A 144,179-nucleotide genomic window follows, 5' to 3' on the forward strand; every position below is an offset into this window, starting at 1 on the left:
CTTAAGAAGGCTATATTCCCTTGCTTTGCATACTTCGATCCATGTTTCTTCCACCAAAACAATTTTCGCGAGTTCGAAAAGCTGATTAAAAACCTTCTTTTCTATGCTGATAGGTAGGTGAAATGCCTGCGACCCTGGTCGTCCAAGTAGCTATTTAAAGCCGTTTTGATGACATGTAACTCGTCTAAAAACCTACGGAATGCTACGGTCAATGTATTACAACCAGCCAGAGTTGTTGATAAAATTAAGAATATTCGAGATTGCTATCACAGATAACCCTCTGAGGTCTTCTAGAAACGGGGTTCCAAGGAACCTTAGCCGGGCTCTAGCTAGAATTTCTATGCTGATATTTCGTATTAAAATATTTCCAAGGCATGGGGCTATTTTTTTCTTCTTTATTTAAAATAACTATGAAAGTAATTTTGTCGTATTCTTTAATATGAAATCCATCAAAATTCCAAAAATTCGTAACATTTTTCAACCTGGTAGCTTGTTTTTGGTGAAATTATCCCCACTCAGCATTTAGGTGATTCAATTTTGAATTTCCCTACATATCAATACAATTTGATTACTCTTTCTGACTAAATAATGAATTATCATACAATTGAACAAAAGAAATAATCAAATATGAATACTTTTGATGATGAAAAACTAAAAAGCATTTTTCGATCACTTTTTGGAATCATTTTTGAAGTCCTTTAATGACTAAATTTTAATATTTCATAAAAACCAACAAAAAGAATAATCAAATATGCTTACCTTTGATGATCAAAAACTGAATATAGTTTTTCAATCAAATTTTGGAATCATATTTGAATCAAATGTGTTTACTTTAGGTGATCAAAAATTTATAATCATTTTTCATTCAGCTTTCTGAATCTTTTATGAATATATTTGTTGACTGAATAATGAATTTTATACTTGTTGAAATTTTACTTTTCATTAAACATTTTATTTTTTTCACGTACACATATATTTTCAATCATGAAGCTAAGAAAAAATACATATATAAAAATTTTATTATTTATGCAAAAGATATTCTTCAAGACAAAAATAATGTAATGCTGCTCGTGAACGAAGATTTCCCCAACCATTTCTACCGCTCAGTTTCCCAGAAAATATATAATGATTGGACAATACATAGGTTATGAGCTATTTGAACCCCAGGTAAGTGAAACTATCTTGACATACCTGGATACGGCTTCAACATCCCGTATCGTATCCGTATTTTAAGATGCAGACGATAATGCTGATGTTAGAGGTTGTAGTCGCAGGTGTATATCGGTCAAGTTTGTTTGGGAGTTAGCTGTGGTTCGAATAGCTCACTTTCGCATGCTTTCTTCCCCTGGTGAAATAAAATTATTATGTAGTATCTTATTTTGAATGAGATATGAAGAATAAATGCATCATAATCGCATTCAAAAATGATTCAAAAATCACAACCAAAATGATTGAAATATGTTCACTAATATGATCAGAAAATGACTTTGAAAACCCGTCAAATATTACTCTAAAACACCTAAAGTTCAATTTTACAATGATATCAATGAATAACAAGCGTTTCGAAATAGGAATCATAAATGATTATTCAAGAATAATCACTTTGTGGTACATTTTTCTCCCGACGAAACGTTAATTTTCGAACAGAAAATGCTTTTAAATTTGAACGTTTTTAATCATCTTGGGGTATGATATTTAAATATTTTTTGATCAAAATTTGCAAAAAATGCTGGCTGGGTCATTGTCCCCGCAAAAGTCAAGTGGATAACGTCACAGTAAATGGAACTACATACCTCCATTTTTTGTATCATGCTACTAATGATGAACTATAATTATAATAAAAAAAACGAGCCAATCAAAAAAAAAAAAAACTGAGTGATGAAATGCCTACGTGGAAATAAATCAAACGCTCTTTCAATACTAGTTTTATTTTGAGGAATCGTTAGTATATGAAAAAGTGATAAGTATTTAAATGGATTCGAAGAGAAGAGTATTCAACTCACAATTGATGAAAGAGAAATAAAATTTTTATGAGTTCTATGGTGCAAGCATATTAAACTTTTGCATCGATTTCTTGTGTTTCCCTGCCACAATGAAGGCAAAGGAAAAAGTAAATTTTGATTTTTTCGCAAGCACTAGTCTAAAAGCCCCGACACATAAACAGTTTTTTATATAGATCAGTTTAACACAAGCTTATGCATTATGAGTAGATTGCACGCATTTTTATGGAGAACGGTGGAATGAGCGACACTGGCGCTATCTGATATTGAAAAGTAGCCATCTCCAAAATTTTGTTCCAAGCAAATCATAAGAAGAAGAATTTGACATTTGCTTTGGCTACAATATTCATTTTTAATGTAGCGCAACATATGAAAGATGTGTTTTAATTGTATAAAAAAGGCACTAATTTTATAAAAAAACACTATTTACTTTCCACAGTGCTGGTAATTTACAGTATAAGTCGAAAAACTCGCACCAGAAGCGTTTATTTTCCATTGTATTAATAATATATATTTTTTAGTTGCAAGACCAGCTCAACTCATTGCAGCACTGCGCAATATTCATTTTTCAACTAGCGTAACAAATGAAACGTGTTCTAATTGTATAAAAAATTATTATGTATTATTGAATTTATGTGTTACAAGCTAGAGATGGTCCTTACGCCTTCGATATTAACATTTTTAAGCAACAATTACTGATGTTATATTATCAGAAAACATTCACCACACACGAAGAAAAAAGCATTTGCAGACATGCGTAAATATCAAAATCGTTTTGATTTTAGCGCAGTTCTCTACGCAAAAAGCGCAACCAGTGCAAATTGGTAATTGGCACAAGGATACTTGAGCCGTGTAATTGGCGTATAATATGAAAAATGTCATTGTGTCACCGCCTTAAGGAGTTTTTCTGAACACTGATATGAATGTGCTGACTGTATATAACAAGTTAATCCTGAAAAGAACACACTGTAGTTCCCCTTCACAAGCTCACCTTAAAAGCGTTGACGTCATGCTACTTCGACTCCTCCCACTGTGGTAAATAATTAATAACTAAATAAATTTAGTTATATAAGACTTCTCCTCAACAGCATTTCCCCTTTACATTACTGAAAAATAATCTCAATTCAATCACGCTACAAAGTGGTGAGTTGAGCCAAATTTCTTGGTACACTATTTTTCAGCAGTCAGAGAAAAATGGCTATTGGTTGGTACATAATCGTTGAAAGATTGTCTGCGAAATAAAACTTATTGCAATTTTGTATGGAGAGCACTTTTAAAGAAGAAATATTGTTATAAAAAATTGTGAATGTTCCTTGGGTAATATTTTTATATACAAAATTTAATTATAAAACGGTAGAAAACCTTATCCCTAGGTTTATGTAATTTGTAAAGTAAAAAGTAAAACGAGAAAATGTGTTTCGCTACAGTAACTTCTCTATCACTACGCCTGGGAGTTAGCTAGTTTTTGTTGTCGCTGCTCCCCGTCTTGGGTCCCTTGTTCGTTCACAAAAGAAACGGGCCTTGAGATTGCTCCCCCACGAGTGTGGATCAGATGTCATGTGATATAATACCATCGTACATATAGATTTTTCATATCGAATTTCTATCGGTTTTGAGTTATTAAATAATTAGCGTAAAAACTGCTGCACCAATTTTTTTTTATAATTTGAAAAATTTATACAAGTATATACTTTTTCTTTGGATACGTGCGTAATTCATGCATATATACATAGGTGTATTCGTTTGCATTTGTATGTATGTATGACTACATTTTTACCTTGGTGCACAAAAGCAGCGTTAAGTGCGAGTAAAATGGCGATTTCGTCAGTGTTGTTAATGCACTAAAATCTGTCGCGGGTAAAAAGCATAAAGGGTAGTTAACAGCTGGCGAATCTGAAATAAAATGCGGCTCGTTATGAATGACGCATGCGATTACTTGTGGAATAGTTATGATGCTGCACTTTTCCATGTAAATATGAATGTATGTATGACAATATGCCTTTGGAGTATTCAACAGTGATGAATTGGCATTTTTTCACCATACCTTGCAATCCCGGCTGGTAAGACGTTGATTCTTTTCATTTTGTTAAACTTGAGTAATTTTATTAAGGGTGAATTGTGTTTTTTTATTTTTGTTTTCATAATTATTTTTTTTCGCTTCCAATTTTCTTTTAACCCGATGTAAATATCGAGAACCAAAATGAATAATATTAAATCAGTTCACCTTAAAACAAATAATTTTATTATCAAGCGCCCAGTTTACGAAAAATAATCGATATTTTAGGATTCGATTATTAAATTTTATTATACTCAAATACACACAGAGTATTTCTATTTTATTCCCGCAGGGCGCGGATCGAGTTTTTTACGTTCAGACATCAATTGCAGTATTGCCAGAAAAAAATTTCTTTGGGGCTAGAATCTAGAAAAAAAAGGGCTAGAAACAGCTAAATTTCTTCAAGAAAATCCAAAACCCGTTGCAAAAAGAGCTTAAAGTATATGTATATTTTTCAATATAAGTTTTCAAATTTATTTCAAATACCACTTAAACAAAGTTATAAAAAAGGTACAGCAAACTAACAAAAAAAAAAGGTACTAGAGAGATACATAAATAATACTGTTTTTATAGTTCATTTTATATTTTTTTTTTACTTTTGTTTTGCCATTTGGCGGTAAGGTATCGTGAAAATGTAAAAGTTAAAAAGTAAGAAGTATTTTTCACACTACTACAATGACGGCACGGCTATACGTTCGCCAAAAATACGACTTGCCAAAATATTGGCCGATGAAAATTAATTAAAATGTTTTCCAATTTTTTTTATTAAATTTTTAACGTCCTACGGGTGTACGAATCACCGTTAAAATACACGTGTGCGATATTCAAGTTTATGTTGGGACGAGATATGTTTGAAGGGCCTTAGATTTCAAAATATATGATTTCGTCCTCAGAAGATGGATTATTATTTTTGCTACACTCATAAATATTTTTTGTGTTCATCAATTTTAAGAAATCGGTGTTTATTTCAGTCATGACATCATTTATTCAGCCGTTTTAGGCCACTTCTCGTCAGAGCGAATTCAACATAACTAAACTCATTTTGTTTCTGTGTTTACTTTTAATCAAACTCATGTTTGAAAACGTTCTTGCAACTTGAGCATTACTTAAAGGGAACACAAAATGGACAAGCTTTTGGAATTATACTGTTTAACATCAAACCAAAAACTTATTGATGAAGTCACATTTTTTCAATTTTGGAGATAGATATTTTTCCACTGCATTTGTAATCTCATTATTTCATCAGTGCTTTACTTGTTTTTTTTTTTTTTCATTTGTGAAATATGAAAACCTGTGTTTTCAACCGAAAAGAAATCTATTTTGCTAAGCGTTTCTATATTGTGCGGCAAGCGTTGCCTTAATTGCTCTATTAATTTAATTATGAAGTCGCGACATATATTACGTATCTTTCTTTCTTTCAATGAATTCGTCTATAAATTTATCTTATTTTTTAAATAAGGTACGGGAGACAAAAATTTATTATAATCTGAAGGGTCGAAACTCTTAGAAGGTGACACTATGCTGTTGCACAAGCTGGAAAGCAAATAAACAACCTCATTACACAGTTTATTGATTAAAGTTTTTGTTATCAGTTGAGTACCGAGTTGCTACATCATACATAATGAAGCAAATAAAACAAAACTTCGACACACATAAAGTTACAAATTTCGCAATACGTATTGCCGAAATAGATTTGGAACCAAAAAAAGGCAAGCATTTTAAAGAGGGTCCGAAAAGAGCTAGGGGCTAAACCGGAATTTTTGGAGCTAAACGCAAAAAATAAGGCTAGATCTAGCTCCAAAACCACAAAAATGGCAACACTGATTAATTGTCTTGTGATTTTGGTTGAACGCCAATATATCGACCAGGAAAACGACTTGTTTAAAGCGCGGTCTCCACATCATAAGAAAACGCTCAAGAAAAATGTCGTATACATTTCTGGTGTTAGGAATAGGCAGTCATTATTAAGCGTCGTCACTTCCCTACAAGATACGAAAGTCAGATTCAGCAATGCATTAGAGAACAGTTGTTAAAATTAACATATTCGAATTGAAAATGTACCTAATTTAAAGAGAATGCACTTAATAAGAGAAAAAGCACACTTGTGCGCTAATAGAATTGCAAATTCCATTTAAAGGAGTTATAAATATAGTCACTGTTACCTCAGGTATTTAACCGACTCTGTTCTTACGGGGTTCTTACTCAAGAAATAATGAGACGCACATATATTAGTGCCCAGTTTTACTGACATTTTGTCTGTTTTCAATTAATTTTATGCAATTTGTAAAAATATTTTCTTTTTCGAACTCAACGACAAAAGATCAAAATTTTAGTGTGTTGCGTTCATTGTGGCAGGAAAACATTCAACGTGCTTTCGTACAAAAAGATGTCTGCACCAAAACGACACAGAAGTAAAATGTGTGCGAACCTTTTTCTGAACTAAGCCTTGTTTCTTTCTTGATATGATGAAATTCTTTAACCGAAATTTCAGATTAGAAACCGGCAGATCGATATAAAAATAAAGAAGGTTATAAAATAGGAGATAAAATACGGCAGAAAGGCTGAAAACGTAATAGCTTCATGTATTTTCAGGCAAACAAATATTTAGCATCTCCACAGCACCTTAATTTTCAGGAACTTGAGAAATCGCGGTAAAATTGTGTAAAGAAAACGACACAACATTAAAACTTTAAACAATTGTTATTGAACCATTATGGAAATTTGGGTACACATCAGTATTATAACTACCAATAAGAAAACTTATAATGCCATAAGTGTGTTTTTAATATAAAACAAACATTTTTTTTTTAATGGCATAAGTACATTTTTTTAAGATTCTCCAGCTCAGAATATTTTTAAAACGCCTTATCTCAAGATTTGATTAAAAAAATGAAATGAATGAATGATTGAAAAAACAATTCACTTCAAAATGTATTGAATTTATGCTAATGTTTTTTTTCCAAAATACTACATAGGTGAAAGGATTTTTTTCGAAACGGCAACCAAAAAGAATGATATTCCACTCAGCAGTCGATATATTGGAACCTGGGGCCGAATCGTAACATACGATCTGTGATCGAATGCCGATTTCAAAATCACAATAGCTCCGAAATGGTGTATCGGATTAATGAAATATGTGAACTAGGGACAACGCGTACTCACTACATCTGTAATATATTATTATTTTTTTTTAATATTTGGATAGCCTAATTTTGGTCGCTTGAGTAAAAATAGTCTTCGATCCGTCATCGTATGCTACGATTCCATAGCTGTTTTCCCTACGCAGCAAAAGGGGCACAGATTCTTGCCTCATCGTACAACAAATGGCAACATTGTCAGTTGTGTATTCGCTAGTACAGTGCTGCACATCGAATTGCCATTCCTCGTTTCATTCAAGTTGAAATTGTTGAATTGTTCATGTCAAAGTTTAAGCGCATCATATACATATATACATACATATATAAATTAAATCAAAATGTCTTATCTGAGTACAAGACACTAATGTCTAGCTAGAAAATCTACTACTACCTGATTACATAATTTTAAAAACAGTAAAAAGTAAACCACGTACACTTGAAAATCGTAAATCCTAAAAAGTAATGAATCATTAGATTATATAATCTTCAAATTTCCTCCCATCTAAAAGCAGTACAAATGTATATATTTCCCAATCTACAAATATGTATGTATATACGTACAAAGTACATGTACATGTATGGCCAACTTTTTTGTTCACCACTTTACCTAAAGGTTGCTAGCGGAAGGGAAGGGAGCTGAATCGCTGTAGAATGAGTGCAGGAGAAATCGTGGTGTACTCAAAAGAGTTGACGTGTACTGCGTTTTCTCATTCTCCCGCAATGCAAAGTTAAAAATGTGTTTTTTACTTGAAAAGTTGACTTACGAAATTACCCCACGTAAAATGTATTGACATTTTAGAAATATCTCGGTATGTATGCATGTAAGCCATGAAATGAAAATCGCACCCTGCGCGCAGGTAATTGGTTATAATAAATGGCCTTTTGTTTGGGCATAAGATCTTTGTTATGCATACATTTGTATTGATGTATGTATGCATGTGTAAATATGTGCTGCACCACAAAAAGCAAACTTTTAAACGAGACAAAATTGGTCCTTTTTTTATGGATGAAGCTGTATTTTGGATTTGCATGCATGGAATTTGCCATAGACTTCGGATGTGTGAGAAAATTATACAAAAAAAAAAAAAAGACAATCTCGATTTTAGTGTTGCCAAGTCGCTTTTATAAAGAGCGTTTGTATTTTGGTTCGTTTCTAGTATTCCAGTTTTTTTTGCGTTTGGAGACAGTGCTTAGCCTTATATAAGAATTCCTGTTTGGAATACTGTACATTACACCGTCTCGGATTTCTTTGCTTTTCGCACTACGGTTCGTTTCTAGTATTTCAGTTTTTTTTTTGTATTTGTACAGTGCTTAGCCTTATATACGAATTCCTGTTTGGAATACTGCACATTAGACCGTCTCGGATTTCTTTGCTTTTCGCACTACGGGCTTACGCTGCCGATTTTATAATTTTCGGTGAGTTTTTTCACTTCTCCCTTTCCTCCTATTCTGAACAATGTTCGAAAAAGCGGAAACCGGTTATGGGAGAAAAGTAGGTATTATGAATGTGAGGGAGAGGGAGATTTCTCTGCCATTTCATAGGAGTTTTTTCACTAGTTAAATTAAAGGGAATGCATCAAAATAGTTAAAGGAAATTGGTAATTTTAAGAAAGAACACTTATTTGTACAAATTTGTGCTAAAATATGTATTTACATTCTACCGCAATATTCTCACTGTTAATACAACAACAACAACAACCACAATATTCTTTATTTTAAGTCGAAAAATATATCATAAGCAACGGAAGAGATCTTCGCATATTTGATGCAGCCATCCAGAAATTGGGCAAGGATTTTTTAAGAAGGCTTAAATAGATTTTGGCATATGGCGAAAGGGGAACTCAACTCGATTTGGCGACCAGAAAATTGCTTTGCAGAATGAATGCAGGCAACTCCGGCGGATTTGTGTTATCCCGTCGTCTTCTTCTTATGCTCCTCTGTTGATGTTGCTGTGGCACCAATTCATTACTCATTTCAGTGAATACCACATGAAATGCAATAATGTGCATTGTTTATACCTTATTTCTTAATTTCAAACAAATTGGCAACAATAATTAAACTTTAAAATTTTTTAAACAAAATAAGAAATGCGCAACGAAATTTCAATTGACAAAACAGCAGACTTCGAAAATTCGAAATTCCTATTCCCCAATTATTCTTCTCCCTAGGAGAAAAGAATTGGAGGAATTTTTCCGCGGGAATAAAAAATTCCGCGAGAATATTTAGAATTGGTCTGAACGTTAAATGGAATGATCTTAACATCCCTGCAAAAACGCTCCAAGTCATCTCATCTGACTAGTAATTTACGGTAATTATGCCCGGTCATTGTAGTAGTCATATTCATAGTCACATTTGCATGGGCGAAAGTAGATTTTTGACCAAATTTTCTGTTTCGTTCCTATTAATGTGATCGTGCCGTGTGTTGTGTGCGTTTTTGGTCACACGATTTTTGCAGGGATATATATGTGGGATTTAATAGCTAGAATAAATGATAAGCTATTTTATATTTTTTTCCATTTAATTTAAAAAGATTTATTTAAAACATTCTTTTAAACATTTCATTATTTTAAAACATTAAAATTCAATTTGAAATTTTCAACATTTTAATTTTATAAATTATTTTTTCATGTCACCTCCAATGTGCCTCGCTTTTAAAATTTCCTTTCCAAACTGAAAAAAAATGATTTGTGTTTCAAAAGCTAACTCGATTGTTTGTCGATGAAATAGATTTAAAATTATCAAGTGTTTCATACAGCAAGTAGTTTAAATAAAATAAGTTTGTGAGATAACGCTCATAACACATCGAATGTAGGATTAAATCATTCGGTAGGATATTTCTGTTTTAATTAAATTAGTATAATATGCAAAAAGAAGGCAATTGGGAAAAACTTTACAACAACTAAGGCATAACGTAGCTGAATGCGTTTCTAACCATTTCAACTATCGTAGGAGTGCGGGTTCGACTCCCACTCCCGGGAGAAAAGGCTTTGAAGAGATTTACAAGGTATTATCGAAACAGCTGCCGCCTTGTTCGTCCTGATGTCACGTTGTTTAAATTTTTCCCTAACTATTAAATAAATTATTAAATTATTTTGTCTAAGCTACTTGTAGTACGAAATACTTTATAATTTCAAATATATTTCATTGAAAATTATCAAGTGTGCTTTTGAAATGCAAACAATATTTTTTCAGTTTGTAACGAGGAATGCAAGCGAGGCATATGCGGTTACGCATGCAAAAAGAATTAAAAATAATTTTTGGTGAATTAATTCATTTTTGTAAAAAATATTATTTTAAAATATTATCTGTAAAATATAAATTTGTTACCTTTTTGCTTGCTGGCTCGTGGTCATATAAATAAAAACACGGTGTTTATATTTTGTGCCAATATATTTCGATTACACATCGGTAATCGTCTTCAAGGGCGAACTAACAACAAACATAAAAACATTTAATGTAACAAACAATAATTTTATATTTTAATCAAAACACTTGATACCTACATTATTTCACATTCGTGCTGTATAACGAGGAGTATTAAACTGTTTCTTTTTTGTTAACAAGTGTCTGTATGCTTGCGCTGTGTTATCAATATCTGTTTTGTAGTTCTTACGTATGTCCGTCGGTGTATTCACTATATGTAACATTTCCAATGTATATCTCTTTTTCCATTGTTTCTCTTTTTGGATAACTGCAGCGTCGTCGAAGTTCGGAATATGCGCCTCCCTTGCACAGTGCGCCATGATTGCTGTTTTGTGGTTATTTGTATGATTACAACTTTTAAAATCAGTTTTGTGTTGTGCGAGACGTGTTTTCAATTTTGATTTCGTAGTACCCACATATATATTGTTACATAATTCCTTATCATTACCTCTGCAAGGTATTTTGTATATAACGTCACTTTTTTCTGTTTCTGGTATTAGCGACTTCGTACGATTGAAAATGCATTTTAATGTGTTGATTGGCTTGTGGGCTATTTTTATTTCCTCGCTATTATAGCAATCAGATTTTGCAAGGCGCTCTGATAGTTTAGGTACATAAACTACAGATTTAAATATTTTCGCTTTCTCTGATCTAGTTTTCACATTTTTTGAAAGAGCTCTTCTTATTAAAGTTTTAATATTGTTATCCGGAAAATCATTATCTTTTAATAATACTGTTATTTCTTTCTTAACCTCATTGTGGTAAGTGTCGTCCGATATATTCAACATTCGTTTTATACAGCCCATTGCTGTATTAATTATCATTGTCTTAGGATGTTTCGAATGAAAATTAATTATGCGTCCTGATAATGTTGATTTCTTATACCACACTAACTTGATTTGATTGCCTTGTCTTATTATAATTGAGTCATTTTGAAAAACTTGACAACGAATTCGAATTATAACATAAAAAATACGCTTGACTTCAAAGATAAAATTAATAATTCGTATATTTATGACGATGAAAGAATGATTTCTTTCGATGTTGTATCACTGTTTCCTAGTGTCCCAACACAACTTGCACTTGACATTATACGAGAAAAATGGACCATAATAGAAAAATTCACTAAAATACCTAAGAAAATCTTCATGGAAAATTTTAAAGTTCTGCATTGAAGAGAACAGATATTTTAAATTCAACGACATTATTTATACACAACTGAGAGGATTACCAATGGGATCACCAACGTCACTAGTTATTGCAGACATTTTAATGGAAAAGTTGCTGGATAACAGCGTGGGAAAATTAACAATTAAACCGAGGCTACTCACAAAATACGTTGACGACATATTCGCAATAGTCAATGAAAATGAGGTACAAAACACACTGGACGTATTAAATTCTTTTGATAGACATATTAAATTCACTACGGAACTCGAAGACGACGGAAAGTTACCCTATCTCGACTCAATTATAATAAGACAAGGCAATCAAATCAAGTTAGTGTGGTATAAGAAATCAACATTATCAGAACGCATCATTAATTTTCATTCGAAACATCCTAAGACAATGATAATTAATACAGCAATGGGCTCTATAAAACGAATGTTGAAAATATCGGACGACACTTACCACAATGATGTTAACAGTATTATTAAAAGATAATGATTTTCCGGATAACAATATTAAAACCTGAATAAGAAGAGCTCTTTCAAAAAATGTGAAAACTAGATCAGAGAAAGCGAAAATATTTAAATCTGTAGTTTATGTACCTAAACTATCAGAGCGCCTTGCAAAATCTGATTGCTATAATAGCGAGGAAATAAAAATAGCCCACAAGCCAATCAACACATTAAAATGCATTTTCAATCGTACGAAGTCGCTAATACCAGAAACAGAAAAAAGTGACGTTATATACAAAATACCTTGCAGAGGTAATGATAAGGAATTATGTAACAATATATATGTGGGTACTACGAAATCAAAATTGAAAACACGTCTCGCACAACACAAAACTGATTTTAAAAGTTGTAATCATACAAATAACCACAAAACAGCAATCATGGCGCACTGTGCAAGGGAGGCGCATACTCCGAACTTCGACGACGCTGCAGTTATCCAAAAAGAGAAACAATGGAAAAAGAGATATACATTGGAAATGTTACATATAGTGAATACACCGACGGACATACGTAAGAACTACAAAACAGATATTGATAACACAGCGCAAGCATACAGACACTTGTTAACAAAAAAGAAACAGTTTAATACTCCTCGTTATACAGCACGAATGTGAAATAATGTAGGTATCAAGTGTTTTGATTAAAATATAAAATTATTGTTTGTTACATTAAATGTTTTTATGTTTGTTGTTAGTTCGCCCTTGAAGACGATTACCGATGTGTAATCGAAATATATTGGCACAAAATATAAACACCGTGATTTTATTTATATGACCTCGAGCCAGCAAGCAAAAAGGTAAAATTTAATTGGTCGCTAAACAATCATAATATAAATTTGTTAATTAATTCACTTTAAAAAAAATGAATGTAAAATAAAGAAGAGAAAAAATAAAACCTTAAACTACATTCTATTTTAATTAACAAATCCTACATAAACCCAATGGTTAACATCATCGTCTCCAGAGAACGAAGTTACACTATCCTGAATATCTCGCAATGTAAAATTAACTTTTCTCGAATTTCTACACAATTGCCCATCTGCAATTGCTTCAACATATTGAGAGTTTAATGACTCAGCATCAGTCTCACTCACCAAAATGATCCACTAAACGGCTACAAAGAGTTTGCTTCCACGTTACCGTATCTAAATTTAACTCTCTCAATTCCGCAACAGTCATGGAACGTACAGATTGTACATCCATATTCAATTACTAATAAACATTCAATTTAAACAAACCCACAAAATAAAAATATTGTTTATAGTACGCACAAATTAAAGTTTCAAACCTATTTCAAGCAAAAGTATTTCATACAAAATTACGTTACTGAGGCATTTCTCCAAATAAAACCGTGACATGAAAAAAAAATTATATTCAAATAAAAATAATCATAAATATCTGGAATCATCTGCTTTCAAACTCCAGCCAGCTTCTTGATTGATGTTTACATCCAATATTGTATTACTTGTTGATATTTACTTATTTGATGATTGCTTTTATTTTCATTAATGTTTGGTTTCTCTCTTGTCCTTTTATCAAACAATTTTTGTTTCTCTCTATTTACTTTCAAACTTTTTGTTATATTTCATCATTTAAGCATGTATGTCTTCTTTTCACAAAAGTCTTAACTGATTCAATTCTTTTATTTTTTTTAATATTTCCTTTACAATTCTTTTATTGTTTACTATTTCCGTTCCATTCACTTATTTCAAAATTTTTGTTTCAAAACAACAAAACAAAATTATTTGATTTCTTGTTCGCTCTTTCACATGCTTTCGCTTTTCCACTCTACTCTTTATTTTAGTGTGTTTATGATGCACGAAATAACTTTTCCTCTTTTCAGAGAAAATCCTTTTATAGCATGCTGTTTTATTTGACAATTGGTTTAGTACTTTTCTTCAAATCGAATATTCACCTTATTCTCTTCAACATTCAATTGCCTCCATACACACACACAAATATGTCGCATGCTACAATCCAGATTTTCATTCTATAAGCGATAATATAAATTAGTTATAACGAACTATTTCGCTTTATACACACACATGTGCTGACTTTTTCAATTTGTAGTACCCTTTTTTCTAAGGTTATGTCTCCCAATTTTAAACAACTTTTCCTGTGATTTTGTCTCAGTCATTATATTAAAATTATGTTCAACCGGAATTTTTCTTGGACGCACCACATTTTCCGAATCGAGTTCATTTAATATATAATTAAAACATTCCGACTTTGGCACAATTAGACGAGCCCCCAATTATGTGGGATTTAATTAATAGCTAGAATAAATGATAAGCTATTTTATATTTTTTTCCATTTAATTTAAAACGATTTATTTAAAACATTCTTTCAAACATTTCATTACTTTAAAACATTAAAATTCAATTTGAAATTTTAAAAATTTAAATTTTATAAGTTATTTTTTTCAAGTCACCGCCAATGTGCCTCGCTTTTAAAATTTTCTTTCCAAACTGAAAAAAAAACAATGATTTCTGTTTAAAAAGCTAACCCGATTGTTTGTCGATGACATAGATTTAAAATTATCAAGTGTTTCATACAACAAGTAGTTTAAATAAAATAAGTTAGTTAAATTTGAGATAGCGCTCATATTAACTATATCCTACATATATATTAACTATTATTAACTTGATTTCTATTTTTTATTGACAAAAGAAAAAGAACGCCGGCGCCATAGCACTTCTCAAAAAAAGAATTAGGTTGTATCTGGCGATAGCGGCATTCGCGATGATTGACGTGCTACTCTGTCGCGCCGAAAATAAATATCTTCATAAGAAATTGTGTAAATATAATTTGACAGATGACGCTTTGTAGCCCTCTTCGTGCTTGTAGTCAGACTTGATGCCATAAATATCGGCGCTATCCATGATGAAATTAATATTCAAGTGTTCTCATCCCGTTGACGTTTTCCCTTTTTCTGACAAGCTCGGCATGCATATTTCAATGGTTTTGCATAACAGATTTCGTTTAAGTTTAACAATAAAAATTTAATACCAATTTCACACAGAAACTTAATGGAAGCAGCCCCATTTTTTGACAACAAATATTTAAAACCGGTAGCTGCCTTCTTTAATTTTAGAGACAATCAAAATAAGATGCTGCGGATCTCCTTGTAGATTTTGCACTTAACCAAATTTATGATTTTTTTTCAAATCAAATAATTTTGCTGCAAATGATGCAAAAATAAAATTTTTTACCGATCGAAACGATTGTGAAATTGATAAAAGATTTTAATCCATTTATAGGTTGACTTGCCATAGAAATCCCCATATCCCCATTCCGACTTTTCAAAAAAAAAAAAAAAAATATGCCTAAAAAACAACATAAATACAAGCTGCCATACACCTCTGGAGAGATTTAGGCCGAGGTTCTAGTCTGTTTAAATTAAATTGCCGACGTTGTGCATCTCTATGGTATAGGTGCAATTACTTTATGATTATTTCCAAATAATCCCTTTTGGGCAGAAATGAAGATTAGCCAATGTTATTTTTTGGCAAATCCATATACATACATACATAATATATTGTTAATAGAAAATGCTCGCAATGTTTAAATTTGTTTGAAAACAAGACAGCCTACAAAGTTGTGCGTGTGACAAGAAAAAATTTAAATTTAGGTACACGTTTATTGAATACAAAAACAAAAACATTTAAACAGCAATATATCGGCACTCTCATGTAGCAGCAATATAGGAGTGTAAGATATGTGGGCAAATCATATGATTAAAACATAAAAAAAAAAATAAATAAATATAAGGCGCGATAACCTCCGAAGAGATTTTAGGCCGAGCTTCTCTTCCAATTTGCATCGTGCTCCTTTTAAATTTTTCCTAAAAATTGGCGGGACGGAACCTACTTGTTTTATACCGACTCCGAACGGCATCTGCGAGGCAGATGAGTTTTCACTGAGAGCTTTTCATGGCAGAAACACACTCGGAGTGCTTGCCAAACACTGCCGAGGGGCGATCCCGCTTAGAAAAATTTTCTTCTAATTGAAAAACCTTATTTCTAAAATTTTGATGTTGCTTTGCCCGGGGTGTGAACCCCGGTTGCTCCCCGAAGGCTTTGGGGAGTGTTATCGATGTGATGGTCCTTTTCCGGATACAGATCCGGTACGCTCCGGTACCATAGCACCATTAAGGTGCTAGCCCGACCATCTCGGGAACGATTTATGTGGCCACATTAAACCTTCATGCCATTCCCTCCCTCCCCACCCCCAAGTTCCATGAGGAGCTTGGGGTCGCCAGAGCCTCGTCTGTTAGTGAAACAGGATTCGCCGCGGATAGGTGAGGTTGACAATTGGGTTTGGAGAAGCTATATATTGCGCTGGCAACCTGAAGGGTTGCGCTACACAGCCCCTTCAATCTGGTATTTTAGTCGCCTCTTACGACAGGCATACCTACCGCGGGTATATTCTGATCCCCTAACCCGCTGGGAGTTGGGGACCACAAGTACCTTCAAGGGATAAAATCAAAATTTTTTCAAGACAGTTGATTGATTAGCGATAGAAACACTCCAAATTTTTCGGGAGGGTTATCTATCTTGATGGTATTTTTCCGGATAAAGGCTATACCTAAACTTTAAACATTCAAGTTAAGTCAGTTATTTACACAATGAAGTACTACGTCAACCTTTTAAAATACAAATCAAGGCAAGCATACTATGACCACTCCAAAGCAGCGTTACTTAAGACAAATTTTACCTTGTAAACAAATTTTTTCGCCTAGCAAGAACTATATCGTTGAATGCTATGGAAAAAGTCACCCGTGCATATCTTTTTGAGTATTCTTATTTTTGAAGGGATTCGAAACAATTTGAGCTTCGATGTTGAGGTATTATACATAAACAGTGCACATATTTTCCTGAGTAGTTACGTATGTAATAACTTTGGCACATAATAATAGTCAAAATAAAATAGATTTTAAATCTTGTAAGATAGCTCATAAGAAATTATCTCAAAAAGCTATAACTAAATGTAGAACCATTGGAAGGAATCAAGGTTTTCCTATTAAAATAACGGTACAAACCTGTAAGTCATTTGTCATACAATTTGATATGGTTTATGCGCTTTGCCGTGGTGTGATGGTAGATCGCACCGCCTAACACACCGAAGGTCCCTGGAAAAGCAACATCATAAATTTACAACAAAGTTTCAATTGTCATACACATAGAGTGTATTTCAGCCTTGAAAAGCTTCTCAGTGAAAATTCATCCGCCTTGTAGATGCCTTTGGAATCGGCATAAAACATGTAGGTCCCGTCCCGAAGTTCGGTCTAAATCTTTCCGGAGGTAAATCGCGCCAAGTATTATACTATTTCCTTTTTACCAAACTTTCGAGTTTGAATGAAAAAATATTTTATCTGAAACGGTCTACTCTCATACATTGATGTATGCATAAGTGCCTTTGAGGCTGTCAACTAAGGCATCGTTGTACAAATGCGGTTTTGATGTAGATATGTATATATTTCCCCTACTCCAAATGCTCAATTGCGCGAAAGAGCGGAGAATGAATATTTCCCCTCTGGCATTTGTTCTTTTTTTTCGTTCACGAAATTTACACCATACAACGTATTATTTTTTTTTGCCATCACATGACGTCACATTTTTTGTATTCAATTTGTATTTTTAATTTTAAAGGTTATACCTATCCTTTTTGGGTTTTATTCATTGATCTTATGAGTTTTGGCTTGATTAATAAAAAAAGCATAAACAGTGGGTTAGTTATAAGCAAAATGCGTATTTTACAGTTTCTTCGAGGAGCGTTTATAACTTTCTACTCAACTTCATATACATACAAGTCAATTAAGGACCAGTTTTTCAGTGCATGTTATAGCTCCGTCACATAAGCACGTTTTAAAGATTAAATCCATTAATTAGAGCGTGGCTACCAAATATTTTAGTACATATGTACGTGTTACTGTGCCTTTTTGTTTGACAGTCACTATATGCGAAATATGTAATAATATATGTAAGCACAAAGGCTTCGAAAGTCACCAACGATGTATACATACTTACATATGTAGATATCTAAGTTTATATGAATGTATATATGCAACAGCTTGGCATTCCACCCCTTTTCTGTAAACAGATTTTTATTTCGAAAAAACAAAAAAACAGTACGACAGATTTATTTAAAAGTTATGGAATTCCCTGCAAAAATCGTTGGATCATGTGGTCCACTGGAGTACTTACCATTATACTCCACTGTAATGCAGCAATGGACCAACTCATGTTTATACGAACATATTGTAAGCCGAGCATTGTTCGTTTTTAACGATTGTAATCACTACACGATGTTTATTGGGCTGTGGGTACTCCATGGATTACTCTGATGTAATGCCGAGCTGGAGTATATGGTCCAGTCCTAGGACATCGCAATGTTAATTGGACCATATTTTTTGTATGAATTGTGGTTAATTTTGGAGCACTCGGTTGTCCATAGCGAGTACTCCATACATGCATGCATGGAGTACTCGCGATTTTTGCAGGGGTGTATGAAGATGAGTGTGGGAATTGTAAGGACTTGAAGATGGTACTCAGTAAATTTGGATTGTTTTATCAATACATTATTCCTGCTTTCTTCAGTGTGTATGTCTGTATGTGTATGTATATAGTGCAGTATTAGGGTGATAACAAATCATCATCTGTTTTTCTTACAGTTCTGCATGGGGTATAAATTATATACAACTTAATCATGGTCTCTCCATCCCAAGAAACTGAAAATTCCATAAAAACATGAAATGCTCAAGAAAAATTCCGTTTGTCAAGTAGTTTCTACCTCTAAAGAAAACTCATGCATTGTAAAGGCTTACAAGTAGGATATGTTTCTTTTCTTCTCTTTCCAACACACTGCCGTTTGAAACTGACCGAAGTGTCAAACCAGCGTGGAACGGAAGTTTGACACTGAACAAAATGTTAAAGCTGTCGAGCATTGTGAATCAAACAAAGTGTGATATCTTATCTGTCAACTGCCTGACAGGATGTTCAATATGGCTACTTTTTAGCGTTTTGACAGCGTGTTCAATATGGCGGCGCATAGGGCCGGCTATCTTCAGCGGGTGATAGAAAGAGATACAGAATGAGACAGCGATAGTCAATTACAAATCAGGTGATCCAATCACTTTGGAATTTTGACGTCTATGCAGAAGATAACACACTTAGTTTGATTCACAATGCTGTCGAGGTTTCTACCACCGGGATAGACGCAGGGATGAAAAAATTAAGGAAAAAGGGAGCGGAATTTCAGACATGGGTTGCTGTGATGGTAGTTTTTTTTTGGATAACTTTAGTATGAAAATGTAAGGTCATAGAATAGGGTATCGAAAGATACGTACCTATTTACATTAATAGCATGAAAGATAATACTGTTTCACACAGACGGCTTATTGAATAATAAAGGCAGTTTTCTACATTAGGACGCTTATTGAGCTCAATCTTCCCTACAAAATTCGAATCTATAATTATTTCATTAGTAGCTAATCGAATGCCTAATGAAGTCAAAAGCACAATGCAACTCTGTTGGCAGCGTTCCGCTTCTTAGTTTTTGGTGTGTTCAGTGCTTAAAAATGTCATTTGTCAAAGTAAATGTCATTGTCTGCATGGCGGAACGATACAAGGTGGCCGCATCGAACAGCTGATTATAACCTATTTTATTTGATTTGATGCATCAACTACCGGCGCAGTACGATTTTGACATTTGTCCATCGAATTTACAAGTACGTGGAATTTTTTTTATGTTTGTAGGTATGTCACCATGCTTCCACCTTGTATCGTTCCGCCATGATTGTCATATAGCATTGTCATTTTATTCGCTTGACATTTCATCCTTCATACTAATCGAGCAGTTACTTCTGTGTGAAAGCAAAAAATTTACGATTTCATTAGAAGGTGAAATGAGATCATTAAGTTTCTGTGTGAAAACAGTATAAGTTTTTCCAACCGTTCAAAAGTTATCTGCGAAAAACAGTACATAGCTACCACACTATTTTGCACCTAAAAAGTACAACGCTGCTGAATATCCTCCAGCGGGAGCGGAATTTCAGACATGGGTTGCTGTGATGGTAGTTTTTTTGGATAACTTTAGTATGAAAATGTAAGGTCGTAGAATAGGGTATCTAAAGATACGTACATATTTACATTAATAGCATAATAAATAATAATAATAAAAAGTACAACGCTGCTGAATAGCCTCCAGCGGGAGCGGAATTTCAGACATGGGTTGCTGTGATGGTAGTTTTTTTTTTTGATAACTTTAGTATGAAAATGTAAGGTCGTAGAATAGGGTATCTAAAGATACGTACATATTTACATTAATAAAGAAAGATAAGTTTTTCCAACCGTTCAAAAGTTATCTGCGAAAAACAGTCATAGCTACCACACTATTTTGCACCTACAACAACGCTGCTGAATAGCCACCATAAAGCACGAAAAAGAACAAATATTTTGGTAGGTGAACGAACAGCTGATACATATCTTACTTGTAAGCCTTAAAAATGAGCTCATGCTTTCTGCTAACTTTTTTTTTTTATGATTTTTTAGCAATCATGAACAAAGGTGCATTAGTTTTGCCAAGAAATATATGTTCGTCTTATTAGCGTTCCATTGAGTTATGTAGCTCTGAATCACGATCAAATCTCATTGGAACATTCTGGATTCGTTGTATGAGAGTTGGCGGTACCTCACTCATGTGTACACATAATAGGGTTCCTGTTACTTATAGACTCTTTCCTAAATCGCCCCAAAAATTTTGGTTTACAGTTCAAAACAAATTATCAAACCAATAACTAGTACAAATGATTTTGCTTCAAAAAATAAAAATAATTAATTGTTTGTGAGAGGGAGGGACGCAACAAATTAAATGGGGTTACATTGAAATGACAGTCCTTTGTCAGGAAAAATCCCGAGTCGCTCCGGTACATAGAACCGACTGCCTTGGGAAGCGTAATTGTTAATTGGTTGTCACCCTAATGTGTATCATGTTTAAAATTTGGTTCATGGTAGATTTGTATACTGTAGCTATCGATCGTTTTTGGTTGCTTGAAAACCTTTATATTGCTGGCTGATACTGCTTAGACATAACTGAGTAATGTACATATAGATATGTATGTACATATATGCATATAGTACATATATAGTACATGTGTATATATGTATATACATACATACATGTATCCATACCTATTTTTACCTGCATTGTTTATATCTCTCTCTGCAGTTTTACCTGAATGCTTTTGATTGATAGTTTTTCTTTGTTGTTTATTTTCGTATTTGTGTTCTCTGAAATATCTGCTATGCTACAACAACGCCATTTCAGTTAAAATCGTATATTCGAATTTTTAGTTTAATGTTTCAGCTTACTGTAAATGTACGGACGCTGCTAGTGATTTTTTGTTAAATGATTAATTTATTTAAATAATAATGTAGGTAATTCTATAATACCTTACATATGTACATATCTACATTTACTTAAGTTTAAAAAGCTATTTTTTAGACTTGTTAATTTTTCGCATTTTCGCGAGTGTTTTTTTTTTTTGTTTAATTAGCTCTGAAAGTACATATACATATATGTATCGTCGGCTTAGAGTGCAAACCTGCTTAGTACCAATCCTATGCTTTCAATTAAAAATTCAAGTAGTTTTTTGTCTGTATTTAAATTTTTTTATGTCGGTTAGCAGGTTCGCACTTTAAGCCGACGTTATGTACATTAGGGTGGCCCTTCGTTGTATGAAGGGAAAAAATGTGTTTGGATTATCGATCTCACCGCCTAGGAAAATGCGAATAGCGCAAAAACGAATATGTAAAAAGTCTTATGTCAATTATATTAAGATTTAGAGGTTGCGCAAGGAACTTGAAGTCCTGAAGAAGGTAGAATTTTAAACATTTCAAGCGTTTATATTCCTTTATTCTAGAATAGTTTACTCCTTTTCAAAGGGATTGTTATGTCTTTAATTTCTTGCTTTTTGAAAATGACTACAATCTTTGAAATCGGTCGGAAATTACCAACACCCATCACGAAAAAAAATCTCAAACTTAAATCAAAGTCGATAGCGTACGCGAAAAATTAAAAAAAATCATAATGAAAAGTTGAAAATTCAATTGAAATCTTGGCGCCTCTTCTATTTTATAATTTTTTTATTATTTGATTTAATTTTAAATGCGTTTGAAAGAAAAATTTGTAGAGGTTTTTGATAACAGTAAAAGACAAGGCGGCCAAGGTGATCGGTCGCACCTATTAGGTGGGGCGAAGCACTGCTACAACAACAACAACAAGGCGGCCGCACACAATAAATGAACCAGGGTGGACCAAAGAAATGTAGAAATTTGCCGTTTTTACGAGTTCCAAGCTGCTTGCGCAACATCTAAATCTTTTTTGCACATACAAATTTTAAGGCTAATTCAATACTTCTGGGGGGTTAGATCGATAATCGACATACTTCGGGAAACTGGGGCCACCCTAATGTATACATTAATCGATCGTACATACCAACATATTTACATACAATGTGCATTCAAATGAATATCATGTATTATTCATCGAAATAGCTCGACTTTCGTTTAAAAAAATGCCGAGCTTCAAAAGCCCCACATCACACTTTCATCCAAGAACGTCATATCTCTGCTTTTTTTCAAACACGGTCTATCTCGGAATTTTTATTTATTTTTTTTTTGAATATAGCCCCTGAGATAGGATGTTAACAAACGATTTTTTTATATAGGGCGCTCTTGCGCGGTATTCTGAGAGAGAACGTCCTGATGGGATCTAATGACGGGTTTTCAAGTTGAGAAAGAGGTTGGATTCAATATGTAGTTTTTTTAATGATGGCATTTTTAATGACGTTTTTGAAAGAAATAAAATGTGAGATGGTGGGGAAAAGACCCAGTTCCGTAAATATGTTTCTGAATTACATTGGCAAGTAGAAAATTTAATCTCAAGCAAATGGTCGACAGGCGCACCTCTTTGTTCGATTCATAGTTGTGACGCCTATCCTTTCTCACTATCAATCTCTTGCTTTCTTTCAAGTTAGGGCCTGGCAAAGTTGCCATATCCGTATCCATACAAAACAGCTGATTAAACCAAACTTACGAATAACAATGTATTTGATGGCCAACCAATTGGTTTTTGATATTTCGCCATACCTATCCATAACCTATGATATTTGAGTTGGTGACATATGTGACCCGGTCTATGAAAAGAAATTGAGAGAAACAGCTGTTTTTTTTGCAAGACAGCTGTTAACAACTGTTTTTTTAGTCATAAGCCACGTTTTCATAGACCGGGCCACATATATTGTTTTAATTTCGAATTTATAAAATTTTTGAAAACTGATGGATGTGCAAGAGATGAAACCATGATAGTATCTTAAAAATCAGGTGATAGCGACTATTTGTTATTGTGACGTCTATGCTTAATATATCACACATGTCTTATCCACAATTGTTGGTACAGAAATCCGTGATCTGGATTTCATTAGTCAATTACGTGAAATATTTGAACGTGGCGTAAGCTAGAGCAGATCACTAAACGAAACTATCAATTAGAGCGTTTGAGTTGATGTTTTCGGCTTTGTTGCAAAGCTCACAGCCTCAAAAGCTGACTCACTAAACTTGTGCAATCTTTAGCACTGACAATAATTTTTCACACCGTAATTCGATAAAAACACGGAAATTCACGAAATATACGAAAATTGGAGGAATACGCGCTGGTTTTTCTGTTGCCAAAAAATATTTCGGATTTAAAAAATGTCTTAAGACCTAGTTTACATATAACGGATGCCGATTTTTTTTTCATAGACAAAGAACCACGTCTAGGGTGTCATCTCGACACGAAAGCAAGAAACGAAACAGGAAAGTGAAAATTTGACATTTAAATTAATAGTTCTTAGGGATGTTGCATGTATATTAATTATAGCGGGCCCGTATTACGTGTTACGATCCGTGATCGAAACTCATTTTTTAAATCACAATAGCTCTGAAATGGTGGATCGGATTAATGGCATATTTGAACTAGCCACAAATAGTACTCGTTAGATCCATAACGTATTATAATTTTTAGAAAAAGTTTGACAGTTGCATATTTATAGCTTGAGTCAAAATGGTTTTCAGCCGCTGATCGTAACACGTAATACGGGCCCGGATTTAATGTAGATTAGAGCATTTGTAAAAGTGGTCTCAGCTCAGAAAAGTTAACCATGAGTTATCGAGAGTTAACTTTTGCGCGAATCTCCTGTTATTGTGAATAAATACGTGTAAAAATGAAAATGAGAGCTATTTAGGTGACAATAACCGCAGGTAAAAGCATAAACATTTTTGCAAAGACATGTTAATACATGCATACATAAATATGTAAATACCTACATGTGTAAGTACATATGTACCACAGCTAAAATCATATTTATTTGCTCCTTATGCATTCCATTGACCTATGCTTGGAAACTCAGCGTGTGAACGCCCTTCGATTTTTCTTCTCAGATACAAAGAAAATACCAATTCGTAATTCCTTTCATTACACATGGCTTGCGCCTTCGTTTCAAAAAATTTTTATGGTAGCTCACCATATTGATGATGTTTATGTACAACTTTTCGTTTTTCCGAAATGCCATACTACGTACTCAGGTGTGTATTTAGTAGAGAACTGCGCGAGTACTTCACTGCAGTGAAACGTCGTACCACATTGTAAGAAGCAAGTATAGAGAAAAACCCCTTATAGCCGTCTCAAATATAGTCATAACCATAATTTTATTCAACCTGGCATAGGTTATTGGTCCCATAACCTAAAAATTGTGATAAGTATATAAATGAGAAGAAAATGCAAGAAAAAAAAAAAAAAACGTATCCAAAACATTAAATAAAATATACAAAAAGTTAACAAATTCACCAACTCGAAATATTTATAGGTTATGGGTAAGGCGAAATACAAATAACCAATTGGTTGGCTATGGTAGGGTTATGGCTAGCGCGTTATAGTATGTCACCATTACCAATTATATTCATTTCCATAAGATTGGTTGAATCAGCTGTTTTACATGGAAATGGATATCGCAAGTTTGGCAGGCCCTTAAAATGTAAACCCTTTTAAGCAAGTAAAGTTGCGAACTGCTCCAGTGTGCAGCGAATGTGTTGAATTACTTATTCTTCATATTTACGTTGCGAGGTGAATAAGTTAGAATGTATAATGAAAGCTTCAACATTATTATGGAAATTTCAAAGCATCAAGTGTTAATTAGCAAAATCAATTAATTGTTTTAATTTTACTATTTTTGATCAATTATTTAGTTATCCATTTGATTTTGTTTTAAAAACTTTTGCTGTTCCAGTTTGGATGCGAACAGCTTTTATTTAATAATATTTGCTACAAGAACTTCGTATTAAAAAAAGAAAGAAAAAAACACGAAACTGTGGCGTAGTAAAAGAATTATTCGGGTGGCTAGAGCGGGGGGCGGGGTGGGGGGAGGTCACAAAATTTAAAATTCAAATTTTGTTAAGTGATGATAAGTACTTATTGTATGGAATAATGTTATTGGAGAAAATAGTATTGTATTTATTCAGTGATCTATTTACTGAAAATGTTGTTGTAATAATTAATAGTAAAAAGCAAAATTACAAATTGATTGTCCCCTGTTTTTGAGCGAATCGGTCAATGACTTCTTCCATTGTGATATCAATATTTCTATTGATACTTGATAGAGCAAGTTCATCCAGCCAATCTACTCCCGTTAAATTTCTTATCCAATTTTTCAAACGCCTCGAAGTTGAAAAACTTCGTTCACTGCTGGCAATGGTTACAGATAACGTGGCTCCAATCTTCAGAAACTTGAAAACGTGTGAAAAAAGTTCTTCATTACAAAGATTCAATGCGTAGATGAATGTATTTGGGCGATCTTCTGCTCCAACCCAACGTTGTCTCCATAGTAGGACTTCATTTTTCACCATAGATACCGCTGTTCCAGTAATCGCTGGCCACTGATCCATTATTATTTCGACAGTTTCAGAAACGCTTTCACCTACTTTTCTGACCAATTTGTCGGGAATGACATTTTCAATAATGGACAATGTGTTTTTATGCTTGATGAATCTATAAGGGTGCGTCCACACCAGTAACAAAACGTGTTACAAACAGTTATATAACCAATGTTATGAAATTCAACTGAAAAATGTTGTATAACACGATGTTGTGTAACTTTTTTTCTGTTTTTATAGCAGGTTACATGTTACCCAGAGGTTGTCGGTAAAGATCAAAAGAATTAGATATCTTGGTTGTATAACAAGTTGCAATTGTTCTAAAACAATTGTTATACAACTTTGCTATTTCGTTACCGATGTGGACTTACCTTTAGACACTGAAGATATGAAGTGATCGATGAAAGGGATGAAATTTTGATTTGCGAAAATATTCTTCTGCTGAGGTGTTTTCGTAGTTTTCTCGATTTTTTTGACGACTCACAATCCTAGGAACTCCAATCTTTTCTCCGATAGACTCAGCTATTTATTTAACATCAAGAAACATTTCTTTGAACTTTGACTTAGCCTTTTCCCTCATTTCTTTCAACAAAACATCCAGATCATTAGACGCTGAAACTGCGTTAATAACAACCATTGCCACAATGAATCCTCCAGTCCTCAAAGTGTGTAGATAACTGAAAGCATTTCTAGAACTTTCAGCGTTTCCACAGTCATGCATTTTTTCTAAAAACTGAAATAAATTGGAGCAAACATTTCTTTGAAGCAGATCACAGCATCTAGTCTATCCGTCCATGTTGTTTCACACAATCGCTTCAAACGTTCTTTCTTTGTTGGACAATTCAAAGTTTCGACGGCATCCTTGAGAATATTTTTGCTGTGTAGTTTTGAATTTTACTGCATTGCATTGTTGTATCATATTTCAGTGTAAAAACATTTTTGTTGGTTGGTTGGTCCCCAAAATCCCCCCGTTACTACGCCACTGACACAAAAATCCATTACTCTTTCCTAGCTTATGAAAATAAATTGTTTATCTATTTTCCGGTTTGGAGAGTAATCATAGTCATGAGTACATACTTACATATGTACATATATAAAAGCTTGTCAGCGCTTGTAGATAATAATAAAAATATGTATATTTTTACTTCCTCAAGCATTGCTCAAGTCTGGGTATTGGCGCATTTTTTGTGTTGTTAATACCATGACTGAAACGCAATTTAGTGGGATAGTGCAATGACACCAAGCTGCAGCAGTGCTACTCGCCTAACCGCCACGTATTCAACTCAATAACCAAACACCGTACAGAGTTACACAGTCTTATGCGGCAGTTATGCGGCAGTTACCCACCGACGTGTGCCGTACGTACGGACGTTTGTCGTACGAAGCACGTTTGACCGAACTCTCAAGCCCGTAGGAATCAATGTGTGCGTCCGTGTACATGTACATACATAACATATTTGTGTGTGTATTTTTTACAGACAAGCACTGTTGCCATTGACCATTTTGCATGCATGCTTATGGAAACATCAACTTTTTCCAATTTAATTTTTGATGTTGTAAAAGGCTGGAATTAATATTAAATATAAATATTAAATAAATATAAATCTGAACTTTTACATAATTATTTCGAATTATTTTCACAATTTTTCAAACTTTAATTAGGTGTTTTTGCATAAAACTGCAAACGGTCAAAAATTAGCACACAAAAGTTTACTAGGCAGCTCTGTCTAGTTAGAGAGCGATCAGCTGACACGTTCCTACGGAAAAAATCAAAATTGTTTTGATTTCTACGTTCCGGGCTACGTACGTACGTGCGTTGCACGTCGGTGAGTTTTCGTTTACATTGCACACTCATAAGATAGGTCGTGTCAGCTGACACGTTTTTGGTAAGTACGTTCGTGAGTAACTGCCGCATTACGTAGCCCGGAACGTAGAAATCAAAACAATTTTGATTTTTTCCGTAGGAACGTGTCAGCTGATCGCTCTCTAACTAGACAGAGCTGCCTAGTAAACTTTTGTGCGCTAATTTTTGATCGTTTGCACTGTTGTGCAGATTACAAATATGTAATCTATTTATACTTATTTAATATTTATTCCGGCCTTTTACAATATCAAAAATTAAATTGGGAAAAGTTGATGTTTCCATAAGCATGCATGCAAAATGGTCAATGGCAACAGTGCTTATCTGTAAACAAAACACACACAAATATGTTATGTACATGTACACAGCTGCATACATTGATTCCTACGGGCTTGAGAGTTCGGTCAAACGTGCTTCGTACGACAAACGTCCGTACGTACGGCACACGTCGGCGGGTAACTGCCGCATTATTAAGCAAGCTATATCTACAATAAGCGCCATTAAGACCAGGTTGACTTTGTGGCTGAGATTCAAGGCATTTAGTTTGCAATGTGGGAAAAGTTGTGAAAAAGTGTAGCAAGATGTCTGCATTGTGTGGCAGGACACCCTTGCTGTGCGAGCAAGTATGTAGTATTTCTCAAGATCTTTAGTTTGCTACGTATAACAGGACGCCACTTTCAATGACGTGCTAACGCTAAAACGGCATATAATGAGTGGGCAACCGTTAAGTCCCTTTTAAACCCGACTAAGCACAATCACAAAATATTCAACGCCTTCAGCGTTACCATCACCGCCACAGAGACTAAAAAAGTAATCGGACTTGCTAAACCATCTAAAGCAGCTATGAGGGATTAAAGTACATGGAGCCCGTCTTTAACCTGTCCCTGTCCACTTTCGAGGGTGGTACCCATACCACAGCCTGGGAAAGCAGGTAATATATGATACTTATATCGTCCGATAGCTCTGCTATCGCCAGTAGCCAAGACACTTGAAGGCGTCCTGTACCACCGGCGAAACGCCATCAATGCACAAATAAATTGCGGACTAAACCAAGAACCCCATCATATAACAGTACTCGTAGCGCAAAATTTATCAAAAGCCTTTGACACAGTCAATCACAGCACCTTACTGCAATACTTAGAAAGGTCTTCCCTTCCTCCCAGTCTCAAAAGGTGGACTGCAAATTATTTGTGCTGGCAAGCATCGGCGCAGTTCAGAATTGTAACATCAAAACCCAGAAGAATTAAATACGGGGTGCCGATAGGACACAACCCTTGCCCTATCTGCACTTTTGTTTGACTTTTACAAATCGAAGCGTCCAAAAATATCGGGGGAAGTGTCAAAAGACGCGTTTTGAACCCATAACAATAATCCAAAGGCGGAAAAGAAAAATTTTGTCTAAGTCTCCCGATATTTTTGGATGCGTATTAGCAGTCGACCGCTGTTCTAGACTTTTAACCAATTTTATTAAACTCTTGATTTTCAAATATAATTTTTTTTAAATTTAGTATCATCTCCTAAATACTTTGCGCTTCAAAAGAAAGAGTAGCCTCATAATTTACTTTTTCTTAACTGACAAATGTCAAAAAAAGTTTGAAATTTATATAAAAAAACAAAAAATGTAAAACTGTGTCGAAGAAAACGGTCTTCAATGAACCCTTTTGCTATTCTCATTTTTGTATTTGCAGATTTCAACAAAAATCTAAAGTTTTATGAAATTGAACAAAAAACTGCTAAGCGTTAGATGTTTCAAAAATACACATTTTAACGGTCCTCACAAAGAGAAAATTCATTGATAGCTAAATAAAAGTTCCACAACAAACCAACACATGAATCCTATGCAAAAATGCCCGAGGAAAGTAATACTATAGTAAGTTGTAGTGACATAATTAACAACCCAGTCGACGACAGCACCACCGATCAATCGGTTGAGGCTGTCAATGTGGCGGTAATGCCTACAAATGATGCCAACAAAATTGAGACTGTCGCCGAAGAAGATTTGGAGGATGGCGAAATCGATGATGATGAAGATGACGATGTTGTTATAACAAATGCCACACCAGGCAATGCTGTAAATAATGTCAGCCCTAAAACCGCGGTGACAGTAAAAACGGCTAATGACAATATTACTAAGGTGATGACTGGTCACACACAACATGGTGGCGCCACCGCCGCTGTTATGCCTACAAAAATACCCATAATTGATTTGTCCGACGATCATGCACCGTCACCTGTAGGTGCTGGTAGTGACTCCGTTGGCCACAAATCCGATGCGTCAGCCAAAACACGTCGATCCAAAAAGGGTCAACCACCAGCAGGTACATAATGAAAAATTAGCAAACATTTTTGTTATTTAATAATTTTTTCCCCTTTTTCCTTTAAAGATGATTACATGGACGAAGTGGAGAAATTGTTAGCAAATGTTTTGAAAAAGTCTGGTGTGCAACCGCAAATGCCAAAATGTTTGGAATCACGTCAAGAGGCTAAAGAATCAGAAATACCTGCTGCAACAGTGAGCGGCGGTCGAAGTAGCAGACGTCGCAAGCGTAAAAGGTTACGCGAGGAAAAAGAGAAGGAAAAGGAGCGCAAAGAGAAGGTATTTAATTGACTTCGCCGTATGATGGGCATATTTTCTTAAACCCAGCCTTTCAGTGCAAGTTAAGGGCCAATTAATGGTGACATAACCATAAAACCATAACCAGATAAAACAGCTGATCGAACCTGCCTTATGGTAATCAATGTAATCGATTAATGGTGCCATACCATAACGCTAACGCCATAACCATACCATAGCCAACCAATTGGTTTTTGGTTTCTCGCCATATCCATAACCTAAAAATATTTCGAGTTGGAGAATTTAATAACTTTTTGTAGATTTTATTCTTGTTTTGGATACGTTACGACTAAGAGGTTAATTTTTTGTGGTATATGTTTGTAATGTTTTGCGTTTTCTTCATTGTTATGAGATTTTTACGATTTTTAGGCTAAGTCACCATTAATCGATCACATAGGAGATGGTTCTGGATATGGGTATGGTTACGACTATGGCGTTGGGGTTAAGGAAGTTTAATTGGCCCTTTAAAAGTACAGTTAAATTTTGAGCTAGTTTAATTTTTCGACTTTGGCCATTTAAGCTAAATTGAGCAGAAGTGGCAAGGTCGAATTCAACTTTAACGGCAACATAAACTTGCGCCAAAAATATGGACTTTGCTGTTTAAAAGTTTATTTTACTTACAGGAATGAATGAAACTCAAGCTTGTCTTCAATCTTTCCTAAATCTAATGATGAAATCTCAATCTCTTATTTTCACTGTTTCGTGTTTAGCCTAACAATCGAATTTTCTCTTCTCGGATAATTATTTATGATTTATTCGTCCCGATTTCTCTGTTTTGCTCTTTGTAAGCTGTTTCTGTTTACACCTGGTTTTTGGTTTTTATTTTTGCTTTTGTTATTCTTACCCTCTCGTGTAAACAAAATAAACAGAGAAGTCTAATCTTTCGACATATCAGCCTCTTACAGTACATATCAGCCTTACAGTATTCAAGTACCTCTTTAGGCCTTTTACTCCATATCTCAAAGAGATTAATAGTTACGCTACCTAGATGGGAGACTCTCTGCCTTGGCGGAGCGAAACATTGGCAGAGAATGTGAACCGGCGTTTCATCCATCCTTCAAACAAAAGCGACAGATTTACCTTACTTGGGTGATATCGTAGACTACAGTGTCTCGTACCCAGCGACAGTTCTTAGGTGCTGTATGCTTAGATTAATGAATTCGCATGATACTATGTTGTTGTTGTAGCGATAAGGACACTCTCCGAAGGCCTTGAGGAGTGTTATCGAGTTGATGGTCCTTTGCCGGATGCAGATCCGATACGTTCCGGTACCAAGCCCGACCATCTTGGGAACGATTTGTTATGACCACATGCGACCTTCTAGGCCATCCCGCCCTCCCACACCCTACATCCATGAGGAGTTCGGAGTCGCCAAAGCCTCGGCTGTTCATGAAACAGAATTCGCCACGGATAGGTGAGTTTGACAATTGGGTTTGGAGAAGCTATGTATTGCGCTGACAACCTGAAAGGGCTGCGCTACACAAATCCCTTCAATCCGGCATTTTAATCGCCTCTTACGACAGGCATACCTACCGCGGGTATATTCTAACCCCCTAACACGTTACTGGGAGTATAAACAATTGCCTGCCTTGGCCTGGGCATTCATACAAGTGTTGTCTGGACTGTTTTGTTTTCCAGTTACTTATGGTTTCCCTAGCGTGTGCCTTTGTGAGTCCACAGAAAATCTCTGGACCAAAGAATGTGGCTAAAACACCCTGCTTGGTTACGTAGTCTGTCTGTTCACAACCTTCATGTACCTGATGCCCGGGAACCTATTCTAACAAATCCTTGTTTTTGGCTCCCAAACCATTTAAAACTCCAATGTATTCATCCCCTAGCTCAGAAGTAGAGGTGTAAGAGCGCAAGGCACTTAAGGCTGCCCGGCTGTAGTCTCACATTATGAGGTTACTCGTAGAGGATAAGCCCTTTCTATTACATTCTATACCGCAAACTTTCATTGCATGGATTTCTGCCAGAAAAATATTTAGGTAGCATCCTTTAGGTATCGATTTCTTGAAGTTCCGTTATCAAATTTTGATCCATCCGTGAACTTGACCTCTGAGTCGGGTCAGTATAAGTATTTCCTGTTTCCTAAAGAGTTCTGTCCACAATGGACACCTCGAAATGCCGTGATATTCTGAGCGAAGTGGTCGGGCCATTGCCTCACTTAGTTGTAATACGGGATTTCCTTTGAATTTTTTATTACTTTCATATGCCCTATTATCTTTCCGCTCTTTGTGCAGCAAGTATTGCCTCTTTCTCTATTAAGGAGGTATTGCCTCTAAGTCTCTAAGAGCATCAGCAGGGGACGTGCTCATCGCACCCGTTATGCCAATACAAACTAGGCGATACAGTTTGCTAAATTTTGTTAGTGCTGTTCTTTGCGTGGTCTTCGGCCACCAAACTGAGGAAGCATACGTGACTATTATCTACACAACAGTATTAAATGTCCAGTATAGCATTTTTGGAGATAGCCCCCATGTTTTGCCATAGAGTCGAGTGCAGGCGAAAAAAGCTCTTGTTGCTTAGCATCTATTTGAGCATTCCACGTGATGGTTCTGTACAGTGTAAGCCCAAAGTATTTTGCTTACATTGAAAATTGGATTTTGGTGCCACCCAAGGATGCTTCTTGCATGGATAGGTTTCTTCTTAAGAGTAATTTATATCCCACAAATCACGGCCTCTGACATGCGAAAGTAAATTTAAAATTGTATTTACGAAAAGAAATGACAAAACAAAGTTTGGAATTAAAAATTCTGTTTCAAAATAGTGAAAATGGCCAAATTCGTAGCATGGCGGAACGATACAAGGTGGCAGCATGGGACAGCTGGTTATAAACTTTTTTATTTGATTTGATACATCAACTTCCGGCGCAGTACGATTTTGACATTTGTCCATCGAATTTACAAAAACAAAGTACATGGAATTTTATTTATGTTTGTAGGTATGTCACCATGCTGCCACCTTGTATCGTTCCGCCATGATTTGTAGCTACATTAAATACCTGCCTTTTAACTGAAAAACTTTCAAAATGATACATTTAGCAAAACTTTCCCTTCTCTCCCTACAGGAAAAACCACGCTACCAATCACCGGAACCATATAATGCGCCTATTGCGGTGGATGAGGATGAAGATGATTTCGAAATGCTAAACGTTGTAGGTGGCAGTCCGTCCAGTACACCAGCACCCATTTACCCGCCACCAATGCCATATCCGTCTTACGACTCACCTGATGATTCTTACACCTCTTATGAAAGTGACGATTCATTAGATGGCGACAGGGGTGGTGGTGGCAATAATAATGGCGGCGGCGGCGGTGGCGGAGGCGGAGGTGGTGGTGGTGGTGGTGGTGTGGTGATAGTAGACGTCGAAGAAAACGTGGCAAAAAGATCGTAAACGTGCACGCGAGCGACGAGCGCGTAGTCGTGACGATAGTGGACGTGCTGGAGATAAACGTTCGAGGCCGTGATTCCACTGTATGTATATATTTTTCTAAAAAACTTATGGCTTCTATTAATGTATATTGCAAAAAGTATATTGAAGTATAACTGACGTAAGCAGGAATTTCCTTTATTGACTTTGGAATGATGCGTAACAACATTTATGTATGTATTTAGGTATAAGGGGTTATGTGAGATGGATTATGGTGATTTTTCCCATTTCAAACCTCTAGCTACCTTCCACTCTATATGAAATTGTAAGTCAACACTAAAGATGTCAAACTCCCAGTGACCGCCAATTATTCTTTAATTTGTCCAAAATATTAGATCAAAACAATTTTCATAAATAAATAAATTCAAGTAACCCAATTGACTAACCTAAACTCCAGTTAACGTTATGAAAAATCGAAGTAACGTTTTTTAAGTCTAACTGACATTTTCGAAAATCCAATTCGCTATTTTTTAAGTTCGGTGACTATTCAAAAAATAATGTTTGAGGTCAAAAGTACTTTCATACGTGACGTTTTCGAAACCCCATTTGATCCAATTGACCATTTAAAATATCAATTAAGAATTGTTTTTTTTTTTGTTTTTATCGGCCTATTGATAAATCATTCAAGGTTCGAATCGAGCTCAAGGCCAGAACAATAATTTTTTCTAATGATAATTATTGTTATTTTTTAATTTTTCTAAATTTGAAAAATTGTATTTTGTTTTTGGAATAGTAAGTAGAAAATTTTTTCAGACAACTTGCCATAGCTGCGCAGATAGATCCATTTCGAAGGGTGCTAAGCCTTCATCATCAGTACGCTTTAGGCATGCTGCGCTAGCCATTTAGCTATACAGCGGTGGTTTGTTTGACTGGCAAATTTGCTACTTCTATTCCTTTTTACCAACTATATTTATTCAGTGTTGCGCCATCTGGTGCAAATCACTGATAATGCTGAATTTTTGTTTATTTTCAATTACTTTGTTTGACATTCCAAGTGCTCATGGTTTATTAACAATTGTTTTTTTTGTTTTTATCGGCCTATTGATAAATCATTCAAGGTTCGAATCGAGCTCAAGGCCAGAACAATAATTTTTTCCTAATGATAATTATTGTTATTTTTTAATTTTTCTAAATTTGAAAAATTGTATTTTGTTTTTGGAATAGTAAGTAGAAAATTTTTCAGACAACCTGCCATAGCTGCGCAGATAGATCCATTTCGAAGGGTGCTAAGCCTTCATCATCAGTACGCTTTAGGCATGCTGCGCTAACCATTTAGCTATACAGCGGTGGTTTGTTTGACTGGCAAATTTGCTACTTCTACTTCGAACCTTGAATGATTTATCAATAGGCCGATAAAAACAAAAACAATTGTTAATAAGCCATGAGCACTGGGAATGTCAAACAAAGTAATTGACAATAAACAAAAATCCAGCATTATCAGTGATTTGCACCAGATGGCGCAACACTGAATAAATATAGTTGGTAAAAAGGAATAGAAGTAGCAAATTTGCCAGTCAAACAAACCACCGCTGTATAGCTAAATGGTTAGCGCAGCATGCCTAAAGCGTACTGATGATGAAGGCTTAGCACCCTTCGAAATGGATCTATCTGCGCAGCTATGGCAGGTTGTCTGAAAAATTGTCTACTTACTATTCCAAAAACAAAATACAATTTTTCAAATTTAGAAAAATTAAAAAATAACAATAATTATCATTAGAAAAAAAATTATAGTTCTGGCCTTGAGCTCGATTCGAACCTTGAATGATTTATCAATAGGCCGATAAAAACAAAAAAACAATTGTTAATAAACCATGAGCACTTGGGAATGTCAAACAAAGTAATTGACAATAAACAAAAATCCAGCATTATCAGTGATTTGCACCAGATGGCGCAACACTGAATAAATATAGTTGGTAAAAAGGAATAGAAGTAGCAAATTTGCCAGTCAAACAAACCACCGCTGTATAGCTAAATGGTTAGCGCAGCATGCCTAAAGCGTACTGATGATGAAGGCTTAGCACCCTTCGAAATGGATCTATCTGCGCAGCTATGGCAGGTTGTCTGAAAATTTTTCTACTTACTATTCCAAAAACAAAATACAATTTTTCAAATTTAGAAAAATTAAAAAATAACAATAATTATCATTAGAAAAAAATTATTGTTCTGGCCTTGAGCTCGATTCGAACCTTGAATGATTTATCAATAGGCCGATAAAAACAAAAAAACAATTGTTAATAAACCATGAGCACTTGGGAATGTCAAACAAAGTAATTGACAATAAACAAAAATCCAGCATTATCAGTGATTTGCACCAGATGGCGCAACACTGAATAAATATAGTTGGTAAAAAGGAATAGAAGTAGCAAATTTGCCAGTCAAACAAACCACCGCTGTATAGCTAAATGGTTAGCGCAGCATGCCTAAAGCGTACTGATGATGAAGGCTTAGCACCCTTCGAAATGGATCTATCTGCGCAGCTACGGCAGGTTGTCTGAAAATTTTTCTACTTACTATTCCAAGAACAAAATACAATTTTTCAAATTTAGAAATATCAATTAAGGTTTTGAAAATACAAGAAGCGTTTTCGAAAACACAGAAAACGTTTTTTAAAACCAACTGTCAATTTTCCGAATAGATATTTTTAATATTGTTTTCAAAAATCTTATTCAATCACATGAGGTTTTCTAAAATTTAGTGTACCACATAAATTTCAAAAATCCCAAAAATAATTTTTTTAAATCCGACTGACGTTTTCGAAAGCTAGGTTAGGTTAGTTTTCGAAAGTTAAATTGACGTTTTCTTAAATTCAGTTAACTACTCAAAAAACATTTGTTTGGCTTAAGCTCTAACCAATGTTTTCCCAATCCAACCGTCATTTTCGAGAACGCAATCCTTATCGCTACAACAACAACAACAAGAACCCAATTATAGTGTTAACTATTATAACAAAAATATTATACTTTGTACTTTATACTTTAATTTTTAAATGATTTTTTAATTGAGTTTTCTTTTTACATGAAAATTTTTGAATGACTTTAATTTTTTAATAATTTTTAGGCTGTGCGTGAGCATGATTCATTTACTAGAGGTTTGTTCTCCAATGATGACAGATCGTTGACACTCCCAAATTGAAAAATCTGGACGGGTTGCTTTTACGAAGTAAGGAAAACGGGGAATAATTCAATCCGCTTCAGTGAAAATTGTAGTAGAAAATTATTTTTGGTAGTACATTAGTTTTTGGGGAAATAATTCATTTTCTACTAAATAATTGATAAAGTTATGTTGGTTTGGTCGGTCAGAAATAGTTTGAAGAATGTCGTACGTTAGAATTTTAATTAAAAATGCACTATCTCAAATTTGTTTCAAAAATTCCTTATATGAGCATAAGTTCAATGCATTTTGTCAGAAGAGGGAGTTAATGAAAAGCATTCTGAGATGAAGCGTTCTTCAATCTAACTCTAATATAGGGCGGTATTGTGACAAATCCTAAATTGGGAAATTTTTGAAAAATATTTTGAGATAGCTAAAAATCGTGCACAGCAGCGGCTACTCAGCAACCGCAATGAACTGACAAAAACAAAAATAAAAGAAAAGGGCTTATTGTCTTGAGAACTTTATATTCCTACCTTGACTTTGACAGAAGAGTTAAACTTTTGTGCGGTCCTGCTACACAGGGAGTATTCACCTTTTTATTTTGAAATTTTGGAAAGCTCTTTTCCGTTAAGTATTCATGGAAGCGTTCCCTTAAACCCTTAATTTAAAATATCCGGAATACGTTCATTTGAAACTACCTCACGAGATCCGAATATATCAAATAAGTATATACAAAATATTCCAAATATAAACCGATTCCCAAAATTCTTAAATGGAGACGAATGTTCCGAACATACGGAATTAATAGAACAGAAGGTCGACTTTTAATACGCACCCAAAGATATGGAGAGAAGTTTCAAAAGACGCCTATTGACCTCGATAACAATAATTCGAAGGCAGAAATAAAAATTTAGGTCGTTCAAAAGATATTGACGAAAAACCGAAAAATGGCCCCGGGTGGCGTTGGTGGCCTTCAGCCGAGCTTATAAAAAATAACACATTTTGTACACAAAATCTTTTTCAGTGCACAAAAACATTACAAAAATCACATGAAAATTGCCATCTTCAAATGCAAATATCTCCGGACAGAGATAAATTTTTCTTTTCCGCCTTCGGACTATTGTTGTCGAGGTCACCTCTCTCGATATTTTTGGATGCGTATTAGCAGAAAACTCCTGTTCTAGACTTTTACCTGAATAAGTTAACATGCCCAATGAGCACATTTCGTTATATCTCCATTATTTACTAATGTCATTTTTACGTGAATCGATTTAAAAGTCGAGCTTTTGACGTTGAACGATGAATTGGTTATGTTTCGTATATTCATAGGTTTACGAAAGTGTACGATTTCTTGGTGTCCTCACTTTTCATAAAATTACCTATGTTCAATGTTCAGTCATACTAATGGATCGAGGCATAGTTAATAAATTCACTATAAAATTAAAAAAAAATGTTCTAAGGAATTATGCAGTTTAGTACTTATCCGGTATTTGTAAACTGATTGCTTCCTATTTCTACTACTAATATTTTTCGAAAATTCGCAAAGAAACAACACAGTTAACGGATGTCAATTCGATTTGGGAGCAAAATGGCCGCAATTGTCAAAAAATGTGTCTGTCGAGCAAACCTCTTGTGGCTGAATCATGGTGCGCGAGTTGACCTAATTTCTACCTAAATAGAGAAAAAACCTAAATCACTGGAAACTGTCGGTAAGGCAGTACAAAATAAAAATTTAGAATTTTTTTGAGCATACTTTTCAACCTAAATGTCAAATTTCAAAAACAAAAATATTGATTTTCAATATTGTATATGCAAACAAATGGCTCTTGTCCATTCAATTTAAGTACATAAATCATAGATCATAGAGCGATGATCCCTGCTGCGATTAAGGTCCGATCGATTGTACGTGATGGTGAGCTCAATTTTGTTCAAGCTGATGTTGACGACACAAGACTTGGATCCTTCTCAAATATGGACCCCAATCTGAACATATTTGGCAGACAAGTGCACTAATTGGCCTAGAGAAGTTATTGGAGGCGTACCAACATCACAGTATTGAATTCGAGATTGTGGAAAAGCTCATTGTGCACGTGCTCCACTATGTCCGAAAAAAACCTTATTAAACGGCGCCACTACATTTTCTTGAACTGCTTTCTCCCAGCCAGCATTTTTTGAAAATTTTGATAAAAAAATATTCAAATATCATACCCCAAGATGATTAAAAACGTTCAAATTTAAAAGCATTTTCTGTTCGAAAATTAACGTATCGTCGGGAGAAAAATGTACCATAAATGTGATTATTCTTGAATAATCATTTATGATACATATTTCGAAACACTTTTTATTCATCTTTTTATCATACTTGATATTACTGGAAGATTGTACTTTACTTCTTTTGGAATAACATTTGATTACTTTTCACAGTCATTTTTTGATCACATTTAAGAACAATTTTCAATCATATTATATGATGATTTGGAATCATTTGTGAATAAGATTGTGGTTCATTTGTCCATCATATTTAATACATAACTAAATACTATATAAAGATCATATTTCATCAGGGGGTGAAAGCATCTGGAAGCTCAGAAGTAAGCTTTTTGAACCGCAGGTAGTAATTAATTTGACCGTTGTACACACACACGACTACAACATCCAACATCATCTATGATCATCATCTTAGATTATGGTAACGATGTCACTTTAAAAATCACGATTTTACTATGTCTCATATCATTCTTTAAATATAACTAGATGTTTTCGACAATCATAGCTCATGGAGGATGTTGAAGCCGGGTCCAGGCGTGTCGATCAAGCTTAACTTACCAGCGGTTAAACAGCTTACAACTTCCGTACATCGGTTCCATCCAGTATGTCTTTTCTGGGAAGCCTCATCTAGAGAAATGCTAGAAGACATCTTAGGTTAGCAGCAGCACTTATATTACTTTTAGTCTTGAATATGTGTTGTATATTTGTAATTTTTTTGGATTTTATGATTGAAAAATTGTGAGCTAATGAAGATTAATCATATTTTCAATGAGAAGTATAGTTTTAACAAGTAAAAAATTCATCATTTATTCAAGAAAGGTAGTCTGCAAATATTAAGAAAGTTGATTGAAAAATGATTTTAAATTTTTGATCACCGAAGTTAAAGAAATTAAATTCAAAAATGATTCCAAATTGTGATTGAAAAATTGTTCTCAGTTATTGATCATCAAAAGCAAACAAGTTTTATTATTCTCTATGTTCATTTTTATAAAATCTTAAAATTTATTCATCAAAGTTATTCGAAAATTATTTCAAAAAGTGATCGAAAAATGATTTTCAGTTTTTGATCATTAAAAGTAATCTTATTTTATTATTTATTTTGTTCAACTGTATGAAAACTCAGTATTTATTCGCAAGGAGTAGTCAAATTGTATTGATATGAAGGAAAGTTCAAAAATTTATCATCTAAATGCTGTGTGGGCTTGGGATAGGTACTTACCGCGGAACCTAATTGACCTCTGTTCTTTTGAAGCGTGAAAACGCATCAAAAATACCAAATTTCCCGTATTATTATTTTCTTAGCAGAAATAAAGAATTTAGGGTTTCAAGTCAACTCGCACAGTTTTGACAGCTTTTTCCTAAATTACTAAAACCTTAAGTTTTGGAAAATCCATAAACTAAATTTTTTTAAACCACTTCACGTTTTCGGAAATCCAATTGAGGTTATCCGACATTCAGCGCACCGCATCCTTGATGTAATAAAACCAGATATACTAATTCAGTAGTAGGTTGAACTGGCCGGTCCATGAGGACCTCACATAGACTGATTGAGTCCGTAGTGTTCTAAGTCAGTAGTGCAACAACAAAAATTTGATGGCTTTCATAATCCGTTCAGGAATTTGAAAGCAGTAGGCAGGAACTATTTTTCGTACTATTTTGCTACTTTTTTACTTCCTTAGTAATGCAATGTGTGGAAAAAAGCCAAACTCGATATATCCTACTTTAGAAATGGGAAGTCGAAAGGAAAGAAAGATAAGAAAGATAATAATATACCATCCCTAAGAGGAAATGGAGAAGGAAAAGCAGAGGAAGTTCGAGGGAAGTTGAGAAGTAAAAGAAACAAGAGAAGGGGGAGTGAGAGTAAAAGTAAAAATAAGGGTAATGGTTTGAGAAAAAGTAGGAATAAGAGAAGAGTAAAAATAACATTAGGATACGACTAAGAGCAATAAAGAGAGTTAGACTTAGATTAAAGCAAGAGCAGGAATAGTAAGAGGAAAATGGGGAAGATTTACTGAAGAATAAAAGGGCTAGAGGAATTGAGTGGGTCGATGAAGGTAAATTGGAAAAAGGCAGAAGGGAGTAGAGTATATTGATGACAATTTGTGAGTGGTCGCACCTATTGGATGGGAGGAAGCACTGCTACAACAATATGAGAGCGAGTATTGTAAAATTGACTTCACCTGTCTGGTTTTATCATGTTTTATATGTATATATAGTTTTATCATGCAGCGGATCATATGATTTTAAACTCTTGCATGCCACTTGTGCCAAAAAGCACTCAATGAGCGTAAACAAGTTCGTTCACACTGCACTTTATGCTGAATGAGCATTGTTCCACATCCAGAAAATACTTGTGAAATTCTGACGAATTAAAGCAAAGTTATGTTAAGTTAGGTTGAACTGACCGGTCCGTTAGAACCTCACATAAATGTGCTTGATCGTTTCCTCCTCCAACCCGCACTTCCTACATTTGCTTTCACTGAAAAGGTCCAATTTAAAAGCATGTGACGCCAGAAGGCGGCGTTCAGTCAGAAAATCTGTCATAAGCCGACAGTCCCGTCTTTTTAATGATAAGATAAGTTGTTACTTTAAGGTTGTAAGACCTGCACAGGATCTTCGACACTTTGCCGCCCCGCATTGGGTTAACGCTTTTCCTGCTTCGTCGATAACGTGCAACCCTCGCCCAATCCAATTGGAACGTCTACGGAGCAAGCTTCGAGGGATGCGCCCTTTTTAGTTAGCTAATCCTCCTTTTCATTCCAATCTATTCCCTCATGTCCTGGGACCCAATATAGAGGTATGTTTCGCCCTATCCCGAATCTTTGCAGGGATTGCTTGCACTCTAATACATATTAATTTAAAATTAAAGCAAGTTATTTATTTATTTATTTATTTATTTGAGTCTTTAAATTTACAAATTTTTACAGACTAGCATAATATTAAGAGTAGAAAGATCTTAAATGACTAATTAGGGTTACATACGAAGAAGTGCAGTCAACACCTGAAGAACTGAAAAACAAATTGAGATCCGCACAAGCCCTCGCAAAAGGCGCGTTTACCGCATAGTTGGTCCTTGCAAAACTAATTTTAAAGGTCTCAAAGTGCCGCAAGTTTCTGCAGGGAACATTGAACTGAATTTTTTCCAGGAGCGATGGACAATCAACAGCTCCAGAAATTAAGCCAATGATAAACGAGCACGATAAGATGGTTCGTCTATTTACAAGCGTACTCAGTTCAATTAAAAGACATCTCGATTCATATGACGGCAAAGGATCAGAAAAATTCAAAGAACGGAGAGCAAAACGTAAAAAAACTTTTTGAACTCTCTCGATACGATTAGAGTGACTAGTATGGTATGGTCTCCAAATTATAGCAGCATACTCCAGTCTCGATCTGACAAAAGAACAATAAAGAGACTTGAGGGTGTGAGGGTTGGTGAAAGCTGAACAATTTCTACGAATGAACGCTAGCATGGCATAAGACCGAGTAATAACGTAGTTAACTTGGTTAGCGAAACCAAATTTCGCGTCAAAAAATACACCCAAGTCTTTAATTTCCTCAACGGATTCCAGGGCACAGCCCGCAATACTATATGAAGTCCGTAGAACATTAGCCGATTTAGAAAAAGTCACGTGAAAACACTTTTTGATGTTAAGAGTAAGACGATTTAAACAACACCAGTTTTCAACATTGAGGAGGTCCGATTGCAGCCTTTCAGAGTCACGAGAACTCTTTATGGTGGCGAAAATTTTCAAATCGTCTGCATACAACAAGTATTCCGCAAAAGCGAAGCATGAGCCGATATCATTTATAAATAATATAAAAAATAGAGGCCCTAGAATACTTCCTTGCGGGACCCCAGAGGAAGCAATGAAGGGCTGGGACGTGGCGTTGTCTATTTCAACAACGCATTGTCTATTTGAAAGATACGACGCAATCCACTTCAAAAATGTGGAATGAAAACCCAAAGCCATAAGCTTAGCCAAGAGTATCTGGTGCGAAACCTTGTCGAAAGCCTTTGAAAAGTCAGTGTATATTGTATCAACTTGCAATCTATTATGAAAAGCGGAAAAGCAGTATTCAGAAAAAATAGATAAGTTAGTAACAGTGGACCGTTTTGAAACAAATCCGTGCTGATTATTCGAAATTAGGCCCTTAACTGCAAAGTATAATTTATCATTTACTATAATCTCAAAAAGTTTGGAAACACATGAGAGCTTCGAAATAGGTCTGTAATTACGAACATCATTTTTGTTACCACTCTTGAATATCGGAGAAATTGAAGTTAGCTTCCAGTCATCCACAAATGTCCCAGTGGCCAGAAGAGTTGTTGAAGATAATTGAAAGAGGATCAGCCAAACACAAGCAGTTTTTCAACAATATGACAGAAAGACCATCTGAGTCCGTCTTAGTAGACAGCTTAAGCTTCCCAATACCATTAACCACATCCGTAACGGAAACACGCAAAGATCCAAAATTGAGCGCTGAGTTACTCATGGAAGGCAAACTCGAGTGGACGCGAGTGTCTGGTTCGAAATTAGAACAAAAAAAATTGGCAAATAGATTCGCAGCATCAACTGCATTGATTGCAGATTTGTCGTTGAAAAACACATTACTAGGGACAGATGAGCAGGCCTTTTTTGACTTTATGAAACGCCAAAACGACTTTGAGTTCGACATTATATTACTCTCAAAGCTCAGAACATAATTTCTGTACAAAAACCTATTCAAGCACTTGAATGCCTTTAAATCGTTTTGAAATTTTGAGTAGTGCGCCGAATCTCCAGTTCTTTTATACTGTTTTAAAGATTTGCACTTAACATTCCTCAGATGTTTTAGCCTCTTAGTATGCCAGGGCGTCTTATATGTTTTTTTCCTATATATTGGGATATGCTTCAAGCACAACTCATGAACCTTATTTTTGAAAATATGAAAACAAGATGTGACATCATTATCGCGGAATGAATCACACCAATCAATGCTTAATAATATTTCATTAAGATACGACATATCGCAAGCACTAAAGTTGAAATTAATTTCAGGCTTATCTGTAATTTCAGCAAATTCATAAAACTCCAATTCTAGGGAAATAGAAACGTGATGTTTGTCGGTCTGCAGGATTGGTGTGAAGCATTCAGACAATGTGTAGTTAACATTGTTTGAGATGAACACTAAATCTAAAATTCTATTCAGCCTATTATAGAGCCCATTAACTTGTACCAAATCAATACTTAAGAAACTATCAATAAGATGAATTTCGGCTGAAGAGTTAACGTTAGAGGCCGTAAAAGAAGCCGTGTCCTCAATATGAGACCAATTCAAATTACATAAATTAAAATCTCCAAGTACACAAAGATGATTGTCACCCACATTTGATACCAGTGATAGAACGTTGTCAGCGTGTGCAATATATATGGCATCTGCACTGTTCGGTGGAATATACGAAGCGCACAAATACAAGATTCCAGAAGAACCATGAACACGTACGCAGAGCTGATCAATGAGTGTATCAGAGTTAGCGAGTGTTACCACGGCCGCCTGGAATTTCCTCCGAACAGCAATGAGAACACCCCCTCCTCTCGAGCAACCTGTTTTAACAAGATCACGATCCTTACGGAAAACATCATAGAGATGAGGATCAAATATTTCACTACTAAAAAATTTCTCGTTCAGCCAAGATTCAACAAAAACGAAAATATCATAATCTAATGCAGAACTATACATAAAAACTTCCGAACATTTAGTACGAAGACCAGATACATTTTGAAAGTATATTTTTAGGCAATTAAAATTAGACTTAACATTGGGAATATCTGCAACATCATCAGGAATCCCGTTTTGCACGAACGGAACGAAAAGGCTGCACTTTGACATTCGCAGGCCAGGTTTCTGATTTTAAAATAGTGCCAGATATCTCTTCAGGCACGCCAAGTTTAAAATTTACCCATTTTAAAGTATGCGGATCCACACCTTTCTTTATTAATTTAAAGCAAAGCAGTTGGCTTTTATCGATAGAAATATGTTCGGCAAGGTAGTTCAGAATATTTTCTTCAGTGACAGAATTCAAAAACGAAGAGATATGCAACCATATAATGCGCCTCACAACATTACGTCGTACTACAGCCAAATCAACGTTTGAACTTGTACCAACAACAACTTGCATTGGTTTATCTTGGTTGCTTACTTTCGTTTCTTTGTTCACATTTGTCAACATTTGTATATTTTTCTTTTTTCTCCTATTCTTGCGCTTATTCGTTGTTTTCCACTCAGATTCGCCTTGTGCCGTGGAAGCGTCAGCGTCGACGTCAGCTGCAACAGGCGCCGAATTAGCAATATCAGAAAAATTATTCAAACCACTGCTTGGGTCATTAGAATTATTGACAGAGATTTTCGCTACATCGTTGGTTTCACTTCTGGCTTCAAACGAAATTTTTTCTGCAGAATTGTTAGCAGCAACAAAAGTCTCACGAACATCGTTGGTTAAAATGCTCTTAGCAACACCATACCCCACATCATCACACGACTGAAAGCGAGAGCAGGGCATCGGCAAAAATGTTTTCATAAAAACAAAGTCAGCTTTAATGTCTTTGATGTCTTTAGCAACAACATCGTTATTGTCACACACTATCTTCAGCAAAGAGTGCAAATCAGCACGTAGGTCTTTCACCTCGGAACGTAAAGATTTGTTTTCGTCTATAATTGCACTCAACATTGATTTTAAATCAAGTTCTTGCCCACTGCACACACATTGTTCGTTTTTATTGTTTTTGTTATTAGCATCTGCATGATACTGTTGATTAGAATTATTGACAAGATGAACGGGGGGTGGTGAGCGTAAAGAACTGCGACGCGCTCTCTCACAAGCTTTACAGTAAAAAGGAATATTAGATTTCACAAAATAATCCAAGTCATCTGTAAGAATATCCACACAGGGAAGATGAAAAAGTTCACTGCAGCTAGCACACTGAATTGACTGTTGATAACGATCAACTCTTTGCCCACAACTACACGGCATTTTAAATATGTAGTAAAGAAAAAATTAAATAAATTATATATTATAAACTTGCGAGCACGCAGAAAACACGTCCGAACAACTCGACGGTCAACTTTTTTTTTATATTATTTATATATTTATAAATTTATTGTTTAATCAATTCCCTGCAGGATGATAAACCACGTGAGCCACGTAAATTGGAGCTTTGTAAATTCTATTTAATGGAATGCTGTGCCAAAAAAGACAAATGTTCCTATATGCATTCGGATTTTCCATGTAAATACTATTATCTCGGCATGGAGTGTCCAAATAAGGACACATGCAAGTTTATGCACAAAGCGCCGTTATCCGAACAGTTACGCAATATACTATTAAAACATTTAGAGACTGCACCAAAAGAGATACTCGGCAGTTTTAAGCGTATATCACGTGAGAATGCTATTACAATGATGGTCAATCGTAATGAGGAACTATGTAAAGAATATAAAGTTGATAATACATGGAAAACAATTGTGATTGCATCGACGGGTGGTGGTAGTGGTGGTGGTGGTGGTAGTGGTGGTGGTGCTAATAGCCGCGGACGTAATCAAACTCAAAATCAAAATAATAATATAAATACATTGGACCAGCAGCAATTACAGCAACAATTGCAAAAATCTCAACAACAGAAACAACAACAACAACCACATAGTAATATACCATCCCTATTTGATATTGTTGTAAAACCGCCTGTGTCCCTTATTGGACTTGATAATAAACACCGTAAATCACGTTGGGCCGATTCGCCTGCAACAACAAACGCTGATGATGCCGCTACATTAACAACAACAACGGCACAAGCAACAGCAGCTGTTGCAGCAGCGATAGCATCAGCGGTGGCCTCAATGAATAATAATAATAATGTGCAGCTACAACAACAACAACAGCAGCAGCAGCAGCAACTGCCAAGCTATTTGGATTTGCGTAATCTGGAAGGCATAATGAAAGCTGAACATATAGAGAAACTAACACGTTTGGGTATCAAAAATTTGCAGGAAGTTAATCAATTAACAATCGGTCAACTACAACAAGTTGGGATTGATTTTGTGGAAATAAGCGAAGTGCAAAAGAAGGTGCAGAGTAAAATGTTGGATGGTGCAGCGCATGATGAGTCCGCGGATAAGCCGTAAGTAGTCGACTGTGTTTGTGTTGCATGATTTGGAAAACCTTGCATGATTTAGAAATATTTTGCTTTCTACAAAATTCATATTCAGTGTGGACCAAACGGGCTGAGTTTTCCTCTATAGGTTCGTTTTGCTTTGTAAGATCAAAAGGGGAACAGTTAAGGTAGATATTATTATTATTTTTTTGGGCCTTGATGCACTGCGACCTTTATTTGAGATATGTGAAGGAAGGCTTGGTGAAGGTAAGCTTCTCATGTTAACTGTTGCAGGAACCCCTTCGTGCACTAACAGGTTGCTAGCTCTGTTAAAAACCCGACTTGTTTGGGTTATTATTCCCCTTCTTTAGGACATGGAACGCAGCGGTTGAACTGTTTTAAATGCGCCGATGGCCTCGTTAGAGAAATGATATGATGTTTAGGTTGGCAGAGTTGCATATGTGGACTTTCTGGTTACCCCAGCAAAAAATGGAACATGTACCGCTGTTAACTATCAGTATAATATATCGGCATGGAGTTGTCTTGGAAGCTTAATGTCTACGCTCCACATTCATAGCAAGGCAAGTTCCGGAATACTTCTTTGAGGATGTTCAACCGCAAGCGCTCAGTTTCTTCCGAACAAAAGTCGCGCGATTAATAAGGCGGAAGATAGGATGCTATTATGTTTTGAAAATTTTACATTTTCTGCAGCAGCGTGTGATAGCCTCGTACAATTTTAAGATAAGTTTAATTTCGGTTGCGGGATTTAGCAACATTACGTGTACTTGTGAACCGGATGTTTTTGTAACCGCGCCAGTGATTAGTCGTTGTCGGATATGTATACGGCACGTTCTGGTACTTGCACCTTCTAGTACTAGAACTAGCAAGACTGTGGATTTTAATTAACTCTTAGAATAGACGTCCTTTATCGCGAGAATATGTGCAGCGGCTCTGTACAAGCTATATCGGTAAAAAAGGGAATTCGGAGTTTGCTAGCCACCTATAGTCTGGTCTGAAAAAACACTAGGCAGTCACTAACTTTTGTAGCGAGATTCTTTTAGCCGAAAGAGAATGACGGCCAAACATCATTGTTGTTTTTTGCGGGACACTTTCGAGTAGATGCGATGCGTCCTACCACCATACACGAAACTTTTTTCTTCTGCAGCTATCGAAGTGGAATTATTCGGAACTTCGGAGGACTTGTTCAGTGACGAGGTTAGTCTTATCGTTGCAGCGCAGTGTTAGTATAACTCATTGAGTAAGGCGTTTTCTACAGTCTCGGGGAAACGAGGGAGCTAAAAGAAGTGCCAATTTGGAAATTTCTCAACAAATTTTATTCATTTTCATATGCATGTTTTTTAGTTTGTCATTTGCATTGATTTCTTTTTTCATTTTAAATTATAATTTTTTCTTCGTATTTCATCCATTGTAAATCGTATTACTGTCGTATTTCTCTAGTTCTGCAACACGCGATGTTGATATGCGTTCTATTCCTAGTTCTACAACAACAATCGCGAACAAAATTACGAGAGGATCTGGTGGTACTGCAATGCGTAACAAAATTGGTGATAATATGGAGTTAGATAAAGATGTTATGGCAAATTCGAATTCGAGTTCGAATAGTAATAGTAATAGCAATAGCGGTGTGGTGCGTGTCGATTATTCGCAATATTTAAAGGATTCGAATTTGGCCTTTGATCGCAGTGATGCATGTGAGTACAAGATAATTCTAAATGATTTTTTTTATTGTTATCTTTATTTTTGGACATTTCGTTTTATGTTAATTATACTCAGCTGAGCAGAGCTCAGTGTATATTAAAAAAAAATTCATTTAGCCATGTCTGTCGGTGGGTTTGAGGTATCTTAATGAAATTTGGTAAGTTCCTTGGCACTCATCTCAGATCGCTATTTAAAATGAGCGAACTCGGACTATAACCACTTTTTCGATATCGAAAAATTCGAAAAACCGAAAAAGTGCGATAATTCATTAGAAGCGATGAAACCTGGTAGGTGGGTTAACCTTATGACGCAGAAGAGAAAATTAGTAAAATTTTGGACAATGGGCGTGGCTCCGCCCACTTTTAAAAGAAGGTAATTTAAAAGTTTTGCAAGCTGTAATTTGGCAGCTGAGCATGTAATCTTCGGTTACATCGAACTTAGCCTTCCTTATTTGTTTTTGATTATTATACTCAGAGTGCTTTGCACACAGTGTATGTTAACTTTGATTGGATAACGGTCGGTTGTAAAGGTATAACAGAATCGAGATAGATATAGACTTCCATATATCAAAATCGTCAGTATCGAAAAAAAATTTGATTGAGCCATGTTCGTCGGTCCGTACATCTGTCCGTCAACACGATAACTTGAGTAAATATTGAGATATCTTCACAAAATTTGGTACACGAGCTTATCTGGACCCAGAATAGATTGGTATTGAAAATGAACGAAATCGGATGATAATCACCACTTTTTATATATATAACATTTTGGAAAACACAAAAAACCTGATTAGTTAGTAAAATCAATTTTACAAATATTATTAATCATAAGTCAAAAATCGTTAAACCTATCGTAACAAAATTCGGCAGAGGTTGCCCTTACTATAAGGAATGCTTTGAAGAAAAATTAACGAAATCGGTAAAGGACCACGCCCACTTTTATATAAAAGATTTTTGAAAGGGTCGTGGACGAACAAAATAAGCTATATCTTAGCGAAAAAGAGCTTTGTGTCAATATAATTTTACTTTCTAAATTGAATTATAACATTACATTGGAAAACACTAAAATTTTTCAAAATGGGTGTGGCACCGCCCCTTTTATGACTAAGCAATTTTCTATGTTTCGGGCGCCATAACTCGAAGAAAAATTAAGATATCGTAATGAAATTGTGTACACACATTTTCCTTATAGCAGACAACTTTCCAATAAAAATGGATGGGATCGGTTAAAGACCACGGCAAATTAGATATAAAACAAGTTTAAAAGGGTCGTAGACTAGAATAATAAGCTATAACTTAGCAAGAAATAGTTTTGAATCAATGATATTTCACTTATCAAGTTTTACTGTAAGAGGAAATGGGGAGACATTTTTTTTAAACGGGCGGTGCCACGTGTTATGTAGAAAAGTAATTTCTCTGAAATGAAATATACAATTGAAGCGCACGCTGAGTATATAATGTTCGGTTACACGCGAACTTACACACCTTTACTTGTTTTTACTCTATTTTTTTTACTTAATTTTATCATTTTCTCTTTTATTCTTATTATCTTTATAATTATCTTTAATTAAAATTGTATCTTAATTTTTATCTTCTTCATCTTTATCGTAATCTTTATTTTTATGCTATATTTTTATTATTTTCTTTTACGTATCCCTTCTTTTTGGTAATCTTTATTTTTATACCATTACTTATGTCTTTATTTTCTTGTATATATACATATGTAAATACATTTGTCTACAACTACATATATATCTTTCTCTAAATTTATCTTTATCGTTATGCTTATATCTGTCTCAGCCTTTATCTACGAATTAATTTTTATACCTTTCATGGAAAAGAAATGGCATATTAATTTCATCACGAATCGCACAATTGTAAGGCCTTAAAGGAAAATAGATAGACCCACCGAAATGATCAGGATGAAGAGCTGAGTTGATTTAGCCATGCCCGTCTGTCTGTTTGTATGTAAACTAGTCTCTCAATTTTTGAGATATCTTGATAAAATTTGGTGAGGCCGTATATTTAGGTGTCCGATTAGATATTTGTCGGAACCGGCCGATTCGGACCACTATAGCATATATCCCTCATACAACCGATTTTTCAGAAAAAGAGGATTTTTGTCATATCTTCCTCAATTTATCAGATTGAAGCTTCAAACTTTACCATATGCCTTCGTATATCCTTCGTATATTGCACACATTGTTGTCTGAAAAAATGGATGAGATCGGTAGTATATATAGCACATATCCCCCACAACCGATTGCTCAGATAAGAAGCGTAATTACTGCCCCATTTAAACACCTAGAGGCTTCAAATTTCACCGACTGCTTACGTATAGGCCATACATTGTTGTCTGAAAAAAACTGCATAGATCGGTAGTATATATAGTATATATCTCATACAACCGATTGTTCAGATAAGACACTTTTCGTTATTTCTGCCCCATTTTGACAGCTAGAAGCTTCAAATTTCACCAAATGCTTACGTATAGAGCATTCATTCTTTTCTGAAAAATTTTATAGATCGGTGGTATATACATATAATATATATCCCATACAACCGATTGTTCAGATAAGACGCTTCGTAATTTCTGTCCCATTTCACCAAATGCTCACGTATTTAGCATATATTGTTGTCTGAAAAATTCGAAGAGATCGGTTATATATATAGCATACTAGCAGACCCGTCAGACGTTGTTCTGCCCTAAATTTGGTCTATCTCCATACATTTTAATAAACTTTTCCGTCTAACTCTGTTCCCCCTTCCCCCCCCCCCCCCCCCCCTCCCCTCCTCACTTTTTCTTAATCCTTTTATTCACTCCTCCCTCCGTCTTTTCGCTTCATCTATCTCTATTTTCGTCTCACTCTATCTCTTTCTCAGTCTCCTTCTCCTTCAGTTTTTTCCCTTCTCTAAAGTTTTTCCCATTCTTCTTCATCCCTTATTACCAGGCAAATCGAATAGGACGTATGTAAATAGTTATGTGGGTATTATTAATTCATGTCTTTATTTCGGCTTCGCATGCACATTTATCAGTTTTGCCAGGTTAATGCAACTAAATTGAATATCACAATGAAAATTACTTTAAAGCTCTCAGCAACAACTTCCATTTGATATCCATATTACACACACATTCTAGGGGTATCTGGGTTCAGGTTTTGCCCATATCTTGAGACCCTAGTCACCCAGCGGTATAAAAGTTACTCTGTACTAAAGCATGCATCAACAGCTTCAATTTGATACCCATAATGTAAAACACATCCTAGTGTTACCCTGATGCACGTTTTGGCCTATATCTCGAGACCCTTCACAAATAGGTATGAAAACTACCCTGTACTAAAGCACTCATCAACAGCTTTCATTCGTTATCCATATTCTATAAACACATTCTAGAGGTACCCGCGTCCACGTTTTCGCTTATATCTCGAGACCCTAGGTACACGCGGGTACGAAAAATACCCCGTATCAAAGTACTCATAAACAGCTTACATTCGATACCCATATTATGCAAACATATTCCAGGATTACCCAGGTCCACGTTTTGATCTCAAGACCCTATCCAGAACGGGATAAAATTAGCCTATGTCTGTCTCCTGGTTCTAAGCTACCCCTCCACCAATTTTCAGCCAAATATGTTCATCCGTTACTTCCTCTTCAATCACTCTTTATCTATTAAAAAAAACGCAACAAAATCTGTTGCGTATTTTTAAAGGTTTGAGCATTTAAAGGGACATAGGGACAGAAAAAGCGACTTTGTTTTATACTATGTAGTGATGTACATCCATATATACCTATAAACCTACGCCCGAAGTTAAATAACGCAGCGAATGCTATATATGCACGTATGTATGTGTCACATCAAGCCTCACTCAAAAGCAATTAGCGCGGACAGTTCACAGTGAACAAACACATATACGCATTTTATGATAAAAATGTTACTTTTGTTTAAACAATTTGGCTGATATAAGAAAGGAATCAAGTATTTTTTTTGATGCAGATCGAAGGTAAATATTTCAAAGTTTTACTGAAAAGTAGAATTTTTTAAATCCATCTATCCGTTTATGAGTTATAGCTGTGTAAACAAAAATTTTATAATTTTTTACTACACTTTGGCAATTTTCCACGCCCCTATAATATATACCTTCAAATTATATTAACTGTACCATCTCACGTAGCTAAGCTTTCAAATGCAAAAAACCGTTTTAAAATCGGAGCATTCTGTGTGAAGTTATGTGCTTACATGGCATTTAGCGAATTTATTTTATAAGACTTATAGATGTCCCCTACAACCGATTGTTCAGATAAGAAACTTTTCGTAATTTCTGCCCCATTTTGACAGCTAGAAGCTTCAAATTTCACCAAATGCTTACGTATAGAGCATTTATTGTTTTCTGAAAAAATTTTATAGCTCGGTGTTATATATAGTATATATCCCATACAACCGATTGTTCAGATGAGACACTTCGTAATTTCTGCCCCATTTTAACAGCTAGAAGCTCCAAATTTTACCAAATGCTTCCGTATTTAACATATATTGTTGTCTGAAAAATTCGAAGAGATCGGTTATATATATCGCATATCTCCTCTACAACCGACTGTTCAGATATGAAACTTCTCGCAATTTCTACACCTTTTGAACAGCTTAAAATTTCACCAAATGCTTACGTATATAGCATATATTGATGTCTGAAAAAATTATAGAGATCGATGGTATATATACATATATCATATACCCCATATAGACTGTAATTTTTGCCCCCTTTTTAACGGCTAGAAGCTTCAAATTTTATCAAATATTTACGTTTACGTTATATATTATTGAGATAAATGATTCATTGTCATAGCTATTTCATGCAGACCACAAAAACGTGAAACTTTGCATGCTCACACAAACTACCTATTTTTTATTTCATATTTTATCTTAAAAATGGCTTAGGTATGTACATCTTTCCACTATATGTTTCATATCTTATACAACCGATTATTTGGATATTACGAATAGGATAATATTATTGTTCAGCTCCATTCATGAAACGTCGGCACAGCCGAAAACAGTCCCGTCATTACTTGTTATTATTATTTTTAAATGTTTATTTATCTTTAGTGTTGTCTTTACTTTAATTTTTATATTTATATTTATTTATGTCTTATGTTTTTTATATTCATTTTAGATGATGATGAACGTGATGATGAGCAGCTAGTTATAGATGACGGCAATTTGGAACAAGAAGACCATACTAGAACAACAACAGCGCCTATTGAAAGTAGCTCGTACGCGGTAAATGAGGAGGTATGTTAGCCAAAATGATTATCGAAGACTGTCCTTATCCGTTCGGAAAATTGATTACATCTTCAGAAAATTTTTTATTATTTTTTTGCTGTTTTTCTTCATTATATTTCATACTAGACGATAAACGAGGAGTTTTCCGGGCGAATAGCCAATTCCACTTTGAGAATAATCGAGTTTCAATAAATACTAAATACATTTCTATTTTTCCTTTCAGCCACCAAAAACAACTGATTTAGCAACAAGACTTGGTCTACACCTAAACCCTTTCAATCCATTCAGAACAAATAAAAGCGATATGAAATCGAAAACCGAAGATAAGCCAATGTCAAACAGCAGCGATAATTATAAGCAGCGCGCCGAACCACGTTACTATGTGCCACCTCCACTACGGGGGCGCTCTCGCTCACGTTCACGCTCTCGTTCGCGTTCACGTTCACGATCACATACGCCCTCAGGTTCGCAATCCAATACACCAGAAGCTTCAGATTCAGGTGATGATAATGAAGATGCACCTGTACGCTTGAAGATACAACCCGTATATGAACGCAAAACAATGTATGACTACAATGTGGCACAAGTTGAAGAGGATGAACGTCTACGCACAGAGAAAAATGCCAAAGCCGATAAGGATATGCGTTGCTTAGATGCCGCCGGTAGCATCTTACCATTTCAAGCGGTAACAAATTATACGCCCGCCACCGAAATTGATGCCTCTTACACTTCACATCTCCCAATGACGTACAAAGTGCATGAATTCATTATGCCAGCAGCAAATTATGCAGAGTTGCGACGCAGTTTACGCTCTACCACACAAACCGCAGATCCGCGCGTACGGCGCATACTTGGGTTACCAGAGACGCGTGCAACCACAGCTGCATTAAAACGTTCCGGCCGAAAATTGAGTAGCATTGCATCGCCTGAAGCAGAAAGCTCACCCAAATATTATACACCACCACCGACAAGCAGCAGCAGCACAGGGGCTTCCATGAAATCGTATGGTGGGCGGCGTATAGATGAGCGACGTTCAAGCGCTAGCAAATTGGCAGCGATGTCGTCGTCGTCCTCGTCAGCGAGCAACTCAGCAACACCAGCTTCAGCAGCAGCAGCAACGCCAGCACCAGCAACACGTACAGATCCACGTTTAGATCCACGTTGTGCAGCCGCGTCAGCAGCAACCGCTGCAGCAGCAAAGGCGAATGAGGCTGAGAAAAGTGCTGGTGGTGGAGGCGGTAGCGCGGCAAGTGATAGCGTTATTTCGAAAATTGCCGGTCTAGGTAAAATGATGCGCGAGAAAATGCAAAATGCAGCGTGGTATCGCGATCTTAGTTCGAATATGAAAATACAATACAATCAAGAATTGGCGCGTCTTATTACAGAACTGCGCCGCTTCCATCAGGATACATCAGCCGATAAGAATTTCAATTTCATAAATTGTAATAAAAAAATAACTGATCATATACTAATAAGTTTGGGCATTTTCATCGATGAAAATGGCGAAGTGAATAAAATTGATACGGATGACGATAAAACGCAAGAATGCGGCGGTAGCGGTGGAGATGTGAACGCGAATGCTGAAGCGCGTGGTGACTATATGCAACAGCTTGATTTTCCAAATCCGCAATTCGATATGCCACCCAATGCGGCTGGTTTTGGTTTTCCGCCAAATCCAGCATTCGATTTTCGTTTTCCGCCACCAATATTTGCGGGTGGCGCAGCAGCGGCGGGTATGCCACGTTTAGATGGGCCGAGTTTGTTGGGTATGCCGCCAATCGGTAATTTTAATCCTTTTGCTACAGGCGCAGGCAGTTTTGGACGCGGTCTTTTGGATGCTGGACCAGCGATGGGTTTAAATGGGTTCCTTAATTTTTCACAAGTGCCCATGGGTGGTGGCGGCGGCATCGGTCCACGTAACTTCAATATGGATGGCGGTACGCATAATAGACGTAACCCGAACAATCGCAGACATTTTATCTAAACACAAATTTGTTTTGTGTGTGTGTGGTATGCGGTTAATGCCCAAACAAGCAAATCTGCATTAAAACGCGTAAAAAGTTAAATAAAAAAGTTGTAAAAATGTTTTATCGTTGAGAGAAGACTTAAGAATTTTTATACTCAGCTGAGCAAAGCTCACAGATTATATTAACTTTGTTGACATTACGGTATAAACCAAAACGAGATAAAGATGGACTCTCATATATCAAAAACGTAACTGATTTGACCTGGTCCGCCCGTCCGTCTGTTTGTGACCACTTTAACTTGATTCAATTTTGAGATATCTTTCTTATATTCATCTACGGACCTTGAAATTATCTTGCTTCGCACTCATCTCCCATCGCTATTTAATATTAACAAAATCGGACTATAACCACGCTCACTTTTTATATATACATAATATGTATATACAATTTTGGAAAACATGAAAAACGTGATTAACCAGAGAATAAAGCAGCTAAAATAGCCAAACTTCATGCGCATGTTGAAATATTTAATTTTCATTCAAAAAGGGGCGTGTCACCGCCCACTTCTGACAAAATCAAATTTCCAAATATATTATAAGACAATATCTCTGCGCGAACCATTTTTATCAATGCTAATTGACTGCTTAGGTGTATTTAGAACAAGAAAATGAGTTTTTTTGTTAATGGGCGTGGCACCACCCCTTTTTTGAACAAGCATTTTCTTACGTTTCGGGAGCCATAAATCGAAGACCAGTTAATGTATCATGAAAAAGTTCTGTACACATATTTGTCTTATAGCACAAATAGTTCTGTCAAAAATGAACGAATTCTGCTAAGGACACGGCCACTTTTAAATTAAAAGATAATTTAAAAGACCGTAGACGAATAGAACAGTCCATTTAAATGAAAACCCTTTTACTTCTAAGGTGCATTTATACCAAGAAAAAACTGAATAACAAATTTTTGTAAATGGGCGTGGCACCGTTGTTTGTAGAGCAACCATTACTTCACGTATCGGGTCCATAAGTGGAAGAAGATTTGAGTTATCGTCATATATGTAATACTCCTATATTGCTACAAAAGGCAAAGTACATTCCCAAACATCAGAGTGCCGATATATTGATGTTTAAACGTTTTTGTTTTTGTATTCAATAATGGAATGTACCTAAATTTAAATTTTTTCTTGTCACACTTATGCTGCTACAATCACAAAAATTTTATAGGCTGTCGTGTTTTGATTTCGAATTCAAAACACATTGCGAGCACTTTCTATTAGCAATATATGAGTATTACATATATGGTTATCGTGATAAAACTTGGCACACTTATTTCGTTTATAAAAAGGAATATTTTTAATAAAAGTGGGCAAAATCGAACCTCCCTCTTTTGATAATACTTAGTGTCAAAAGACTGAAGCTAATTGAACTATAGAATAGCAGCTCCCAGCTGAGTATTTAATGATCGGTTACAACCGAATTTAGACACCCTTCCTTTTTATAATTAGTTTTAATTATTATTTAATGTTGTACATATATAAAAACAAAAAAAAAAACACTTAGTTATATGTTAGCTTTACATGAGTACTTCTCATTAAGTATGTATGTATGTATATAGCATTGTAAGTGACGTGTGTTTACTCTGCATATCGTACAGTGGCGTGTGGTTGATTCAGTTGATGCTAAAACATTTTTAAGCATCTTTTTGATAGTTTAAAAAATCAATGAAATTTTATACGCTAAGCAAAAGCAATGTAAAAAAAATAATCACCACAGAAAGTTTAAAATATGTATTTAGTATAAAAAGAAAATTCCATTTAAATTAATAGAAAATAAACCCATGTACAGGCTCGTATATATTAAACAAGGAATAACTATGAATTTTTAATTTTGTGTTTTTTTTTAAGTTGGTTTAAGTAGCGTGTGAATAATTAAAAAATGATTTATGGAATATTCATCGCTGAAAATTATCTAATAAATAAAGTATTTTTAATAAAAGTAAAAAAAAAAATTTTGAGATATATTGTGTTTTCATATTGAACTGATTTAAGACAAAGCCACCAAAGCCCTTGCGAACATATCTTTCATTGCAAGTGTAAGTAAGCAAAGTCGGAGGCAAATTCATGTAAGAAAGAAAACGGCGACCTTGTAACCAATGTCCGATATTACTTAGATTACTTCTCTGCTGTCCTAAATAGAGCTGTCTCCGCCCAGGGATGATGAACACATGATCTTCGGTCTAGTAGTTTTTTTTTAGTCGAACAAGTCAGGGTAAAATGATTGTCCTAGGTGAAAGTTTATGGGATGCCGGGGATCCCTATAGCATTTTCATGACGAATAATGCATTCTTTTTATTTTTCGAACTTTTTTCAGAAAAGTCCGCAAATAAAAGTAAAATCCGGACTTTTATTTTATAAGTCCGAAAATAAAAGTTAAATCCCGACTTTTATTTTTGGACAGAATAAAAATCCGGCCCCATAACTAAGGAATGTAAGTATTTACTAATCTATTCCCCTAAATATCTGAATTTGAAACCTATAGGAACATTTCAAAATTTTTAAATTTGTCATAGAAAAGCCATAATCTTAACCATAACTTAGTATAGAAGTAGGGAGTGCCACGCCCTTTCCAATAAAATTTTATGTAATGGTAAAAAAAAGGTAACTGCTTGTCACAAATCGAAACGTTTCGAAGCTTTCGGAGTGCCTGATACTGTACTGTGACGAATATCAGCATCACTAAGCTGTTAGTTAATAATCACGCAACAACAAAAACATAAAGCAGCCACTCTTATGTACATGTACACATTAAAGATAGCCCCACTTATGTACAAGGCAACGAAGAGATACCTCACACACACAGATGTAGTCATCAGCCGAAGTAGTTACTCACACATATACACACATATGGCTATGGAAGCATGAGCTACAATTGTTCGCGAAATTACTAGACTTTAGGAGAAATGGGTGAACGAGGAAACCGAGAGTATAAAAGCAGTGCAAGCTGAGTAATAACTAATCAGTTTTGATTTAAACCCGCTATTGGTAGTGAAGTATATTTGTGAAGTACAACTCCCAAAGTAATCTAAATAAAGAAGTTTGCAATACTGAATATTGGAGTGATTTATTCAACAGTTTAGCGATTCGAACGTTAGCAGAAGGTTTCAAATAAGCGGAATTTCCCTAACAGGATTAGACGATTGAAGTATTCCCATTGCCATTGCTTGCACGAAATGGGTGTGGAACTTACATTTTTACACTTCCTGGGTTCAGTGTTTATGGACATTGTGTTGTATAAAGCTGAGAGCAATTTGCTTGTATTGCGCTGCCAGTGATAACCGGTTTGGTGTTGGTAACACACACTTCAATCGCTTAACCCGTTACTTCATTATTAGTTTACCTGTTTCTTCATCACAAGTGGAAGCTTCGCAACCAGCAGCAGCTTTGCATGGTAATCGGTAAAGATAGAAGTTAAAATGTTGCATGTTGCCCTGAGATTAATACTTTATCAAAGTAAACGCCGTGCTATTAATAGTTTATCCACAAATTGAACTGTAATTTTATATTATGTAAACGGTTTTAATGTGCACAGAGGATCTGTTTCTTGTAGTAATGTAATGTTGTATTTTTATTTCGAAAAATTTAGTTTCACATTTTATCTTTATATTGAAGATGTTTCCATTTTAAATGATATTCAATGAAGAAAGTGTTCATCATTTCTTCCCATATTCCAATATTTCTTGCTTCTCTGTATCAAACCGAGTTTGGTTTTTTTTAAGTAAAATTTTTTGGAATCACAAAAAGAAAACTTGTTTTAGAAATTTAAATTACTAATTTAAAACTGCCTTCAATTCAGATACATTGCGCAGCCATATCGTCAGCGTCAATGCCCAACATTGCTAAATCATTCAATTCCTCTTGCCTGCGATTCTTTTCACTGTCCGTTGGCGATGGTGGCGGCTGTGGTATATCATCAAGGTTACATTCAATATTAACATTATCCTCACTGGGTTTCACGGCTGCCGTCGGAGCGGGTGTTGGTGTATTATCGGTTGGTGCTGATTCTTCTTTATTTGAATTAATTGTTGTATCAGCAATTGCCGTCTGTGTGGTTTCCTTATCACCAAAATTGGCTGTGTTGGAGTTGGTATCTGCACCATTAATTTCTAACGGCTTTGCGTCGTCAATGATAGAAGATTTTGCTGTGGTTTCTGTGGATTGCAATGTAGTAGTACATATAGTTGTTGTTGTTGTTTGTGGTGGTGGTGGTGGTGGTGGCTGTTTTGTAACAGTCAAACCAACATCCGGAGCAATTCGTGATGTATGTTCGGCTACTTTGGGTTTTAAAGAATTTACCGATTGCTTATTAAACACTAACGGTTCATTCATACTCATTTGCGATGCCTCATCAATACCAGCCAATGAGGTTTCTTCAATGGTGACCATATGTATGCCCTGCTTAGCTAGATCTTCGGGTTGCATTACCGGCTTTTCTACAATTATTTGAGTTTCGCCTGAGAGGAAGAAACACGTTAAAATATATGAAAATTTTGTTAGGATTCGCGTAGTCACAAAAATGATTTGAATTTCGATTCGTATTGCAATTATGATTCTACTAGTTTGCTCAGTGTTGGGTTCGTTTCAGTTTCTGTTTAACTTTCATTTATATTCTATTTCGGTTCGAGATTCAATTTCAATTTTTGTGTCAATTTCGATTTTAGTTTGAAATCAATTTCGCATATGATTTCAATTGAAGCATTGATTTCGGATTTCGCTTAAATTGTCATTTTGTTATGGAGTTCAGTTTCGATTTCGATTTCAGTTCTAGTTACAAAATGTGATGTTTGTTCTTCAATTTCCATAAGAAAATTTACAGTTTTAGGAACGCAAATGCGAGTCAGTGTATGGGTAAAAGTTACAGTTTTGAATTCAGCTTTAGTTTTAACCTTGAATAATTCTTTCGGTTTAGACATTTGTTCCAATATCGAGTAAATGTTCGCATTAAGTTTCAATTCCTATTCCTATTTTAAATTAATTAAATTTTAATTTCAGCTGTCAGTTTGGAAAATAAATTTCCCCGTTTTTCGAAGTTGGTCTCCAAAACATAGATATTGGCTTTTGTACTCATCCTAATATATATATTTTTTAATTGTATTTATAAAATTAAAAATGTAGACGTTTTCTTTTTAAACGGTTTTATTTGACTTCACTCTGTGTAGCCGGCCGGCCGTTGTTTACAAATTTTGTAATTAAAATTTAAGTAACTTCCCGATAAGCTACATGCTTGAAACATGGAATATAGTTCAGAACCCGATGACAATTGAAATATTAAGAAAAACTCAGCTGTCAGTTTGGAAAATAAATTTCCCCGTTTTTCGAAGTTGGTCTCCAAAACATAGATATTGGCTTTTGTACTCATCCTAATATATATATTTTTTAATTGTATTTAAAAAATTAAAAATGTAGACGTTTTCTTTTTAAACGGTTTTATTTGCTTCACTCTGTGTAGCCGGCCGGCCGTTGTTTAGAAATTTTGTAATTAAAATTTAAGTAACTTCCCGATAAGCTACATGCTTGAAACATGGAATATAGTTCAGAACCCGATGACAATTGAAATATTAAGAAAAACTCCGGTAGGTGGCGCATGGATCGAAATATTTCAAAAAATCGTATTTGTGGTCCGATTGGGCTCATATTTGGAACACATACGGGAATAGAAATCGATTTGTGAGAAAACTTCCGCCATGACGCGTCCAACGCTTTTATTTAATTGTCTGATCAACGTCTTAGATTGATGAGGAGTGTGATGAATAGTACCAAGGAATGTAAGTATTTTTTCAATAAAACCGTTTAACTAAAATTATTTTTAAATATGTATTTATATCTGGCTTTAGGTCCGTGTTTTATAATTGAAAAATTAAAAACACCCTTTGATTCTTTCTTTTAAATCGATATATTTCGATTGCTCAACGGCAATCATCTTCAGGATTGTAGCAATTCTATTAACACGACATGTTAATACAATTGCTACATTCCTGAAGATGATTGCCGTTGAGCAATCGAAATATATCGATTTAAAAGAAAGAATCAAAGGGTGTTTTTAATTTCTCAATTATAAAACACGGACCTAAAGCCAGATATAAATACATATTTAAAGATAAAAGGTCGCCAAAAAATTCATAATTTAAAATTATTTTTTATTATTTAAATTTTTGTGGTATTCTGCTTATATATGTAACAGGTATTATAAGGGGTTTCAAGCTAGATCTTCGAAAAATTCAAAAAAAAGTTTGATGGATCTGTTTATGCTTTTATGCATTTATTTAGTAATTCAAAATGTCAGCTAAAGGATATAGGTCGGAACTCGCTTTGCTCTTGAATTTTATATATGGAGAATATATGGTTGATTATGTACCTGTTGATTTTGCCTTCGGCCTATCATCGTCCGGCCTCTTTTCGCCTGGGAAAATTATATTAAGCGCTTCTTCAAGATCTTTCGGCAATGGTCCCTTACGCGGTAAAGGTCCAGCTATTGGTCGCGCCACACAATCATCCTTCTCTGCTTCGTCAATACCAGGTGGTAATATTTCCTCATTATCATCCTCTTGATTGGTAACAACAGTTTTCTTTGGTGGACTATCATCATCAACAACAGCAGGTGGGGGTGGTGGTGGTGGCGCTTGCCCCATTAAATTTACAAAATGCATTGGATCTGGCATTAGTTCATCATAGTCCATCATCATACCTGCATCAGGATGGAATGGTGGTGCATTACCATAAGCATCCTCCATCATAGCCATTTGTATTTGAGCTGCTGTGGGCGCTGGTGGACGATGTGTTGGAAAATTATTTGGATTAACTGATTGTTGATTCATTTCGCTTGCAAATGATGCTGCTACATCAGCACTATTACCTTCCGTTTGTCCAGAGGCTTGTTTCTTAAAAACTGGCATTTTGCCAATAAATGGTAACTTTTTACCACTAGCTACGGCTGCAACTAGATTTGCAGTAGCTGTTTTAGTTTTCTTATCGGTATTCTTTTTGTCTTTTGATTCTGTGGTGGACCTCTTCTCTCTATCTTTATTATTTTCAGGCACACGCGGCCTAAACTCAGCAGGCTGCCGAACAACTGGTTTCTCGACGCGACTGCGACTACCAGAACGTGTACGTGAACGGGAACGACTGTAACGTCGTCGACGATCACGATCAAAAGAGCGGCTTCTACGAGTAAAAATCAGCAAATAAACGTAAATTAGAATCATATGACCATGTTATATACAGAGGCTACTCATATTGCCAGGCGAAAAGCTCTCAAATTACATTAAACATTTTAAATTACATATCTTTCACAATTTTATTCGCCATACAAAGTAAGAAGCCAGACTAAAAAAACATACATACACAGTGTAAACCTTACCTTCGTCCACGCGATCGTGAGCGTGTACGCCTTCTGCGACCCAACGGCGAGCCTCCGCGTCCGCGACTGCGACTACGTGTACGTCGTAAACGTCCACGACCACTGCCGCCACCACGTCCTCCGCCTCTTCCGCCAAAGTATGGACTACGCGAGCGTCTACGACGATCGCGATCATTGTTACGCTCAACACGATCGCGATCGTTGCGATCACGATCATTACGATCACGGTCTCGGTCGCGCTCACGATCACGTGTGCGTCGATCCGTTGAATCATCACTATTGCGTATCGTTGCACCAGCTGGTGTTGTCCCCTCATCACGTGGTTTATTCTTCAATTTGCCTTTTAATTGCTCGAACAACTTCTTTTCACTTTCACTTATTACCGGTTGTACAGTGTTCCATTGCTGTAGAATGACATCATCGTGCTTACTATCTACTTCACCACCAGATATATGATGCGATGTAGCCGCTGCTTTTGCGCTGCTATCTTTTGCTTCAGTCCATTTACCCAAACGACCGCCGCTATTAGCTACTGATGACGAAATGTTATTAGCACCAACGCCAGCAGTGGAATGTATCATTGCACTACCGCTATGCCCGACAATTATAGGTGCTGGCACCGGATGCGGTACACTCTCAATGCGTATACTCGGTGCCGGTGGTGGTGGCTCATCATCAGCTTTTGTCAAGTCCTGTTTACGCATAGCCACACGTATTGAAACAGCAGGGTTAGGATTATCCAAATTTTGTATATCTAATGTAGATTTTACTTTGGGAATTTTAGACTTTTCACTGTCCGAAGCGGATGATGATTCACTAGAATTGGACGTGCTTGTGGCATTCTTCTTGTGTTTCTTTGAGCGTTTGCTTTTCTTCCTTTTGTCCTTTTTCTCCGAACTAACAGGAAAGTTAAAACGTACAGTCTAAGAAAGCCAAGCTATGTTCATGTCATTTATTTACCTTTTCTTCTTACGTTTCTTTGCTTTCTCATCCTTTTTCGACTTCTTGCCGGCAACACTATCAGCAGCAGTTGTTGAGACAGATGTAATTTGTTGTGGTAATGGCAACGTTTTACGTTCATTTAATACACGTTGACGATCCGCTAACCAATTTACTTCATAGTGAGGATTTTTTTCCAAAAAAGCCTGTTCGAAATTATTATAAAAGTGCAGCGTAAATTTTTTAATAATTATCTTTTATTAAAAAAAACTATATATTAATATGAAACTCACATTATATTTAGAAGCATGCAATTGGGATTTTAAATGCGTTGAAGCGCAATGTAAATCACCCATCCAAATGCTGCACAGTTTACAAAACCAAGCTGATGCTGGTATGAAGAAGGTGAGACCACGTATGGGTGTACGTTTTGTTGGTGCGTTCTCGTATGTTGGAAATTGCTATTTGAAAAACAATGAAATGAATATTAGTGATGAGTTCAAACTAAAAGATATTGATAAATTATATCGTAAGCAATGTATACTATTTCCAATAATTATCCTTCACTAAAAAAAAACAAAAAAAAGCAAACAAATTTTCAAATATAAGAAGCCCCATTTTTGGTTAAGTTTGTGCTTCCAAATGTACATTATTTTTATTGCGTACACTTTTTCAACAAAAAATTGAGTAAATAATTACAACAGAATTTAGTTTTTGCTTTGATGCAGCTTTTCGGCAGAGTCTTATGAAGACAAAGTTGAATTTGTCATTTCCCTCCTACGCGTTTCGAGGCTTTGACAACTTCTTCAGGGTGTCTGAGCAAAGTCGGTGTGATCAGTCGCGAAATAACAAGTGAAAACAAAACTATTTTGAAAACATATTTATAACTACATCTTTTCCAGTTTAAGTTTAGAAAGTTTCAATTCAAGTTCAGAAATTCCAATTTAAATTCAGAAATTTACACTTCAAATTCAGGAAGTTACAATTCAAGTTCAGAAATTCCAATTTTAATTCAGAAAATTACAATTCAAGTTCAGAAAACTACATTTCAAGTTCAGATAATTACAATTCAAGTTCAGAAAATTACGATTCAAGTTCAGAAATTCCAATTTAAGTTCAGAAAGCTTGTCAGGCATTTTTTCTTTCATGCAATGGAAATAAAAGTATGTAAGATTTTAAATGTTAGCGCTAATAATTTGATACAAGGATATGAAGGCCTACTATCTGTTAAGGAAGCACTGGACTTTTTACTTTACTTAAATCAATTTTGCTCACATGAAGGAGATAGCGAAAAAAAAGTTTCCTCTCTTCTCTCTGCTCTAATAAGAGGTCAGTTACAAGGACATCCAGCTATATTCTAGAGGTCACAAGCATTGATCTGCATTGAGTATGACAGCAGTGATGACGAAATCAACGGAGCGTCTAAAATCCCGCAAGTAACGTATAAGTACTGTGTGCACAGATCAAGTCTTCCTCCACCTGCCCTTCGCAACTCTGTGGAAGTCTCCCCCCCCCCCCTCGCTCCCTTCCACTGCTTCTAAACTGCGGTGTCGACTGAAGTACTTTAATGGCCGGAGTAACTTGGGGGACAGTATATCCAAGCCAATATTGTCAGCGAAGTATCAACACTTCCGCAAATAACATATAAGTATTACAATACGAAGTATGAATTGGAATAAGTTTTGAAAAGTAACACCCTACATTTAATTTTCTGAACTTGAATTGGACATTTCTAAATTTACATTGAAAATTCTGAACTTGAATTGCAATTTTCTGAACTTGAGTTGTAAATTTCTGAACTTAAACTGGAAAAGGTGTAGAGCTTAGAAAATAATTCGAAATTCGAAAAATTCTACGAAACGTACATATTTTTTTACGCTGAGCTTCACTGAAATTCTTGGCCTTCGAGACAATTTTTACTGACACACTTAAAAAAATTCGACTCGTTTGTAAATTGTCACATGGCAAAAGAAATAAGTAAAAGTAAAAATTTTCATTATTCGCGAATAATTTTCTTTGTTTTTTGAAAAATTACAATAAAGATAGCACAGAGCCGAAAACAGTTTCCTTCCGAATCGAAATTGAAAAGGTATGAGAGGGAAAGTCGTTCCGAAGTATTTAAAAAAAAATTACTCTAAACAAATTTTCGAAATGGAAAATTTTCCAAAACAATAACTCTTGTCTCTTTTTGAATATGTTAACAACTTATTTATGCCTTTGGACATTTATTCAGAGAAAGATGGTAAGTAAATTGCAAATTTTTGAAAATAAAAAGTTTTTTGTATTGTGAGCAAAAAATTTCACAAACATTTAAAACGTGAAGCACTTAGCCGTATTGGTGTCCGTAAACTTAAAAATTTTTAATAGACCTTTAGGAAAGTATAATCTATCACTCACATCTGTTATCATATCAATATGCCAAGGTGTTTCAATCGTTTCACGGTCCATATGCTCTTTAGAGTGCAAATGATTTAAGTAGTCCTTTGCCGTTTTGGGAAATACATCGCATGTTTGGCACCAATGCATTTCAGGATCATAAAATACGTAATTGAAACGTTTTTTCTCTTCAAATCTGTAATAAAATAAGCGTTTGATTTAGTTTAAAATAAAAACTAAAACAATAATCAATTATGCAAATAAAAATATAAATCACTAAATACTACATATACTGACGAATATCAGTCGGACCTTTATGTCGGGAATTGCCCGGTGAATCCAGTACTTGAAGAAAAATATCCAGAACTCGCGGAAGAGGAACGCATACTCCCCAGGGAAACGCGTGTCACTCTTGCTCAACTTCGTTCTGGATACTGTAACAGGTTAAACTCTTACCTATCCAGAATCAACCACGACATACAAAATGTTTGCCCCGCTTGCAATGTGTCCCCACATGACACCAACCATCTCTTTAATTGTAATGTGGAACTAACGCCTCTAACACCCCTTTCCTTATGGTCCACCCCTGTTGAAACGGCAAGTTTCCTTGGACTCCCGTTAGAGGATATTGATGACAATTTGTGATCGGTCGCGGCTATTAGGTGGGGCGAGCATTGCTACAACAACAACAACAACAACGAATATCAGTGACACTAAGTGATACTCCCATCACTAATCTGATACTAAGTAAATAAAGCCACAACACAATGAAGCAAGCTGCTACGCTTGTATGTACGTAAACAAATTAATCATTATGTCTGCACACATACATGCGGGGCAACAGAGAGATACTCACAAGCGCATGTGATCATCACCCGCTCACATATACACACGCATATAGATACAAATTGCAAATATACGTGTATATAGCTCATAAACAAGCATCAGGTTCACGAAATTACTAGACCTTACGAGAAATGGGTGAACGAGGAAACCGAAGAGTATAAAAGCGGCACAGGCTGAGGCATGAATAATCAGTTTCATTTGAGCTATCAATCAGTTTGGTTGTTAAGCAAGCTAGTTGCAAAGTATAAGTGTTATTGTGAAGTACTTTAATAAAGGTAATTTTTCCATTATTCAATATTGGAGTTATTTATTCAACAGTTTAGTGATTCGAACTAGCAGAAGGTTGCAAATAAGAGGATTTGCAAGTAAATTCGTTACAATTGGTGAATAAATTACAGAAGACATATATGGCATCCAAGATGGAATCACAGGAGACACGTATTGCAGAAATGTCATCTGAAATAACAGAGAAGATTGAAGCACAAGAGGCACGAATATCCGAAATGTCGGCGCAAATTTCAGCACAGATATCATCGCAGATCTCTGCTCAACTGGAAGTGCAAGAAGGACGTATTTCCTCGAAGTTGGAGGCGCAAGATACAAAAATTTTAGTTTGAAGAAAAAATCGAGGCCGAGGTGGATGCTTTGAGAGGACGTATCGAGCAGTTGCAACTAAATCGCCCAGCAGTTTCAACGAGTAATCCAAAGGTAAAAACACCATACTTTGACGGTTCTGTTCCTTTCCAGGTCTTTAAGCTACAATTTGAGAAGACCGCAACAGTGAACAACTGGAATGCTGAAGATAAAGTTGCTGTACTCTTCGTAGCATTGAAAGGACCAGCTGCCGAAATCTTACAGACTATTCCAGAGTACGAACGGAACAGTTATGAAGCATTGATGGCCGCTGTCGAGAGACGTTATGGAAGCGAGCATAGAAAACAGATATTCGAAATTGAGTTGCAAAACCGTCACCAAAGAGCGAATGAGACTTTGCAGGAGTTTGCCTCGGATGTTGAAAGGTTGGCACATTTGGCAAATGCGGACGCACCCGTGGAATACACCGAGGGTAAAAATCCAGAGTTTTATAAATGGCATACGGGACGTAGAAACGAAGCGAGCGACATATGCAAACCCAAAACCCACATTCGCAGAAACGGTATCCCATGCACTGACTCAAGAAACAGCGTCGCTTTTGAGTAAACCAGCATACAAAGCTCATGGTGTGGAAGTGGAAAGACCAGATTGGGTAGACACAATTTTGGAAGCACTGAAGGGTCACAACAGAAAAATGCCGGAGTTATTAAATGTTTCAAGTGCGGCAACCCAGGTCATATTGCACGACATTGCAACACCAACCCTAACAGTTCCAACAATGTGAGTGGTCGTAAACGCAGAGCTGAAGGAGATGAGCAAATCTCCAAGTCCACTCAATCGCTAAACTAAAGAGAGTCAGCCGCAAGGGGCGACAGCTGGCTCCCTCAATTGAATGCCCCATAATCTCTATCTCGCAAATTGGAAGAAGTTCAAGCAATCTTACTGTCGGAGGACATGTGGATGGAAAGGAACGGTTACTGACTGTAGATACGGGTGCATCCCATTCCATCATTCGATCAGATTTAGTCAACAAGATAAGACCATTGCTTGGAGCAAGATTACGTACAGCCACGGGAGAGGACACCCATGTAATTGGAGAAGTAGAATGTGAAGTAGCAATTGGGAACGTCACGGTACTACACAATTTTATAGTGGCAGGTATTGTTGATGACATCATAATTGGAGTGGACTTCTTAATCAACCAAGGCATCAAAATCGATATGCAAAGCAAGACGATGCGATATAAGAACATGGATGTGCCACTTAATTTTGGCTACGAGAGAGGCTACAGCAGTAAACGAGTGCTGGTGGAAGAGAGTCAGCAAATACCACCAAAATCAGAAGCAGTCATCTGGGCAAAGGTTGATGGAGATTGTGGGACAAACAAATTGTGGGTTGTCGAAGCAGCAAATAAATCAGCACTGAATATACTTGTAGCAAAAACCCTGGCTATGACAAAACAAGATGGACGTATTCCGGTAAGAGTACTCAATAAGTTCAAGCCACCATTCAAAGGAGCTATTTTGGGAAGATGCCAAGAAGCCGAAGTAGTTATTAACTGTGAACAGCTTCAGGAACACGTTTCATCTAGTAATACTGATCTTTCAAATGACATCAGGGCATGGACGCAGGGGCTAGAGGAAGCCTATCAGAGTAAGGCAAAACAACTGCGCCTAAAGTACGCGAACATATTTGACCAGGATGGTTCCAAACCAGGCCGCACCAATGTTGTGAAACATCAAATTGACACTGGAGATGCCAGGCCGATCCGTCAAGCTCCACGTAGTGTTCCACTGGCGGAGCGGGAAGTTGTGAGTCAAATCATACAAGAAATGAGCGACAGCGGCGTCATCGAACCATCAGCTAGTCCATGGAGCTCACCGGTAGTACTTGTAAAGAAGAAGGATGGAAAAATGAGGTTTTGCGTGGACAACCGGAAGTTGAATTACGTTACGAAAAAGGATAGCTACCCATTGCCAAGAATTGACGACACTCTGGACTCGCTATCTGGTACGATATGGTTTTCCACACTGATCTTGAAAAGCGGCTACTGGCAAGTTGAGGTGGAGGAAGATAAAGAGAAAACAGCCTTCAGTGTCGGTGATGGTCTTTGGCAATTTACCGTGATGCCTTTTGGACTTTGTAATGCACCAGCTACTTTTGAGAGACTCATGGACCAGGTACTGAAAGGACTACATTGGAAAACATGCTTGGTGTACCTGGACGACATCATCGTATTGGGCAAGAATTTTGATGAACATCTTAAGAACTTGGAGGAAGTTTTCCAGAGAATAGCTGGCGCTGGTCTGAAGTTAAGTCCCAAAAAGTGTGCGCTGTTTAAAAAGGAAGTAAATTATTTGGGTCACAAGGTAACGACAGAGGGCATCTGCACAGCGAATGAAAAGATAGAGGCAGTAAAGGATTGGCCAAGACCACAGAATCTGCATGAATTGAGAAGTTTCCTTGGGCTGTGTACATATTACAGCCGTTTTGTACCAAATTTTGCCAGCGTAGCCCATATTCTCCACGAGCTAACAAGAAAAAATAAAGCTTTTGAATGGAAGAAGGAGCAAGAAGTAGCTTTCCAAACATTGAAAGAGCGTTTGTGCACTGCCCCAATGTTGGCATATCCGATTCCAGGAGCCACGTTTATTCTAGATACAGATGCGAGCGGATATGCTATAGGAGGCGTTTTATCACAACTGGTCGATGGACAGTTGTTCAATTGGAAAACCAGAGAGGAACTATTGCGTTACACGGAGAGAGCTGTTGGCATTGGTAGAGTGCATTAAACATTTCCACAAATACCTCTACGGCCAGCGATTCCGCGTCAGGACAGATCACGCAGCGTTGAAATGGCTTCTGCAGTTCCGTAATCCGGAAGGACAATTGGCACGGTGGATCGAGCGACTACAAAGCTATGACTTTTCCATTGAGCATCGAAAAGGTAGTACCCATGGAAATGCTGATGCAATGTCACGAAGACCATGTAGTTTGGAATGTAAGCACTGTTCAAAGGCCGAGGCTAAAGAAGACATTATAGATGTCCGGCTAATGACTATAACATATACAGATGAATGGGACAAGGAACAGCTAAGAAAGTGCTAGCTAGAAGATACAGATCTGTCACGTGTTATGCAAGGGCTCGAACGAAACGAAAGACCAAACAGAGAAGAGATGTCAGCAGAGAGTCCCATTGCGAAGTCATATTTGGCACAGTGGAACAGTTTAGAATTGATATCCGGTTGCCTTCATCGAGTATGGGAAAGTGAGGATGGTAAATGCAAGAAGAAACTGATAGTTGTTCCCAGAAAGAGGATTCCTGACGTGCTCAACGAGCTGCATAATGGTCCAAGTGGAGGTCATCTTGGAATCACGAAGACGCTCGAGAAAATTAAGCAGAGATTCTATTGGGTTGGTTGTCGTCAGTCGGTCACCGAGTGGATTGCCAACTGCGAGGTATGCAACAGAGCGAAAGGGCCCAAAACACGAAGTCGTGGCCAGATGAAGCAGTATATTTCAGGTGCACCATTTGAAAGGATCGCTATGGATGTCGCAGGTCCATTTCCTACTAGCAACCGCGGAAACAAATACGTACTGGTGGTTATGGATTATTTCAGTAAATGGCCAGAGGTATACCCAATCCCAAACCAAGAAGCAGAAACAGTAGCAGAAGTGGTTAAAAACGAATGGGTTGCAAGGTATGGTGTACCAATGGAGTTACATTCCGACCAAGGCAGGAATTTTGAATCAGCTGTGTTCCAAGAAATGTGTAAATCATTGGGCATTCGAAAAAGCCGGACAACTGCATTGCATCCTCAGTCCGATGGTATGGTGGAACGTTTCAATAGAACCTTGGAGGAGCATTTAAGAAAAGTAGTAGACAAGTACCATAAGGAGTGGGATACCCGCATACCATTATTCTTGATGGCTTACCGATCAGCAGTGCATGAGACAACGGGCCAAACCCCTGCAAAAGTAATTTTTGGCAATGACCTTCGACTGCCAGCTGATTTGAAGTATGGGATAGGTGCCGATGCGGAGAGGAATGTCAAGAAATCCACTGGTGTCTTGGAAGAAGAGCTGAGAGAGATACACGATCTTGTAAGGCAACGAGCAAATATTATGAGTGACAAGATGAAAGCGAGGTACGATAAAGCAATTAATTCGGAAGGGTTTCAGGAAGGAGATTTGGTGCTGCTATACAACCCACAACGAAAAAAAGGTTTGTCCCCGAAATTGCAGTGTAACTGGGAAGGCCCATACAAAGTTGTAAAACGGATCAACGATGTAGTGTACCGCATACAAACCATTGGCAAACCACGAACCAAAATGAAAGTGGTTCATTTGGAGAGGCTAGCAGCGGGTAGATCGAGATATTTGTCTGATCGGGACGATCAGACTTAGGTGAAGGGCAGTGTGACGAATATCAGTGACACGAAGTGATACTCCCATCACTAATCTGATACTAAGTAAATAAAGCCACAACACAATGAAGCAAGCTGCTACGCTTGTATGTACGTAAACAAATTAATCATTATGTCTGCACACATACATGCGGGGCAACAGAGAGAGATACTCACAAGCGCATGTCATCATCAGCCGCTCACATATACACACGCATATGGATACAAATTGCAAATATACGTGTATATAGCTCATAAACAAGCATCAGGTTCACGAAATTACTAGACCTTACGAGAAATGGGTGAACGAGGAAACCGAAGAGTATAAAAGCGGCACAGGCTGAGGCATGAATAATCAGTTTCATTTGAGCTATCAATCAGTTTGGTTGTTAAGCAAGCTAGTTGCAAATTATAAGTGTTATTGTGAAGTACTTTAATAAAGGTCATTTTTCCATTATTCAATATTGGAGTTATTTATTCAACAGTTTAGTGATTCGAACTAGCAGAAGGTTGCAAATAAGAGGATTTGCAAGTAAATTCGTTACAATATTAAGAATAATTTTTACTTATTATTAAGAATTCATGAGCTTAACACCGGCATATAATCACTGAATGTTCAATTATTATGTTTTTCTCAGAGAAACTGAAAAGAAAGAAAGAAACATTTATTGGCATATTGCAATGGCACCATTTCGAAAACCGCCACGAATTCGTCATCAGACAATTTCGTAATGTTACAAAGGTTTCACCGAGATTCGAACCGCGACTCACACGGTGAAACTTGCAGTTGCCTTACCATCGCGGTTCGAATCTCGGCTTAGATTATAATAGAGTATACCATTTTGTGACATCTTGTTGTTGTGTTGTGTTAACAGTGCTTCGCTCCATTCAATAGGTGCGACGACTCACAAATTGTCATCAAAGTACTCTAACGGGAGTCCAAGCTACATATCCTACATGGGACTAAGCGAGTCACCTGGGAAACTTTAAAACGTAAGGAATTAGCTATGCGGCCAGAGATGCCACCCTCGAAATCATAAGCTGTCTAAGTTAAGTTGAAATCATTGTCTAAAACACGGGTGAAAATGGTATAATCCTTTATGAGATCCTGGTTAAAACTTTTAAAATGTATGCCAAAATTTGTAGACGTCTGTGTCCGAAGCAAATGTTGTTGTTGTTGGAGCGATAAGGTTGCTCCCCGAAGGCTTTGGGCAGTGTTATCGATGTAATGGTCCTTTGCCGGATACAGATCCGGTACCACAGCACCATTAAGGTGCTAGCCCGACCATCTCGAGAATGCCCACATTAAACCTTCAGGCCATTTCCTCCCTTCGACCCCCAAGTTCCATGAGGAGCTTGGGGTCGCCAGAGCCTCGTCTGTTAGTGAAACAGGATTCGCCGCGGATAGGTGAGGTTGACAATTAGGTTTGGAGAAGTTATATATTGCGCTGGCAACCTGAAGGGTTGCGCCACACAGCCCCTTGAATCTGGTATTTTAGTCGCCTCTTACGACAGGCATACCTACCGCGGGAATATTCTGACCACCTAACCCGCTGGGGGCTTAGAACCAATTCATGGAAAATACAACACATAAAAATGTGCAACTTTTCCTTGCATTTTCGGCAGTTCTCTATATATTTCCTTAATCTTCGAAAAGCTTTGGCATATAATAGGGTTTTTTTGGGAAGCTTAAACATTTTTTCTTCTCGCTTAAAAAAAATTTTATTTGAAGTGCAAACACATAGCCCTGCTTGCTTTATTTGTTTTTGTTTTCCAATTGAAATTTTTTTGTTTTGAAATTTTTGACAAAATCTCATTGCATTGACGTTGAGGTGTAAAAAAACGTTGAGGGTTGAGTTTGCACCATCACGAGAAAGGGCTTGTGTCTTGGCTTGTGGCTATATTACGTTTTATCACATTTACACTGCACCAAATGCTCATTTTGGGCAAGAAACTCCAAATGCGACGCGTTTCCTTATACAAATCTCATTTGTGAAATGATTGATTTGATCGCATTTCCTCCCATTTTACCTGCAAATGCAATCCACACATCCGACCCACGAGCGCTTTGACATCTTATTACAAACAAAAAAAAAAAAACCGACAAAAACACGAATGGTTAAAAGACGTTGTTGTTTTTGTTGTTGTAGCGATAAGGAAACTCCTTGGAAAGTGTTATCGAGTTGATGGTCCTTTTCCGGTACCAAGCCCGACCATCTCGGGAACGAGTTGTTATGACCACATGCGACTTTCTAGGCCATACCGCCCCCCCCCCCCCCCCCCCCCCCTAGATCCATGAGGAGTTCAGGGTCGCCAGAGCCTCGGTTGTTAATCAAACAGGATTCGCCACGGATAGGTGAGGTTGACAATTGGGTTTGGAGAAGCTATATATTGCGCTGGCAACCTGAAAGGGCTGCACTACACAAACCCCTTGAATCCGGTATTTTAGTCGCCTCTTCCGACAGGCATACCTACCGGGAGTATATTCTAACCCCCTAACCCGCTGGGGGTTAAAAGACGTCCTATATTAGAGTTATAAAAAGCAGTTCCACTTGTTTTTGAAAGCCAAGCTGACAATTCTACCAGATATTTCTATTTTTGATATTTTTTTTTCTTTTTATATTGACCCCTGTTTAGTCACTTACGTCAGAGCATTTTTTTGCGATGGATTGGTATCCTCGCAGTCGAGTCTTGGTGGAAAGGTGAAGCGTAACGCGAATGAGGGCAATGTAAACTAGAGCTTACGATTTCTTCTCGAACACAAGCGAGATTTTCGAGACCCGAGAAATCGAGAACTCGACTTCTGGCGAGATTCTCGTGTCTCGAAGTACTCGTAAATCTCGCGAGCTTCTCGATATTCTTACTTAATCGCTGTATGGACAGTATTTATACACTTGGTTTTTTTTACTTGTGACTTTTTTGTTGATTATATTGCTTCAATGACATTTAACTCAAAACATATTTATTATACATATCAGACATCAGGAACACGGCTTGTTGTTGTTGTTGTAGCAGTGCTTCCCCCATCCAATAGGTGCGACCGATCACGGCTTCTCGCGAGATTCTCGAATCTCGAATAATAATAATACTCGCGATCTTCTCGGCTTTTAATTCAGTCGCTGAACTGGCAATATTTCGGGATTTTACTTGTGGTTTTGCGGACATTTTGGCTTGTGATCCAGAAGAAATAGTAAGCCCTATATAAAACAGCCAATGAATCGATTAAGTTGAATGTCGAGAATTAATTAAGTTGAAGCTCGCGAGCCTTGCGAGTAATTCGAGATTCGAGTATCTCGCGAAACATACGAGTAATTAGAGATTCGAGAATCTCGCGAGAAGGCGATACTCGCGAGAAATCCTTCTCGAACATGTTCGAGAAATCGTAAACTTTAATGTAAACGCTTTCAAATGACAAATGAGACCAATGAAAATGTAATATTACGGTTTATTTTACCGTTTCCTTAGTTGCCATATTAGCTACTTAACTTTGGGCGCTTTAAGAAAACACAACTGTTAATCATTTGTTGAGTGATAACTTTCTGAACGCGCCGTTGGGTAGTTAGAATCCACTCAACGATTGAAGTTTTACATCAAATTACTGAGCAGAAATTTTATTCGCTACATTTGCTTAACGTGTTTATAGGTCTGTCTGTGACATTTTAAAGTGTTGGTTATGAAAACAAAATGTTCTTCTTATTATTATGGCGAAGTCCTAAAAATAATATAAGACGTAATTTTCCTTAAAATTTAAGAATAGTTATTTTATTTGACAGTTTGCTCACCTCGCCATTCCTAAAGCAAAATTTCTATCACTTAATTTACGGAAACATGTTTGCAACTTATCAAACAAAATAGTGTTCTCTGAAAGCACCCATTGATAAAATATTGATTTTGAAGAATTGGAAGTTTGAACAAATTAAAATAATTTAAAAAATTTAGATTCAAAAAATGGAACGTCTATTTCCGTTGTTTTATTTTTTTTTTTTGGCAAAGTGTATACATAAAAGTACATAAAATTAGTTATTTTTTGTTCAAAGGTGTACTTACAATTTATCTTCTTTCAATTTGGCTACAGCAAGTGCTTCACGTTTCAAAGCATCCTTCGCTTTGGATTTCATAGATGCAATCGCTTTATTCTTCAAACGTTCTGGAGAGCTATCGTCATCGTCGTCTCCCTCTTCATTCTCCGTAGATGATGAGCTTGATGAAGTACTCGAACTGCTGCTAGAACTACCCGATGAACTGGCCGATGATGATGTCGATTTCTTACGCTTCTTCTTGCGACTACGATCACCACTTTCACTACGAGTTTTTTGCTGTGGTAATGATTGCGGTTGCTGTTCTTTATGTGAATGTTTTCTGCTGGAGTCCTCTTTGACGCCTTTATCACTTTCGTCGTAACGTTCCTCGTCTCTATCCAAGTTCTCTTCACCAATAATACCAGTTAGCATATCAATGACATTTTCAATGGTGCTTAGCTTCTTTTGTATTTGATTCTAAATAAGAAAGGAGAGAATAAAAAAACAATAGTTAATTGAATACTAATTCAATTAGGTACTATATTAATATGAAATTTTATTTAGCCTCTAAATTTTCATATCTGATACGCTGGCAATTTTTTTATGTATTTTTTATGTTTAGCGACTTGTTGTAAATGAGTAATTGTAGCTTCAAACCTCGCCAAAAAACTTCCAGCAAACGAACCAACATCAAAGTGTAGAATGCTCCTTATCGAAAATAGTCGTCCAGTGCATGTACGTCTCCTAGCCTCCAGGTGGGGTTAATATTTGCTACTTTACAATATTTCTTCTTTTTTTTATATAAATACAATGCTGATTTAAATACATAATAAAACAAATCCTAATATACAATTTTCATAAATGTACATACAATGTCTATTATGAACCATATAGCTAACACATATGTATGCATAAGTAAATGTATATAAATAAATATGTGATTATATTATATAGGCGCTCAGCAGTTTTATTCAAAACTAACATCTTTCTGTCCCAGAATCCGTCTAAGCAAATGCTGTACAACTATACGCGAGCATACAAACCTGTATGCATATATATGTAGGTATGTTAGATACAAATCAACGGGTACGTTAGCTGTGAAAAATGTATCATTTACTCAAATAATCATACTTAAATACTTAACTTAAGCACTTCAACAAAATTTTATATTTGTATGTATGTATGTAAATTAATGTGCGTGGTGAATTGTGTATTAAAAATGGTTGAAACGAATGTAAGAACATCGAATTTCGAAATATTTAAAATATATGTAAAAGCCTTTGCCGGAAAATTATTCTCTTGCTCACAGACTTTGTTCAAATATCAAAGAGATATTTGCTCTAACTAGGTACTACAAGAAGAGCCTCAAATGCTTTGGTACGTAGAGGTAACTCTTTGATGCTATCACCAGAGGCCACACATCTGCCATTGTAATGAAGATCTCAAATTATTCCAGAAATAATCAGGCTATTAAGGTTCAACATCGATAAAACTCGTATATTTTCGGGCAGTGTTGCGCTTACAGAACATCCACTTTGTTACTTTTTATATGATGTCCGATAATTCTCTAAGCTGCCTTCGCCCTTAAATTTGGTAAAAAATTCTTTATCAACTTTGTATTAATGACTTTCCTTTTTACCTTTGGCCAAATATCGGTATATGACTAAGCGACCTCTGTTAAACATACGCTTATAAGAATAACACCTTAAACAAAAATGTTATTAAACTAACACTATACAAATCCTTTCCACTAATTTATCGCGGGTTCAATTCGTTCCAGCATTTGTTACACAGCACTTACAGACCATAATACATATTTAAAAATGGCAAAGTATATAAACTGAACTACATAAACACGATTTATATCTTTCGACATACCTGAAGCTTTTCATTTTCATCGATAAATCCCTTTGTGGTGGGCGAAGGTGGTGCCCCAGTGCTTTTATGCAAATCCTTCCGTTGTTCCTTCAACATTTTCAATTCTTTACGTAACAACGATGTTTTCTTCAAATAGCTGCTACGTTGGCGTTTCAATTCGTCACGTTGATTTTCAGCTTCTTTGGCAACAGCTGCATTGTGAAAACATGAAATGTAAAAAAAAATGTGTGACATTAGTAAATTTAGTTCCGTTATAGTATATTTTAATGCATATTTCAAGAAATGCCTTGTTTTTCGTGCATTCTCGTTTTATTTACGCTTTGTACAATGCAAAGCATTGCTCAGATGATGAGAAGGTGACTACAAAGTACAAATTAAATCGTTGCTTATTTGGTTGTTAAGTGGACCTCGGCGCTCCTCAGCCGAATAACAGCTACTCCCACACAGCTCCGTTAAGAAACGCTTGTCTGCATCATCATAAGTTGCGCACAGATGGAATGTTGATGTATTGCGCGTAAGCGCCTTACAATTTTATTGTCTCTTCTCTATAATATCATCTTTAATATTTTTTTTTTGCCTAGAATAATTACAGCACGGCTAGTTTAAATGTTTTAAGTGTAAAAATTAACGAAAAAATTGCATAAAACGTTGTTTTTAAACATCCTGTTGTTGTACAAATGTATGTAATATATAAAAATTTACTAGCCGCGCATGCAATAAATACCATTTGTTTACATTGTGATAAGATTGAAAATTCGCGCATTTTTTCAGTATCCATATTTTGGGAGAATACACAACACGAAATAGTATAAAATTTAGTATTTTAAAAATTGTAATAACATAACGAACGCATACCATCATGTTTTGCTTTTGATTCGATAACAACTGGTTGTGGTACTTCAATTGCTGGTTGTGCTTGTGGTGGTGGCTGCTGTGGTTGTTGCTGTGCCACTACCAATTGTGGTGGTGGTATATTTGTAGGTGGAACCACCGCTGGTGGCGGTTGTTGTGTTAATTGTTGTATCTGATTGGAATCGGGTGCTGGTATCCATGGTTGCTGCGTGGCGTAATTGTCTACATAAAAAAGAGAGTTATGTTACACTCACAATTTTCAGTTTGAATTTTCTTTTTTGTCACATTCTACTTTGGAAAACTAAACTATTGTTGTTATGTTTAAGCCGCATAAAAACTTCCCTTTATGGCAACATTTTGCAGATGCCAGTCCGGTAATTACGTACTTTGCTCACATTATCTTCAAAAAGATGTATGGAGAAAAGAATGTCTCCTATGTTGACGGAAAGGCAGATTAACGAAAGTTGAGAGACGTACGAAATACGCGATATATATGTACTATATGCAATGGGGCCTACAGTGTTGGACCATAGGAATGTTCGTATGTTCCACATTACAATTGAAAAGATAGTTGGGGTCATGTGGGGACGCATCCCATGAAGGACATACATTGTTTGTATGTTGATTCTGGACAAGTAAGAGTTTAAACTGCTACAGTATCCCGAACGAATTTTGGCAAGAGTGACTCAAGTCTCTCTTTATAATATGCTTTCTTATTCTGCAAAAGTTGTAGCGTATATATTGATAACGGGGTTCACATAGGTCTTACGGAGGTGTTTCCTTATCCTTGTCTGCTGAATGTCCTGGTTTGTGACGGTTCAGCAAAAACTGTCGGTTCAGCATTTCATTATGCTCTTTTTTGTTGAGGTCTTTTGCGTCACTATACAAATGATGGTCAGGCTCATTAATAAATAAAAAAATAAGAAGACATCCCCTGGCATCAGTGTTTTGGCAGCCTCGCAGTCTTTTCCAATGTGTGTTCTGTAAGTTGTTAGCAGCGTTTCTTAGTATTTTCGCGCAAGAGCTGCCGGCAAAGAGACTTGAGGATTCTGCTGCGGCTTTGTACCTTAGATTTTCACATGTGCCTTGAATATAATAGTGTTATTGAATGCTACCCCTAAGATAATTGGTTGACTAACAGTCGGCAGGGTTATGCAACATAGTGGCAGTGGTCGGTGAGGGAAGGTAAGCCCACACGGCATAGCCATGAAAAAAAAGAGGGATTTAAATATCTAGCGCAACATGTCCACCTTCATCAACCCCAAAAAATGGAAAACGTCCAGAGTGGTACCGCTACTAAAGCCTGGGAAACCAGCCAACATATCTGTCTGGTCGGCAGGGATCGGTGGAATTCAGGAACGATACACCTAAGCCCAGAAGAATAAAATAAGGAGTACCACAGGGTGCTTTCCCTTTGTTTAACCTCTATATATCGAAGCTCCCTCGCCACCAGAAGGAGTCACCATTGTATCCTATGCCGTTGACTGTACGATAATGGCTACAGGTCCGGGCCCACCCATCGATGAGCTATATAATAAAATAAGCAACTATCTCCCTGATCTCTCCGTTTTTTTTTTGCCTTGCGAAACCTGACATCGTCACCGACCAAACCATCGGCGACCTTATTTACAACAAGGGCATGATAAATGTCGACCATATAATATATCCACGTCGATGGCATTACGCTGCCGAATTTCTTACACCCATAAATACTGGGATCAACATTTTGGTGAGCATGCAACCGCAATTGCCGGCAGAACTTGGAGTAATGACAAAGAGACGCTCATTACTGAATCTACTTGCTCGCTTTGTTTTCGTTTTTGATTTGGTATTTTGTTCTCGAGTTTTTGATCTCAACTTAATTATGGATGACTTTTGCGGAAAATGTAATAAGGGTTTTGGTCGTACTGACATACAAGTGTGCCGTGTAATGGCTTTTGTAAAAGCGCTTCCATCGTGCGTGCTGAGGGCGCCATCACTGAATATGACGTTAAACTAATAAAATAAAATTATAATATACGCTACATGTGTGCGGAGTGTGTAAATGCGCCTGTTAAAATTTCGAAGACATTTGACTCCGTCCTAGCCTCTCAAAAACTGGGGCTGGAAGCCATAATGACTGCCTTTGAAGTAAAATTCAGGGATTGGTCTACCCAAATAGATGGCATAAAAAACTTAATTGGTTGTAACCAAACTGCTAACATAGAGAAAGAAGAAAGTAGCAACAAAGACAAAGCGAAGGAAAAAGCAAGTTCAAATAAGCGCAGTGCTAAAAATAAAAATAATAAGAACAATCGTGATAGCATTGGTGTGTTGGCTGCCGAAATCAGTGCGCTCAAAGCTGCAGTGAGTTCGTGTACTTTGCCCCCAAAACACAACAACGATGCTATGCTTACATATGCAATGGATCTATGCATTTTCGCGCCGTTGCCTTCTGGCTCGCATTCGCAGTGTACGGGTCCCCCTCTCAACACACCTCTAGAAGGTTCACAGCTACATATAGCTGATAATGCATCGGCTATGCTCACACCTACACCCCTCTCTGTGCCTACCCCACCATCTTTTTCGTCAATTGTTTTGTCACCGTCCGCTGTCTGCAGTGACGCCAGGCTGTCTACTGTTGAAAATTCTGGCGCCGCTAATTCAAACAATTTCACCGCCGCCGATAATGTACATACTGTCGCCCCACATACTAATAATGATGCTGTCGACACCTCAAGTACCTCTTATGCTGTAAATACCAATGATAAGCCTCATTCCGCTAATATTGGGTCTGCTGATAACGCTGATAATATTATTAATGATGTTAATACTGGAGTGCAACCTGCGGCCCACAGAGAGGTGACTGCTGTGCCGCCTCGTAGGTCGATATTTGTGTCACGGCTTCACGCATCGTTGACGGAAGATGACATAACTAACTATATTGTATCCAAGCTTGATTCTAAACCTATTAAATTAAGTGTTTACAAATTTAATTTTAAGTATGAAAGGGACATCTCGTCTTTTAAATTATCAGTGCCTGATGCATATTTTGACAAAATTCTTGAAGTCTTTTTGGCCGAAACATTCATTTCATTTCATTTCATTTCATTTATTTACTGACAGTATTAGCACAATAAGATCTTGTATGATCTTTTATAGTGCAACAATGGTTACATAATAATGAGTATAATTTTTTAAAACTTAAAACTTAAAAATGTATATATTATTCCATAAAGTAATAAAAGTGATAATATATAAGTTTCACAAGAATTGTGACAAGGACATTTTGCAACAATGATTGACTAGATTAATAAGTAGCTAAACTCAGATTATAATTTGTATAAACTTTACCAAAGAAAGAAAATATTATAACATTCTTAAGGTTGCTTCTACTTAAGCTATTGCGAACCGAGTTGGGGATAGAGTTCCAAATGCGGATAGCATTGACAAAGAAAAGTCTTGCAGTTCGGTGGTACATTTGTTCACAAAAAAGGCAATGTAAAAATTTCAAACTTACCGGACTCGGCAAGAATACCACAGACGTAAATATCGGTTTGTCTTATATATCTATTCATTATCAGAATGTTCGTGGCTTACGATCCAAATTGAGTTCGTTATTTCTAAACAGTTTTTCGTTCACAGCGCAAGTGATAGCCTTTGCTGAGACCTGGCTTAAGGAAGATAATTATAACTCAGAGATTTTCTCGTGTAACTATGTCGTGTATAGGCGCGATCGTGTATCTAGAGCGGGTGGTGTCCTTATAGCCGTAGATACTAGCCTACCGTCAGAATTACTGTCGTTGGACTATGACTCTGATATTGAATTTATAGCAGTAAAGATCTCATTACGTAGTGCTAGTCTATTTATTTGCTGCTGCTATATTCCGCCACGTTCGGATATGCATGTTTATACTCAACATAGCTTATCTATACGTAGTGTTTACTCTCAGTTGCGAGATAGGAACCGCCTGGTGGTGCTTGGTGACTTCAATTTGCCTACAGTAAGTTTGATTGGCAACAGTGAATTAAACTTGTTGACGTCCACCACTCAGCATGACTTTTGTAGGAGTCTGCTTGACATACATTTACTACAATTAAACAATATATTAAATTGCAAAAATAAAATGCTGGATTTAGTATTTGCGGATGACCCTGTGGGTATTGCCCTCAAGCGAATTCCCCCATTATCACTTCCAGAGGATCCACTTCATCCTACACTTGAGGTAATGCTTGATTATGCTCAGCCTGTGTTGTTTGATGCAGCAAAAGTAAAATCTAGCTTTCGATCAAGATGTTTTGTAAGGCAGATTTTAATAAGCTGAATTATCTTATTTCCACCCATGACTGGTCGGATCTATATTCTTGTAAAGATGTCAAGTCAGCAACTTCTATTTTTTACAGTTCTCTCGATGGTTCCTTTGCATGCTGTGTGCCTCTTCGTCATGGCAATGCTGGAACGGGCAAACCCCCGTGGTTCTCAAGACATCTTGTAAGACTATATAATATTAAATCTAGGCTATACAAACGATTTAAAATATCAGGATCATGCTCCGATTTTTCTAAATATTAAGTTGCTAGATCAAACTTTCATCGTGTTAATCAGCAGTGCTATAAGTTACCTAAATCGGTGTAAGCTTCAGTTTTTTAACAACTCGAAACAATTCTTTAGTTTTGTCAATTCTAAGAGAAAAACCTCAGGATTTCAGTCTGCTTTTGCTTATGGATGTAAGAACGCAAGTTCGGATGATGATGTTGCCAACTTATTTGCTAAATACTTTAAGTCGACCTATTCATCTCAACTTTTTCAATCGGATCTCTATGCTTACACCTTAGAAAGTTCTAATTGTATTCTGGTTCCTGTCATAGATATAGATACTGTTCTGAAGAGTCTTCTGCAGTTGAAACCAATTACCTCTCCGGGTCCAGATGGTGTTCCTAGTTGTGTTCTAAAGTTTTGCGCTGTCAACTTATCTAAGCCGATCCTTAAATTATTTACCTTATCTCTTGAATCTTCTGTGAAGCCTCGTCTGTTAGTGAAACAGGATTCGCCGCGGATAGGTGAGGTTGACAATTGGGTTTGGAGAAGCTATATATTGCGCTGGCAACCTGAAGGATTGCGCTACACAGCCCCTTGAATCTGGTATTTTAGTCGCCTCTTACGACAGGCATACCTACCGCGTGTATATTCTAACCCCCTAACCCGCTGGGGTCTCCCGAAATCTAAATTGTCCCGAAATGGTCGCCAATGCCAATCCGCAAGCATCATGACAAAATACGGCAACTGAGAACTCAGCCCTATAAAGAAGAAACACACAAGCAGGTCCTCAGTGATGCGATCAATTGCCCGGCGAAACCCGTTCTTGAAGATAAATACGCTGAACTCGCAGAAGAGGAAGGCATTCTCCCTAGGGAGATGCGCCCCTCACTAGGGTAGGCACCTTGTCGTTTGTGTGAGGGCTTAGCCGAACTCCATAGCGCCCGACTATGAGGCGGAGCTGTATTCGAACGGAGCCTTCCCGATACCGGGCCACCTCGGGAAGTATTAATGGCCTTACCACAGCAAGGGGCGCTGCTGTGGCGGACGGTTCTTTCTCCGTATATAATACTGCACCGCTGAGCCCGCCTTGTCGTGCAGGTGGTCGTACGACCAAGATGAATGACTTGTTACCTGATTGCAATAAGGACGATGTAAAGAGGAGAACTGAGTCACAATCCAAGGACGACAAATACGAATTAAGCGATGCGTCGGACTCGGGGAGCGAGAGTAGTGCTGATTCAATGAACTCCGTGTTGGAGAAGCACACAAATGAAAACGGAGTAGAAGAGTGGAGAAAGGTACGGAGCAGAGGAAGTAAAAGAGCTCTCTCGCAGTACCGTGCAGCACTAAGAATTGTACAACGCTTGGGAGCAGTGGTGGACCCAACAGAAATGGAGATCGAGCGCTTGGAATGGGGCGGTAGAATTAGGTTGAAGGGAGTTCAAAAGGTTTGCTGTGAGAAACCCTCGGTTCTGCAACCGGTACGAGGAGGAAGAAGCGTCGAATGGCAGAATGAAGAGGCAACGTTCGGCGGAAGGCGACAAGCCTGCTTTCAAGAGGCAGAAAGGACCCAGTCCTAGAGCCGCGAGGCAGGGCAGTCGCATAGACAAGACAAGTAGGTCTAAAGCTGTAAGATAAATGGGCTCCAATAGCGGGGTAGCAACTATCTCGAAAGCTGCGAGTCAGAGGGAAGTTCCAATTACGGAAGTGGGAGATAAGCCAAAGGGAGATAACGCTAAGACTCCGGCTTTCTTGGAGGCGCTAAAGGCAGTTAACGCTAAGACTCCGGCTTTCTCGGAGGTGCCAAATGGAGATAACACTAAGACTCCTGCTCTTCCCGAGAAGATGAGTGATGTGGCAAAGCAGTCACTGACTGTGGCGCTGGTTGATCGTAGCAGTCCTTTCGGACAAATGACTACTGAAAGGTGGATATCTGTAGAAAGGGAGCTTATTAGCATAATGCTTAAGATGATGCGGGAACAACCAGAAAGCCCCTTCCAACCTTTGATTCGGGGGGATGGTATAATGGTGTGAAGATAATAGCGTGCGACACCATCGCGAGCTTGGGGTGGCTGGAGGAAGTGGTTCCAAACCTCCAAAGGCAAGGCACGAACGCGCGGTTTGAGGTGGTGGATAAAGCGCAAATCCCCACGGTACCAAAAGTTAAGGTATGGATACCATGCGTGATGAAGTCGGAGGATACACTGCGACTTCTGCAGAATCAGAATCCGAACATACCGACATAGGATTGGAAGGTACTTACTGTATCTCGGCCTACCGAGGATGGTCAGTTCTACATCTTCCAAATAAACAAGCAGGCGGAGAATATTTTGTACACGCAGTTTGGCAAAATGTCCTTTGGCACTGGCAAAATCTACATGCGACTCAGGAAAAGAAGTTCCGAGGATAAAAACCCTAACACGCTAGAGGTGGGCGAAGTCGAAAAGGACCTCAAAAGCCTAAGGGAAAAAAGCCAGGTGGAGGTCCCCGACGTCACCACGAACGTGCTAGAAGAGGACCAACCGCTAAATGGTGCTGTGACTCGCACAGAGGAATACCCGGCACAACAGTCACGAGAGGCTGAAGGGGGCCTCGAATACTCTAAACCAAAAGGGCAAGGGGAGGACGACGACGACAAGACGAAGGTGCTGGAGGGGGACAAACAGCCCAATGGTGCTGCGAGTCCTACAGATAAACCTCCAACACAGTAAAGTGGCGTCGAGCGAACTCCTCCTAACCCTTGAGGAGGGTTCGTTTGACGTGGCGCTGATCCAGGAGCCGTGGCTCTCATCGGGAGGGAAGGTTTCTGGACTTAGCGCGCGCGGATTTGGCGTTTACTACGCGCAAACGGAAGTACGGGTGCGAGCTGTAGTAATGGTAAGGAAACAGCTGCATTCATATATGCTGTCTAATTACACCACTGATGATCTCGTAGCGGTGGCCGTTGAGCAAAAGAATAAGCAGGCATTTATCCTGGCGTCCTGCTACATGGCCCATGCTGCGGAGGTTCCACCGATGGAGTGCAAAAGGCTAGTATAGGAGGAAGGGCGCAAGGGCGGTTGGTCATAGGCGCAGATGCAAATGCGCACCACAATGCGTGGGGAGGAGCAGATACGAACGAGAGAGGCGAATCTCTGTTTTGTTACATCCTGCAAACCAATTTGCAGATAACCAACAGAGGAAATGTCCCTACATACATTGGTCCAACATCCAGCAATGTTCTGGATATTACATTGAGCTCCGAGCGTGATATATCAAGGTATGATTGGATGGTTCTTGATAGACCATCCTTCTCCGACCATGCGTATATCAGCTTCAGCATCCCCCTAAAGAGGGTAGAGAAGGGAGGAACCTTTAGAAACCCTAGGTCAACGAACTGGACTAAATTCCAGAAACATGTAGAAAAAAAACTGGGACAACCCAAAGAGGTTGCTAATGTAGAGGAACTGGAGGAGTCGAATGAATTCCTAACATGGACGCTTATGACTGCGAATAACAAAGCTTGCCCTCTAAGAAGATTCAGAGGAAAAGCAAAACCGCCATGGTGGAGCAATGAGCTGAGTCTTCTAAGAAGACAGGTAAAAGAAATGTTTAAGCTCGCAAAGACCGCGGGAAGCGAAGCGTGTCGGGGCGAGTACAGGGATCTACTGAGGATCCAAGCGTGAAATTACCAGGGCGAAGAGAAACTCATGGAAAAGTTTCTGTACGGACATAGAGTGCTCCAGCGAAACAGCACGGTTGAAAAAAGTCCTAGCAAGGGGAAACATAGTCCAGGGACTAATAAAGAAAGAGAACGGGGAATGGTCACGTAATAGTGAGGAATCCTTTGAGGTGCTTTTTGACACATATTTTCCATCGGGAGACGGTTCAGAAGAGCCAGCAGACATCACTCACACTTCAATCACGGAGCTAGTAGTGCCGGGCTTGGTGACCCATACCAAGATCGAGTGGGCAGTGAAGACGTTTTCTAAGTTTAAATCGCCGGGCCCAGATGGTATATTTCCGGCCATGCTACAAGTTTCAAGTATGGCCGTCATGGAATGGCTTAAAATAATATTCGATTGGTGCATAAGGCTGAATTATGTACCGCACTCTTGGAGAACTGCTCGTGTAGCTTTCCTACCAAAGGCGGGGAAGATTGGTCACGTGTATCCCAAAGACTATAGACCCATTAGCTTAACATCATTTCTGTCCAAACCCTTTGAGAGGCTGTGTACATAAAGTCCAACGTGGATGAAAAGCTGCTCTCCACAACACAGCATGCGTACACCAAAGGCAAGTCGGTAGACACCGCATTGCATAGGGTGGTAATAAGCATAAGAGAAATCCCTGGAATATAAGGAGTATGCTCTAAGAGTCTTCTTGGACATTGCCGGGGCTTTCAATAATGTTGCAAAATGGGCGATTATGGATGGTCTTAATTACATTAAAGTACATCCTGCCTTAATCGGATGGATAGGCTGCATGTTAAATTGCAGAAAGATTACATCACAATGGGGATTGTACGAGGCCACGAAATCAGTGGACAGGGGCACGCGGCAGGGAGGGGTGCTATCACCTATGCTGTGGACGCTGGTCATCAACCAACTGCTCAGGCAATTCGATGACGGACCCGTAAAACTTACGGCTTACGCAGATGACGTTGCAATTGTCATAAGTGGAAAGTGCCTTCCAACGATTAGTTCTTTGATGGATCGGGCGCTTCGGGATATTCATACCTGGGCATCTAATATTGGGTTGAAAGTCAATGCGGAGAAGACGGATATGGTTTTGTTTACAAAGAGGTACAAGGTCCCAAATTGGACCAGGCCTAAGTTAGGAGAGGTGACCTTACAGGAGAAACCTTGCACGTAATATCTAGGAATCATCCTAGACAGTAAGCTGTCATGGAAGCTCAACGTCGAGGAGAGGGTCAAGAAGGCCTCAACGGCACTCTATGCATGTAAAAGAATGCTGGGGTGTACGTGGGGCCTATCGCCCTCTCTTTCTCATTGGGTTTTACAGTGATTGTAAGCGCTATTCTATACTATGGAGTTCTTGTTTGGTGGAAAGCCACACAAAAAACAACATACCTCGAAAAATTAGAGGGGGAATGCAGACTATCGATGCTTAGCATTACGGGAGCTCTGAAAACAACCCCGATGGCTGCACTGTATGCCATTATGTATATCCCACCTGTAGACCTGGTAGCAAAGAACAAAGCGTTAACGACCGCAACCAGGCTCGGTGCTTCGGGCAGCTTGAGCGCCGACCATATGGCCATAGTAGTATAGCGTCATTAATCACAAGACGAACAGAGTACATGATTCCCTATCTGCGCTTCGAGGGAGATCTTAAGGCCACAATCGAGGTGGACGGTTGGCGCAAGGGTGCGCAAATGGCGGACGAGGCGATACATGTGTACACCGATGGTTCCAAAGTAGTGGAAGGAGTAGGGTCTGCGGTATACTACGCTGATCCGGAAATAAGCAGATCCTACAGGCTGCCGGAGTACTGTAGCGTTTTCCAAGTGGAAATATTAGCCGTAACCAAAGCAGTAGAAACCCTGGAAGAGAATAGCTTAAGCTGCAACCGTGTTAACTTTTATATTGACAGCCAAGCAGCAATTAAGGCAATAATCTCGCATAGCACAGCATCTAAATGCGTGTTAGAGTGTAAGCAGTCTCTGGAGAGAATCGGGACAGGGAGAAGCATACATCTATATTGGGTCCCAGGGCATATGGGAATAGATGGGAATAAAAAAGCGGACGAACTAGCTAAAAAGGGCGCATCCCTTGAAGCTTGCTCCGTAGATGTCCCAATTAGATTGGGCGAGATTAAGCGAAGGCGAGAGGTGCACATGATCGACAAAACGGGAAAGTCGGGGGTTCAAGCGCGGGGCTGTAAAGTGTCGAAGATTATGTGTAGGTCTTACAAACTTAGACTAACACAGTTGCTTCTATCATTAAAAAGAGAGGACTGTAGACTCATGACGGGTATTCTGACTGGGCACTGCCTTCTGGCGTCACATGCCTTTAAATTAGGCTTGGTCAGTGATAGCAGATGTAGGCAGTGCGGGTTGGAGGAGGAAACGATCGACCGCGTTCTGTGCTCGTGCCCTGCACTTGTTTGGTCGTTAAAACAAAAACAAACTTCTGGTAACACTACGGACTCAATCAGTCTATGTGAGGTCCTCATGGACCGACCAGTTCAACCTACCTTCCTACCTAGGGAGATGCGCGTCACTGTGGCTCAACTTCGATATGGATACTATAATGAGGTTAAACTCTTACCTACCCAGAATCAAACCCGACATAATAATGTATATCCTGCTTGCAATGTGTCCCCAAATGTAACAATCATATCTTTAATTTCTATGTGGATCCAGCGCCCCCAACACTCCTTTTCCTATGGTCTACCCATGTTGAATCTGCAAGTTTCTATTCAAAGGGCTGAAGCACTGCTACAACAATAACAATAACCACAACATATTGTCAGGTGACCCCCCGCGGGTTAGAGTTAGAATATACCCGCAACAGGCATGTCTGTCGTAAGAGGCGACTAATATACCCAAATAATACAAGGGGTTGTGTAGCGCAACCCTTTCAAGGGGTTTCCAGCGGGTTTTATAGCTCCTCCAATCCAACTGTCAACCTCACTTATCCGTGGCAAATCCTATTCCTTTAGCAGTGGCAGAGGGTGGCGGGCGAGATGGCTTAGAAGGTTTAATGTGCTCATTTTAAATCGTTCTCGATATGGTCGGGCTTGTGCCTTGATGGTGGTTCTTACCAATACGAACCGGAGCTATATCCGCAAAAGGACCATCAACATCGATGGAATTCCCAAAAATCTGCGGGGTTTTTTCGCTACAATAACTACAACAACATAGTGCCAGGCCGTGCCAGGCCGTGCGAGGTGAAAAAACCGGAAAGAGTGGGGGGACAGCTATTTATTTTATAACCTAATTCGCATATTGCAGTCTTGTTGCCGTTATCGTGTAGACGTAGGCGTAAGAAATGAAAGTAACTCCTTCTACAGGGAAAGGTATTTTAGAGATGTATTATTAAACAGAATATGGAAAGGGCACCACCCACCCTTTTAATTGCCAGGGTTTTGAGGTTTCGTTCCGATTAACTTAGCGGTGTGCTCCTCTTTTCGATTTCCTACTACTATTGCTGGAACAACATTTACATTACATTTCAAATTCTTAACCTTATTGCTAATAGTCGTCCCGTCACTTTAGAGTTGGTTGTTCTGTGACTGGCTAATTAATGACTGATATATTCTTATGACGCCTTTCACATCAATTTCCTATCTTTATTTTAATGGTGGGTGGTACTGCACTTACACATTTTTAAATGAAAAAATAAGCACAAGGCGAGAGGCCAGAAAACACTGGACAATCTAGCAAAAAGATGGGGAAAATTTTAGAATAGCACCCCCCGAGTTCGGGGTTAAACTTGGTATCAAATGAAAGAGGGAGTTCTCCCGATCACAAATATATATAACTTAAAGTGCGCAGACTTATAGTTTACGAGTTATTTGATGTTAAAGTTTGCAAATTTAGCAAATTTCTATAGCACTTTCACTTACAATTTACACATCTTTCAAAACCTTTATGCACATAAATATCTATATAAATTGGCAACGATACACTTAAATTTCATTTTAGTATATTTCACATATAATTCTTGCATTGTTTTTACTTAATATAAAAGTTTTTATTAAATCAATCGCGCTTTTGTAGCAACATTCACATTTATGTATATATATATTTTATTGATGTCATTACAAAGCTGTGCTGCCACATCTAAAAAACGGAACAAGTGCAGAATCGAAAAATAACTTATAAAAATATCTTTCATCTGATGTATATATATCTTTAACTTTTCTAGTCTTTATTTACCAAAAATTGGAAAAAGCTCTTTTTTGCATTCGTGAACGAGCTGATATTACCTTATAACTCTTTTGTTTATTGTTATGTTAGCCGATCCAACAACGGCTGCGCCATGCACAGTAATTCTGCGTAGAACACCTTTCCGCGTAGGCGGCCTTCGGCCGCGCTTATTTAAAATAACCCTGGGCTACGCCATGCCAAGTCCGGGTGTGTGGTATAACCGTGGCTATCGCCACGGTGATGTCCTTCCGCATATTACCTTATAACTCTTATGTTTATTGTTATGTTAGCCGATCCAACACCGGCTGCGCCATGCACAGTAATTCTGCGTAGAACACCTTTCCGCGTAGGCGGCCTTCGGCCGCGCTTATTTAAAATAACCCTGGGCTACGCCATGCCAAGTCCGGGTGTGTGGTATAACCGTGGCTACCGCCACGGTGATGTCCTTCCGCATATTACCTTATAACTCTTATGTTTATTGTTATGTTAGCCGATCCAACACCGGCTGCGCCATGCACAGTAATTCTGCGTAGAACACCTTTCCGCGTAGGCGGCCTTCGGCCGCGCTTATTTAAAATAACCCTGGGCTACGCCATGCCAAGTCCGGGTGTGTGGTATAACCGTGGCTACCGCCACGGTGATGTCCTTCCGCATATTACCTTATAACTCTTATGTTTATTGTTATGTTAGCCGATCCAACACCGGCTGCGCCATGCACAGTAATTCTGCGTAGAACACCTTTCCGCGTAGGCGGCCTTCGGCCGCGCTTATTTAAAATAACCCTGGGCTACGCCATGCCAAGTCCGGGTGTGTGGTATAACCGTGGCTACCGCCACGGTGATGTCCTTCCGCATATTACCTTATAACTCTTATGTTTATTGTTATGTTAGCCGATCCAACACCGGCTGCGCCATGCACAGTAATTCTGCGTAGAACACCTTTCCGCGTAGGCGGCCTTCGGCCGCGCTTATTTAAAATAACCCTGGGCTACGCCATGCCAAGTCCGGGTGTGTGGTATAACCGTGGCTACCGCCACGGTGATTTTCTTCCGCATATTACCTTATAACTCTTATGTTTATTGTTATGTTAGCCGATCCAACACCGGCTGCGCCATGCACAGTAATTCTGCGTAGAACACCTTTCCGCGTAGGCGGCCTTCGGCCGCGCTTATTTAAAATAACCCTGGGCTACGCCATGCCAAGTCCGGGTGTGTGGTATAACCGTGGCTACCGCCACGGTGATGTCCTTCCGCATAGTAGTAAAAATATATATTTTCCTTTTTCTTTCTTAACTGAAAGATGGCACGTTAATATTTATATTTGTTTTTTCTTTGTTGATGTGGCAGCACAGCTTTGTAATGTCATCGATAAAATATATACATACATAAATGTGAATGTTGCTACAAAAGCGCGATTTATTTAATAAAAACATTTAAATTAAGTAAAAACAATGCAAGAATTATATGTGAAATATACTAAAATGAAATGTAAGTGTATCGTCGCCAATTTATATAGATATTTATGAGCATAAAGGTTTTGAAAGATGTGTAAATTGTAAGTGAGAGTGCTATAGAAATTTGCTAAATTTGCAAACTTTAACATCAAATAACTCGTAAACTATAAGTCTGCGCACTTTAAGTTATATATATTTGTGATCGGGAGAACTCCCTCTTTCATTTGATACCAAGTTTAACCCCGAACTCGGGGGGTGCTAAACTAAATCGCTGCCAAAAGATGCGTACTGACGTCACATTCAACGAGATTTTCTCTCGTGCTTATACACTATCCTGCGCATGCATTGCAAAGGAGTGCGGATTGATTCGCAGATGCAGATTTGAGTTTAAAAATTATAAAAAAAAAAAAATAAAAAAAACAATTTATTACTTTTCCTTTAAATTCATTTGAATTTTAAAATTCAAATCCACAACTCACTGTGCGATCTTGTCTACGCGTATGTATATTTCATTGAAAACCATTGTATAAAAAATAAAATAGGTAACTATGACTATTATTGCTACTAACAAAACTCACCATTACTTGTGGTGCCCCAAACTGGTGGCGGAGGATAAGCAGCATTAAAAACAGGCGGAGCTGGTGTTTGCATAGCATACGCGTCTGCTTGTGGCGGTGGCTGTTGAAAGTTAGCAGCTGGTTGTGGTGGCGGTACTGTAAATTGATTATATGCAGTTGGTGGTGGTGCAAAACTATCAGCAGGAAATATTTGTTGTGGTACAGCATTGTATGGTGGTGCTTGTGGTGGCGGTTGTGAGACTTGTGGTGGTGGTGGTGCATTAATTGGAGGCGAACTGGGTTTCTTTTTGGGTGGCGACCAACGATGTCCACTTTTACGGCGTGGCGACACACTACGGCTACGTGAACGGCTTGTACTGCGCCCGCGATAACGATAGCCACGTCCACCGCTACGATCACCACTGCTACCGCCACCAGAGCGTCGTCTATCAGGTGAACGGCGATTCCGTCCACCACTGCCACTACTCTCATAACGTCGCCGATCTGTTGGTGAATAATCACGATAGCGATTAACACGTGATGGTGGTGTGGGCGAACGTCGACGCCGGCGACTACCAATATCCAAAGGTGATGGTGAACGGCGGCCACGTGAAGGTGACTTACGCCGTGCACGGGCTGGGCTACCAGAAGGCGAATGTCGCCGACTAGAACGACTTTTAGAATCCTTTTCTGATTTCGATTTTTTTGTATCTATTGTTTGTTCAATTAACATTTAGTATCTACTATAGCATAGCTTTGTATTGCATGCGACTTACCATAATCTACGCTATCATTTTCAGCACCTGGCGGTCCAGGTGGCAAAGAATTTCCAGCGCCTAAACGACGGTCTGCCGGTTGTTGTAATATTAGATCGTCTTCCATTTCGTCTACTACCCAACGTATATTGTATGCAATGAATTACATTTACATATACATACAAAACATTGGTGGTTGGCTTTCAGAGTTACTATCCGTGGAATTCTTGGGGCGGAGGTTCGTGAAAATTTAATTACACACACTTACTACAATTCAATCAAAGTTTACCCTTGTTTTAATGGCAACGTTTTCAGTTTATTTAACTTTTTGTAGTACATTCGCACACAAATTAATTATGCAGCGTGTAAAATTTTCTTCGATTTTGACAATCATCGGGCTGTCGGCAAAAAGTGCAACAGCAGCCAACTTTCTGTAACAACAACAGTTGACAGTTGTAACAGGGTTCGAACTTCAAAAAATTAATGGACTGGTTGCAATCTCGACTACCACGACTGTTAAGATTTATGGTGGGAGGACCTCAACAAATTAAATGGGGACACACGTTTTGGCACTACGCTACCGACTGTCTTAAACCCCAAAATCTTGGGTGTGACGTTGGATCAGGATCTACATTTTGATGAGCATGCAACCGCAATTGTACCGAAAATCCAGAGTGGCAATAAAATCCTGTTGTTGTTGTTGTAACAGTGCTTCGCCCCACCTAACAGCTGCGACTGATCACAAATTGTCAGCAATATCCTCTAATGGGAGTCCAAGGAAACTTGCTGTTTCAACAGGGGTGGACCATAATAAAAGGGGTGATAGAGGCGTTGGTTCCACATTACAATTAAAGTGATGGTTGGTGTCATGTGGGGACACATTGCAAGCGGGGCATACATTTTGTATGTCCGGGTTGATTCTGGATAGGTAAGAGTTTAACCTGTTACAGTATCCAGAACGAAGTTGAGCAAGAGTGACACTCGTTTCCCTGAGGAGTATGCGTTCCTCTTTCACAAGTTTTGGGTACTGTTCTTTGAGTATTGGATTTACCGGGCAATTCCTGGCATAAAGGTCCAACGCCTGTTTGTGGAGTTCACCAAGGAGCTGCTTGTGTTTTTTTTTGCTTCATACGGCTGAGTTCTCAGGTGCCGTATTTCCTCAAAATGCTTACGGAGATGACTCCTTAAGCCCCTAGGCGGTGTTGGCTCATCAATCAGATGTCTGTTGGTGTGCCCAGGTTTCTGGGTATTCAACAGGAACTGTTTGGTTAGCATCTCATTTCTCTCCCTGATGGGGAGTATTCTCGCCTCATTATGTAGATGGTGTTCTGAAGACATAAGAAGACAGCCGTGGCGATTCTGAGAGCAGTATTTTGGCACGCCTGTAGCTTCTTCCAGGGGGTAATTTTTAGGCTTGACGACCATATAGGGGACGCGTAGCACGCAATCGGCTGGCCTATTGCTTTGTGTGGTAATGAGCGTTTCTTTGTCTTTTCCCCAAGTACTACCAGCAAGAGATTTGAGGATTTTATTACGGCTCTGGATTTTCGGAACAATTGCGGCTGCGTGCTCACCAAAATGTAGATTCTGATCAAACGTCACACCCAAGATTTTGGGGTGTAGGACAGTCGGTAGCGTAGTGCCATCGAAGTGGATGTTCAAAATGGTCGACTTTTGGGACGTCCATGTTGCAAATAAGGTCGCGGAGGATTTAGTCGCTGATAATTCCAGGTTTCGCGAGGCGAAAAAACTGGAGAGATCAGGGAGGTAGCCGTTTATTCTGTTGCAAAGCTCATCCATCTGTGGGCCTGGGCCTGTGGCCATTATTGTGCAGTCATCGTCGTAGGAAACGACAGTAACTCCTTCTGGTGGCGAAGGTAGCTTAGATATGTAGAAAACAAAAGTGGGGATAGGACACCACCCTGTGACACCTCTTGTTTAATTCTTCCTGTTTCATTTGTAAATTGCACCGATGCCTGCCGACCACCCAGATAATTTGCGTTCCACCTTTTAAGACATGGGGGAAGGGTAGACCCTTCCAGGTCTTGCAGTAACGTGCCATGCTCTAGCGCACCGAGTACTGTTGTGTGGTGGGGGTTTTGATTTAAGCCGCAATTTATCTGGGTGCTGATGGCATTTAGCGCGGTGGTGGTGCTATGGAGTTTTCTGAAGCCATGCTGATGACAGGCTAGCTGCAAATTTGCTTTGAAGTAGGAGAGCAAAATGGCTTCAAGCGTCTTTGCTACTGGCGATAGGAGAGATATCGGCCGATACGACTCTCCTATGTTAGCTGGTTTCCCAGGCTTTAGTAGCGGGACCACCTTGGCCATTTTCCATTTTTCGGGTATGACAAAGGTGGAAAGAGACAGGTTGAAGACATCTGCTAAATATTTGAAACCCTCTTTCCCTAGGCTTTTAAGCATCGGCATGGGTATGCCGTCTGGGCCCACTGCGTTGGATGGTTTAGAATGGCCGATGACATCCTCAACCCCTTTGGCGGTGATGGTAATTGGTGACGCGCTGAATTTATGTTTATGTGCGTGTCTGTTGGCCCGCCGTCTATCTTTGTCGACCGTAGAATGCATTATATTGTAACGAATTTACTGCAAATCCTCTTATTTGCCCTTTTGCTAAGTTCGAATCACTAAACTGTTGAATAAATAACTCCAATATTGAATAATGGAAAAATGGCCTTCAAAAATGGTACTTCACGATAACACTTATACTTTGCAACTACCTGGCTTAATAACCAAACTGACTGATAGCTTAAATGAAACTCTACTATTGCCCGACAGATTGCGTGCTTAATCAAAAACTGATTATAGCGCCTCTACCGCTGGTGCTTTTATATTCTGTGATTTCCTCGTGGCATCTTCTAGGCGCTTCGAGAATTTACTTAGTTACCGCCATATAATTGTAACTACAGATGCACGTATATAGCTTCTCATATGCGTGTATTTGTGAGCGACACTTCAACAATTACAATTGCATACTTTTGGGAGCATCTCAGATAGGATATCTGCATGTGTTTGTGCATCTCTTCTCTGCTGCGTATACGTACATATGTGTAGACATAATGTTTTATTCGTTTATGTAGATACAAGTGACTGTCTGCTTTATTGTTGTTGGGACTTCATTTACTTAGCATCAGACTAGGGATGTGAGTATCACTTAGTGTCACTCATATTCGTCACAATATCGCTGCAAAAATCGTTGGATCATGTGATCCACTGGAGTACTTACCATTATACTCCACTGTAATGCAGCAATGGACCAACTCATGTTTCTACACGAACACATTGTAAGCCGATCATTGCTCGTTTTTAACGATTGTAATCACTACACGATGTTTATTGGACTGTGGGTAATTCATGGATTACTCTGATGTAATGCGAAGTTGGAGTATATGGTCCAGTCCTAGGACATCGCAATGTTAATTGGACCATATTTTTTGTATGAATTGTGGTTAATTTTGGCGTACTCGGTTGGTCCATAGCGAGTACTCCATACATGCATGCATGGAGTACTCGCGATTTTTGCAGGGATATTGTCGGCAGAAAGCGCTTGCGCATTTTTTCGCATCCGACAGCACTTTATCGCCAAAGGCGATGGAAACTTTGTCATTGTGCCTAGACGGATTCGATAGGGACCTAACGGTGCACCAAAGTTTACCTACACCGGCAGAGAGGTTACAACCGCTTAGGTGCTACTCCCATTTCGCCCGCTTGTGTTCATCCACAAGCAATCTAATGCGTTGGTTTATACCCCTTATATGGGGGTCGCCGGGATCGAGCTGTCTTATAAGGTCACGTTCTCTCGCTAAATTTGCGGCCTCCACCGAAAAGTGGGGCCGAATTTCGGGAATTCTACCTGCGGGAATGAAACGTGCCGAGGCGGATTCAATGACCTTGCGTAAAGCACGCTCCCCTTGGCGGGCATCAGTCGGGATAGGGAAGGCAGCAAAGCGGTTGTCTGTAAAGGATTTGTATTCGTCCCACTTTCCTTTTTTAAAGTTTATAAAAGTGCGTTTTTCTGTGACGATGAAGTTGGCGGTACGCTCGAGCGAAATAAGTATAGGCAGGTGGTCGGGTGAGATGTTGATGATTTCTAGGTTTGCATCGCCTGACCGGACAGATAAGCCTTGCCGTTCTAAGACACTGTCCCTGCGGTCAATGCCGGGATCAAATATATGATATTGCACAGAGTGGTGTATTATTAACGCGAGGCCGCCTCCATTTCCGCTCTCGCGATCTTTTCTGTGGATATTATACCCAGAACAAGTCTGCAGTGCAGATCTTGCTGTGAGTTTAGTCTCTTGAATCGCAGCAGTGCATATGTTGCGCCGCTTCATGAAATCGACTATCTCCGTGATCTTCCCAGTTAATCCATTACAGTTTAACTGTAGAATTCTGCAGTGCATAGGGGGAGACGTCGACACTCTGGGAGTAAGTGACGGGTGACTACCCTACAAAAATCGTTGGATCATGTAGTCCACTGGATTACTTACCATTATACTCTACTGTAATTCCGCAATGGACCAACTCATGTTTCTACACGATCATATTGTACGCCGATCATTGCTCGTTTTTAACGATTGTAATCACTACACGATGTTTATTGGACTGTGGGTACTTCATGGATTACTCTGATGTAATGCGAAGTTGGAGTATATGGTCCAGTCCTAGGACATCGCAATGTTAATTGGACCATATTTTTTGTATGAATTGTGGTTAATTTTGGAGCACTCGGTTGATCCATAGCGAGTACTCCATACATGCATGCATGGAGTACTCGCGATTTTTGCAGGGTACGCCTGAGTTGTGGAAGACTAGGACGCAACTGCTGTTGTGGTCCTGGGACTGGACGTCCTTGGGTAAGCATTGGGGTACCCGGTGTATTTGGGTATGCGGCCTGGCAACATGGCGCAATGAAACCCGTCGAGGAGACCAAGACATTTAGGAACGTGGCACCGTCCATAGCAGGAACTGCATTGGGCGGATGTCGCAAACATATATATTCTGTGCTGGCAAACGGTGCAAAGGGAGGTATGGACTAAGAGTCTGTTTCCCTGACCTACACAATTGCTGTCGGAAAAGAGGGCGGAGAAGAGGGGGGCAGGGGTTGATGCTCGACATTTTTCCCGACTCTGTTATGGTCCGCTTGGGATAGTCCCATTTAGAACGCACCTAGTGGCTAGTGATGGCAAATAAAAGGTGCATGGCAATGGTAATCGAAAATGGACACTAGAGGTCGCCATGGCGGATGAATGATGATCTCTAAGAAGGAAACACGCTGTTTCCGGAAAAAAAGAGAAAAAAAAAATTATTATTCGGTGCGGTGGTGCATATCAGAATTGCTGGTTGGTGGCTTAGAAGAACAAATAAGTGCCTAGAAAAAAAATCTTAAGTTCGTGAACTTGCTCAAACTATATCAAATAGAAGTACTTTTTATTCAATAAATCAAAACCAAGTCGCCATTGCCATGGTTAAGTGCACCTAAGCTAATACAAACACAGCTATGAAGACGCAAAGGCTTAAAAAAAAGAAAACGGAATTACTTTGGGGCTACTCTGATCCAATTTTAAATTATGATATGTTAAACCTTATGCTGTTGTATGTTTAATCAATTTAATTCAAGATTTATGCGGAGAAAATATGAAAACATACTTACATATGTACACATTTTGTTCGTGGAAATGATTTATTGCCTTCAAATAAACGTCATAAACACTAAAAGGTATTATCTTCGTCGAAACAAAAATTAAGGTCGAAGAAATCTTACCGATAATACGTAAGAAGGTTACACCGCCACTTCCATCCATGGCAATAAATCACAACCTGAACGTGATTCAGTATTGAAAGACATCCGTAAGGGCAAATCCAATATTTTAATTGCCACTGAGATTGCCTCTCGTGGTTCAGATGTAGAAAATTTGCAATACGTCATTAATTACGATTATCCAAATTCATCTGAAAACTACGTACATCGCATTGATAGTACTGGTCGTGTCGACAATTAAGTACTGCGTATACCTTCTTCACTCCCGACAAGGGAAAGCGGGTACGAGATTTAACTTCTGTTTTGGGAGAGGCGGGCCAAGTGCCGTCACAGGCACTATTGGACTTGGCACGTTCATCGGGTGGAATTGAAAATGGTCGTGGTAACAATAATCGTCGTAGGCAACGGCAAAAGCCAACCACCTCATAAGCTACACCACCAGTAGCCACCATCAATATTTAGCACCACCAACAGCGTCAACACTGCGCGCCAAAGCCGCGTACAACCATCAACTTTGCGCGCCACCACCACCAACAGCGTCAACACTGCGCTCCAAAGCGGCGTACAACCATCAACCTTGCGCGCCAATGCCGCGCGCCACCACCACCAACAGCGTCAACACCGCGCGCCAAGGCCGCGCCACAACCACCAACCCCGACGACTTAACCAGTAACAACAACTTCACCAGTAACCACGCCGGCAGAGGCCTACGGTACGTATTCTGGCCTGCTATGTAAGTACCAGACACCGGGTGAGTCGCCGCCAAGTATTTAGTAGCATACACAGTAGACATTTGACACAAGTAGTTATATATATTTTGTAAATTAACATAAACCAAAAGAAAAAATGAAGTCAGGAGTAGACCACTAGGATATATAAGTGTACTTAAGCATTTAAATAAAATAGTTTTTTTGTGTGAATTTTAGTACTTAAGGCGGGTTTTTTCCCCCTTTTTGCGAATTTGTTTGCCCATATGTAAGGATAGTACATACATATAAATTTGATGCACAGTGGCGCGTTCAGTGCAGTACAGCCTAGCTCAATTGGAGCTCAGTTGCAGTTGATTTCAGTATTTAGATGCAATCTTTTTTTTTGCATTATCCTACGTAGTAGGATAGATGAACATTTTTTTTCCCAACATTAGCTTTTTCGGTAATGGTGCCGAAAGTTTTTCTGAACCTTTAACGAAGCTTTGTTTTGAACACCTTCGAACTTTTAACGAAAATAAGTGAAGGGAGATAATAACATAAAACATTTACTCACTGCTGTACCCAATTCAAACAGCACATTTAATGAACTCATGTTAGATTTTTGAAATAACATCATTTAAAATATACATGAATGTATGTACATGCAAAATCGTAGAAAGGGAAGTACATTAAATTATATGAACTGCAATTAATTTTTTATACTCAGTTGAGCAGAGCTCACAGAGTATATTAACTTTGATTGGATAACGGTTGGTTGTACAGGTATAAAGGAATCGAGATAGATATAGACTTCCATATATCAAAATCATCAGTATCGAAAAAAAATTCGATTGAGCCATGTCCGTCCGTCCGTCTGTCTGTTAACACGATAACTTGAGTAAATTTCGAGATATCTTGATGAAATTTCGTATGTAGGTTCCTGGGTACTCATCTTAGATCGCTATTTAATATGAACGATATTGGACAATAACCACGCCCACTTTTTCGATATCGAAAATTTCGAAAAATCGAAAAAGTGCGATAATTCATTACCAAATACGGATTAAGCGATGAAACTTGGTAGGTGAGTTGAACTTATGACGCAGAATAGAAAACTAGTAAAATTTTGGACAATGGGCGTGGCACCGCCCACTTTTAAAAGAAGGTAATTTAGAAATTTTGCAAGCTGTAATTTGGCAGTCGTTGAAGATATCATGATGAAATTTGGCAGGAACGTTACTCTTATTACTATATGTCTGCTTAATAAAAATTAGCAAAATCGGAGAACGACCACGCCCACTTTTTAAAAAAATTTTTTTTTTAATTCAAATTTTAAAAGAAAAGCTAATATCTTTACAGTATAAAGTAAATTATGCCAAAATTCAACTCCAGTAATGATATGTTGCAACAAAATACAAAAATAAAAGAAAATTTCAAAATTGGCGTGGCTCTGCCCTTTTTCATTTAATTTGTCTAGGATAATTTTAATGCCATAAGTCGAACAAAAATTTACCAATCCTTGTGAAATTTGGTAGAGGCTTAGATTCTAGGACGATAACTGTTTTCTGTGAAAAAGGGCGAAATCGGTTGAAGCCACGCCCAGTTTTTATACACAGTCGACCGTCTGCCCTTCCGCTCGGCCGTTAACACGATAACTTGAGCAAAAATCGATATATCTTTACTAAACTCAGTTCACGTACTTATCTGAACTCACTTTGTATTGGTGTAAAAAATGGCCGAAATCCGACTATGAACACGCCCACTTTTTCGATATCGAAAATTACGAAAAATGAAAAAAATGCCATAATTATATACCAAATACGAAAAAAGGGATGAAACATGGTAATTTTATTGGTCTATTGACGCAAAATATAACTTTAGAAAAAAACTTGGTAAAATGGGTGTGACACCTACCATATTAAGTAGAAGAAAATGAAAAAGTTTTGCAGGGCGAGATCAAAAGCCCTTGGAATCTTGGAAGGAATACTTTTCGTGGTATTACATATATAAATAAACTAGCGGTACCCGACACATGATGTTCTGGATCACCCTGGTCCACATTTTGGTCGATATCTCGAAAACGCCTTCACATATACAATTAAGGGCCACTCCCTTTTAAAACCCTCATTAACACCTTTCATTTGATACCCATATCGTACAAACAAATTCTAGAGTCACCCTTGGTCCACCTTTATGGCGATATCTTGAAAAGGCGTCCACCTATAGAACTAAGGCCCACGCCCTTTTAAAATATTCATTAACACCTTTCATTTGATACCCATATCGTACAAACAAATTCTAGAGTCACCCCTGGTCCACCTTTATGGCGATATCTCGCAAAGGCGTCCACCTATAGAACTAAAGCCCATGCCCTTTTAAAATACTCATTAACACCTTTCATTTGATACCCATATTGTACAAACGCATTCTAGAGTCACCCCTGGTCCACGTTTATGGCGATATCCCGAAAAGGCGTCCACCCATACAACTAAGGCCCACTCCCTTTTAAAACACTTATTAACACCTTTGGTTTGATACCCATATTGTACAAACGCATTCTAGAGTCAACCCTGGTCCACTTTTATAACGATATTCCGAAAAGGCGTCCACCTATAGAACTAAGGCTCACTCCCTTTTAAAATACTCATTAACACCTTTCATTTGATACCCATATAGTACAAACAAATTCTATAGTCACCCCTGGTCCACCTTTATGGCGATATCTCGAAAAGGCGTCCACATATAGAACTAAGGCCCACGCCCTCTTAAAATACTCATTAACACCTTTCATTTGATACTCATATCGTACAAACAAATTCTAGAGTCACCCCTGGTCCATCTTTATGGCCATATATCCAAAAAGGCGTCCATCTATAGAACTTAGGCCCACACCCTTTTAAAATACTCATTAATACCTTTCATTTGATACCCATATCGTACAAAATAAATTCTAGAGTCACCCCTGGTCCACCTTTATGGCGATATCTCGAAAAGGCGTCCACCTATAGAACTTAGGCCCACTCCCTTTTAAAATTATCATAAACACATTTCATTTGATACCCATATTGTACAAACAAATTCTAGAGTCAGGCCTGGTCCACCTTTATGGCGATATCCCTAAATGGCGTCCATCTATAGAACTATGGCCCACTTCCTTAAAATACTCTTTAATACCTTCCATTTGATACACATGTCATACAAACACATGCCAGGGTTACCCTAGGTTCTTTTTACAACATGGTGATTTTCCCTTACTTTGTCTCCACAGCTCTCAACTGAGTATGTAATGTTCGGTTACACCCGAACTTAGCCTTCCTTACTTGTTTTTGCATAAAATTTATTCTTCATACACTACGTATGTATATGACGCCTAGGGCGTGCTCATTTAAATAAATAAAATAAATGTAAGGCGCGATAACCTCCGAAGAGATCTAAGGCCGAGCTTCTCTTCCAATTTGCGTCGTGCTCCTCTTGATTTTCCCTACAAATTGGCCGGACGGGACCTACATGTTTTATGCCGACTCCGAACGGCATCTGCAAAGCAGATGAGTTTTCACTGAGAGCTTTTCATGGCAGAAATACACCCGGAGTGCTTGCCAAACACTGCCGAGGGGCGACCCCGCTTAGAAAAATTTTCTTCTAATTGGAAAATCTTATTTCTAAAATTTTGATGTTGCTTTGCCCGGGAGTTGAACCCAGGGCTTACGGTGTGATAGGCGGAGCACGCTACCCATCACACCACGGTGGCCGCTCATTTAAATATACTTAGATTATAAGGAAGCGCACTTTTGAAAGGCGAAAACTATGGCGTTGACGGCCAATAGGCATTGAACTTTTGCACCATCTATTTATGATTATCGAAACGTCAATATTTATAGAAGAATCAAACTCTCCGTGGTGTAGTCCTGTGATACTGGTTCGGAAACCAGTTAGGCTGTGAATAGATTCCAGGAAGGTCAACGCGGTGACTAAGAAGGACACATACCCCTGCCTCATATCAACGGCTTATTGAGCAGACTGAGAGATACGCATTTTATTAGTGGCATTGATCTAAAGGACGCGTTCTTCCAGATCAAATTGACAGAGTCCTCCAAGGAAAAAACAGCATTCGCAGTTTCGTGGAGGCCTCTGTACCACTTCAAGGTAATGCCCTTTGGTCTGTGCAATGGACCGCAGACTATGACTAGGCTGATGGACAAGGCAATCCCTTCGCGTCTGCGAGAGAATGTCTTCGTCTACCTGGACGACCTGATGGTATGTAGTACAACTTTTGAAGACCACCTGAAATTGCTGGCGGAAGTGGCAAAGTGCTTGACAGACGCAGGTCTGACAATAAACGTAAAGAAAAGTAAATTTTGTCAGAAGGAAATACGATACTTAGGGTACTTGATAGGCAGCGGGTGTTTGAAAGTGGATCCAGGAAAAATAGAAGCGATACAAAACTTTCCGATCCCTAAATCCCCTCGGCAGGTACGTAGGTTTGTGGGCATGGCGAATTGGTACAGGGCGTTTATTACCAATTTTGCTGACTTGGCAGGTCCCTTGACCGACTGTCTCCGTAAGTCCTCAAGCCCGTTCAAGCTTACCTCCGAAGCTATAGAGGCTTTCGAAAAACTAAAATTAGGCTTGAGTTCCGCTCCTGTCTTGGCCCAACCCGATTTTTCCAAAGAGTTTGTAATTCAATGCGACGCTTCCAAAATAGGTGTTGGCGGAGTGTTGTTCCAGGTCGATGATGAGGGTGCTGAGCATCCTATCGCGTTCGTTTCAAAATGCTGAATAATGCTCAACGCAATTATACAGTAACCGAGCTGGAATGTCTCGCCGCCATAATCAGCGTGAAGCGTTTCCGACCCTATGTTGAAGGGTTACCGTTTCGGATGGAATCGCTTCCGGACTTACGAGTGGTGGAAGGGGCAATTTTCAAAAGAGTTAAATTTCGCAAGGGGGTGGAAAGGGAAGAAGACTCGCTGTGGCGTTTGTGGTTGCCAAAAGGTTAACTGAGGAAGCAGTGAGATTAGCACATGACGCTAACCGGAGTTACCAAGGCGGGTGGCAGAAAACCTTAGAACGTGTTAGGCAGAAGTAATTCTGGCCGCAGCAGGCTAAGGACGTCAGGGACTACGTCCAGCGTTGTGATACCTGCAAATCTGTAAAACCCACTAATCACCAGTCGAATACCTTTGCATCCGAGAGGCCATTTCAGCGATTATATTGCGATTTCCTGGGGCCGTATCCGAGATCTAAGCGGCGAAATCAATTTCTTTTTATAGTACTAGACCATCTTTCAAAATACGTTTGGCTAAAGCTCATGCAGAGAGCCACCACTGTTAACGTTATAAATTACTTCGCCTCAGAAATTTTTCCGGCTGTAGGGGTCCCTGAATTTATTCATAGTGACAATGGTAACCAGTTTATCTCTAAGGAAATGAACCAACTTTTAGTAAATTACGGGGTGACGCACGTGAGGACGCAAGCGCATGCATCCGAACGCGTTAATAGAGAAATTGAGTCGAAGATTAGAATTTTCCTGAAGGATAAACCAAACCATACCGATTGGGATAAGCATATACCCGAAATTTTATCAGTTTTGAGAAGTGATTTTCACACGGCAATTCAGTGCTCTCCTTATTTTGCATTATATGGCCAAAATATGGTCCAACATACCTCAGCGTACAATATATTAGAGAAACTCGGCAGCCTTCGGGAAGACCAGGTTACGATAGTGAGCAGAACGGACAAGTTGACTAATATTCGCGAGGAGATCCGTAGAAATTTAGGTAAGGCCAAGGATAGGGGAATAAACACCTATAACAAGCGCTCTAGAGAAGTCAACTACAAGGAAGGCCAGTAAGTTTTCCGGAAAAACTTTGCCTTAAGTAACTTCAAACAGGGCATTAACGCCAAATTCTTGCCAAAATACCTTAAGTGTTGCGTGCTCCAAAAAATAGGCAATGCACTGTATGATCTCGAGGACCTAAACGGGAAATTGATAGGTCGCTTCCATGCTTCGGATATACGTCCGCAATAAACCGTCAAGAACAGTTTACCCAATTACCAATTGATTTTTTTTAACCTACCAATCGGACTTTTTTTTTGTCTGGGCGTTTTGGCGGTCGGGGACATCTCGCCCAGTATTCTCCCCGAGCAATGACCTCATAGGATGTTCACACGCGTACTCACCGAGAAACGTGAACAGCCTGGCAGTCCAAGCTTGGGTGGACTAGCCTTTCGGAGTTTGGACGAGTTCTCCTTATCAAAATGTATACACATTAAATAGAAGTACTTTTTATTCAATAAATCAAAACCAAGTCGCCATTGCCATGGTTAGGTGCACCTAAGCTAATACAAACACAGCTATGAAGACGCAAAGGCTAAAAAAAAAACAAGAAAACCGAATTACTTTGGGGCTACTCTGATCCAATTTTAAATTATGATATGTTAAACCTTATGCTGTTGTATGTTTAATCAATTTAATTCAAGATTTATACGGAGAAAATATGAAAACATTCTTACATATGTACACATTTTGTTCGTGGAAATGATTTATTGGCTTCAAATAAACGTCATAAACACTAAAAGGTATTATCTTCGTCGAAACAAAAATTAAGGTCGAAGAAATCTTACCGATAATACGTAAGAAGGTTACACCGCCACTTCCATCCATGGCAATAAATCACAACCTGAACGTGATTCAGTATTGAAAGACTTCCGTAAGGGCAAATCCAAAATTTTAATTACCACTGAGATTGCCTCTCGTGGTTCAGATGTAGAAGATTTGCAATACGTCATCAATTACGATTATCGAAATTCATCTGAAAACTACGTACATCGCATTGATAGTACTGGTCGTGTCGACAATTAAGTACTGCGTATACCTTCTTCACTCCCGACAAGGGAAAGCAGGTACGAGATTTAGCTTCTGCTTTGGGAGAGGCGGGCCAAGTGCCGTCACAGGCACTATTGGACTTGGCACGTTCATCGGGTGGAATTGGAAATGGTCGTGGTAACAATAATCGTCGTAGGCAACGGCAAAAGCCAACCACCTCATAAGCTACACCACCAGTAGCCACCATCAATATTTAGCACCACCAACAGCGTCAACACTGCGCGCCAACGCCGCGTACAACCATCAACTTTGCGCGCCACCACCACCAACAGCGTCAACACTGCGCTCCAAAGCGGCGTACAACCATCAACCTTGCGCGCCAATACCGCGCGCCACCACCACCAACAGCGTCAACACCGCGCGCCAAGGCCGCGCCACAACCACCAACCGCGTCGACTTAACCAGTAACAACAACGTCACCAGTAACCACGCCGGCAGAGGCCCACGGTACGTATTCTGGCCGGCTATGTAAGTACCAGACACCGGGTGAGTCGCCGCCAAGTATTTAGTAGCATACACAGTAGACATTTGATACAAGTAGATATATATATTTTGTAAATTAACATAAACCAAAAGGAAAAATGAAGTCAGGAATAGACCACTAGGATATATAAGTGTACTTAAGCATTTAAATAAAATTGTTTTTTTTGTGTGAATTTTAGTACTTAAGGCGGGTTTTTTTCCCCTTTTTGCGAATTTGTTTGCCCATATGTAAGGATAGTACATACATATAAATTTGATGCACAGTGGCGCGTTCAGTGCACTACAGCCTAGCTCCATTGGAGCTCAGTTGCAGTTGATTTCAGTATTTAGATGCAATCTTTTTTTTTTGCATTATCCTACGTAGTAGGATAGATGAACATTTTTTTCCCAACATTAGCTTTTTCGGTAATGGTTCCGAAAGTTTTTCTGAACCTTTAACGAAGCTTTGTTTTGAACACCTTCGAACTTTTAAACGAAAATAAGTGAAGGGAGATAATAACATAAAACATTTATTATTAATTTTCGTTGCTATGTTCGTGCTCACTGCTGTAGCAAATTCAAACATTTTAGATTTTTGAAATAACATCATTTAAAACATACATGAATGTATGTACATGCAAAATCGTAGAAAGAGAAGTACATAAAATTATATGAACTGCAATTAATTTTTTTTTGCATAAAATTTATTCTTCATACACTTCGTACGTATATGACGCCTAGGGCGTGCTCATTTAAATATACTTAGATTATAAGGAAGCGCACTTTTGAAAGGCGAAAACTATGGCGTTGACGGCCAATAGGCATTGAACTTTTGTACCATCTATTTATGATTATCGAAACGGCAATATTTACGGCAACCCCAAATCGGAAAATTAAATATAAGATCATTATTAAATTTTAAATTAAATTAAATAATTAAACGCATTGAAAACATACAAGTAACCTTTTTTTTTTGCCCAGATGCAGGTAAAATGCATTGAACATTCTCAAGAATGCTGTAGGAGTTTAACAACAATTGCAATTGTTTGAGAGCATAGTACATTTATAGCTAAATCCGCGAAAACAGAGAGCGGTTCTCATTAAAATAGAGTTGTGCTTTTTCGTTCATTTCAGAGATTCGAATCTTTCGTTCATTTTCTGATGAACGAACAAGTTGTTCTTTTTGTTCATCTGTTCTTTTTTTCAAGCAAATTTGATCACTGCTGCTCGCACCCGCGAAAAAAGGCAACAAGGTATAGATGGGGGTGTGTATGCAGCAATGCTTTGTGTACGTATATTTAAATGAGTAATGAATAAATAAGTTTATATATGTATATGTATAATTAACTTCAAAAAAAGTTACAAATTTTTGAAGATTCAGGAAATTGAAAGAGTACAGACACAAATTGTACATAAATATGAACTTTTCAAGTTTAATAAATGTAATAATTAGATTTTTACAAAACATGTTTTTCATAAATAGTCCATACATACATTGTTTTAGCAGTGCCACACACAAAGATGGCCACACATATCTTTAGTGTAAGTGGCATCGTCGACATTCGTGCTCACTGTGAATTTCTGCGTATATATGTATGAATTTACAATGTTCGCGAACAAGAAGAGAGAAAGAATAACATTAGATAAAACGAACTAAAAGAACAAATGAACTAAAAGAACAAAAAGAACCGAAATCGAAGATCTAGTTCACTTGTTCAGTTGAGAGACCCGGTCAATTGAACAAGTTCAGAACGAAACGACCCAACTCTACATTAAAAGCTTAGAATTCTTCTCTAACGTTTCCCTCTTACAAAAATTTTATATGTATAAACATAAGAATTGCTTCCATGAGCTGTAGGGTTATATTAATTAAGCAAAACAGACAAAAATTTTATTATTGATTTTATTAAAAAAAAAAAATTGAATTGTAATTAATAAAGTTTATAAATGGGAATGCTGACGTCCTTATTGATTTAGAAGGCACGTAGGGAATACAGGTAAGGGGCCACCGAAATTTTAGGTGCGTCGGTGGCCATGGATTTTGAGGGCGGGCTATGCGCCGGGCGTCGCAACAACACCCGCGGCGACCCCAAAATATATTCGGCCTTTTTGTTGTTTTCCTTTTCAGCTTTTTATTTTATTTTTCAGCAATATTTTTTGTATTTTAATTTTTAACAGTTAGAAACCGGTCACTTCCGGTTCGGTAATTTTTTTTTGCGTTAGATCTTTTTTTGAATTTTTTTTTTGAATTTTAAATTTTGAAGGTTGTAACGGTCTGTCCGTGACATCCGGTTCGGCCGGATGTTGTTTTAATTTGAATTTCAAGCGTTTTGAGTCTGTGAACAGCTTCCGTTGCCCTCTTGCCGGTAACCTACCAATTTGTTGGTAATCGCCTTGTGGCGTCACCTTCATCGCCTCTGTTGTCTCGGAGGGCGCCGCCTCCATGTAGTCGCCATTGAATGTCTTAATTTCTAGGAACGCGTGGCGGTCTCCTACGCCAGATATGTTGCCGCATTAAAAAGAAACGAATACTCTTTTTAATTTAGAATAATTTTTTATTATTTTAAAATTCGCAAAATTCACACAAACTTGAGCAAGCGTCTTGCTCGTAAAGTTGCCGAAAATATAATGATGGTGGTGAAATATGAAAATGGCGAGGGCACTATTGCAAATCGACATTTTCATATTTCACCCCACATATGTATCTTATTCTTTCTCCCTTACAGTCTTACGATGGCTGAATACTTATTTATGTATATATTGTTCAGAATATTAGCAAAACTAAAGCTGGAGACATTGGTGCTTTATCGGTAACCGTGTCGGTAACCTTTTAAGCTGGAGTCATTGGTGCCGTATGTCGTATCGCTGTATCCGTATCCCTAACGTAATCAGCTGTTTATCGTTACGACGGTAAACCAAAACCAAATTGGTTGGCTACGATACGGTTACGACCTTAGCGGCACCAATAATCGATTGAATTGATTCTCATAAGATTGGTCGAATCAGCTGTTATAAGGTTACCGATACGGTTACCGATAAAGCACCAATGTCTCCAGGTTTAGCAGCTGATTCGACCAACCTTATGAGAATCAATGCAATCGATTATTGGTGCCGCTAAGGTCGTAACCATATCGTAACCAACCAATTGGGTTTTGGTTAACCGTCGTAACGATAAACAGCTAATTACGTTAGGGATACGACTACAGCGATACGACATACGGCACCAATGACTCCCGCTTAAGGGGTGCTGCTATCTCTAAGCCGATGCTAAGCAGTGACGTGAATTCACAACAATAATTCAATCTTTATGTATCTACATAAACGAAACAATAATTGCGTCTACACATATGTACCATGTACGTATACGAGCAGCGAAAAGTTAATGCACAAACACATGCATATATCTGAGATACTCCTGAAAGTATGCAATGAGAAGCTATAAAAACGTGCAATTGTAGTTACAGCTGAGAAGTTTGAGAGTTGATGGACTAGAAGATTTTGGAAATAGAAGCGCCTAGAAGATGCGAACGTTGAAATCCGAGAGTATAAAAGGCGGCAATTGTAGAGGCGCTGGAATTCAGTTTGAGTTGAGCTATCAAGCAGTTATTGATTACGCACGCAATCTGGCGGCCAATAGTAGAGTTTCATTTGAGCTATCCATCAGTTTGGTTATTAAGCAAGCTATTCGTTGCACAGTTTGAGCGTTATTGTGAAGTACTTTAATAAAGGCCATTTTGCATTATTACATATTGGAGTTATTTATTCAACAGTTTAGTGATTCGAACTTAGCAGAGAGCTGCAAATAAGAAGATTTGCAAGTAAATTCGTTACAATTGGTGTCAGAAGAGGAATTGTTGAATAAATTCCAGAGGACAACAAGGACATGGCAAAGTTCAGTGAATTGAAGATCCAGCAACTAAAGGAGTTGGAGAGCCGTGGATTGAATACAAGCGGCGTTAAACTTGAACTTCAGGCACGGCTACGAGAGGCAATGGAAGCAGAAGGAATTGATGTGGAAGAGTATGTCTTTCATCTTGATGGCGAGGAGACAACAAAAATTGAAGAGAAAAACGAAACATCGCAGACGGTTACCAGCACAGACTTGAACATGATATTGGCTGCAATATCTGCACAAACATCGACAGTAGCATCAATGTCGTCGCAAATGTCAGAAATGTCGTCACAAATGGCATCACAATTGGAATCGCAGGAGACACGCATAACATCGAAGATTGAAGCACAAGAAACGCGTATGTCAGAAATGTCGACACAGATTACATCTAAGATGGAAACTCAACTGGAAGAACAGAAGACATATATGGCATCCAAGATGGAATCACAGGAGACACGTATTGCAGAAATGTCATCTGAAATAACAGCGAAGATTGAAGTACAAGAGGCACGAATATCCGAAATATCGGCGCAAATTTCAGCACAGATATCATCGCAGATCTCTGCTCAACTGGAAGAGCAAGAAGGACGTTTTTCCTCGAAGTTGGAGGCGCAAGATACAAAAATTTTACAGTTCGAAGAAAAAGTCGAGGCCGAGGTGGATGCTTTGAGAGGACGTATCGAGCAGTTGCAACTAAATCGCCCAGCAGTTTCAATGAGTAATCCAAAGGTAAAAACACCATCCTTTGACGGTTCTGTTCCTTTCCAGGTCTTTAAGCTACAATTTGAGAAGACCGCAACAGTGAACAACTGGAATACTGAAGATCAAGTTGCTGCACTCTTCGTAGCATTGAAAGGGCCAGCTGCTGAAATCCTACAGACTATTGCCGAGGGGGAGCGGAACAACTACGAAACATTGATGAGTGCTCTAGAGATGCGATACGGAAGCGAACACAGGAAGCAGATACACCAAATAGAGTTGCAAAACCGCTACCAAAAAGCTAATGAGACTTTGCAGGAGTTTGCGTCAGATGTCGAAAGGCTTGCACATTTGGCGAATTGTTGTGTAGCTGGCTTTCAGTGGTAAGACAGAGGTGGCGTGTGGCATGGTGGCAAGCCCCTGCTAGCTCGTCGGACGGGGTGGGGTTTTGCGCACCAGCCTTACCAACAACTACACTAAAAAAAAAGTAGAGTTCATGCCAAGTTCTAAAAGGAAAAGGGGAAGGCTGAAAGAGATACAAAAGACGTAAGGGGAGCAGAGACATAAAGGAGGGGGGAAATCAAAAAAAAAAAAAGGGGGAAAAAGGTGGAGGCCTGTCTAGTCAGGTGGAGTCTACCCACCCTCTTCGCGTATCTTACGCGAAGCCATGGGCGCCGTGCTGACTCCTCTAATTTTACGACGCCCCCAAACCTGACTCAAGTTTGTCTGTCTCCAAGTCTATTAGGACATCACCCCTACGTCCCCTCTTAAGCCCAGAGCAACACCCACACCAAAGATCCTACAAACAGCCCTCCATTGCAATGATCAACAAAAAGCTCAACTCGTAAAATTCCAAATCGTTATAAACATATCTTTATATATAAATTTTAACGTTAAACCTATCTCCTACTAAGAGTGATTCCTCAGATATTTTCACAAAAAAAGAACATCTATAAAAGCTTAAACTCTAACAATTCCTTAATATAAGAATTATCAAAAAAAAAAAAAAAAAATAAAAATTAAAAATTTGAAAATTAATCGGAACAACAATACGCTAATCAAAAATCCAACGTTAGCTATCGCTTTAACAACCGATATACAAGCAAATACCCATATGTTATCTTAACTTAGTATTTGATACCAAAAAAGACAAGAAAAATATATTTGATCAAAAAGAAGTTAACGAGAAAAATAATCTGGTATACGTGAACAGGCACACCCTAATGGTTGCCGTATCTATCTATGGCTTTTAACATCTTTAAAATTACAAAAAAAAAAAACATATGCATATATATGTGGCAGAAACTCAAACGCTAAGCAAAAATTAAAAGTAAATCCCTGACTTAGGCTAAGGCATTAGGTATATCGGTCATTGACATCCCAGCCAGCATTTTTTGAAAATTTTGATAAAAAAATATTCAAATATCATACCCCAAGATGATTAAAAACGTTCAAATTTAAAAGCATTTTCTGTTCGAAAATTAACGTATCGTCGGGAGAAAAATGTACCATAAATGTGATTATTCTTGAATAATCATTTATGATACATATTTCGAAACACTTTTTATTCATCTTTTTATCATACTTGATATTACTGGAAGATTGTACTTTACTTCTTTTGGAATAACATTTGATTACTTTTCACAGTCATTTTTTGATCACATTTAAGAACAATTTTCAATCATATTATATGATGATTTGGAATCATTTGTGAATAAGATTGTGATTCATTTTTCCATCATATTTAATACATAACTAAATACTATATAAAGATCATATTTCATCAGGGGGTGAAAGCATCTGGAAGCTCGGAAGTAAGCTTTATGAACCGCAGGTAGTAATTAATTTGACCGTTGTACACACACACGACTACAACATCCAACATCATCTATGATCATCATCTTAGATTATGGTAACGATGTCACTTTAAAAATCACGATTTTACTATGTCTCATATCATACTTTAAATATAACTAGATGTTTTCGACAATCATAGCTCATGGAGGATGTTGAAGCCGGGTCCAGGCGTGTCGATCAAGCTTAACTTACCAGCGGTTAAACAGCTTACAACTTCCGTACATCGGTTCCATCCAGTATGTCTTTTCTGGGAAGCCGCATCTAGAGAAATGCTAGAAGACATCTTAGGTTAGCAGCAGCACTTATATTACTTTTAGTCTTGAATATGTGTTGTATATTTGTAATTTTTTTGGATTTTATGATTGAAAAATTGTGAGCTAATGAAGAAAAATCATATTTTCAATGAGAAGTATAGTTTTAACAAGTAAAAAATTCATCATTTATTCAAGAAAGGTAGTCTGCAAATATTAAGAAAGTTGATTGAAAAATGATTTTAAATTTTTGATCACCGAAGTTAAAGAAATTAAATTCAAAAATGATTCCAAATTGTGATTGAAAAATTGTTCTCAGTTATTGATCATCAAAAGCAAACAAGTTTTATTATTCTCTATGTTCATTTTTATAAAATCTTAAAATTTATTCATCAAAGTTATTCGAAAATTATTTCAAAAAGTGATCGAAAAATGATTTTCAGTTTTTGATCATTAAAAGTAATCTTATTTTATTATTTATTTTGTTCAACTGTATGAAAACTCAGTATTTATTCGCAAGTAGTAGTCAAATTGTATTGATATGAAGGAAAGTTCAAAAATTTATCATCTAAATGCTGTGTGGGATATATGTAAAGAAATGGAACACAAATAGTATTGTCAATTTTCTCACTCACCTGATCTCAGCACATCAGCATTGTAGGCGCCTTCAAGCTGCGGGGACCTGTGAGGAAGGGAAATTTACATACATATGTCTTTGCCTACTCATAGAAAAATACCATTTACTGCCTGAGCAAAGGTTCAATGGAGTTTTTAAATGTCACCGCGATCACTCACTGGCGATAGCGGGCGGCGAGTGGGTGAATTACGCAAACCTAACAAAATTACAACCCGAGAGAAAAACGCGAAAAAATGTGAGTGGCAAAAAAAAAATCGAAAAGAATGCAAATACAAAATTTAAAACGAGATCGGTGATTAACGTGCTAATGTATATGCGTTGAATATGAACCTAATTAGGCGAACTTAAGTGAAATGCTACGAACTAGGTAAACAAAAAAATGAAGTGAACAAAGTAAATGAATGTATGCTATAACAAAACTATTGACAAAAATTAATAACAAAAATTGCAAAAAAATTCCCGTGTTAATATTAACAATAATAATCAAAAAAAAAGGTGAGGTAGATTAGGGATAAAATTCATTCAAAAAGAAATTTCAATAAAAAAAAATGTGAAATCAAATGCCCTTTCATGCCCTCCTTGGGCGTTCGATGCTGGTGGCGTCGACGATGGTGACGTCGATGTGTTGCTGCTGCTGTTGTCGCTTCTTGACGTTGCGTGGGTGCTGGCGGCGTCGCTGTCGTCGCTGCTGCTGTCTACCGGCCACTTTGGCCGATCCTCTCTATTGCGCTCTCTCTCTCCCTTCTCCGAACCCTACTGATCGGCGGTCCCAATATTCCGCCGTTCCACCGTGATGTATGCGTGTAAGTATTCTGGCCCGTTTCCTTCGTCCCGCCTGAGAATTCGGTGGCAGGATGTTGGAGGGGTTTTTTTCTTCTTCCCTGGGTTTGCGTTTTCTTTAATAACGTGTTTAAAAAGCCACTAAAACGGTACGATCGTATCGGTATTTTTTTTTTCATATAAACAAATATGTATATATATTACATTTTTTTTTTTTTTGACTTGACTACTTTCACACGCGACTTTTCCGCAGCACGACCACGCACTATTGAGACAACTTTTCTAATGAATTTCTGAGTTTCGGTTAAATCTTCACATACCCGTATCTAAACGGAATTCCCTACATCTCACTTAAACACCACACACACATACGTACTTTGCTTTCGTTCTTCCACACGCACACACCCACGCATGTGCTTTCGTTTCATCACTTGAACACGCCCGCGCATGCGCGTAGCAGCATCCTTCCACTAATGCTGCGCAACACGTCTAGATACCGGGATTAAGATACTTTTGTGTATAATGCACATGGTTTGGTTGCTGGTGATGTTTTTGGCCTTAAGGCTGGCGTAACAGGCTCGCATCCGCCGATGGGGCCTGCTCCATGGAGCGTGTGCGTAAAAAAGATTCATACGCCACCTTTCCGTTTTGTCTTCTCTAATAGCACAATGTGTGGCCTCGACCCACGCCTCCATGCCGGGCAAGTAAAAACGTTTAAATAATATAAGTAATGTAAGTGTCTACCTACTACTCTATCACAGATACAGTTTTGGTCCTAAGCATCTAATTAATAAAATATCACAGTGTTAAAAAAAACTAAGGGTCAAGATTTGTTAGGGTAAATATCACAGATAGGGTTAAGGTCAGAGAAAGAAATAAAAATATCACAGTGGGCTATGTATAAATACGTAAATAATCCAAGAACTAAAACTAGATAATAGGGGGTAAATAATTGCAACAATAATTCAAAGCGGGTATAATGATCACTAAATGGTCAGGTAGGTGTATCCATATAAAATAAAATCACTGGGTTTAAAAAAAAATAAATAATTACATCGTCAGGCGTGCTAATAAATAGGTATAAATAAACAAATGTTAGTCAAAAGTTATTCAGACACAACGACACTTAACATATAACATTTAACATATATCTACTCCTCTACTTCGCAAAAATGTCTTTAGCATGGTATATACCCCATCTTTTTCCCACTTGAATCACCCAGCTCATACATCGAATTTCCAATTGCCCTTAGTACTATACATTTGACTTGCTTGGGGGCAAGCTTGGCATTATAATGATCAATCTGAGAACTCTGCTTAAAATTTCGGCGGTATACCACTTGTCCAATTTGAAACCTAACATATCTACCTCTTGTATCATATACCTTTCTACTACGCTCGTGTGCTAACTTCAGCTCTTTCTTAATTTTTTCCCTAATCAATTGCAACCTATCGCCGTTTGTCTCCACTTCGCAGTCAACATCATTCAGGGAGCCCAACTTCCGGTATAGCTCATATGATGCTGCATGCAGCATTATTGGCATACCGAAAGTGGCCTGATAGGGTGACATGTTGATTGCGGAGTGGACGGCACTTCGGAGAGCAAACGCCGCATCGCTAATGTGTCGGTCCCAGTTCTTTTGGTTTTCATCGATAAATGATCTTACGATCTGTAGTACTGACCGATTCACTCTTTCTGCGCCGTTTCCCTGCGGTGAATAAAACGCTGTCTTGATATGTGTAGTACCATATTTCCTGAAACGAATTGTCTTCCATTGTCCGAATGGATGTATTCGGGTACCCCGAATATATGGAAGACTTCACGTTCCAGAAATTTCACCACCTCGGCTGAAGTAGCTTACAAACACGAAGACATTACCATCAGACGTACGAGGATAAGGACCCATAAAATCTTCAAACAAACGTTGAAAAGGCCGTTCGGTTACATGTTGCTTTCCCATTACCGGTCTGTGAAAAGCATTTTGCGTTTTACTTTCCGCGCAAACTTCACATCCCTTTACATAACTACATACTTCAGTGACCATTCCTCGCCAGTAATATCTTTCCCGTAACCGCGACAAAGTTTTATGTATGCCCCCATGTCCTGCTGAAGGAGAGCTGTGAGCTGAATCTACCAACCCCTGCCGTAGTCCCGACGGAACCCAAAGCTTCCAGGCATGGTCCGCTTGAAGAGCGTCTCCCCGGTCAAACTGAGTCCGTTTATATACGTATCCGTCAGATACGCATAAGTCTGGCAACTTGTCCTTGTTTTCTGCCACTGTGTTTCGCAATTCGAATTATTCGTCGGAGTCAAAATATGGCGAGTCTAGACATACGTCCATCACTCTATCACTGGGTATTATTTCTTCCATATCCCTTCGGGAAAGAGTATCCGGTACAACGTTCTGCGAGCCTTTTCGATGCTCTATATCAAAGTCGAAGCTTTGGAGTTTTAAACTCCATCTAGCGAGTCGTCCTGCAAGATCCTTTTGATTCATAAGCCATTTTACGCTTGCATGGTCTGTTATTATGGTGAAGGCCAAGCCCTCCACGTAAGGTCGAAATCTTTTGACGCTTAGAACCGCTGCGTAACACTCCAGCTCGGTGACGCTATAATTTCTCTGAGCCTTGTTTAGTTTTGCTGACATGTAGGCGATTGGTCTCTCGTTATTGTCTTTGTCTAGTTGGAAAAGAACCCCGCCCACTCCGTCTGTCGATGCGTCACATTGAATATAAAACCGTCTGTTAAAGTCCGGATGAGTAAGCACTGGCGCCGATATCAAACTTTGTTTGAGTTTGTCAAATGAAATTTTGGCGTCGTCAGTCATTGTAAATTTCTTAACCTTTTCCTTAGTGAGGCAGTCGTGCAGCGGAGCTGCAATAGTCGTGTAATCCTGTATGAAGCGTCGGTACCATCCTGACATGCCCAAGAACCGTCGCAACTGCTTCGGGGTTTTTGGTTCAGGAAAGTCCCTCACAGCTGCTACCTTGTTGGCATCCGTACGGATACAGCCATCCCATACAACGTATCCGAGGTATCGGACCTCTTTATAGCAGAATTTACTTTTTTCGACATTTATGGTTAAGTTAGCTTCGCGCAGACACCGAGCGACCTTTTCTAACAAACATATATGGGACGAAAAATCTTCAGAACAAACTAACAGGTCATCAAGATACACAAACACACATTCACGTAACACATTAATCGACACATTCTTTGTGCCGCGTTGCACAGTCCAAAGGGCATTACTGTAAACTGATAGAGGGGTCTCCCTGGCACAGTGAACGCTGTCTTCTCCCTGGACCTTTTTTCCAACGGAATCTGCCAGAAGGCGTCCTTCAGGTCTATGGCTGATATATACCTCGTATTTTGCAGCCGGCTAAGAATTCCGTCGATATGAGTGGATAGGCGTCCTTGATTGTACGCTCATTAACCTTATGCGCATCAAGACAAAGACGATTTTCGGTCCCTTTTATCACGAGGGATACTGGAGAATTCCAGCTGCTATTTGATTCTTCTATTACACCCATGCTAAGCATTCGGTCTAGTTCTGCGTAAACTAGTTTTTGTATCGCTGGTGAGATGGGGTAATGGCGTTGTTTGACAGGAAGGTTCTCATCGCGTACTTCTATTACATGTTCTTCTAATCCGGTTCGACCTAATCCTATGACAGCGAACGACGGGAATTGTGCGTTTACCCTCTCTAGAGCTACTGTTTGGTCGGGGGTTAACACAGGTTGTACTGCATCAAAAGACAAATCCCCCTCGGCGGGTACGAGTTCTGCTACGGTCGTGTGGGCTGGTCGAGCTACAGGGCCTCTGCCCACTAAATTTAACTCAAACACCCTCCAAAAATCGATTCCGAGGTAAACCTCTTGTTGAAGTCCTGGCACTATTAAGAACTCTAGGTCCCTACACATCTCATTCCACATCACTGGTAACGTGATAACTCCTTCCACTGGAGTCTCTCCTCCGTTAGCTGTTTTAATCGATTGGTTGGTGATGGGAAGAATCCTTTCCTCATTACCCTCTAAAAATTGTGTGCTATCCTTACCCAGACAACAAGCTCCTGCCCCTGAATCAAGTAAGGCTAGCGCCTCTTTACCCCCTATCTTAACTTGCGCAAAAAATCTATTGTCACCTTTGACTGTAACGATCGTCGATATTATTTTATGCTGAATTCTCCTAAACATTTTCCGCTACTCCCTCATTTTCTGTATTTGGTTAAAGTTTTTTGTTTTTCTTTTCTTTATTATTTCTTCGCAAAATATCCTCCTACATGCTTCCTCATACACCATTTTCCTGATGTGTAGGCCCTTCAAATCCGGTTGCTTTCTCTGATCTAAATTACTCTCAGCTTTTATACTTCCTTCCCTTTTTAAAATTTTTACTGGTTGTTGTCCGGGCGATCCTTCTCCTGACTGAGTGCCCCGGTCATCTCCGCCAGGTTGCCGTTTCCCTTAGGCGGCTTATAAATGCAAAAAGAGCTGTCCCCCCACACGAAAAGCAGATCATATTATGAAAGCTGGACTTGCATCGCGTTTCCTTACTAACTTCCGCTGGATTCTTTGCAAAATGGTCAACCGGCGTTCCACATGAGAAACACAACATCAAGTGGAAGTGAGGGGCAGAAAGAGTTGATGGTTGGCTTGGAGCCGGCGCTGTGACAGGTGCATTACGTGATGCCACATTTTGTGTCCTGTTGTCTGGGAGTTGGCCACCGTGCGACCTATTTTTAAACTGTGCCCCTATTGCTTCCAGTGGCTTGGAACTACCCCCTTCCTCTGGGAACGTAACGTCGGGGTAGACCAGCTCACTTACACCCCCTTTGGACCTACTCTTATTTTCTTTAATGACCTTTTCAGCTCGCCTACATTCAGTTTTCAGCTCCGCTAGTGTGCCCATTTTTGACGAGAAAGTCAGGTTAGCGAGGTATGGTTTGAGGTTCCCCTTAATTATCCCGACCAGTTCCTTCTCGGGTATTCGTTTCCTCAGCCTAAACGTCAAATTGTGCACGTCCCCATAAAATTCATCAAATCCTCATTCGCCAACTGTTTACGCTCCATGATTTGCCGAATCACCTCGTAGTCGGTCTCTGCGGTTTTGAAATGGGCTAGCAGTTCTGCCTTCAGATCAAGATACCCGAAGGTCGGATCTTCGGCATGATCCTCCAACACCTGCCAGTACCATTTCAAAGCCGCTCCTGACACCAGGCAATGGAAATCGGTAAACAGTTGATGATGAGAGATTTGATGTTGTTCCCTCATTTTCTCTATCCTAAACAGGAAGCTCTCGACCGAAATCCCCTTGTCCGTCCCGTCAAACTTTATATGCCATTTCTCTAAGTCCATTTTCTTCCAACGTAGTGGCTGTTGTGCGCTTTGGGGTCCTCCGTCGTTTCGTGGCTCTCCTCCGTTGGCCTGCATCGCTGCTCCCTCTCTACCTGGTCTCCTATTGTTCGGAGTGGACGCTTGATTGGAGCGATGATCCAATCCTTGAGCTGCAGAGGTTTCCATATCGGTGACACGGCCTCTGAGGTTGACTACACAAGTTTTTATAGTTCCTAGCTCATTATTCCACTGGGCCATTAACTCCCCTTGCTGTGCTATCATTGCCATAAGACGTGTCAGTTTCTCGGTGTCCGTCCCAGTGGTCTTTGTGCCCCCTGCTTCCGTCGCAACCTCAGCTGCCGTTGCTCCCGGCGCCTGCTGCTCCAAAGGATCAACGCCCCCCTGTGCTCCACGCTGTTCGTTGGCGGACATCTCGGCGAGGATTTCGTCGAGCTTGTGAGAGAAACTCAGACTGGCTTCGGCTTGATCCGCTATTACCCGGCTAACCCTGGACACACTAACTTCGCGCACGGCCTCCTCCTCTAGCGAGCTAAAGATCCTGGTTGTACACCGGTTGAAATAGTCCGTGGGAAGGAAATCTACCCTGTGTTCAATCCCTGTATCTATTTGGTTGAACAGTGAGCCAACCACCTGATTTTCAAGGGCACGCGTAAAAGCACGTGTAAACGGCCTGTCTTTAGCAAACAGTCCCAAACTACCTAGTACTCTTTCCTCCCTGTTTTCCTCGTCAGTCATGAAGGCAGACTCACGCAACAAACTCACTCTATGTCACACACACACCGTCACTCAAACAAAACCGGGAAATTCCGAACTCAATTAATTCAAATAAAAAAAATTTAACCCAATAATTGGAACCGCAAACAAAAGCAAGCGAAACTTTCGAAATTAAATTAAAATTCAAAACAAAGATTAAAACTTGGATTTAGATTAAATGAAAAAGATCCAACCAAATAAAAAAAAAAAAAATTAGAAATGATAAGATGAATAGATTCGACCCAATTATTAAAAAAAGATGAAAAAATAATAAAGATAATGTAAAATTCTAAATGAAATACAGGAATTTAATTTTAAATAAAAAAATAATAACAATAAAAAGATTAAATTAAAAATCAGGAATATATATAAAAAAATTAAATTAAAATTCAAAGGCAAATGGAACCAAATACTTGGGAAGGATGTAAAAAAAAAAACTTTCAAAATAAAATAAAAATTCAAAAATAAAATGTATACCCTAGATGTAAAGAAAAGGATAATAACTTTTTGGAATTAACTTAAACTTCAAACAAACTAAAAAAAAGGATATAAATAGAATCTTAACTCTAAGTTAAAGAAAAACCTCCACCAATATATTAAAAAAACAACAAGATTGCAATAACTTGACTTAAAATTCAAAGTAGGAACTTTCAACCGAATAATTGGAAAAGGATTAAAAGTAACCAAAATAATTTTTAAAGTTAGATAAATGCTTAGAATTACAAACTAAGACTTAAATTAAGATTCCAGGGTAAAGGTAACCTAGAAATTTAGAGACAAAAAAAATTCAAAGGGCGAAAAAAAGAAAGGCTAAAATTAGAACTTAAACAACAATTCAGGATTAGAATTCAAGGGATTAGGTTTCGAAGGCCGCAGCAAAAATGATTGGGATTAAATTTAAATCCCAAATAGAAAAAAATTAGCTATATAGAACCAAAAATGAAAATCAAATCTTCAAAATTTAATAAATACTTGAAGACAGCAAAATTAAAACTATGTTTGAATTCAAAAAAAAACTACAACAATTCACGAAATTGAACTTTGGATTTCAACAACATATTTATAGCCTAAGTTTAAATTAAACGTAACGTTCTCTAAATTAATTCGAAAATCAAGGTAATACGAGAACCTAACAATTTTCGAAATTACGATAAATTCCGAAATAAAAGTAAAAAAACTTGAACTGAATTTGAAACTCAACTTTCACAAAAAATTATAGACGTCAGTTACTGCGAGAAATTAATTTTAAATTCCTAAAAAAAATTCCGCAAAAACCAAGGGAAAATTCCAACCAAGGCACTGCTGAAAGTCGTTGACTACTAAATTTCTAAATCGATTTAGAAGTCCCTTGACCGCAGCCTAAACAAAATTTTCCACTAAACTCAAAATATTTGTAGATTTCAGATTTTATAAATATGCATGTATTTATAAGAAAAATGTGTTTATATGTAAATATACGTGTGTCAAAAATGGATATGGATATATGTATATGTTTAACTACAGATACGTACAACGAAATTATATGATGAATAGTAATATGAAGGAAATATGTTTCTTTATGGCTTCAAAAACGAATTTTTAACTACTATTTTCCATCTCTCCAAAAAAGAAATGAAAAAAAATTTAATTTCTAATTTCTTGTCAAAAATATCTTTATTTGCTTTGGTGTGTAATGGGTGTTGCTCTTGACGAGGTCATTGTGGGAGTGATTCGTACGTCCGTATGTCTCTAGCGTCTAGTCAGTCTTCATGCAGTCCGTGGAAGTGTGGCCCGGCACGCTCGTGGACTGATCCCAAAGTGTGGATGCCACACTTGCCTACTCCTCTCTATCGTGGTGACGTCCCAAACCTCAGTCATCGGAAATGCTGGATCTCCGATGACGTAGCCTTGGCATTTTGCCACGATCCTCTACTAAAGTCCATCTTCTAGCTAAGTGCCATATCAGGTACCACCTAATCAAATTGTTCCAAATCCGAGAAAGGAACCCTGATATGGTCACCTAGCTAATCTCCTATCTTCATGTCTTCACTTCCTCACTTGTCGACCAGGCCAACCTAATCGACGATGCTGTCATGACGGTCCCTGTCCAAGTCGGTAGGAGGAAATTAGGGTCGGGATTACCGAGATAACAAGATATAAGAACATGGAAAGCTAAAGACGAAAAAGTAGTAAAAGTGGGGAAAAAGAAAAGTGGTAAGTTAGAAGAAATTATGGTAAATTGAAAAGATTATTGGGCTATGCCGTTGGGCGCCATTGTTGTGTAGCTGGCTTTCAGTGGTAAGACAGAGGTGGCGTGTGGCATGGTGGCAAGCCCCTGCTAGCTCGTCGGACGGGGTGGGGTTTTGCGCACCAGCCTTACCAGCAACTACACTAACAAAAAAAGTAGAGTTCATACCAAGTTCTAAAAAGAAAAGGGGAAGGCTGAAAGAGATACAATAGACGTAAGGGGAGCAGAGACATAAAGGAGGGGGAAATCAAAAAAAAAAAGGGGGAAAAAAGGTGGAGGCCTGTCTAGTCAGGTGGAGTCTACCCACCCTCTTCGCGTATCTTACCCGAAGCCATGGGCGCCGTGCTGACTCCTCTAATTTTACGGCGCCCCCAAACCTGACTCAAGTTTGTCTGTCTACAAGTCTATTAGGCCATCACCCCTACGTCCCCTCTTAAGCCCAGAGCAACACCCACACCAAAGATCCTACAATCAGCCCTCCATTGCAGTGATCAACAAAAAGCTCAACTCGTAAAATTCCAAATCGTTATAAGCATATCTTTATTTATAAATTTTAACGTTAAACCTATCTCCTACTAAGAGTGATTCCTCAGATATTTTCACAAAAAAAGGACATCTATAAAAGCTTAAACTCTAACAATTCCTTAATATAAGAATTCCAAAAATAAGAATTATTCAAAAAAAACAAAATAAAAATTAAAAATTTGAAAATTAGTCGAAACAACAACACGCTAATCAAAAATCCAACGTTAGCTATCGCTTTAACAACCGATATACAAGCAAATACCCATATGTTATCTTATCTTAGTATTTGATACCAAAAAAGACAAGAAGAATATATTTGATCAAAAAGAAGTTAACGAGAAAAATAATCTGGTGTACGTGAACAGGCACACCCTAATGGTTGCCGTATCTATCTATGTCTTTTAACATCTTTAAAATTACAAAAAAAACAAATTCATATATATGTGGCAGAAACTCAAACGCTAAGCAAAAATTAAAAGTAAATCCCTGACCTAGCCTAAGGCATTAGGTATATCGGTCATTGACATATATGTAAAGAAATGGAACACAAATAGTATTGTCAATTTCTCGCTCACCTGATCTCAGCACATCAGCATTGTAGGCGCCTTCAAGCTGCGGGGACCTGTGAGGAAGGGAAATTTACATACATATGTCTTTGCCTACTCATAGAAAAATACCATTTACTGCCTGAGCAAAGGTTCAATGGAGTTTTAAAATGTCACCGCGATCACTCACTGGCGATAGCGGGCGGCGAGTGGGTGAATTACGCAAACCTAACAAAATTACAACCCGAGAGAAAAACGCGAAAAAAATGTGAGTGGCAAAAAAAAAAATCGAAAAGAATGCAAATACAAAATTTAAAACGAGATCGGTGATTAACGTGCTAATGTATATGCGTTGAATATGAACCTAATTAGGCGAACTTAAGTGAAATGCTACGAACTAGGTAAAAAAAAAAATGAAGTGAACAAAGTAAATGAATGTATTGTATAACAAAACTATTGACAAAAATTAATAACAAAAATTGCAAAAAATTCCCGTGTTAATATTAACAATAATAATCAAAAAAAAAAAGGTGAGGCAAATTAGGGATAAAACTCATTCAAAAAGAAATTTCAATAAAAAAAAATGTCCAATCAAATGCTCTTTTATGCCCTCCTTGGGCGTTCGATGCTGGTGGCGTCGACGATGGTGACGTCGATGTGTTGCTGCTGCTGTCTACCGGCCACTTTCGGTCACTTTGGCCAATCCTCTCTCTTGCGCTCTCTCTCTCCCTTCTCCGAACCCTACTGATCGGCGGTCCCAATATTCCGCCGTTCCACCGTGATGTATGCGGGTAAGTATTCGGGCCCGTTTCCTTCGTCCCGCCAGAGAATTCGGTGGCAGGATGTTGGAGGGGTTTTTTTCTTCTTCCCTGGGTTTGCGGTTTCTTTAATAACGTGTTTAAAAAGCCGCTAAAACGGTACGATCGTATCGGTATTTTTTTTTGCACATAAACAAATATGTATATATATTACATTTTTTTTTGTTTGACTTGACTACTTTCACACGCGACTTTTCCGCAGCATGACCACGCACTATTGAGACAACTTTTCTAATGAATTTCTGAGTTTCGGTTAAATCTTCACATACCCGTATCTAAACGGAATTCCCTACATTTCACTCAAACACCACACACACATACGTACTTTGCTTTCGTTCTTCCACACGCACACACCCACGCATGTGCTTTCGTTTCATCACTTGAACACGCCCACGCATGCGCGTAGCACCATCCTTCCACTAATGCTGCGCAACACGTCTAGATACCGGGATTAAGATACTTTTGTGTAGAATGCACATGGTTTGGTTGCTGGTGATGTTTTTGGCCTTAAGGCTGGCGTAACAGAATGCCGACGCACCCGTGGAATACACTGAAAGGGTAAAGATTCAGAGCTTTATAAATGGCATACGAGATGTGGAAACGAAGCGGGCTACATATGCGAATCCAAAACTAACATTTGCTGAAACGGTATCGCATGCACTGGCTCAGAAAACAGCCTCACTTTTGAGTAAGCCAGCGTACAAAGCTCATCGCGAGGAAGCGGAAAGGCCAGACTGGGTAGACGCAATTTTGGAAGCATTGAAGGGTACGCAGCAGAAAAATAATGATGCAGTCAAATGCTTTAAGTGTGGAAAGCAAGGGCACATTGCGCGTTATTGCAACACCAACCCTAACAGTTCCATCAATGTGGGTGGTCGTAAACGCAGAGCTGAAGGAGATGAGCAGATCTCCACAACCAATCAATCGTTAAACTAAAGCGATTCAGCCGCAAGGGGCAACAGCTGGCTCCCTCAATTGAATGCCCCATAATCTCTATCTCGCAAATTGGAAGAAGGTCAAGCAATCATACTGTCGGAGGACATGTGGATGGAAAGGAACGTTTACTGACTGTAGATAGGGGTGCATCCCATTCCATCATTCGATCAGATTTAGTCAACAAGAAGATAATACCATTGCTTGGAGCAAGATTACGTAAGCCACGGGAGAGGACACCCAGGTAATTGGAGAAGTAGAATGTTAAGTAGCAATTGGGAACGTCACGGTAACACACAATTTTATCGTGGCAGGTATTGTTGATGAAATCATAATTGGAGTAGACTTCATAATCAACCAAGGCATCAAGATCGATATGCAAAGCAAGACGATGCGATATAAGAACATGGATGTGCCACTTAATTTCGGCTACGAGAGAGGCTACAGCAGTAAACGAGTGCTGGTGGAAGAGAATCAGCAAATACCACCAAAATCAGAAGCAGTCATCTAGGCAAAGGTTGATGGAGATTGTGGGACAAACGAATTGTGGGTTGTCGAAGCAGCAAATAAATCAGCACTGAACATACTTGTAGGAAAAACCTTGGCTATGACAAAACAAGATAGACGTATTCCGGTAAGAGTACTCAATGAGTTCAAGTCACCATTCAATTTGACCAAAGGAGCTATTTTGGGAAGATGCCAAGAGGCCGAAGTAGTTATTAACTGTGAACAGTTCCAGGAACACGTTTCATCTAGTAATACTGATCTTTCAAATGACATCTCGGCATGGACGCAGGGGCTAGAGGAAGCCTATCAGAGTAAGGCAAAACAACTGCTCCTAAAGTACGCGAACATATTTGACCAGGACGGTTCCAAACCGGCAGATGCGAGGCCGATCCGTCAAGCTCCACGTAGTGTTCCACTGGCGAAGCGGGAAGTTGTGAGTCAAATTATACAAGAAATGAGCGACAGCGGCGTCATCGAACCATCAGCTAGTCCATGGAGCTCACCGGTAGTGGACTACCGGAAGTTGAATGACGTTACGAAAAAGGATAGCTACCCATTGCCAAGAATTGACGAAACTCTGGACTCGCTATTTGGTACGAAATGGTTTTCCACACTAGACTTGAAAAGCGGCTATTGGCAAGTTGAGGTGAAGGAGGAAGATAAAGAGAAAACAGTTTTCAGTGTCGGTGATGGTCTGTGGCAATTTACGGTGATGCCTTTTGGACTTTGTAATGCACCAGCTACTTTTGAGAGACTCATGGACCAGGTACTGAAAGGACTACATTGGAAAACATGCTTGGTGTACTTGGACGACATCATCGTATTGGGAAAGAACTTTGATGAACATCTTAAGAACTTGGAGGAAGTTTTCCAGAGAATAGCTGGCGCTGGTCTGAAGTTAAGTCCCAAAAAGTGTGCGCTGTTTAAAAAGGAAGTAAATTATTTGGGTCACAAGGTAACGACAGAGGGCATCTGCACTGCGAACGAAAAATAGAGGCTGTAAAGGATTGGCCAAGACCACAGAACCTACATGAATTGAGAAGTTTCCTTGGGCTGTGCACATATAACCGCCGATTTGTACCAAATTTTTCCAGCGTAGCCCATAGCCTCCATGAGCTTACAAGAAAAAACAAAGCTTTTGAATGGAAGAAGGAGCAAGAAGTGGCTTTCCAAACATTGAAGGAGCGTTTGTGCACTGCCCCAATGTTAGCATATCCGATTCCAGGAGCAACATTTATATTTTAGATACAGATGCGAGTGGATATGCTATAGGAGGCGTTTTATCACAACTGGTCGATGGACAGGAGAAGGTAGTTGCATATTACAGCCGTTCGATTGGAAAACCAGAGAGGAACTACTGTGTTACGCGGAGAGAGCTGTTGGCATTGGTAGAGTGCATTAAACATTTTCACAAATACCTCTACGGCCAGCGATTCCGTGTCAGGACAGATCACGCAGCGTTGAAATGGCTTCTGCAGTTCCGTAATCCGGAAGGACAATTGGCACGGTAGATCGAGCGACTACAAAGCTATAACTTTTCCATTGAGCATCGAAAAGGTAGTACCCATGGAAATGCCGATGCAATGTCACGAAGACCATGTAGTTTGGAATGCAAGCACTGTCCAAAGGCCGAGGATAAAGAAGACATTATAAATGTCCGGCTAATGACTATAACGTGTACGGATGAATGGGACAAGGAAAAACTAAGAAGTGTCAGCTAGAAGATACAGATCTGTCACATGTTATGCAAGGGCTCGAACGAAACGAAAGACCAAGCAGAGAGGAGATGTCAGCAGAGAGTTCCATTGCGAAGTCATATTGGGCACAGTGGAACAGTTTAGAATTGATATCCGGTTGCTTGCATCGAGTATGGGAGAGTGAGGATGGTCAATGCAAGAAGAAACTGATAGTTGTTCCCAGAAAGAGGATTCCTGGCGTGCTCAGCGAGCTGCACAATGGTCCAAGTGGAGGTCATCTTGGAATCACGAATACACTCAAGAAAATTAAGCAGAGGATCTATTGGGTTTGTTGCCGTCAGTCGGTCACCGAGTGGATTGCCAACTGCGAGGTATGCAACAGAGCGAAAGGGCCCAAAACCCGAAGTCATGGCCAGATGAAGCAGTTTATTTCAGGTGCACCATTTGAAAGGATCGCCATGGATGTCGCAGGTCCATTTCCTACTAGCAACCGCGGAAACAAATACGTACTGGTGGTTATGGATTATTTCAGTAAATGGCCAGAGGTATACCCAATCCCAAACCAAGAAACAGTAGCAGAAGTGGTTAAAAACGAATGGGTTGCAAGGTATGGTGTACCAATGGAGTTACATTCTGACCAAGGCAGGAATTTTGAATCAGGTGTGTTCCAAGAAATGTGCAAGAAGTTGGGCATTCGAAAAACACGGACAACTGCATTGCATCCTGAGTCCGATGGTATGGTGTAACGTTTCAATAGAACATTGGAGGAGCATTTAAGGAAAGTAGTAGACAAGTACCATAAGGACTGGGATACACACATATCATTATTCTTGATGGCCTACCGATCGGCAGTACATGACACAACGTGCCAAACTCCCGCAAAGGTAATTTTTGGCAATGACCTTCGACTGCCAGCTGATTTGAAGTATGGGATAGATGCCGATGCGGAGAGGAATGTCAAGAAATCCACTGGTGTCTTGGAAGAAGAGCTGAGAGAGATACACGATTTGGTAAGGCAACGAGCAAAGATTATGAGTGACAAGATGAAAGCGAGGTACGATAAAGCAATTAATTCGGAAGGGTTTCAGGAAGGAGATTTGGTGCTGATATACAACCCACAACGAAAAAAAGGTTTGTCCCCGAAATTGCAGTGTAACTGGGAAGGCCCATACAAAGTTGTAAAACGGATCAACGATGTAGTGTACCGCATACAAACCATTACCAAACCACGAACCAAAATGAAAGTGGTTCATTTGGAGAGGCTAGCAGCGTTTAGGTCGAGAGATTTGTCTGATCGGGACGATCAGACTTAGGTGGAGGGCAGTGTTACGAATATTAGCAAAACTAAGGGGTGCTGCTATCTCTAAGCCGATGCTAAGCAGTGACGTGAATTCACATCAATAATTCAATCATTATGTATCTACATAAACGAAACAATGCGTCTACACATATCTACCATGTACGTATACGAGCAGCGGAGAGTCAATGCACAAACACATGCATATATCTGATACTCCTGATAGTATACAATGAGAAGCTATAAAAACGTGCAATTGTAGTTACAGCTGAGAAGTTTGAGAGCTGATGGACTAGAAGATTCTGGAAATGGAAGCACCTAGAAGATGCAACGTTGAAATCAGGCAGCAAATGTAGAGGCGCTGGAATTCAGTTTGAGTTGAGCTATCAAGCAGTTATTGATTAAGCACGCAATCTGGCGGGCAATAGTAGAGTTTCATTTGAGCTATCAATCAGTTTGGTTATTAAGCAAGCTATGCGTTGCACAGTTTGAGTGTTATTGTGAAGTACTTTAATAAAGGCCATTTTGCATTATTACATATTGGAGTTATTTATTCAACAGTTTAGTGATTCGAACTTAGCAGAGGGTTGCAAATAAGAAGATTTGCAAGTAAATTCGTTACAATATTTTCTATTCCTCTTAGTATTCACAATGACATGTTTAGATGAAAGTTATAGTGTTGCCATATGTGTCATTGAAAATATGACTTGGGTCATTTTACCATTACATCTTCCTTTTTGGGGAAAAGAAGAATTGACAAAGTGACCAGTTTTGTCACATTCTTCTTTGGCCATAAACTTATAAAAATTGTTGCGAACAAACGAATATATATTTATATTAGGGTGTACCTCCCCTTTTTAATTCGTTGGTTCGGACCCATTTTTATTATTAATTGAAAAAAAGAACTTAGAAAGAAAATACTTGAATTTTAGTTACATTTTTGTTTAAAATATTCTGTTTGTTGTTTGTGTTTTTTTTTTTTTGAATTTTTCTTTGTACAATTAATTAATTTGTTACGTGTAGAATATGTTTTTGTTTGTAGGTTGGTAAATTTGTTCGATAGTAGGCTAAGCTTTTGTTAAACGTTTTTTTTTTTTTGCTTGTACTATAATTTCATTTGAATGTACAAAATTTTTGTGCTATGTTTTTTTTTTTTTTTGTTTTGTTTAACAATTTTTTTTGAGCCTTCGTGGCTGCTTAAATGCTAGTACATACTAAAATAATTTTGGATTTATTTTTCAATCAACTTTAAAGTTTTATCGAAGTATTAAAGTAATGTCCATTTACTTTACTTAGGCGATTTTTATGTACTACTTTTTCTTTGTTTTTAGCTTCATCGAAAATAATTACGTTAGGTTCGTTAATTTTAGTTATTGTAAGCGGACCTTGATAAATATTTTCGTGTTTATGTTGTGGTTCTTTCTGTAAAAGTACTTTATCTCCGATTTTGACAACTAAAGGTCGTACCGTTTTATCGTACAGATTTTTACTTTGTAATTTATTTTTATTAATTAGGTTTTGTGCCATTTTGTGTGTTTTCTGCATTCTATACTTAACTTCTTTGGCATAGTTTTCGACATTATAAATTGGGTCAATTGTTTCTTTTGTCAATTCTTTAGGCAAAGTTGCATTTTTCCCTAAAACTAACTCGAAAGGAGAAAACTGATTGCCGAAAACTGTGCTACTCGTAGTATTGTGTAGGAAGGTAAAGTATTTTAAATAAACATCCCAATCAGTAAAAGTATCTTTTAAATATGCACGTAAGTATTCATTAAAAACTCTATGATTACGTTCAATAGTGCCAACAGTGTCGTGATAGTATGCAGTTGAAAAACTATGTTCAATATTTAGAAGTTTAGTTAATTCTTCGAATAATTCATTTTTAAATTCTGTACCTAAATCTGATTTTATGGCATTCTTTGTGCCGTAAGTTAAAATTAATCCTTCAAAAATTGCTGAAGCTATTGTTTTTGCCGATTTGTCTGGCACAGCGACTGTTACCAGGTATTTAGTCATGTCGCAAATCATGGTAAGTGCGAACTTGTTACCATATTTGGACTCAGGAAATGGTCCTATTGTGTCAATTACTAGTATATCAAATGGTTTACAAGGAGTTGGTGTTAAAACAAGTTTTTCTTTTGTTTTAGGTTTAACCTTGTTTAAGAGACAATCCTTACAATTTTTGATATATTTCGATATATCACGAGTCATGTTCTTCCAATAAAATTTTGTTCGTAGTTTTGCGTAGTCTTTTCATTCCGCAATGTCCACCAGAGATGGGATTATTGTGGTAAATTTTCATAAGCTATAATTTTGTATCTTCGTCTGTTACTGTTTCACTGGATCTGTTAAAATAATATCTAATGATTTTAAAATTTTATTTCCACTATTTTTGAAATTTGTAATGGTATAATGTTCGAACATAATATCGTGTTTAGGCCATTCAATCTGCTTAATTTTGTGTTTGTCGGCTTCTGATTCAAGCCTCGAAAGTAATTTCTCTAAAGTCATTATTTCGTTAACAAGCTCAAAACTAAGTAACTCGAGTTTCTTATGTTTAATATGCGCAAAAATTCTTAAATTTGTTGTTTTATTATTTTTATCGTACGTAATTGCAGATCTTATTCGTGGAACTTTTTTCGAAAAATTAAATGAAAATTTGTCGTAGACATGTAAAGTATGTTGTCTTTCGTCGTTTTTGTCTGTTTTCCTATGTAAATTTTTGTCGTTTGCCTTTTTTGTCATTGCCCTTGTCTGCACTGCCAAAATTTGTTTGTTCGATTCCTTGATCTCATCGATTGTAATACGCGATAGTGCATCAGCACCAACGTTTGATTTACCCTTTAAGTAAACTATAGTAAAGTTATATTCTGCTAGTTCTAGTCTTATTCTTGAAAGTTTTGAAGATGGGCCTTTCATATTGAATAAGTATACTAGAGGTCTATGATCTGACTTTACAATGAAATGGGTGCCATAAACGTATGGTCGAAATTGCTTGATTGCAAAGTAAATAGCTAAGAGTTCCAATTCTATAATTGGTTTTTTCTGCTCTGCTTTATTAAATGCTTTAGAAGCGAAACAAATTGGTAAATCACTACCTTGTTTTTCTTGACTCAAAATAGCGCCACATCCAGTTGTGGAAGCATCAACGGTAATAATGAATTATTTAGTAAAATCTGGATATTGGAGTAATTTTGGTGAAGGTAACGCTGCTTTCAAATATAAAAATGCTCTTTCGCACCCTACATCCCATACAAATTCAACTCTTTTTCTGCTTAATCGATTTAGAGGCGCTGCCAGAGACGCAAATTAGGTGTAAACCGTAACCGTCTGTAATAGTTTGCAAACGCGACGAATCGTCGTACCGCGTCTTTATCAGTCGGTTTCGTATACTTTTTAACTGCGTTTATTTTAGAGTCGTCTGGCAACAAACCTTTGGCTGAACATTTGTGACCTAAAAATGTAACTTTTGGTCGTAAAAAGTTGCATTTATTTGGGTTAAGTTTGAGATTAAAAGACCTACAAGTATCGAAAACTTTTGAAAGATTTTTAGGGCTTCATTCTGTATTGCGAACGATAGCTCAGACGAACGACGTATAAAAATGCGACGTTGGGTGGTATACCCGAAAAACCTTTTGTCATCATTCGCGAGAATGAATTAGGTGCTATATTTAAGCCGAATGGAAGCACTTTCCATCTAAATGCGCCACGGTCAGTGCTGAAAGACGTAATGACACGAGAGTCAGGATGCAAGGGGATTTGATGAAATCCTGAAAAAAGATCTAAAGTGGAAAAATACTTTGCTCTACCGAGATTGTCTAAAATGTCGTCAACTCTAGCTAGTGGGCATTTATCAGCAATGAGTTTTTTGTTTACTGCGCGAAAATCTACGCACATACGATATGCTTTTTGACCATTAGTATCTTTCTTTGGGACTACAATCAAAGGACTATTGTAATTGGAATAACTGGGTTTAATCAAATCGTTGTCGAACAATTTATTTACTTGGCGATTTATTTCTTCACGTTGAGAGTATGGCAATCGATAGTTTTTAACATATACCGGATCGTTGTCTGTCAATCTTAGTTTTTGCTCGTAGAAGTTGTTTAAAATAATTTTGTCCGTGTCGAGAGCGAAAATATCGGCATAATCTATGCAAAGGTCAATTAATTTACTTTGAGCATGTTGAGGTATTTGATTTTTTAAAATTGAAATTAGTTTTTTCGTTTGTTTCTCTTCTGTTTCTGTCTTGTTAATCGTATAAACATTGTAGGTTGAAAGTTTTTCTGTCCTAATACTATTTCTTTTCACATACTTTATATCATCCGTCGTATTTATAACTTTAATTATTGGGTTACTGGAATTAACAATGCACTTAGCTGTAAAAACACCTTTTTCAATTTCCTGCGAGTCCACGAAAAGTGGTTGAATCTCCTAAATCAAAAAGTCTGAATATTTCACATCTTGGTGGAATGATACAACTGTCGCTTTCTGTTCCGTGCAGGATTGGTATCGCAAATTTTTCATTACCTACCCAAAAGGAATTACTAATTATTTCATAATTAATAATGCATTTGTTAATTTTCAGAAAATCTTTACCCAGTATGCCATCGGATGGAATATTAAAGTCTTCATTTACTACATGTAAAGCATGTTTAATAGAAAAGTTTGAAAAATTTAAACTTACGGTAATTTTACCTAAAGTCGAAACTAAATTTGAAGTGACACCGGTAATGTTAATAATGTCGCTCGTATTTAGGGAAATATTTCTGTCTAAACACGATATCTTTATTAAAGAAATGTCGGCTTGCGTGTCTACTAGGAAAGAACAAAATTTTTGTGACTCGTTAAGTTGTAATTCTATGAAATCTAAGTAATTTAAATTTAAGCAGTATATGCCTACTGGTAAAGGAAATTCGCTTACCCGCTTAGTTCGTCCTCCCTCAGTGTTCGCTCCTGAGGGGCACTGGCGTTTAAAGCGCGAACGTTTGCGTTTCTACCTCTACCGTTGGATGATCTAGAATTGTTACCTCTATTGTTACTGCCGTTTGTATTTGAATTGGAATTTTGACGTATATTATTATTGTTGTTATTTTGGTATCTATTTCTGTTATTATAGCGATATCTCTGATTATTGTTACCGTTATAGTTACTATTATATGAAGATGAACTATTATTATTTCTATAACCAGTATAGCTGCGATTTGGGTAAAAACCTCGATAACTACCACGTGAATTTCTAAATGTACTGTTACCACGTGATCGAAAAGCTAGAACCTGACGTTCAGTTACTTCGTTGTTTTGTTCTACAATTACCCTACAAGAAACGCTGATAGTTTTACTAATACACTCACACTTGTAATTGACAATGCTGATCCTGCGATGACGTAAACATTGATACTCAAATTTATGTATGTTCCTTTGTTCGCTCACGCATGTCCGCATGTTCCCAACGACAGCTTATAATCATGAAAAAGGACTGAAACTGGGAAGGCTTCGGACACCTGGTACAGAACAAAAGAACATACAGCAGATACCATAATGCATGTGAGACAGATACAAAATTCTCAACGGAATTTTATGTATGCGAGAACAGATTATCCGATTTAATCATGTTGTCACTACTGACTGTCATATGACAATCAAATGATTATCACGGTTGGTTTGTTATTTTTTAAATTCCGCCATTTTCAACCGACGAAAATCATATAAAAAATAAGTTTAAAAAATGAAAAAGATAGCATTTCAAAGCTCCATGCTAAAAGAAAAAAAAATCGAAAATAATATTAAAAAATACCAAAAGTTGGCGGAATGTATGGGGCGCACTCAAAAAATTGATACGCGAAAAATAATAGTGGTTAGTGGTGATTCATTTTTAAATGTGTTTCCGCATGAGGAAAGCGCTCTTCTGTTGTTTTGTTATTTTCTGAATTTAAATTGAACATTTTGAACTCGAATTCTTATAAAACTATTTATTTTAAACAAATAAGAAACACGTATGCTTTTATCACGTACAAAATTAAAAAAACGTTTCATTTTTGGCGGAATATAACAATGGTCATTTATGATAGTATAACAGTCAAACCTGATATCTACAGTAAACTATCATTTATGACACTTTTTGATAGTTAGAGTGTCAGCACTGATCCAGGAAAAGGAATGAGAGTGAGCAGTACGGCTATATACTTAATCAGTAGGCCATGTTGGTGTATAAGAAGGAGACAAAAACTCACACGTACACAGTTGTTTACATCACATTTGCGCAAGCCCCCTTAAGTTTGTGATAGAAAGTTTGTATGAGGCGCTGATCGTTAGGTTGACATTGCTGACAATCAGATGATAGTCATATGATAGTCAGTGTTCTTGTAGGGTAATTTTGCTACTACGTCTTTCGGATCAATAAATGCCGTCGAGGCTAAAATGGTTAAGATCTGGAGCTGAATTAGCAGAAGGTGAGGCCACGTTTGTACTATTTGGATCGTTAAGATCTGATTTTAAAGTAGAAGAAGTTGAAGTTAATATTTCACTATTTGAATCGTTAAGATTTGAAACTAAATTAGAAGTTAAATTTTTAATGGAAGAATTTTCGAAGCCTAGGAAATCTGCTGACAACGATAATTTATTTTCCTGTTTGGTGACTTTTTCGGTCGAAGATGAAGTTAAACTTTCGTAGCTTCAGGCTGATTTATCGGAATCGGATTCTGAATCTGAAGTTTTTTGCACTCGCTTACCACTTCCAAGGTTGTACAAATGAAATTAATGAAGCACTTGTTTGAATGTTTATATTTGAAGCTGAAGTGTTGAGGAAAAAGAAAAAAAAATTTGTACAAAGGGAACTGATTTACAGTTGAATAGCCGCTAAAGAAATATTTAACAATTTATTAGAAGAATTAATTGAAACTGCTGTATTTGTATGTAAACTCTGTAAAAAGTAATTGATTTTAAAATGGCTCAAAAGTATGTAAGTATTAATTGGTAAAAATTCCAAAATGTAATCACGGACGCACCGCTTTACTCAAAAAAATCTCAATTTGGTTTTTCACGGAACCACCGCATGTATTAAAAATTGAATTGGTTTTTCACGGAACCACCGCATGTATCAGAAAAAGTTAATTGGTTTTTAACGGAACCACCGCATATTGCCAAAAAAAAAATTACTTCGTTTTAACAAACCACCGTTTATATAAAAAAATCAATTGGTTTTTCACAAACCACCGTTATGTCAAAATCCAAAAAAAAAATTATGTATATACGTAAATGTATGTAGAAAAATTTGCAGAAAAACTACATATACATATGTAAGTAATATAGTAATATACTTAAATGCTGCTTCCGCGGTTTTGTCTTAGTCGCTGCTGCGCTGCTGTTGCGATGTTGGTGCTGCTGCTGCTACTGCGCTGCCAGTATTAATGCGCTGCTGGTGTTGTTGCTGCTGTTTCGTATATGCATATGGCGTAGTTTTTGTGCCGTTTTGTGAGTAGCTGGAGGAATGCCGTTAGAAATTCCGATGCTTGGTGGTACAGTTTGCCCTTACGTAGGCGAATTAGTTTTTCGAGTTACATATAATTAAATATTTTTTTTCTTTGTTTTTTTTTTAAATTTCTTATTATTTCCGGTAGTTTTTGTTTGTATTATCTCTGCTTCTTTTTATATTCGTTTGTAGTCGTAGATTTAATTGAGGAAAAAAATTTATTTCTGCTGCTTTTTATAAATTTTAGTTGTGAAATTTAGTTAAATTAATTATGAATTTATGGACTTTAGTTAGGAATTTGTATTAACCCTGTTTTTTGTTGTAGATTTGCATGTATTTTATTAGAAAATTGTATTACTTCTGTTGTTCGTTATAGATTTGCGTATATTTGTTAGAGAAATTAAATTATTTCCGTTTTTATTAAAAATGTTTAGATATTTGTTAGACAAATTTTATTATTTCCGTTTTTATTAAAAAGTTTTAGATATTTGTTAGAAAAATTTTATTTAAATTTGTTTTTTTTTTCCACTGCACCACCACTTTCCAAATTTTCACTCCACTCTACTCACCGTCGCTGCCAAATTTAAAATGACCGAGGCTCCAGCCTCACGGTCGCCATGTGAACAATTTCCGTTGCCCTCTTGCGGGTAACCTACCAATTTGTTGGTAATCGCCTTGTGGCGTCACCTTCATCGCCTCTGTTGTCTCGGAGGGCGCCGCCTCCATGTAGTCGCCATTGAATGTTTTAATTTCTAGGAACGCGTGGCGGTCTCCTACGCCAGATATCGCACCCCCGCTTCAGAAGTGACATAAGTAGAAAAACAACAATATTGATTTAGAGACGGTTTCAATTTGATACATAATTTGTTTTGTTTCCAAAGTTACCAGACTTTTTAAATTCAAGTTGCTTTGCGTTTATCGTTACCTTTAGCAGAATATATAGCACAATTTTAGAAAGAATTTTTCCAGAAAATGTTTTAACTATATTTTTGATGAGTTGTGTCGTTTGTCATTTGGTTATAAAATTTACATTATTTTTAGTTGTATCACTTTAACTTTATTTTTATATTCACAAAAAATATTGTAACACACCGTAAAATAAAAACACTATAATATTTTATGAAACATATTTATATTTGAAGTATCTTCTAGAACAGGGATAACCAAATTTCAAGCTGTGGCTGTGTGAGTCATATGTCATATAAATACTAATTTATTGCTTAAGTCTAAGGAAAAATTTAAACAAAATAAATTGTTAACATTAAACCATGAAAACATTCTGCGCATGAGCGTTGGTTTGCGAAGTTTCTTTTCGCTTGTTCAGCAACAACTAAAGACGAAACAGAATCATAATACGTGTGAAGTGGCGCCAATAATTATTCAACTATATGGTGACCATTGTTCTAGAAGTACATAACTCATAGTGTATGGTATACATTTTAGTGCATTGAATATATGTACATTGAATAAATACATAGGTTTTAAACATGTATAATACTAAGAACAAACTGGTATCTTATTTTAGATTATTAGCTGTGATATTTAATAAATAATATTTTATATATTAGAGCCACTATAGATTTTCATAAAAGTCAGCATAAAACTTGTCAATGTGATTAGTATGTAGAAATGATAGAAGATCTTCTTTTTAGCTATCTTTAAGATGAAGACTTAGAGGTGCAGCAAAACTAGGCAAAGTACTTGTTTCGGATGAAGACACTGCATCTACAAAACTTACTGAATTAGGTTGAGCTATAAAAAAACAAATAATTAACTTTACTTACTTATTTCCGGAAAATCTGGGATAGTGGATACATCTACATCATTAGTAATTTTCTCCGCTAAAAGAACATTCACAATTTGTTTATTGTTTTGCTCACTCTCCTGGCATTGCTTGGACAAAATATCCAGCACCTTTTTGAGCGACTTTCAGACATTGCTAGAAAGTAAACAAATTAATTACAATAGTATAGTATTTTTCACAATTGATTAAACAATATAATTGTTACCAGTTATTAGCACGAAGTTAAACTATAAAAAAATACTAGTTCGAGACTATTATCATATTTATTTTAATCAATAGTGGAAACAGAAAATGAAACTTACCTTTGGCTGTGGTTTAATGCTTTTCGAAAGTGACTTTATCCAAAATTATTCCACTAAATAATTTTATCAGAAATGACCCAACTCGAATTAATTGGCTTAAAGAAAGTTTAAAAATGACACAATAATAAATGTGTCGTTTCAGGACGTTTTGCTAGAGCCAAATACCAAAGTTCAAAAGTGTCACTTGGGGCCATCTAGCGTAAAGCTTTGAAGATTTAAGTTGTGTCGGTTTTCTAGCGTAGGGGACTAAACTTATACCATTCAAAAATGCCTTAATACGAAAAATTGATTTTTTTGAGTTGTGTCACTTCTGAAGCGGGGGTGCGATATGGTGCCGCATTAAAAAGAAACGAATACTCTTTTTAATTTAGAATAATTTTTTATTATTTTAAAATTCGCAAAATTCACACAAACTTGAGCAAACGTCTTGCTCGTAAAGTTGCCGAAAATATAATGATGGTGGTTGGCTGTCGCCAGTTATGATCCAGGCCAAGATGCTTCTCCAAGAAATCTGGCTGGATGGCAGCGATTGGGATGAAAGCGCCAAACCCGCAACATTATCAAAATGGCAACATTTCGCAGAAAATCTGCCAGCCATTTGCCACATCGAAATCCCTCGATGGGTTAATGTCGTTCCAGGGCAAGACACCCAAATCCACGGGTTCTGTGATGCCTCGGAAAAAGCATATTGCGCAGCGATTTACATCCGCACACATGTGGGCAACCAAATAAAATCTTCTCTTTTGGTTGCGAAAGGCAAAGTTGCCCCCATAAAAACTGTAAGCTTACCCCGCTTAGAGCTATGTGGTGCAGTCCTACTCGCAAAACTGGCTTCAACTGTTCGAAAACAGCTCGACTTACAAGCATGCAACATATTCTTATGGTCAGATTCTGAGATTGTATTAGCCTGGCTAGAAAAATCTCCATCGACCTGGAAGACTTATGTGGCCAACCGTACCTCTCAAATTCGAGAATATCTTCCCAGCGGCACCTGGCGCCATGTATCTAGCCAAGACAACCCTGCTGATCTTGGCACACGTGGTTGCAAGCCGCATGATTTGATAGGTTCATCACTTTGGTGGCACGGACCACAATGGCTTTCTTGCCACATTTCGGCATGGCCAAAGCCGAAAGCAGGTAGCGCTTCTCCACCCGAGAAACGCAAGGTGGAAGCATATCACGCACTCGAGGAAGAGGACGACATTCTTCAACGTTTCTCCTCATACCCTCGAGCTCTCCGTGTGATTGCATACGTGTTCCGCTTTGCGAACAATGCCTGCAACAAATCTAAATCGGTGGCAACAACACATAATCCCCATCTGACGTACAAAGAGTTGCAACATGTGAAAAAGCGGCTTGTGGCAATGGCACAATCTCGCCATTTCGGGGCGGAAAAGAGCGCCTTACAAAACAATATGCCAATAAGCAAAAAGAGTTCCCTTCTGGCTCTTGACCCATTTCTGGATGGATACGGGCTCCTACGTATCGGTGGAAGATTGGAACATTCTACAATGCAGTACAACGAGAAGCATCCAGTAATCCTTCCTCCGGATTCAAGGCTCTGCCAGTTGTATCTGGAGTTTTTACACCGCCTGCTTCTTCATGCAGAAATGCGGTTAATGCTCCAAATGGTGAGGCAAGAGTACTACGTACCAAAACTAAAGCCTCTTATAAAGAAATGCATTTTTCAGTGCAAGTCTTGCACGCTTTTCAAACAGAAAACGCGCACGCAAATAATGGCAGCTCTACCACCTGAGCGCTGCAATTTCTCACTCCCCTTTTCCACAACAGGAGTAGACTTTGCAGGTCCATTCCAAATAAAAGCATCGGTTCTGAGGTCGACCACTATCATAAAAGGGTACGTGGCTGTATTCGTCTGTTTTTCCACAAAGGCAGTACACCTCGAGCTATGCTCGGACCTTACTACTGAAGCCTTTCGAGCAGCATTCGCCCGATTCGTTGGCAGACGAGGTTATCCCTCAAAAATGATGAGCGACAATGGTAAAACGTTCATTGGCGCTCAGCGCGCACTCGAACGCGACTTCGTTAAATTTCTTAACGAATGCTCTGCGGACATTGTACAGAAATATGCCCCTCAGGGAATAAACTGGCAGTATATTCCACCCAGCGCCCCTCATATGGGCGGCTTGTGGGAATCCGCAGTAAAAAGTTTTAAAACCCACCTCAAAAAAACCGCTGCATCCCACAAGTTTACTTTCGAAGAATTCACGACGCTGTTGGTGCGTATTGAAGCAGTTCTCAATTCGAGGCCTCTCACCTCACTATCCCAGGACCCAGCTGACTTCACAGCGCTCACTCCGGGTCACTTCCTTCGAGGTGCACCGCTATTAGCCATTCCTGAGCCAAACGCGGAAGACCTCTCCTGGATAAATCGATGGGAAAAGCTCAAATCGCTTCATCACCAATTCAGTCGACGCCTGGCTGAGGATTTCGCTGTGGCGTTTGCCATTTATAGCGTTTCTGAAGGTCCTTCAAATAATCCTCAACCAGGCGACCTCGTCGTAATTAAAGAAGATTCACTCCCACCCACCGAGTGGCGTCTGGGACGAATCGAGAACGTTCGCCACGGACCTGACAACCATGTTCGGGTTGTAGAGGTTCGCACCCAAAATGGGCTTGTCATGCGCCCCTTAGTTAAACTGTGCTTTCTTCCAATGGAGCACTCTTCGAGCACAGCGCTCTAACTTATATACGTTTCCCCTGTATAATTAAATTTCCGTATCATCCGCTGTATCCAACTACTTCTCGTTTCTCTCTCTGCTCTTATGCTTTCAGGACGACACCATCATGGCATCTCGACCAGCATGTCCACTGGCGCCCACAGCAGAGACCGATAACTGCCTCCAGTGTCGGCTCTGCCACCGCTACCACGCTCTGCGGA

The 144,179-nt window shown here is 38.1% G+C and overlaps 2 protein-coding genes across 3 annotated transcripts; one reads left to right on the plus strand and one right to left on the minus strand.

The window, feature by feature from the left end:
- The first annotated feature begins 3,179 nt into the window (after positions 1 to 3,179).
- On the plus strand, positions 3,180 to 58,626 carry su(sable) (suppressor of sable). The gene is given in 11 exon segments (XM_067779381.1): positions 3,180 to 3,317; positions 29,817 to 30,446; positions 30,513 to 30,724; positions 33,813 to 34,059; positions 34,095 to 34,121; positions 34,124 to 34,208; positions 37,233 to 37,263; positions 46,701 to 47,695; positions 49,127 to 49,380; positions 54,558 to 54,676; positions 54,891 to 58,626. Coding segments are annotated over 10 exon segments (4,203 nt in total). The 5' UTR covers positions 3,180 to 3,317; positions 29,817 to 29,974; the 3' UTR covers positions 56,652 to 58,626.
- Positions 58,627 to 60,229: 1,603 nt separating this feature from the next.
- Positions 60,230 to 95,526, minus strand: LOC137249588 (zinc finger matrin-type protein CG9776). Of its 2 annotated transcripts, none has more exons than XM_067781215.1 (12): positions 95,405 to 95,526; positions 95,137 to 95,341; positions 94,382 to 95,071; positions 79,960 to 80,178; positions 79,105 to 79,295; positions 77,255 to 77,703; positions 67,383 to 67,557; positions 65,279 to 65,446; positions 65,007 to 65,191; positions 64,047 to 64,943; positions 63,045 to 63,850; positions 60,230 to 61,143 (listed from the first exon to the last, which is right to left on the minus strand). In XM_067781215.1, the coding sequence occupies exons 2-12, from the start codon at positions 95,240 to 95,242 to the stop codon at positions 60,482 to 60,484; spliced, it is 4,548 nt and encodes a 1,515-aa protein (XP_067637316.1). In that variant the 5' UTR covers positions 95,243 to 95,341; positions 95,405 to 95,526; the 3' UTR covers positions 60,230 to 60,481. The 2 variants fall into 2 exon arrangements, with proteins under 2 accessions (XP_067637316.1, XP_067637318.1); XM_067781217.1 differs by having other exon boundaries at positions 63,045 to 63,452; positions 63,543 to 63,850; positions 95,137 to 95,520.
- Positions 95,527 to 144,179: the final 48,653 nt, after the last annotated feature.

The sequence above is a fragment of the Eurosta solidaginis genome, chromosome 4 (genome assembly GCF_040869045.1).
Source record: "Eurosta solidaginis isolate ZX-2024a chromosome 4, ASM4086904v1, whole genome shotgun sequence".
NCBI lineage: Eukaryota > Metazoa > Arthropoda > Insecta > Diptera > Tephritidae > Eurosta > Eurosta solidaginis.

What these genes read in the sequence shown, in the direction of transcription:
- LOC137249588 (XM_067781215.1), bottom strand. Translation starts at nt 95,242, where the DNA reads ATGGAAGACGATCTAATATTACAACAACCGGCAGACCGTCGTTTAGGC. An exon ending in AAATTGAAAGAAGATAAATT is followed by an intron (nt 67,558 to 77,254) that starts GTAAGTACACCT and finishes ATTTTATTACAG; the next exon opens with ATTTGAAGAGAAAAAACGTT. An exon ending in TGCATGCTTCTAAATATAAT is followed by an intron (nt 65,192 to 65,278) that starts GTGAGTTTCATA and finishes AATTTCGAACAG; the next exon opens with GCTTTTTTGGAAAAAAATCC.